The 137,094-nt window shown below is 40.1% G+C and overlaps 3 protein-coding genes across 3 annotated transcripts; 1 reads left to right on the top strand and 2 right to left on the bottom strand.

Annotated features, from left to right (window-relative positions):
- Positions 1 to 49,293: 49,293 nt before the first annotated feature.
- LOC137284430 (trichohyalin-like) lies at positions 49,294 to 122,346 on the bottom strand. The gene is made up of 14 exons (XM_067816224.1): positions 121,992 to 122,346; positions 111,446 to 111,619; positions 109,406 to 109,595; positions 108,158 to 108,266; positions 97,067 to 97,164; positions 96,008 to 96,087; positions 95,386 to 95,494; positions 95,107 to 95,204; positions 94,914 to 94,988; positions 94,238 to 94,338; positions 93,491 to 93,618; positions 88,323 to 88,478; positions 87,563 to 87,790; positions 49,294 to 49,449 (listed from the first exon to the last, which is right to left on the bottom strand). The coding sequence occupies exons 2-14, from the start codon at positions 111,589 to 111,591 to the stop codon at positions 49,294 to 49,296; spliced, it is 1,674 nt and encodes a 557-aa protein (XP_067672325.1). The 5' UTR covers positions 111,592 to 111,619; positions 121,992 to 122,346.
- Positions 122,347 to 122,508: 162 nt separating this feature from the next.
- On the top strand, positions 122,509 to 126,282 carry LOC137283697 (cilia- and flagella-associated protein 299-like). Its single transcript, XM_067815354.1, has 6 exons — positions 122,509 to 122,667; positions 123,291 to 123,421; positions 124,040 to 124,130; positions 124,780 to 124,922; positions 125,441 to 125,570; positions 126,090 to 126,282. The coding sequence occupies exons 1-6, from the start codon at positions 122,560 to 122,562 to the stop codon at positions 126,186 to 126,188; spliced, it is 702 nt and encodes a 233-aa protein (XP_067671455.1). The 5' UTR covers positions 122,509 to 122,559; the 3' UTR covers positions 126,189 to 126,282.
- A 626-nt stretch (positions 126,283 to 126,908) lies between these two features.
- LOC137283604 (uncharacterized) lies at positions 126,909 to 131,700 on the bottom strand. The gene is made up of 5 exons (XM_067815196.1): positions 131,384 to 131,700; positions 128,947 to 129,063; positions 128,190 to 128,268; positions 127,709 to 127,864; positions 126,909 to 127,313 (listed from the first exon to the last, which is right to left on the bottom strand). Exons 1-5 carry the CDS (start codon positions 131,513 to 131,515, stop codon positions 127,228 to 127,230), a joined length of 570 nt encoding a protein of 189 aa, XP_067671297.1. The 5' UTR covers positions 131,516 to 131,700; the 3' UTR covers positions 126,909 to 127,227.
- Between the last annotated feature and the right edge of the window lie 5,394 nt (positions 131,701 to 137,094).

The raw sequence follows: 137,094 nt of genomic DNA, 5'->3' as shown, positions 1-137,094 counted from the left end.
TAGATCTGTGTACTACAAGTTTCATCACCGTAAAGAAATATTTTCATTTTCTTCAGATAATTTTCATCAAGCATCAATGTGGATCCCGTCAAGTCATAATAGACCGTCTAAACATGTCTGGCTTGGGTGGAAGGTGTATGGCTGGATCAGAGAGCGTCACTCCACACCCATCCCTGGGGAGACTCCCTGTCACCTGTGCTCTTTCCAACCCAGTACCTCTCGGCTCTCCCCACGGTAGACGGCTGGGAGGAGAAAAACTCCTTTGATGTATCTAACCTCGCAGTTGTTTGTTAAACAAATCTTACGTCAGATACCATAGGCAAAACATTGTGAAATGTCTAGATAATCATTGTCAGCTTCTTTGTAATATATTAGACGAAAATGGCACTTCCATAGGAAACTCGCGTTGCCTATGATTTTAGAAACTGTCGACGTCGTACTAAACACAGATATATCCTGACATTGATATTATGATCATCTCCCAGTCACACTGATGTATATCGCTGTCCAGTGATACCAAATAGATACTACACCGTGAGACGGTAGTTATTCAAAAGTATATAAAATTGATTGTATCTGGCTATTAGAAGAAACCCAGTTAAGTTCGTGTCAGCAGACATATTCTTCATGGCAGGCAATACCCTCATTTAGTCGTTATGGGTCTGTCCGTGGGAGTCTTGTCGGGGATGGTTCTCAGTGACTTGTCGGAGTCCACTGAATGGGTCGCATGGTCTGTCACTGACTTGTACTACCCGCACATCCTCTGTCTACACTGCAGGCATCTTCCACTGTTACCTGGCAACATTTTGCTGACTCTGTACAGCCTATCTAACCGTGTGATACCCAGATTTATTCTTTCATTCACTACCTCATTCACTCAGACTAGCACACCCGGTAGACACACTTAGCCTGTCCCCTGTCGAGACAACCTAACCCACCCAATCGCCTTCTACTGTCCCCTCCCCGTCATCGATCTGATAACAGATAAACAAAACATTGCCCACAGCATTTCAAGTGCCTTCTCTCGGGCCGCGAACCTTTCCGCTAACCCTCTCGTCGTGCCGTCACCGCTCTAATTTGTCTACTCATACAACCCTCTCATACTTCCACACTAGAGGAGCTTCATTCACAAATAACTGTTACATGATAAAAATACGATATTTATTCTGAGTTAGCCTAGTCGATGCGCGGGGACAAACGTTATCAGATGATATGTCTCCAGGATATGTCCCTACATCAGCGCTGTCTAATTTGAATAATTTACAATAGAGGGCCTGTATAGGTGGCGCCTGTACGGAGGGCTGTGTCTCCTTCTCTGTCCCTCCTCAGATGAGCATTCAGACACCGACCATGTCATGCTCCAGGATGGGATGAATGAGAATTCTTTCATAAATTTGATAAGTACTTTCAAAACAACTTACCCGAGGGTTTACTTATACAAAATGAACTTGTTATCTGTCCTACAAAAAGAGTTTTTAATGAAGATATCAGGAAAGAAAAAAATTCCAACAAAAATAAAAGGAGTCATGTGACTCATCCCCACCTCTCCTCCCCCAACCCCTGTCCCCATCACTCCCCAAGTTGCACCCACCCTCCCACCCCGAACCCACTCTCCTCCCACCCAAAACCCGCCTCACCATTCCTCTTACACCGAAGGCAACGACTCTCTCCCCTCCCTCCCCCCCCCCCCCCACTCCCCTCGCCAGTCGCTCCATACCCGTCTCCCCTCTCCTTTGATTATGGTGGGACGGGTAGCCTTTGACGCTTTGACCATACTTGTCATAACTGTCAAATGTTTGACATAGTTGGCGCACATACTTAACAAAATGTTCATTCCTGGATGTGACATCTGACTGATAAGATGTCTGCCGTGGTAATCATTAAATCATATTGTTATCAATTTTCAGTTTCGTTAGCTTTGATCACATTCATTTGGACATGCCCCTGCGGTGGTAATGTTCATCATGGCGACCCATTCACCGAAAGTCGGCCGGCCACTTTTTTCCTACATGACTGGCACGTTCTCTATAATTTCACGACTGACCCGACCCTCTGGGTTACACGACAACGCGGGTCCCTGTTCAACAAGTTTTCCTCATCCGAAATGTGAACTATGTACAAGAACAAGACCAGCCCACACTAGCTCACCCCGGACAGAGAGTGTGGAACGACTCGGTCTTCCTTATATATTAGGCCAGTTTATATATTTACTTCTGGTGGCTTTGTTAGAAAACTATACTGAACAGGACGGTTAATTAAGAGTGCACCAAGGTTGGATATTTCTCAGTGAAGACTGAACGCAAAGTTTTATAACAATATCTCCAAAACTGTATTGACCTCCAACTCATTTTGGTCAGTATAATAATGACCGACTGTCATGTTAATACATCTTTTATTGTGTTTATTTTGAAAGAAAGATATACAACGAAATAGGATTTATAACAGTATGTTGGAACTTATCAGACCCTCCGACGCTTACAATAGATCGCCATGGTTATATGAAAGGGAGACTACGCTCTGTAAACTGACAATCCCATGGGTTGGGATCCTGTTCGTTCAAGTAGCCAATAACTGTGGAGGTCGGTTTGAAAGTGGCCAAGTATCTAGTTTCCAAGGAAACAGAGGTCCAACTTGCTAGACGGTACTCACTACTGTGTGTGGGTACAGCCTGCACAAGGTTGTGGCATAGTCCCGTCCAAAGGAGTGACAAACTTAAGGGGGTGGTTTTTTTTGTTACTTTCAGGGGCATGTTACTTTTCAAGGACACGACAATTATTGTTTAATACTGTGATGCTATCAGCATGATTCGTGTTGCCAACGTCGCATTTGTCCACGTCGCTATAGTCTGAACGTTCCAGTTTTCCTCGTGCGAGGTCGCGTGACCACGCGTCGTTGCTGTGGAATAATAACAATCCGTTTATTTATTGCCGCACGCAGTATTCAGCCAAGAACTGAACCACGACAGTTTGTAAATATACGGGTCCGCATCAGACAATCAGCTATTATGAGCATCGATCTACCCGCTGTGGATACGATGACAAGCCTGACCACTCAATGCCGTTACTCGACTCTTACGTCAAGCATGGGTAGCTGAATACATATTGTAACCCGGATATTCCCGAGTGATAACGATATGTGTTACCGATGCATGACTATCGAGTTACACTCGGATCCACTCGGTTTGTTCCGCTAAAAAGTATTTCGGACATCAATGGAACCGTTAAATTTAATAACCACATATGGTCATATTTCGTCGCATTTCGTTCGAATGTTACGATTGCTTCGATCATCAAATGCGTTTTGTTTTGACGATAGAAGAAAATCAAATCTGTTCGAACATTTGTAGTATGAGTTTCACGAGTGCTGCTGATGTAATAGTCACGTGACCAAGATCCAGTATGCATTCCCGGCAGTGCTGGGTGAGATCTGAGAGTTCATCCTTCTGTATGTTGTTTCAAGATTCAGAAGATACACGAGTAACAGGCAACAGTAACAGATAAACCAGTATACTGCCAGAACGAAAAACAGCTGTTCTAATATCACCACTCCATGGTGACGTCACCCGTTGGTGATGTCATAACCGTGCAGGTCCGTGTAGCAACAGTAGTGAGTGAGTTTGGCTTTTAGCAACATTCCGACAACATCAAGACGGGGGACACCAGCAATGAGTGAGTGAGTGAGTTTAGTTTTACGTCGCACTTAGCAATATTCCAGCTATATGGCGACGGTCTGTAAATAATCGAGTCCGGACCAGACAATCCAGTGATCAACAACATGAGCACCGATCTGCGCAATGGGGAACCGATGACATGTGTCAACCAAGTCAGCTAGTCTGACCACCCGATCCCGTTAGTCGCCTCTTACGACAAGCATAGTCATCTTTTATGGCAAGCATGGGTTGCTGAAGGCCTATTCTACCCCGGGACCTTCACGGGTCTCACACCAGCAATGGGCTTCACACAGTTTACTCATGTGGAGAATCGAACCCGGGTGTTCGATGAACTCTATAACCACTAGGCTACACCGACGCCCCAAAGACAGCAATAACGAGTAAAACAGATCGCGACATCAACAGCTACCTTGCAGTATGAGACTGTCACATGTTCAGTCTGATCATGGCAAATCCTGGAAAGGTATGTGTTTTAGTCTGAAGGGCTCTGAAAGGCACTGAGTATTTCCAAAGCTGATAAGCGTGAATGTGTATAAACCCAAACTGTGATGATTATCTAGTATGGCTTTCTCGTCTCTTTGAGAAAAGTAAACATATCGGACGCAGCACGTTTAAATATTGTTATCCACCTGATGGCTGTGATGCCTGGATGATAACCAGCACTGGTTATAAGTCCATCGGACAGCAACAGGCTACATACATACATCTGTACTAGAGGAGTGGAACAGGTGCGTGTTCTGCATGCAACTTCGATACAAGGCTGTCCCTGATTAACCTGAGACGGATATGCGTGAACTCTCTGTGAACCTAACATTTGAAATGAGATGCACATTTGGGGACTTTCATTGACATCGAAATAGCACTTTCTTCAACACCTTTAAACCGATATTCATTCAAATTTTCCATCGGGGTAGGGCTGAGTGTTCGGGAGAATGTATTTTATGTATAGTGAGTAATTAAATTTGATTTAACGACGCTTTCATGGAAAATTTCAATTACATCATGGAATGTCAACAGTCCGCTTGACTACTTATATTAGCTCCTGGGTTAAACATGGCCAAAGTCAGTGGAAACCAAGGTTGCAGGTGACAAGGGCTAAGAAAGGTCCAAGGCCTTTTTTCACGAAGCAACGAAGCAACCTTTAGTAGAGTTAAACTTAAGTTCAATTGAAAAACATTGCACTATGGTTACCTTTGTGACGTGCGATCACCTTGTGAAGGGAGACCCAGGTCTTTATGTAACCAGGGATAAGATTAGTCCAGGCATGTACATGGCCAGGGTTAAAATGGCCGAAAGTTTTAGTCCTGGGGTATCTACAATCTTGGACCATCTGACGTCCAGACATACCGACAGTCCTGAACAATTTATATCCCCGAACCACTGGCCCATCCACAGACCTGGCCATCAATAGTCACTGAGCATTCTTCAACAGTTTGACCAATCATAGCCATAGTTACGTACATCCTTGAGCCGTTTTAACCATGACCATCTACTGCCAAGAACCAATCTTAGACCTTGTCACGTACATCTGTTGGTAGTTTTAACCCTGATCATCTACAGACTTGGACCATTCTTAGACCTTGCCGTTTACAGACTTGTCTTGACCAGGGCTAAGATTGGTCCAAGGATGTAAGTGACCAAGGATACGATTGTTTCAAGTCTGTAGGTGACCAGGGTCAAAACAGGACATAGGGTTGTTGATATGTCTGGGTTTCAGGTGGTCCAAGATGTCAGGTATATCCCAGGACTGAAAATAGTCCACAGCTTTAGATATTCCAGGGTGTAAATTGTCCATGGCGGTCGATTTTACAAGGTTGCACGTGGGATGTTTTCAGATTCTTCAAGGATGTATGTGTGTGTGAACTGTACACAAATACTTTTACCAAAAAGCAAACAATCAAGAAAAAAACCGAGTGTACAGGAAGCGAGAATACATGTGGTGTTTTATGGTCTAATCGGACTATTGTACGTTCACCTGAACTGGCTCATAAATCAGACTGCGACTGTCTGCACGAATGTCAGTTGCATCCGTGTACATGACCACTATTATTGCCAGAAAGGTAGTCCACCCATTGACAAAGGACATCCACTTAATAAATAACACTTCATTCCAAGGACACTACTTCTTCCTTAAAGCTGCACAATTACTTTCGGGTATCTATGATGTAAGGGCATCTATAAATAATGTCTGTCAATATGGTCTCCATTGTGCTTTCGGCAGCCGCTCTCCACACCAACCGCTCTATAAAGAAAACACAAAGTATTTTTATGTTTAATACACAAGCATGGTATTACACCGCACACTTTACGGCACACCTGAAACCGTTCCAATTAAGTCGTGCTTGAGGGGGCTCTAAGTTCAGTGGCTACCCCCGCTGAAGTGACAGAAAGAGCCCTTGCTGGTTCTTCAGCATTGACGTAATCCTCGCCTGCATTAAGCAGCTAATGAGCTGACTAGTAGCTTTTATATAGATGTTCCTTTCATTTTGCTCAAACATGTTCATTTCGAGATGCTCTTTCCATGATGCTTTGCGAACCCCCGTCGTTCCCATTTGCTACTTAGTTTCCCAGTGGGAAGCTGGGATTTTAGCACACTGTAGCTCAGCCGCTCGGCAGGTAATCGTCTTAGTGGTATACACTAGATATTGCTGAGGTGAGATATGTCTCCAGAGACATGAACCCAGCCGCTCACAGATGATCTATCATCAGAGGAAGTACAGACAGCTTGGGATCCAGCTCTCCACCATAACCCCAAGTTCCAACTGTTTTATAGCTCTCCGAACAAATAACAATTTCCTCTGCACTTGGTAAAAAACCTTTGAGGTGCACATTTAAGGAACGTCAACTTGAAAGACTTTTCACGCTCGTTTGAGCACATTTGTCTTCATTTTGGCGTTATAAGAACGTGTTAATACTGACAGATTTCCTAGAAACTGTGAGTAATACATATGAGTAATACAAATATCCTGATCTAGAAGGAGGGTCCTTGATACACATTCCCTGTGCCAGAAGATGAGGTCCTCAAAAGTTGATACACTGTTCCAGATGGTGAGGTCCTCAGTACACACACGCTGAGCAAGAGAGCGGGGTCATCAATACACATAAGCTGATCCAGAGGGTGGGTCCTCAGTACACATAAGCTGATCCAGAGGGTGGGGTCCTCAATACACATAAGCTGATCCAGAGGACGTAAGGTCTTCTTCAACACATTTTTAGCTTATCCAGGGATGTGAGCAGAGAGGGCGGTTAAGACAAACCTAGTGTGCTCCAGTCAACTGGGCTATGGTCAGAATCCTTCAATGCCTCTAGGAAGGATTTTTAATGTGAAAAGTGTTTTGACGCTTTAAAGTACAGTTATATATATATATATATATATATATATATATATATATGATTTTAAGTTAACAAATGAATCCGAACAGATCATATTTCGCATCGTTGTTTCCATAATGTTCACTGTACTGTGGACAGTTATTCTAAAGCCATTTACCATTTAAGCAGCTTGGCGAAAACAAGGTTATTTATATGCTGCCGTCTCCTTGTCGACTGCTTTTACTGTTTCATGTCGAGATAGTAGCACAATTTGCTAATGAGACCCTGACAGACATTTTAAATTAAACTCTTTTGTAGTATGAAGGTTGAAAGTGCACTTCCTGAACGCTCGGCTGAAGTGCGAGATGTATACCCGATGCTAATCTCGGATTACCCTAATAGTCCTACGTAAGAGGCCGGGATACTGCTTTTATCTCAGGAAAACAAATCTATCTCTGAGATATTGCAAGCAACTCATACACAGGCAGATTTATGGCGCTAAATCCTGATTAGAGCGACCAGGCGTGGCTCCAGTGGCGTTTTTAGCCCAGATGGACTACCGTAGTAATGCATTTACGATAATTAAGCCTGCAGATGTCTCGCTAATGCGTCGTTACAGATTGATCTCGATTTTGCACGTGCTTTATGCGACTTTATCCCATCAAACCATTCGGGATACTTCGATTTTCTTTTTGATTTTATGAAGCAAAAGTAAACATCGTCGTCATTTCATCATTTCCCCTAATCGCTTGGAGAGTTTATGGGAGAGAAAAATCTTGTTTACCCTTCCATGTGTGAGCTTTAGGATGGGAGAATGGACGTGGGGCTTGGTCGCGCTTCAGTTTAGGCTGATAGATGGTCCCACAGTAACAACAGTCTCTAGCCTTGATAGAAATAAAGTCTGTCGACAACTAATTAATTAAATATCAGTAGATTTGCCATAGCATCAAGTCAGTGCATAAATGAACGGCTGCTTTACCTGACCAGAGGCAAGCGAATGATCATGGTACATACACCATGTGTATGAGAGCGTTCACCCATGGATGAGGAACGCAGTCGCGGCGTGTTGTCAATAGCTAAAACGCTCAAGCATAACGGTAAAAGGAAAACATCCTGAGACATAATGTCTGTTTTTATTGATATTTAATCCTGAGTCAGTGATAAGATAAGGATTGTCGGTGAAGCATGCATATCAGAACGTCACCTGTGGCGCTATTGCGGGCGATTCATAAATATATGTATTCACAATGTGAACTAATTTCTAATGAAATCCTAAAATGTAGGATGTATGCAGATATTTGGACATATAACGTCTATATTCACGGGCTTATACAGTTGGGCTATTGACACAACAATGAGAATATTGGGATATCCCCAAGAGCCAGACTAATTGTCATATAACACAGATTTGGGGGCATGTTATAGTTTCATTTGCAAATAATTTGATGCTCCTGGCCAACTCGAGCACCGATGTAGAGTTCAGACATATACACGTATTTAATAGTTGAAGTGCTATTCAGAATGCCTCAGTTTGATTCCCAGCATGGGTACAAGTGCCAAGCATGCTGGATTATTGATAAAGTCCATAATCAACCTTCACTGGCGATACGACAGAGATTAAACAGACTCTGATCGTAGCCTTCGGGTTCGAGATACAAAGAACCACCAAACACTCGCCGTTAACTTGGACATCCAAACACACAGTAGAGGTCGGACAAACACTCACCGTTAACTTGGACATCCAAACACACAGTAGAGGTCAGACAAACACTCGCCGTTAACTTGGACATCCAAACACACAGTAGAGGTCAGACAAACACTCGCCGTTAACTTGGACATCCAAACACACAGCAGAGGTCAGACAAACACACAGCAGAAGTCAGACAAACACTCGCCGTTAACTTGGACATCCAAACACACAGTAGAGGTCAGACAAACACTCGCCGTTAACTTGGACATCCAAACACACAGTAGAGGTCAGACAAACACACAGCAGAAGTCAGACAAACACTCGCCGTTAACTTGGACATCCAAACACACAGTAGAGGTCAGACAAACACTCGCCGTTAACTTGGACATCCAAACACACAGTAGAGGTCAGACAAACACTCGCCGTTAACTTGGACATCCAAACACACAGTAGAGGTCAGACAAACACTCGCCGTTAACTTGGACATCCAAACACACAGTAGAGGTCAGACAAACACTCGCCGTTAACTTGGACATCCAAACACACAGCAGAGGTCAGACAAACACTCGCCGTTAACTTGGACATCCAAACACAAGGCAGAGGTCAGACAAACACTCACCGTTAACTTGGACATCCAAACACACAGTAGAGGTCAGACAAACGCTCGCCGTCAACCTATCATATGCTCGCCCCCTACCTTTACGGACCTAAGTTACACATCACTGAATAATACATAACACCCCTCCTTCAGAATGTGAATATTTTTCTCATTTGCTGATCCCACTATTAACATAAAGACACAAAATTAACACCATCGTAAGAATTATAGCTGAAATTGTTGAATATTTTATGACTGACTAAACACTGGGCATAAAACTCGGTGCGTTCATCACGTTTTTAACCGACAGTTTAATAGTTTATTTAAATAAAGCCTCCTACGTTTTTTTGTGAGAACAGTAACAGACCTGAAACACAAGCGGTCCGAATCGCTGATAAAAGCTAAATATCACCCGAGGATCCTGTAAAGCGGACACACTTTGAGCAGGAAACTAAAATGGTTTTGTTCGTAACCTTACCAAAGTCCTTAGAAATAACGGATATATGAAAGCTATTATATGACCGTTGTCATCATCGCAGTCTGAACGACCACGCGGTCTGAACCAGAAATCTTAGGTTTCTTCCAAGGCCAAACGATTTATCCTGAAAGTATTTGGTTCATCTATTATACGCGTATCTTCCGATGGAAATCTTATTAATAGTATAATACCCCTTTCAGAGATACTAATATCGGTGAACAGTGTTGAGGACATAGATCGCTCGTATACAATCTACACAACATCAGGAGGATCAAACGCAGTTTGTCCGTGGAGCGTTTGGGTGATTACCACACAAGATGTATATATCTGTCTGTACCAGTAGCTGAACCATAATTGCATTATCCACTGTCGACATTGTATAAAATCACTGCCTAAGGCCGATGTAGACTGGCTGACAGACTGTGTCTTCCTGTAACAACGTTAACAATCACAGCGAGGGTACACAGACACTGCTAATTGCAATTACAATCCGACTGACGTTTATACAACGTTGACCTTTCCTGGCGTAGATTATACTGACTGTAATTAACCCGTCAGTGTCTCATAACGAGTAACACGACAATGGAGTCGATTGCAACCGTCACATCCCACCATCTGCCAGTCTACGATGACAGTGTCAGTCTTGCCAGGTGCAGTTACGATGTCGACAGGTCGATGGATCTACCGTCCCTGCTTTAAAACATGACGTACTTTTCATATCGTGAAAGGACATGGCGCTCGCTGGCAGGCTGTAAACCGGAAACGGAAGTTGTCTTGGCCTCGTTTCTATGATTACGCATATTAACGACTGACTACATTCTGTATCGTGCAACGGAGCTACATGCCATTTTTATGTTGTGCAAAATATATGTCAGAATCAGAACTCTCTGACCTCGTTTAGTTATGGTTTCCAGGAGCCAAGACGTTTGGGCTAGACGGGACCAATAGTTAAATACCATGTTAAATTTGTCTTGAGCCTAAAGCGCCTCATTTTGTTGGTGTGTTTCATCAAAATGGAGACCCCGATTAATGTTTGCTGACCTTTCTTCCCAAGCCGTGACAGATAGATTAAATATTGTTATAAGCGGAATTAAACAAATTCATTCAAATATCAACGCACAAAACACTCTTCGGAGATTAAAGGAGATCAGACGCGTGCAGCTATTGTAGAGAGCCGGCTGAATCTGATGAATCCAGAGTGCACGCGTGCAGCTAGTGTAGAGAGTCGACTGAATCTGATGGTTGCGGTTTATTCCCTATTATGTATTTACATGCATTTAGTCATTTAATTAGTTCACACGTACCCCGCCAGCGACGAATGTATGAAAAAAGTAACAGTTTATATATAAATACTAATATAAATACTTAATTAAGATTAGGATGAGGTTTGATCAACTTATTTTAGCTGTATAAAAACTAATAGTTTATAATCATCTTATTTTAGTTGTTGTTGTTGTTGTTGTTGTTGTTGTTGTTGTTGTTGTTGTTGTTGTTGTTGTTGTTGTTGTTACCATTGCTGAATTCCTGACTGGGTTGGTTAGAACATTCAACTAAATAAGAACATTTAGTGAGAATTGAGAACAGGATGCAAAAAATGTGCAGAAAATGTGCTTTGTTATAGTTTGTTAACAAAGAAAAAAAACAACTGAAAAAGTGTTTAATGTGATGCGTGAAAACGTGCTTTTAGTGAGAACTGAGAACAGGATACAAAATGTGCTTTGTAATACTTTGTTAATAAAGAAAAAAAACAAACAACTGAAAAAGTGTTTAACGGAATGCAAAAAAATGTGCTTTTAGTGAAGCTGAGAACAGGATACAAAAATGTGCTTCGTGATACTTTGAAAAAAAAATAACTGAAAAAGTGTTTCCTTTTTTCCTGTTACCTTTTTCCTAGCAAAATCTGTTACTTTCTTCCATTTTTTTTTACCTGTTACTTTTTTCCGTGCACCGCGTGCGACATCAGCTGCAGCCAGAAGCCGACGAAAAACACAAAATGATGATGAAGCAGGCGTTTTTGCGACCGGGCTTCAGTGTAGAGACTTTAGGTTGTTACATAAATGTGCTTTATGGCCCGTTACACCAATGAAATGTGATTTTACCTTAACTGAAGTGTTTCCTCAAAACATTAACGTTTATTCTCCAAATCAGCGTTCACAAATTTTGAAATGTTGTTAAGCCTTTCACTTACAAACCACTTCCACATTAACGACATGAGACGTTTATGGATAACCGTAATTGCAATGTTTGTAACGATGTTATACACACAACTCAAAGGAAGTGAAAGAATATGTGTCTTTGGAAAAAAAACACCCGTTCCTCTGAGATGAAAAGACGTGAAACATTTATTGTCACTGGAAAACGCACCCGTTCCTTTGAGATGAAAAGACGTGAAACATTTATTGTCACTGGAAAACACACACGTTCCTTTGACATATAAAATAGACGTGGATTCAAATAATATAGAAGTTCTCATTAATGCATGCATCCAGTTTTCATTTTCAAATGTAAATGAAAGAAATTATATAAAGAAACAATTAATAAAACCAAAGCAAAATACCTATTTCATTTACAACAGTTTTCAAAGTATTTCTTCACAGTATCGTGACATGTGATTGTTCTACAAAATGCCGTTTGCCCAGCACTCCTCTTTCTGTGTCCCCGTGAAGCAATCATTGCAGATTAGGAGCTACGTCCAGGTTTCACAAACCATGTCATGAAACATGCGCAGACAACTCGTCAATAGCTGTTACTATATTTCCATATTTACTATTTTTGTCTTCCGCTTCATTTATAATCCGCGAGATATATCCAGGTTCGGCCTGGTGCCAAGGCCTACAATGGTCCATTAATCGGGGGTTTGTTTCCAGAACCATATAGCCTCCAGGTAGATGTGTGGAGCGATAACACACGAGGAAGATTGCTTGTCAAATAATAGATGTGAAATGCTTTGTCCAGAGATTAGCCAGTCACTAACAATACTTTATTGTACAAATTGTTCCAACAATAGAATAAACGAGACGTTAATCAGGTGATAATCGACCTCGGTAATGTTGTTTATTGCGGTTTTGTTCGTCAGACATTTGACATATTCTTAAACGTTAAAGGTGTAGTATGCGCGGTGTTATTTTCATCGTCAGTGGGTGAACTGCGCATACCTCGTCAATATGCACCTACGTTATATGACTGATGAGTCCGGGTTCACAAACAACGCTTCTAGTGTTACTGGCACTGAATATAATCCGGAAAAACACGATCTATTTTGTGAAACCCCTGTCACGTGGCGTGTGACACTTGTGATAGATACGAGGTGATAATAGCATTAGACAGAATTATTGCGCGGCAGGGCGAGCAACTACAATGAGATGATTGTACAAATGGATCTATGTTCTTTGAATGATGACTCAAACATGCTCCTGTCATGAAATAGGAAATTAAGACTGTCGTATATACGATACTTCATCTACTCTGTTTGCATGCGGGACATAAATCAGATTGATGTTTCAAAAATTCGAATTATTTAACTCGCAGTTTAAGAGTTGACACTTGGCAAGGCCTATCAAAGCATATTTATCGTTTAATGTTTATGGTTTGAAAAAAACGCCAGTTTTGGCAAATGATTTTGTTATAATAATGTTTCTTTAAAAACAAGACAAAGATGGAAATACAGCACTATTTTGTCCACTCACTAATCAGTATATCCCTATGAAACATGGGTGGTTCAACTGTATAAGGTGCCCAGCGTCGTCGTGCGATCATGGATTCGAACCTGACAATGTGTTCTTGTTTGTAAGCGCCAACCTGACTATGTGTTCTTGTTCGTAAGCGCCAACCTGACTATGTACTCTTGTTTGTAAGCGCCAACCTGACTATGAGTTCATGTTTGTAAGCGCCAACCTGACCATGTGTTCTTGTTTGTAAGCGCCTACCTGACTATGTGTTCTTGTTTGTAAACGCCATCCTGACTCCCGCCTAAGAACATCGTTGAACTAAGCCCCACACTAGGTTTAACACAAAGATGATCGTGAGTTGGGTAAATCCTTTGTCCAAATGTTTAAACCAGATTTAAGGATGTTTTCAAGGACAAAAAACAGTTGTTTGAAATTGTGTTATATCAGAAACATATATTGGAATTGAGAAACTACAGCACAATTCCTGTAAGCATGCAGACAAACACATTCACAGTGCATTCCGTGTGTGTGGTGCGTAGTATGATGGTTACAGCGGTACAGCTTTCGCTCAGTACACGAATGTCGCTGTTTGATTCCAAACACGGATGAATCTGTCCGTGGCAATGCGTATTACTGGCAGTGCTAAATGCGTTCAAATTCATTTACTCACTGCATGGTAACAGAATGACATCGCGTAAAGTATTTGTGGATTAACGAATGACAGTACGCACATGACAGTACTCTCGTTGTCCCCCCCCCCCCTCAAACACACACACACACACACACACACACACACACACACACACACACACACACACGTTGCTACAGCTGCGTTATACGCACCACCGCATCGTTAGACATTGTTGGTGCGTACCTGCTTGTGTGTGCGAGTCTGTAGGTTTTGTCTTTACTCGCTGTGAGAAACACATTTTAATATGATGTAAGCGTATATTTTGCATGTTAAATGCCCATACAGACAATTACACACCGTGAGACGCATATTTTGTTTTAGTCTACGAATCTACAGAACGTAGCAACATTAACGTTGACTCTATGGAGTTGTTTACCCGCCAGTCGTTCAGCCTGTCTGCATTCCCCCACTACACGGGACGTTGGTGTGTCTCCATAAAGCCATGTCATCACTTTATGCTTCTTGTTTAGAACTCATTTACAATTTTCTCAATGTTATCGTGTACGATTATCGCTATCGTGTTTACAGTTAGTAATGGGTAATTTATGCACTTGTATGTTTACGTAGCCAATCTAATTAAGGTATTAAAATGCCGGACTGATACTCTTGCTATACGAGCCACGCGGGCTGCGCTCCGCCATTTTAAACCCAGCATTTTCCTGTATTGTCCGCTGTGTCATTCAGACAACCTTAACTTGGTGACTATCTTAAACGCTGATAAAGAATTAGGTTAATTATTTCAATCTTAATTCGATAATTGCCCTTCCCCTCGCAGCGACGCCAGCGTTGAGCCTACCCTGCCAACTGAGATGGTGCCGAAGTACCGCGAGACTCGTGGGATTTCGGCGAGATCCCGCAGAGAGTGTGGGATAAGATATTGGCTTTCATTACCATGTATGGCGTGTTGCGTATGTTGTAATTTAGAGCTTACGGTTATGCCAAGACTGTTATGTAATTGTGAGTTACCTTGACGACAAACGATTGGTTTGTCTCGAGTCTTCCGACCAATCCTAATGGTTCTCTTAAACTGATACGCACGTCTCTTTACGGCACGTGCTACAACAGTACGAAACCGGAACTGAAAACAGTCTGCTTCTTGTTATATCACGTGTATATTATAATCATGGCTGAACATGACAGTTTCCGTGTAGCTCGGTGTGATAATTTCAAAGGGAGTTCCTCCCTTGAAGAACTGGCATTCGCTACTGTGCCACTCTCTATGATATACTCGGCAGGAGTTATGGCAGCCTTATGTGTGTAAGGATTTATTTGAAATACCCTCATATACCTTCAACACCGTACCACAACACCTGTGTTATTCCATAACTCCTCCTCTTCGCCTCGCGAGTCGTAATGTTTATCCATATGTACTATTGGCACTTGTAACCTTGTCACACCTTCCTCATTACATGATAAAACCTCGCCCCTCCCCCCTCCCCCCCCCCCCCCCACACACACACACCTTCAACAACCCTATCGCTCCTACCCAATTCGCTCGTGTCTCTACTAGCCTTAGTCCTAGCAACCATCGCCTCACTGTTCCTACTCTTTCTTACACTGGTGTCCTCGAGTCTCCTGTCACAGCAAACCCACTGTCATCAACACTATTGCCTCACTCACTAACACTCGCCTACCCTCATGACTACCCTAGTTAATCTTAGCGCCCCGGAACTCACCCACCTCATACAGCACCGGTGTAACACCTGGGAGTCTCTAGTTCCCATACACTCCGGCTGCCTTCAGTCAGCAGATCCAAGCGGCGACTCGACCACGTTGTTCGCCATCCCGTTAATCAGGCGATAAACGCATACATAATTAATATGTCAATACGTGTTAAGTTATATGCGAGTAATCTGCCCATAGAAGTGAAACAAAAGCCTGATGTTGTGGTAGTAGGTAGTCACAAGATGCTGGCCAGATGGTGCGGGAATCCCTCTACCCAGCTTTAAACTGGTCTCCCTAATGAAGCGTGAACTTATGATGTGAGCCGCTCCGCTCCTATCGTCTAAATCAATTCCCAGCTTGTAAGCCGGCCATTACGACAGGCGCCGATACTCGCAGACTTTTCCTGGGGTCACATCGAGCGCTTTTCTGACCGACTTCAAAAAGTGATTTGTCATTTAAACAAAGATTTCATGGTACATGGTTAGACGCAGAGATATGTCGGTGTGAACAAGGCATACAGACGGGCTACCAGTCATCCGGGGTGCCCCCCTCTCACCCCAAGAGGTTCAGAGCTATGTGTCACGCTATTCGCTGCGCATTCTCTCTCTCACACACAGGCATGTTCACAGTGTGTTGTTAAAACTATATGAGATATACACCCGATAGCCGAAGGGGTGGCCTTTAGATGGATCAGATAGGGTCATGCCCGGTTTGTTTCCCACATTAAAGGGACTCTTCGAACAGATATATTTGTGCACCGATATATCAACATTTCACACATGAACTAATCCGCTTCCACATTGCAGGAACTCTTGGAACATGTTTAGCAAACCATAAATAACACGTGTTTGCCACTAACATGGCACTGTCCCCCGCCACTAAAGAAGAATGAAATATTTATAACATATTCGATACTTTATACTTTTTGCTCACACACAAGATGCATGAAATGACTGGTAATCACCCAGTGTAGGCTGTCGCCAAAACTGAGGACATTGGTTCCAATGCTTAATGGAATCTTGCGTTAACATAAGTTGTAAAGAGGACAAAGTGTCATGGTCATACTAGAAATAAGATCTAGGTCACCCAAATCAACTGGTGTTTGCCTTATTCCCCAATGTAGGCTGTCACCAAATTTGAAGACCTTGGGTGCAGCAGTTCATGAGATATCGCGTTAACAAGATTTTGAAGAGTCGCCAAAGAGTCGCGGTGACCCTGAAAATAAGGTCAAGGTCACACAAATCGACTGGTGTCTGCGTAATCCCCCAGCGTAGGTTGTCACCAAATTTGAAGACACTGGGTACACCAGTTCATGAGATATCGCAGTAGCAAGAACCGGGACGAACGTCGGACTTATAGACGGACGTGCAGACTCTGCTGAATACATAGTCCCCCGTTTCGCGTTGCGCGGGGGACAACAAACATGTTGAATGTCCTCTCTCTGTTTCTGTGTGAACATTGCAGTGTCACTGACGCTGACAATCGTGTTATGCAATGTTTATAGAGGCCTCAAGAATACACGATTATATTTTCCAGCTATGGATCGGGAAGAAAGGGTCACCGAGGAGACTGGTGTGTCGCCAGTACCCCGCCGCTGTTGGTTGTGTAGTCTACACTCATTACGATCATGCAACTTGAAATCAGGTTCCGACCTGATATCTGCTCAAAAGATAGCTTAAAGAAAGCACTACTCTCAGCTGCAAGATATTTTGAAAATAACTTTTAACTCTGGGTGGCCAATGTACAATCTGTTTGTTATAAACGGGTTCTCTGAATATATATCGTACATGCACTGACTCAACGTGTGTTCCAAGACATCCTGAATATAGCATTAATGGGATTCTTTCAGCATACTTTATAAATCCATCAAAGAAACCTGTCTCCCAGTTTTGATAGTCTGGGTAACCACAGTTGCCACACTTCTGAATACGTGATAGGGGATGACGTCAGATGGGATGGCCGACAAAGGGTGCATCCAGAGTTAGGACATAACAAAGAAAACTACAAAAGCAAAGGCCATGCGAACTCGGTATCTCAGCCCTCCACACTGAGCTCACTTATACGCTTGTCTTTATCACTGTGTTCAATGTATGTGTATAACAAACATTTCAACATTTCTCTTACTCATACGCCAACATATCGGCGTTTGGTTTTAATGTGCTTTAATCTGTGTTAAGCTCCCTAGGTGATGCAGATGCTGAAATTCTCAATTTAAGGAGAATCAGAAATTCCATTCCATGGGATCCACTCATGCTTAAGGGACGTTACGTTTCCTTACCATCCGTACACTTGTATTCCTGCAGCTGAACTGAAAAGCTAGTAGGAGTGAAAGGAGGTCTTTGTTTAGGAACCTTCCTATCTGGACAAGATACACGTAAAATATGTCACGCCTTGACGTCTTTGAAGGCTCGTATTTGTACATGCCGGAATTCTGACATCGTTGACGACCGCACCAACCACAACATGTCAGTGACCCATCCCACCGGCGACAAGAGGATACAATGATCAGTGAGTAGATGGTAAGGTGAAAGGGAGTTTAACGCCGTCTTCGAGATTATTGCATTTGCATATAAAATGCGTGCGTGCGTGCGCGTGCGTGCGTTTATGTGAATGCCGCCGAGGGTGGAACTACCGCCTATCTGTCGCACCGGCCTTGTCTAGTAGCATGTTCGGGAGGTGATCCGTGTTGGTTTCAGCACCCGCCATACATACCACGGACCGTGACACGAACTTTGGGCTTTAAGTAAGGATTTAAACCAGGATAATACGTACGTGTGCTCATGGACCACTGAGCTCCATTGTTGGCCAATATTAGAAAGGTCAGTCTTCGGAGAACACGGCCTGACAACAATCCAAAAGATGAAATAAATCAGTTTTGATTCTAAAACTGACTGATTTCGATTCACGGAAATCATTTTTAGGCATGGAGTTCAGGCTTGACGTCACAGAGGTCACGGGTGATCACCACACAAAGAAGAAATAAGTTTGAAAACCCAAGAAATGTTTCTAATGTGTCATCGGACCTGTTAAAACTGGGTATATTAAAAGACCAAACACGGACGCTTATCAATAACCTCAGACGTGAGCTATAGCTAGGCTCATTGGGGAATCATCACAGAAATGCGTTACCTGGAGCTGTCAGTGATGTTTCATGCCACGAAATCTCAATGCTTGGAGCTTCTGCGTATTGAGATTAAACGTCTGGAAAATGCAATCAAATGTCAGAATGGCTGTTGATGCAACCTTTATGTCGTAAAAAGGGACTCGGAAGTCGTACAACTGCAAAGCTGACGAACGGTTCAGTTATCGATGCCTTGAAGTCCCAGTTACAGACAATACCCGAAACAGTGATGTTGCTTGCCGCAATGGCACCAGCGCGGTCACGTGAGAAACCTACCTTGGCAACCCCTATTCAGTCTGCGTAATGGGATTCCTGTCCATGTGAATAGTCCAGTAACTCCTTTTCATCTGAAATTCAACATGTGACGGTTCCTCACCTACAGGGACTGCAGAGAATGTAGTCCTTCATTGTTTCACACAAATATATTCAACAATGGCATTAACACCATTAGTGCTGTATGTTCTGTACATGCTTGTAGTCTGTCATTCTAGATGATGTTGTTGATTTAGTGGAGCTTTGCGCGGTTCTCCAGGAAAATGGTGTCACGTCACTGGCTTCGGCTTGCTTTGTGGAACACTGATGGTCATTTTACAAAGCTGGGCTATTTATTTAAGATTGTAGTCCTGATGTATAGAGTCACGCATGCCGGCCTTAGTCAGTCTTTACAATGATGCTTCCAGCGCATATAAACAATTCCCTAACCATCTCCAGTTACAAGGAAATCCAAAGAACGGTTGTTCTCATGGTGGTGTTTCAGAATGGAAGTCGTTTGAAATTGTTGCTAAAATATCTTGGGGGTATTCTTCAAACGTTATTGTTTCTACAAAAGTCCCGGGGCAGCAGCACATGCATCTGAGGCAACTCGTGATATTGTACGCCATTTTGTACTTCTGAAGTCGTTGTACACACCCCTGTGCTACCTGACACATGCACATGACACTTCGTAATTCTGAGCGGCAAACTTCGCGGGGTGGATCTGAGTGTGATAGGATCTGGTGTATGTTTGTATTTTCATGGCAACCTGGAAGTGACCCGATGTATGACAATGTAATATGAGGTAGTGTAATTTGGGACATAGATCATGGTGTTCTTGATGCTCAGCTTCTGACATGGATAACGCAGGCCTAACATGGGGCCAGGAAATATAGAAATGTCGAGTAAACCTAATCACAACGAGAGCGTGCCGAAACGTGTTGTTGTCGTGTCGGAGACAAACAGTATCTAATCAGTAAGTAATTTAATTCTCTTGATAATGATAATCATCATCGCCAGCCACAAATTCTGTTATTAGATTTCCCCGCGGCGAATAAATCGAGGCGAAGTGGCACTCTTCTTTGCTATTTTAACCAGTCTATCTGTAAGTGGAGAGCGCTTTCTCATTATTCGAGTATTTCTCCCGTTGCATGAAGTCCTTGGGTTACAGGCCACCCACTCGACTCGTTTGTGTCAGCCATCAGGGCCTCCTTGTAGATCCAGCTCAAACAAAATACCCCATAACAGCCTCTCAAGTCACATTATCACCAAATAGCCATATATACAACTTTAACACCAGTCTTCTTGCATAGAACGTGAGATGTGACCAACGGTGCTCTGTCGCCAAGCTTACGTCTAAAGCTCAAGTACAATATACGTATGGCAATACATCGGGAACTTGTAATTTAACGCGGACATTTTCTCACAGAAAATTGCTGAGAAAACGTGCTCCTCACTTAAGAGTAAAATCACTTCCGGTGAGTTATTAAACGCCCTTGGAGTGTCTCAGCCAATAGCGTATTCGAAGGGTTTACACAATACAAAGAACCCTGGTCAGGGGGATAGTGAAAGTGTTTCCAAAAGAGTATCTGACTTGGCCACTGTCCATTGACAGTCGGACAACGGGAAAGTTGACAAGCCGGATTAAGTGTCCCGATAGCATCTACTGTCTCCGATGACCACGACGGTCACAACTGGACGTCACGGGGAACGTTAGCGCCCTCCATGTAACAACTATCATATCTGTCCAGTCATCTTAATCTCCTGTTGGCTTCGTTTAGTGGGCAGATGTTACTGGCCGTTCCCCTAGGGGGCGATTGTCACGTATAATAATAACGCCACATCTACCTGTCACGAGCGTATACACCTCAAGCTTGACGACCCTCAGATTCTGATCTGATTAGTCGCAACGTTACGGCAAAACCAGTCCGGGTTTTGTCCTAAATTTGTTACCAGTCTCAAGGTGGTGTGTGCATGTTACTGCTAAGTATCTGATAAGATATAAACATGGAGACTTTTGTAATGAGATGGCTTACGATGTACTTTCTGTGATTTAATGACCAATATTCCAGCAATACCACGGCACGGGACACCAGAAGCTGGGCTTCACGTATTGTAGCCATGCGGAGAATTGAATCCAAGTCTTCGGCGTGATGAGCGAACACCACCGCCTTGACCCTTCTGTTAGCACTACAAGAAGTTGAGACACATCTAGTCTTTGACAAGAAAACATTTGTCGAAAAAGGAAAGCGTATTAAAATCATATTCTTAAAACATAACATAAAAGAGACAAAAAAAACTTCCTTTAGTATGTAATAATCTATTCTTGCAACACGTTCTAGCCTTGCAAGGGCTTTGTTAGATATATTTGTCTCTGGGCCTGTATGATCGACTATAAGACGGAAAGTGAATGAGTGAGTTTAGTTTTCCGCCTTTTTTAGCAATATTTCAGCAAAATCATGGCGGGGGACACCACAAATGTGCTTTACATATCGTACCTATGTGGTACATCGGGTCTTCGGCGTAACGAGCGAACGCCTTTAACTACTAAACTACCTCACTCTCCCAAGTACGAAAAACAAAATGCACTAGAGTTTTACCTGTTTGTCTAACTTGTGTGTGGGAAAACGAAATGGGGCGTAACATCGGGATTACTGCAAAATGCGTCGCGTATGCTTGAGTGCGAGTGTATGCCTGAGAGTCTGTATGCGTGAGTGCGAGTGTATGTCTGAGCGTCTGTATGCGTGAGTGTGAGTGTATGCCTGAGCGTCTGTATACATGAGTGCGAGTGTATGTCTGAGCGTCTGTATGCGTGAGTGTGAGTGTATGCCTGACCGTCTGTATGCATGAGTGTGACTATGCATGAGCGTCTGTATGCATGAGTGCGAGTGTATGCCTGAGAGTCTGTATGCATGAGTGTGAGTGTATGCATGAGAGTCTGTATGCATGAGCGTGAGTGTATGCATGAGCGTCTGTATGTATGAGTGCGAGTATATGCATGAGCGTCTGTATGCATGAGTGTGACTATGCATGAGCGTCTGTGTGCATGAGTGTGAGTGTATGCCTGAGCGTCTGTATGCATGAGTGCAAGTGTATGCATGAGCGTCTGTATGCGTGAGTGGGAGTGTATGCATGAGCGTCTGTATGCATGAGCGTGACTATGCATGAGCGTCTGTATACATGAGTGCGAGTGTATGCCTGAGCGTCTGTATGCATGAGTGTGAGTGTATGCCTGAGCGTCTGTATGCAAGAGCGTTAGTGTATGCATGAGCGTCTGTATGCATGAGTGCGAGTGTATGCCTGAGCGTCTGTATGCATGAGCGCGAGTATATGCATGAGCGTCTGTATGCGCGGGTAGGAGTGTATGCCTGACCGTCTGTATGCGTGAGTGTATGCATGAGCGTCTGTATGCGTGAGTGCGACCTGAGCGTCTGTATGCATGACTGTGACTGTATGCATGAGCGTCAGCATGCATGAGCGCGAGTATATGCATGAGCGTCTGTATGCATGAGTGCGAGTGTATGCCTGAGCGTCTGTATGCATGAGTGTGAGTGTATGCATGAGCGTCTGTATGCATGAGTGTGTGTGAGTGCATGCCTGAGCGTCTGTATGCGTGAGTGCGAGCGTGTGAGTGAACGTTTGTACTAGTCCGGACTTTTGTCGTTCTTTCAGTGCTAGCCCATGGAGATACCATGGTATCACACACAGGCACACTGGACTGACTCCTTGTTGGATCCCCTTAATTCCGAACGCCTGGGCAACAACAAATAACATTTAACGTGTTTCAGAGTGACGTGACAAGGGGTTGAACCACTGACCTCTAGAACTCCATGAGGGCACTGTTGAAGTGAATAGTCTTCGTTATGGCACTGGGCATCTGTTAGTGTGCCACGTGAACTCCGGCAGTGCATACATATTTAAAGATTATAGAGCGACCTGTTGTTACGTGTCTCTGAAAAGCTCAACTTAATTCTAACCCGGATCTACACGGGTGTCTAATCCGGATCTACAAAGGTGTCTAACCCGGTTCTACACGGGTGGCAACGTCGTAAAGAAAAATACGCAACCTTACATGTATCTGTGCAAGGTCCACAAAAATACACGGCCCTTCATTACGTTCCAACATATTTGTTATGTCAATGCACATCAGGGCGTGCAGCTTCGTTCTCAAGGCTGCTTCCGGGAACTATATTGTCCCTGATAACCCCACGTATGTATCACCTTTGGCGTCGCTCTTGACCCTTGCAGCGACCTTGAAATATACACTGAGATCTTGAGGTTGGGATTGTCGTTATAGCTGTCTACAGTAGCAGAACAGACGTCAGGGGTTAATTTGAATTAACCTGCCGGGTTCAATCAGCCGATAGCAACAGACGTTAGGAATGCATCGTTACCAATTTCAACTATTTTAATTCACTTGTACAGACAGGAAGAACGACAGTGGGGAGCGTGTAAAACACTGGCCATTGTCTTCTTATTTTAAACAAAAACAACGCAGGACAGTCTGGCGTACACACTGTTGTGATGGGCAGCTTAGGGATACGGTGATTGAAGAGTTTGTCAAAGGGTCCGAGTTCTATTCCCGACAAGGATACACAGCGTATATCTGTTGCTCAACGATGTGATCATACTGAAGGTGACGTACATCACTTGTTACGTGCACAAACAAAATGAATGGGATTAAATTAGATATAATTTCAGTTTGTACGCCGGAACGTCAGTTATCTTGAATGTATGTTAAAAAATGTCGCCATATGATAAATGTTCAATTCTTGACATTATTATTGAGCTTAAACCCTCACACATCTGCGTGTGTGTATTATTACCAAGCTAGTGTGCTTGTGAAGTGTTGGAATCGCAGCAGTTCTACATACATCTCTTTAAAATGTTAACTTAAATATTTGTTTGGCGTTTGTCATTTCAAACACTTGTTCGTGTGTAGAAACAATTGCGATTCTTTCCTTTTTTATCTATGTGTGTATTTTAACAACTTAAGGCTGTGTACAACATAAATGTGTCGCGTCTGTCTGTTTCTCAACAAACAACAACATGCAAATAAGTTCTTATCCGCTTTGTCGAAAGGCGTGAGTTGGATGTAAAGTAATGCAAATAAATTCAGAGAAAATATAAACATGGAGGGCGGCGCGCCTGGGTGCAAGGTTCTCGTTCCTGGATGTAGACTGAAAATGTAGCATCAAACGCAGACTTGGAATGTTTAGCTCAATTCGGGATTATTACAAGGAATATTATAGACAAAAACCTCTTTAATAATCCATGCAGGCAGTGAAACGCTTGCCCTTTCATGCAAGACGCTCTTGTGTAATATGGTATTGTAATGGTTAAATCATAAACGGAACAAAGGCCGTGCTTGTTTTATGCGAACAAATGCTGAAAGGGTAGGCATTTCTCTTGATGTCAACACCAATCTGGCGTGTGAAGAACAGAAACGTAGGCATTTTACCGTCTGCACGAGGGCATTGAGGATTGAATTCTGCGTATGTGCGTGCGTGCGTGCGTTTACGTATACATAGGTGTGTGCGCACTTGTGGTCGTGGGCTTTGGTGCGTGTGTGTGTGTGTGTGAGAGAGAGAGAGAGAGAGAGAAAGAGAGAGACAGAGAGAGAGAAAGAGAGAGACAGACAGAGAGATGAGGGACTGTGTGATGTTTCTCTTTACACATCTACTTCACCACTAACGTCGTTGTCAACATGTACAATACACATGTGTACAAACTCTTCTCTCATCAGAAAGGAAGCAACGGTAACAAACACAACAGTTTGCTTTTTATTTTTATGGGGTTTTTCTTTAGTCGTTCTTACAGTATTATTTCAATTACACCTCGTTATTTGGCGCAGAAAACAGACAGTAAGACCAGGTGTATTAATGTCTACCTCAACAGTACAGAGTTTGGAGAACTTCAGCACTAGCTTTAGCAAGGATCCTTGTTAATCTCCAGGGAGCCAGGTAGCAACGCTATGTCATTCAAGTGCCGAGATGTTTTTTCTAAACGCAGATGGACAAACGATTTATGATTCTGCTTCTCCCTCTTTTCCTCTCTCCCGACCGCCCTGCCCATCTCGCTCAAGTCTCAAGGCATGGTGCTCGAGGGAAGGCGTGGACGTGTTTTAGGTGGGGGGTGGGGGTGGGGTGGGGGTGTCATCGAAAATGTTTTGTTTCTCTTCCCCCTTATCAGTAAAGTGTATCAGGTACGGAATTCCCTCAATAGAAATAACGACTTAGTGTGCCTTAATTTCCCCTGATGCCAGATCAGCATGCTGCACGCTGATTGGCTACATGCTCACAGCTCAATTAGTGTGACTAATCAGACAGGTGGCAGGCATAGGGAGTGTGTCATAAACCTTTGGTATCTTTATGTTTTGCGAGTACCAATGATTTACAAATGAGCTCTAATTCAAGGCAGCAACGTCATGCGTCCATGATCGTGAAGAATTCCCAGCAATGTTGTATTTATTTAATTTGTAGGTCATGTGGTGCATGCTCTTTTGCTGCCTAAATTGCCTGTCAGTTGTAAATTTATGGAAGTTGTGTCAAGAGTGAATGGATGTCGAGACATAGATGTCATGTGTGTCTGATGACGTCACCTCCACCACGTTCCCCACCATCATTTGTCACAGTCGTTGCACACATGGTACAGAGGGAACGGGTTCCTTTGGAGGTAATCGTGGTGAGTGTATCTGTTCCCACAGAACACAGGCAGAAAACCCGTCGTAGCGTTATGATTCATAAAGACGATACATTAATGACTTGACTGAGGTAGAATTAACTTTTTAGTTGGGGCCAAGCCGTCGACAATACTGTCACACACAACATGACGAAAGGATAAAGACATATCGCCAGACAAGGGAGTAATACATCCGTACGCCGGGGCTGGATAGGTTTCTGTGCTGTGTTGACGTGTAAGGTGAATATCCACACCAAAAGCTCTAGTGCAGTACTGAGGTAGTGACGGTAAACTTAGGGGCGTAACATTGTCATTGTTAGTGAGGGTATGTGTGGCAGTGCTACACTGTCAGTGTTAGTGAGAGTATGTGTGGCAGTGCTACACTGTCAGTGTTAGTGAGGGTATGTGTGGCAGTGTAACACTCTCAGTGTTAGTGAGGGTATGTGCGGCAGTGCTACACTGTCAGTGTTAGTGAGGGTATGTGTGGCAGTGTTACACTGTCAGTGTTAGTGAGGGTATGTGTGGCAGTGCTACACTGTCAGTGTTGGTGAGGGTATGTGTGGCAGTGTTACACTGTCAGTGTTAGTGAGGGTATGTGTGGCAGTGTTCCACTGTCTGTGTTAGTGAGGGTATGTGTGGCAGTGTTGCAATGTCAGTGTTAATGGCAATGTCAGTGTTAGTGATGTTATGCAAGATGGTGCTGCACTGTCAGTGTTAGTGAGGGTATGTGTGGCAGTGTTACAATGTCAGTGTTGGTGAGGGTATGTGTGGCAGTGTTACACTGTCAGTGTTAGTAAGGGTATGTGTGGCAGTGTTACAATGTCAGCGTTAGTGAGGGTGTGTGTGGCAGTGTTACACTATCAGTGTTAGTGAGGGTATGTGTGGCAGTGTTACACTGTCAGTGTTAGTGAGGGTATGTGTGGCAGTGTTACAATGTCAGCGTTAGTGGCAATGTCAGTATTAGTGAGGGTATGCGAGGTAGTGCTACACTATCAGTGTTAGTGAGGGTATGTGTGGCAGTGTTACACTGTCAGTGTTAGTGAGGGTATGTGTGGCAGTGTTACACTGTCATTGTTAGTGAGGGTATGCGAGGTAGTGCTACATTGTCAGCGTTAGTGAGGGTATGTGTGGCAGTACTAGTGTTACACTGTCAGTGTTGGTGAGAGAGTTCCATTTGCCTGTAGTCGTTCATGGACAAAACGGTTTTCTCATGAAATTTGGATTTAATCACCCGAAAAACCAAACCAGCGTAACTCTCGTCTCCACTTCAACTGTAGAATACGTGTGGACTTGCCTTATACCACAGTCGTGTAGTGCTTAACCTCTAAACTAACTACCTCATGAATTATTAAATGAAACCACTGTGTTATCACATCTAAGGTATTGTTTGTGGCTAACGACTGAAAACTCGGCGTCTTTCGTTCTTAATACCATCACACCTATGTCCCAGATTAACTTTACGATCTTTTGTAAGGTTAAATACATATAGCACCTAGCTTTAGGCAAGTGGGTAGATAAAACATGCAGAGACAATACGTGGAATAATTCATTAACACAGCAATAAATCATCGCTCTGTAATTCCTGCGTGGCATAAATCCGACGACGAACAGCCAATCGAAGTTTCCCAAGAGTCATAAGTTGTTGTTTATCATCAGCTATTCCCTCCATGATTGCCTAACTCCCAATGGACTGATTGTCCCCCATCAAGGAGCTGCGTTCGTCTCGGTCGTCTAATCCCCCAATAATCTATGTTACCTTTAACAACGCGATCAGCAAATTAGTCCCGCTATTTCAACAGTGGAAATTAGTACGCGTGATAATTGTAGGTCTGGATGAATTTCAGTGTGAAATGTATGTCTCTCCCTGGGGCGGTCACGCGGTACGTCGATTGTATAAACAGATAAAGTTGGTGTATATGTGTTGAGTCAATCCCAGCATATGCAGATAGAGAAATTGTTAGATTTCAGAGAGCACCATTGCTAGGTTACACCGAGAGAACCATTGCTGTGTATACAGATGACCAATACTTGTGTATACAGATGACCGCTGCTTGTGTATACAAAACCAACCATTGTTGGTGTATACAGAGAGAACCCTTGCAGTTGTATACAGAATACCATTGTTGGTGTATACAGCGAGAGCCCTCGCTAGTGTTTTCACACTGGTCTATGAAGTGTAACAGTTTCTTGTGTATATGGGTTGATTTTCCGCTAACGTGAATATACAGAACACTTTCTGGTATACAGCTGCGGAACCAGTTAAAGTGAATATAGATAAGTCATACATATGTACATATAAACTATTGCTCGTCTAGAAAATGTTTCTTCGTGGAAAGCATGGCAGTAAAAAATCTTTTCCTAAAACTAACATTACTAATTCGTTAATCTTTTGACTATATTTCTCATTTTAGGCTTTACGTTAATTTGGTTGAACGTTATCAGAACCACGTAGAGAGTAGAGAGGATGTTGTATGGACAGGTGCGAGGGCCGACAGATGCCTCACTCAGTCCAGCTGACCTCTGGACGTGTTTGTCCGTTCCTGCTTAAACATGAGAATCACTTCTAGACACAAGAAATGTCTAAACACACATAAGCACAGCAACAATACCAAGGACATATTTGTTCAGTTTTGATGTTGTCGATGACAAATTTACACTTGAGATGATCTGTGCTTATATACACGTTAAGCCTTGGTTCTCTCACATCCCGTTAGTGCGCAGTTTGTCTTGTAATCACCGGGTATTCCAGTGAAGAGGGAAAATTGTGGATTGATATTGACAAAATCATTCGAAGGCCAACAGGTTTGTTTAGAAAGGAAATAATATCGTATACTTGTCACTTCTGCCGACATGTTAACACATTGCAGTTGTGTATTCACACGTTCAACATTCGGAACATACCCAACAGCAGCTAGTTCTCATTCCGATCTCCATTCGTAGGATATCGACTGTAGAAATAGCAGGCGTTCAATGTTGAAGCATCGCTCTGACCACTGCAAATATCAACAACTAAGAGAGGAAATGCCAAAAGATAGGAAAGTTTAGCGAGATGATTTCTCAGGATTTTAGCGGCAAAAGTTGCAAAGGAAAATATCTCATGCATGATTATCAGGCCTCAATAAACAGTTTCAAATAAAACGTCCTCGAATGGAACAAACATTTAACGAAACGTCTGAAATTCTCTTAAATAATATACAAATGCGCATAAATTCAATGTGTGTGTGTACAGCTAAAATATGGACGAGTCGCTTCACTCATATTTACAATTAATGTATTTAATCTGTTTTGATTTGGCAGATTAACTACAGTCATCTAAAGAGGGATGGTTCTTGATGTGTTGGTGGTGTAAAAGGCTGGTGGAAATATCAGTCGTGTAAATGATCACATAGAGTTGTGTCATTCGGTTCCACAGCGAAGAATATTCTGAAGAATGCAAAACTTTAATCATCATTTCTGCGAGACATTTCACATAAAATAAAGATTTGTCAGAGCACGAGGTTAAGTATAAAGTTTAAATTGTAAATTTTGATAGGTGAGGAGAAAGCTAGTACTATCATAAACTCAGCATGCATGTTCCTATAAACACCAACGTCTCACGTAAAAACCTTAAAATCCATTACATCATGATAAACTCGTGATAAAAATGATGTATATATATTTATATAAAATTCATCAAAAGTTCATTAACTCAGGTCTATGAAATAACAATGGCGTGGTTGTCATAGTAGAATTCTACTCTTTCATGCCAGTCTCCCCGCACGCCCAGACGGTCGCCTAGTCTTATGACACGCCTCTATATATTGTACAAGCATTTGATGGCGGCCTCAGATTTGCCTCTGGCGCTCATTAAATTAAGCCGTTGCTGTGTGCATTCATTCACAGGACAGTATACTCAATGAATGGTACATAAATGTCATTCAGAGACTGTCATGATCATAGATCTTTGAGGGGAGACATATTCGGTATTTCATATGTCGCGTTCAGGTGAATTAGAACCCTTCCATTCTTTACAAGTCTAAAACCATCATTAGCAGCAGCTGATAATGATGACGGCCCCGGATGCCTAATGATCCATGTAAGGGATGGCCATCAAAGATGAATGAGGCAGCTCTATAGATGTTCAAAGAATTTCAAATAATTATGAATTCTCAAGCTTTATCGTAAACCCCTAGACCCATCACTCAGACCTTGATCATATTTGTGGGATGGCGGTTTGTGCTGTAACCAACCCCATTTATTGTGTGACGGCTAACATCAAATATGGTGCGGGACTATTTTGAGCGGAATATCGCAGTCCGTCGCCTCAATTTTGTGTAAATGATTTTCCAAAATAAACTCTTTAAAACGTGTTTTCAGTTTATGAGGATGAAATCACTAAGCGTTCTACTTCTCTTTGATTGGATCATTTTATAGTGGCGTGGATGACTACGTTTCTTTGCATACATGTGCATGGGTCGTTTAGATTACGATGTTTGACCGGATGACAGTTATAACAGGTGTCAGCATTTGGTGACATGTGATTTAACGTCATTCCCGGTAATCTTCCAGCTTTAAGACAGTGGCCAGTAAATAGTCACCATAGAATCAGACAATCCACTGATTGAACGATCCACGCCGTCGGGTTGTCATGACACACAGCCAACCAATTCACTGTCTCAGTGGCGGAACTTCTGGGTCTCCGTTTCGGGCCTCCCTGGGGACCAGTCCTAACCCTGAATCCCCGGGTTATATCAGTAAATAAACAGGTTGATGGGGTACCAGTTTTTTCTCGAGGTATATCCGTAATATAGCCTGTTGATGGTGACCAGTCCTAACCCTGGATCCCCAGGGTATATCCGTAATAAAGCATGTTGATGGGGCCCAGTCCTTACCCCAAATCTCCGGGGTATATCCGAAATAAAGCATGTTGATAGGGACCAATCCTAACCCTGATTTCCTAGGGTATGATCAGTTGTTTCCCGTAGTATATCCGTAATATAGCATGTTGAGGGGACCAGTCCTAGCCCTGGATCATCGGGGTATATCCGTAATACAGCAGGTTGATGGTGACCCTCCCTTTCCCTGGATCCCGGGGGTATATACGTAATAGTGCAGGATGATGGGGACCCGTCCTTACCATGGATCACCGGGGTATATACGTAATAAAGCATGTTGATGGGGACCAGTCCTAGCCCTGGATCACCGGGGTATATCCGTAATAAATCCGGTTGATGATGACCAGTCCTAACCATGGATCCCTGAGGTAAATACGTAATAGTGCAGGATGATGGGGACCCGTCCTTACCATGGATCACCGGGGTATATCCGTAATGAAGCCGGTTGATGGGGACCAGTCCTAACCCTGCATCCCCGGGGAATATACGTAATAAAGCATGTTGATGGGGACCAGTCCTAACCCTGGTGGATCCCCGGGGTATATCCGTAATAAAGCATGTTGATGGGGACCAGTCCTAACCCTAGATCACCGGGGTATATCCGTAATAAATCCGGTTGATGATGACCAGTCTTAACCATGGATCCCTGAGGTATATACGTAATAGTGCAGGATGATGGGGACCCGTCCTTACCATGGATCACCGGGGTATATCCGTAATAAAGCCGGTTGATGGGGACCAGTCCTAACCCTGCATCCCCGGGGAATATACGTAATATAGCATGTTGATGGGGACCAGTCCTAGCCCTGGATCACCGGGGTATATCCGTAATAAATCCGGTTGATGATGACCAGTCTTAACCATGGATCCCTGAGGTATATACGTAATAGTGCAGGATGATGGGGACCCGTCCTAACCATGGATCACCGGGGTATATCCGTAATAAAGCATGTTGATGGGGACCAGTCCTAACCCTAGATCACCGGGGTATATCCGTAATAAATCCGGTTGATGATGACCAGTCTTAACCATGGATCCCTGAGGTATATACGTAATAGTGCAGGATGATGGGGACCCGTCCTTACCATGGATCACCGGGGTATATCCGTAATAAAGCCGGTTGATGGGGACCAGTCCTAGCCCTGCATCCCCGGGGAATATACGTAATATAGCATGTTGATGGGGACCAGTGCTAGCCCTGCATCACCGGGGTATATCCGTAATAAATCCGGTTGATGATGACCAGTCTTAACCATGGATCCCTGAGGTATATCCGTAATAAAGCATGTTGATGGGAACCAGTCCTAACCATGCATCCCCGGGGAATATACGTAATATAGCATGTTGATGGGGACCAGTCCTAGCCCTGGATCACCGGGGTATATCCGTAATAAATCCGGTTGATGATGACCAGTCTTAACCATGGATCCCTGAGGTATATACGTAATAGTGCAGGATGATGGGGACCCGTCCCTACCATGGATCACCGGGGTATATCCGTAATAAAGCATGTTGATGGGGACCCGTCCTTACCATGGATCCCCGGGGTAAATCCGTAATACAGCATGTTGATGGGGACCAGTCTTAACCCTGGATCACCGGGGTATATCCGTAATAAATCCGGTTGATGATGACCAGTCTTAACCATGGATCCCTGAGGTATATACGTAATAGTGCAGGATGATGGGGACCCGTCCTTACCATGGATCACCGGGGTATATCCGTAATAAAGCCGGTTGATGGGGGCCAGTCCTACGTAATATAGCATGTTGATGGGGACCAGTACTAGCCCTGGATCACTGGCGTATATCCGTAATAAATCCGGCTCATGATGACCAGTCTTAACCATGGATCCCTGAGGTATATACGTAATAGTGCAGGATGATGGGGACCAGTCCTAACCCTGCATCCCCGGGGAATATACGTAATATAGCATGTTGATGGGGACCAGTGCTAGCCCTGGATCACCGGGGTATATCCGCAATTAATCCGGTTGATGATGACCAGTCTTAACCCTGGATCACCGGGGTATATCCGTAATAAATCCGGTTGATGATGACCAGTCTTAACCATGGATCCCTGAGGTATATACGTAATAGTGCAGGATGATGGGGACCCGTCCTTACCATGGATCACCGGGGTATATCCGTAATAAAGCCGGTTGATGGGGACCAGTCCTAGCCCTGCATCCCCGGGGAATATACGTAATATAGCATGTTGATGGGGACCAGTGCTAGCCCTGGATCACCGGGGTATATCCGCAATTAATCCGGTTGATGATGACCAGTCTTAACCATGGATCCCTGAGGTATATACGTAATAGTGCAGGATGATGGGGACCCGTCCTTACCATGGATCACCGGGGTATTTCCGTAATAAAGCATGTTGATGGGGACCTGTCCTAACCCTGGATCACCGGGGTATATCCGCAATTAATCCGGTTGATGATGACGAGTCTTAACCATGGATCCCTGAGGTATATACGTAATAGTGCAGGATGATGGGGACCCGTCCTTACCATGGATCACCGGGGTATATCCGTAATAAAGCCGTTTGATGGGGACCAGTCCTAACCCTGCATCCCCGGGGAATATACGTAATATAGCATGTTGATGGGGACCAGTCCTAGCCCTGGATCACCGGGGTATATCCGTAATAAGTCCGGTTGATGATGATCAGTCTTAACCATGGATCCCTGAGGTATATACGTAATATAGCATGTTGATGGGGACCAGTCCTAGCCCTGGATCACCGGGGTATATCCGTAATAAAGCATGTTGATGGGGACCAGTCCTAACCCTGGACCCTAAGGGTATATCCGTAATAAGGAATGTTGATGGGAACAGTCCTAACCCTTGATCCCAGGGGTATAGGTGTAATAGTTCAGGATGATGGGGACCCGTCCTTGCCCTGGATCCCCGGGGTATATTCGTGATAAATCAGGTTGATCGGGACCTGAATCCCCGGTGTGAAGCAGGTTGCAGATGAAAACAGCATTACCGCTATCATATAAATGTCACAGATTCATATAGGCGAGTATGGTGTACTTGTATGCAGTGTCCTGGCTGGGAGGGTAGGGTTACATTACCGGAGTTCGTCAAAGATTAGACATGATTCATGAATAGGTTCAGTGTGTACATCAATCAGTCTCCAGAGGTTTCTACGATGAAGACAGAAAGGTGCCGCATCCCACGGAGATACGGCGCAGAACGCCAGGCATCCTGGCTCCGAACTGTATACCTGCATACCTGTCTAAGACCTACCTTGATATTCATAGCGCACAGTCCTTCAATTAACACGGGTCCCGAAGATCGTTTAAAGGTTTACAGCAACGCGTGTGCACGTTTCATGGCATTGTTGTTTCTGTGCTGTGATGCTTGTGGGTCTGTGAAGTGTTTTTAGTGAATCTGGCTGGCGTGGAAGATGTGAAGAATAACGCAGAGAACCGCTGCCGACTGCCAGGAAGGGGTGGCTCTCCAGGTGTATTCGCCAGGTGTCTGGGCACTGGGTGGGGTTTGATGGTTGGGAGGGATGTCTGTCGGGGCTACATGTCCGAGATGCATGTCTACGTGCGACTGAGAGCATGGTGGTGACAAGTCAAGAATCATTATAAGACATGGATTCGAACCTTCGATTACAGGATTATGCCATGTTAGTGGGGCACAGCTCGACACAAACTTACACGGAAGGGAAATCCTAGACTAAGACAGTTCAAAATATTTTCAGTAACTGAGGAAATCTCGATTTGCCGCGGAGCCTGTAATTTCCAATGTGGCCTTCAGTCTTTTATTTTAAAAAAAACGTGGCGCGCGCGCCTGTGTGTGTGTGCGTGCGTGAGTGCGTGCGTGCGTGTGTGTGTTCGAACTCTCTCACTCTTAAAGTAAAACAATTTTAATCACAGTTTTCATAATTATCCTCAAATATATACCCAATGAAACGAAAGTAATCTTTCTTTTTCATGAGAAGACTTAGGTTTGCAAAAGTTTGTTTGGGTTTGTTTAAGCTATTGTTTAAGAAACTAAACCAACGCAAGTTCTTTAGACTAGGTGGTGAGAAGGGAAAATGAGACATACAGTCGTGGTCCTGGGAAGTATAGCAGCGTGTGTACAGCAGTAGCAGCAGCAGCAGCAGCAGTACTGTGCGGGATGTCGGAAGTAGGAGTACGAGCTAGCGCTGAAGAACTTCAAGGACTGTTCTATTGTCAAGTTCAAAGGTTCGCTCCCGAATTAGCATTCCTACCCATATCAAAGCGTGCTTCACATAGGCGCAAAAACAATCTGCGGTATTGACGCAAAGGTCCCCAGGCTGACACCAATATTTGCCTACATTTACCTGTCATTTGCCTAAAGCTTACTGGTATACCCTAGTTTATCAAAATACTGACTTGACATGGGTTTGATAGGCGTCCCCCAGTGGTTGGGAGCTGTTGAGTTGTCTAGAGGGGTAAACAGACGTGTACCCTCACTGGCCTGGGTCAACCCATGGGTGAAGGGCTAATCTAGAACTCCCGGAGATCGTAAAGCAACATCGTCAGGCAGTGATTCTTTCTGAGAGGTCTTTTTGAATGATAGCAGATTGAGATTCATTCTGTAAGATAGTCCTGCTCATTGATGATGAATGTTCGCTGGATTGACAGACGTACATACTGAAGTTTGACACCATGTTAACCGACGTCAAACTCTGAGACCTGCAGTCTCTCAGTGTAACAATCAGTTATATCACGTTTGACTAAAACACTAACCTGTTGCAAAGGGTTCCATCTAGTGACCTAAGCTGTAACCTGTAGCATCCGATTCCATCTTGTGAGACCTAAACACCAACCTGCAGCAACCGGTTCCATCTAGTGTAACTTAAAATTCAACCAGTTCCATTACCTATGACGTAAAATTTCAAATTGTAACGACTGGTTCCGTTAGTTGTTACCTACATTTTCAACTTGTAACGACTGGTTCCATCTTCAGCAAAACATTCCTGTTGTACGAGGCAATTAACGGGATCGGCTTACCTATGTCACCGTAACCCAGTTGCGCAGATCGATGCTCATGATGTTTCTCTGGATTGTCTAGTCCGGAATCGATTATTTACAGATCGTCGCCTTATCGCCACCGGTTAAATCAGTTGTGATCTTTTCAACCTGTAGCGTCCGGTTACATGTTGCTTGACCAACCCTCAACCTGTAGCCACTGGTCTTATCAGGTTTTAACCTGTTTTTGACAAAAAATGTCGTCATGTACTAGCATTTAAATTCGACAGAAACGAACAAGATCCTTTCATATTGAAAACGAGCCCGGGTGATAAAGAACATTCCTACACCTGAGGAAATCTAGACTTGCTTCATTTGGGGCTTTAGCACTACAGCAAGGGATGGGCGGAATGGAAGACTGAGACTTGTACAATTGACCGTTTTCCTGATGGTGGTAACAGAGGAGAGAAAGAATGGTGCTTAATGGTGTAGCTGCTATTCATGCTACGTCACTACGTCGAGTTCGGACCGTGGAATTGCAAACACAACGCTTATTTTGAGTGGATTTTGTTTTAATAATTGGCTTAAAATACTGCACAGAAAAAATTCAGTCTCAGATTAAAGCATATATATAACAAAGCCAAACGTCCTGATACGAATGTCAGGTTAAGAATATTTAATTGTCTTTCCCTTACTAAGCTTCATTTTTGAAAATGTTAACATTAAAGTGAGGAACTTCTCCGGCAAGTATCACTTCTTCTGTCTCTGCATCCACCCATATAAGCATGCCTAGACTCTATATGGAGCGTACATTAAGATTGGGTATATCTATCATGGGCAGCCTCAGACAGTCGACAGCCCGCACCAGGCATCTCCGTGACTACTCCCACATATAAATGTTGGAGGGATGTCTGGTATCCAACAACCGCTCCACGACAACGGCGTCTGTGGCTGTGACCCTCCTCCTCCGCGTATCCATTTGTCAACGCTGCAGCGTGTAGTGAGACACCAGGGGGCCAGGTACCAGACCCCCTACCCGGCCCCACCCGGAATTCGAGGCAGTGCTGGGCCACGACCCAGATGTAAAACATAGTACATAAGGGTTTGCGTGAGACGTCAGGGGGGTATCCCTATCCGTTCTGGCCGGCCCCACCCGGCACTGGAGCAAGTTCCGGGGCATGATCCTGATGTAAAACATAGTCTTGAAGGAGCGGGTAGAAGATGTTTGGCAGACCCACTTGAATGTTCTGCAGATCTAAGAACAGGTCGATTGACATGGGGGGCAGAGGGGGCCTTTCTGTACACATTGCCTACAGAAGAGGTTGTGATGCATCCGGGACCAAAAGCAGATCAGTAGGTAGATAGAAGTATCACCTATTATGGTCTCTAGCTTATCTCGGAGGAATTTAATGTGTATTTACCATCCACTTGAAGCGAATGCTCGTGTTGCGAAAGATGACATCAACAGATTACACGCCATCCGAGTAAATTCCAGCCGAGAACCCTATACGAGGGGACAACAGATGTATGCTAGCCAATTTGGATGAGAGTCTCGTGGCGCTTACATGGGATCATTCTGGTGAAAAGCTGCCACTCTAAGCCTGTCAATCAACTAGTTTACTTACAAGAGATCAGTTTGGGAGAGCGTACATATATCTATCACCTCGTGTGTGTTGTCTGCTTACAGGCCACATTACCGCCTCACGCCTCCCCAAGAGAACACGTCACTGTCACTTGAACTAAGCCCCTCGCGTCGCCAGTAATGGAAGAAAGCAGTACCTTCAAGTCTTCTTTGGAAAGTCTCGAGTTCATTCTGACACGAAAATCCACTGATATAACAGATCGTTTAACGTCAAGCTGTACTGTCACATCATTTCAGCCCCATCACAAATTGCTGAAGAGCATCTACAAAATGGTGAGCTAATCTTCACTGGTTTGACAGACACTCGTCATGTGTAGGGACGCCATGCCATCACTGCTCCTAACGATAGCGATCCGACACTGGCAGGGGCTCCCAGTTCACTTCGTGGTCCTATTCTGGAGTCAGCCCGCTTACAACCATATTACGACCGCTTGTAATAATCTGTGGTTCAAATATACCAGTGGTTGATACCATTAGGAACGTTCCGTTGTCACAACGTGTATGACATGGGTTTAATACCACCTTGAACAGAATTTAGTCATATCACAACGTATCAACCTAATGTAATAGGAAATTAAAAAGCCCGAAGCAGTTCTGGTCTCATACGTTTAACACTTTGGTGAAACTCGAGGACATGTATAGTGCTGACAAACCCAGACCCCCAATTGTTAAGATGAGGAATTCGAACCCACGGTCACAGATTTCTGGTGGGCACGAGGGACTCAACTCTTCACAGCGAAATTGCAAGGCTTAGGCGGCTGGGTAGCTACGGAAGCGAGGAAGCGAAGACACTGACCTACGATCGCTAACGCTGCAAGTGTAAGGAACTCATCATACACGTGTTGACTTCGAAGTACATGAAGTGTTTTGCAGTTCTTACATGTGCAGAGTGCCCCCTCCACAGAACTCCAGTTCCAGAGATGTCCAGGGCCCGTTCCTCAAAGCGATCGTAGCGCTACGACAGTCGTAAGTCTATGTTAAAGTACGAGAGTTGCGATCATCATAGAGCTACAGCAGTCGTAAGTCTATGTTAAAGTAAGACAGCCGTAAGTCTATGTTAAAGTAAGACAGCCGTAAGTCTATGTTAAAGTAAGACAGCCGTAAGTCTATGTTAAAGTAAGACAGCCGTAAGTCTATGTTAAAGTAAGACAGCCGTAAGTCTATGTTAAAGTATGAGAGTTTCGATCACCTTAGAGCTATAACAGTCGTAAGTCTATGTTAAAATAGGAGAGTTACGATCATCTTAAAGCTACGACAGTCGTAAGTCTATGTTAAAGTAAGACAGCCTTAAGTCTATGTTAAAGTAAGACAGCCGTAAGTCTATGTTAAAGTATGACAGTCGTAAGTCTATGTTAAAGTAAGACAGCCGTAAGTTTATGTTAAAGTAAGACAGCCGTAAGTCTATGTTAAAGTAAGACAGCCGTAAGTCTATGTTAAAGTAAGACAGCCGTAAGTCTATGTTAAAGTAAGACAGCCGTAAGTCTATGTTAAAGTATGAGAGTTTCGATCACCTTAGAGCTATAACAGTCGTAAGTCTATGTTAAAATAGGAGAGTTACGATCATCTTAAAGCTACGACAGTCGTAAGTCTATGTTAAATTAGGAGAGTTTCGATCACCTTAGAGCTACAACAGTCGTAAGTCTATGTTAAAGTAAGACAGTCGTAAGTCTATGTTAAAGTATGAGAGTTTCTATCATCTTAAAGCTACGACAGTCGTAAGTCTTAGTTAACGTACGGGAGTTGCGATCATCTTAGAGCCATAACAGTCGTAAGTCTATGTTAAAATAGGAGAGTTTCGATCACCTTAGAGCTACAACAGTCGTAAGTCTGTGTTAAATTAGGAGAGTTTCGATCACCTTAGAGCTACAACAGTCGTAAGTCTATGTTAAAGTAAGACAGTCGTAAGTCTATGTTAAATTAGGAGAGTTTCTATCATCTTAAAGCTACGACAGTCGTAAGTCTTAGTTAACGTACGGGAGTTGCGATTATCTTAGAGCTATAACAGTCGTAAGTCTATGTTAAAGTATGAGAGTTTCGATCACCTTAGAGCTACAACAGTCGTAAGTCTGTGTTAAATTAGGAGAGTTTCGATCATCTTAAAGCTACGACAGTCCATGCTTTCTGTGTTAAAGCATGGGAGTTACGATCGCTTTGTGGAACCGACCTGGTGTCTTTGGCACAGTGGCAACGAACACCATGAAGACTGAACTGAACTAAACTTTTATTTTCCCTCAGGCTGCAAAACTGCAGCATAAGAGGTACATGAATAATGCTTACATTTGTACAAATTACATACGAACTCTATGATAGATACAATGTACATTGAGAGAAGTTACAAATATGTTATTGAAGTTAATTAGAGCCAAATAAATAAAAAGAGCCAAAATTATTTTACAGAAAATTGAAAGTTTTCTTAAAGTTCCTAGCTTATTAGTGTTAAAAAGGATATTCATTTCATATATATTGATCTAATATAATAATACTTCTGAATATATTTTTCTCTTTCTAATTCTAATTTGGGACATATAAACAAATAATAAAATTCATCACCAATATCATTTAGATTATACACAAAGTACATTTTCTATCATTTGCAAGGATTCGTCACCATCCACTTGTCTCGACTGGAAGGAAATGGGATTCGTCACCATCCACCTGTCTCGACTGGAAGGAAATGGGATTCGTCACCATCCACCTGTCTCGACTGGAAGGAAATGGGATTCGTCACCATCCACCTGTCTCGACTGGAAGGAAATGATCAGAAATTCGGAATTCTAACACGTTATTATAGTGCAGATATTTGAGGTATGGTTCAAATCTGAGAGATGGATATTTGAAAACGCTATAAATGGTTCCTTTGGAAGAGGACAACACCATCAGTGATACATCTGCTGTTCCCTCGTACAGGGTTCTCGACTGGAATCTGTCTGTACTGCTAAGCGAGCAAAAGCTCCAGCAGTGTTCTGGACAAATCAGAGTGGCAGTCAGAAGTGTGCGATCGCCCTGAAAGCCGCACATCGAAGATGCTTAGGGGAAACCAGCGAGTGCTATCTACTACGGCCTGTAAACTGACCATCTGCTTGCTACCCGTAACAGAGAATGAGTAAGTGGGTGATTTGGGTTTAACGCCGCTGAAACAGTATTTCATTTACCCTGTGTCAGCGTCAGCTTGACGAGTCGAGAGACCTACATGTTGCTGGTTTTGGATGTTTGTCATTTTGGTGAGATCCCAAGCACGGGGGTATGGTGCCAACACCCCTAAACCAGTGTGAAACGTGCACGCCTAAAGCACCCAAATCTGAACATAACGCTCGGTCCTCTTGAATGCACATACCATAGCACAGTGTTCCTTGTGTTGATTGGAAACACACGTTAGCACAAAACGATGAATTTCAGCCAGAGCTCAACATCTTATTGTTACTTACACATACGAGCATCTGGAACCTTTCACAATGAATATAATTAATCATTATAAATGTAGCTATGCGAAAACATAGTGATCAGAACTCTGAACATGTGTTCTGGAGCTTGCAGAATGCATTTTGGTCGCAGCAGTCGTTAGGAAATCGATGACTTTATACACAGATGGGTAACTGAGAAAAGTCGCGAAAACGCAACTTCTGTCGTTTAGAGACACTGACGCTAAGTGCTAAGGGTACGCACTTGAGGAACAGCAAACACTACAAGAGTGGAGGGTTCTCTATTTTGCTTCACTTTGGTGAAAACTTTCAGCACAGATTTCATGACACCAAGACTGAACGAAGTTCCAAGGAAGGACGTCATCTGACGACTGTAAGCACACGACTCAAGATGAGAGACTGCAAGCTATTCTAACGTCTCCCTCGGCACCAAGTCGAGACCATGGAACAGCTACCAGCAGCAAGGATCAACGTGTGACCTTCTCAGATCCGGCAGACCAATGTCACCCCACATGTGCCATCTACGCCAAAAGAAGACAACTGCTGCCTCCTCAGCGTAGGATCTCTGATCAGACTGTCCATAACAGTCTATGATCGCGAGATGCAGGGATGCGACCAAGACGTCCTCCTTGAGGCGTGATTTTGTCCATGAAGCATCGCCAGCTGCGACTGCAATGGTATCGAGCGTACAGCGTATGGTCTCAGAGATGATACAGACGCGCAAGGTTCAGCGATGAATGCCGATCCATGCTTTGCAGAGATGGAAAGGCCAATGTCCCCGCACGTGCCGTCCAGGTTACTGACTGTACAAGATGTCAAAAGCGACGTTGGGACATTCAGTGACTGTTGCTGAAGCCTCGGTTCATGTTTGTTGGTTGTCTGCACAAAAAGTATCAAATTTCTTTCATTTTTAGTTCATGTAGTAACTGTCTAAAACATCCAGTGAAAATCTGACTTTACGTTTCTTTCTTAAAGAGTATATTTGAGAATGGGTATGGTCAAAATAGTTTATCCCTTGTAGTATGTTGTGTAGATATTTTAATGTCATATGTTGGTTATTGATGCAGAGACAAATGAAGACTGAGTGAAAGTGTTTATTTTCAGATATCCACGCGCACACAGGTGACTAACATACATGTGGTTGCACACAGGTATCTGGACATACCCCTAGTAATGCTGAATACATGGTGAACTGCATCAAGATGATGACAAGTACCTGACATAGGCACTGTAGCCAGTACTTGGTATAGTACTGGTCCCAGTAGACAGTACCTGGTATGGTACTGGTCCCAGTAGTCAGTACCTGGTATAGTACTGGTCCAGTAGCCAGTACTTGGTCTAACACTGGTCCCAGTAGCCAGTTCCTGGAGTAGTACAGGTCCCAGTAGCCAGTACCTTGTACTGGTTTGGGTCAGAGTAGCCAGTATTTGGTATAGTACCTGGTATATTATATTACTGGTCCCAGTAGCCAGTACCTGGTATAACACTGGTCCTAGTAGCCAGTACCTGGTATAACACTGGTCCCAGTAGCCAGTGCCTGGTATAACACTGGTCCCAGTAGCCAGTGCCTGGTATAGTACAGGTCTCAGTAGCCAGTACCTAGCATAGTATGTAGTATATAGTACCTGACCTTTCAGCATGTACCTGGCATGATAGTGTAGACACTGTTGAAAATGTCTTCACAGGAAAGAGCTTAGTTCAATAATTACAGACATTGCATAATCTGTAACATATAACTTACTGAAGTATGCGGATTCAGGACACATGGGAACATTTAGTTGTCCTTGAAATACAAAACATAATCTGCAGCAAAAAACAAGGATACCAAAGCAATGTTTAACACAGAATTACACGATACAGCAGACAACTGAGATGAGACTACATCAACAGCACGCACTTGCCTGTTGTTGCCAAGAAGACCTGCTGACACACACAGATGCGTATCTCACAATCATGGATAGGATTACACACGATAGGAGACATTGTTCACAATGTAACTTATCACACTGTTACATGGTATTGCCACCATAACTTGTGAAAACATTTAACTACATGATGTGTTACCTATTGCATCAAACCTTGTGGTAAAATCTGGACTACATTCACTGCAGTAGCTCCAGGATACAGACAGCTAACCCACATCTTGGTAAGTGGGTGGTCAATAGAAAGCACATCCTGTGTCCTGCTACAGACACCTTACCCACATCTGTGAAAGCCGGTAGTCTGTAGAGAGCACCTCCTTGACACAGATAGACAGCCCATTCAAATAAGTGTGACACTGGGTGGTGAGTAGATAGCACCTGCTGTGTACACATAGAGACACCTTACCCACATCTGTGAGTGTGTATGACTTTTGGTGACTCTTTCTGGTTCTACATTTGGCATCAGCAAACATTACAAGACCCTTCATCACTTCATACTTGAGGATGGAATAAAAGCTGAATTAGGTAGTTCTTAAGCTTGAATTGACTTGCAAGTATTTGCACTACCATATCAAACAAAACCTATACAAAACACACAAGAGTGAAAACTAGTATCAAAACTATACATTGCAGCTCAACATCTATAGCTCAACATTCAATATTATTAACATGTCACTGTGTCCATACAGTTCTGAAACATTCACAGATTCACTTTTCAGAGATTTTCAGTATGAATGCTGTACTACAGAAGAGTTTTGAACATGACTGGGTAAGAAATAGGTTACATGACCCACACAAGCGACATGCCATGAAGTTCCATGTAACCTGAAATTGCCAAAATGTCGAAAATGATGGAAAGTTATATCACGTATGCAGGTTACTCCAAGGAACAAGGCTCAGTGACCTGCACAGAAAGTAATCTTCCCATTCAGTTTACTACATAACACTTGTATCTTGAAGCAACAACCTGACATTCAGCTCACACAATCATCTGACATAACACGTCCACCTTGAAGTAATGACATCCATCTCACACAATCATCTTACATGACACTTCTGTCTTGCAGTAATGACCTGACATTCAGCTGGCACAATATTCTGACATAAGACTTCTGTCTTGAAGTAACAATCTGACATTCAGCTCACACAATCATCTGACATAACACCTCTGTCTTGAAGTAATGACATTCAGCTCACACAAGTAATGACATTCAGCTCACACAATCATCTGACATAACACTTGTCTTGAAGTAATGACATTCAGCTCACACAATCATCTGACATAACACTTCTGTCTTGAAGTCATGACATTCAGCTCACACAATCATCTGATATAACACTTGTGTCTTGCAGTAATGACCTGACATTCAGCTGGCCCAATCATCTGATATATCACTTCTGTCCTGAAGTAATGACATTCAGCTCACACAATCATCTGACATAACACTTCTGTACTCAAGTAATGACCTGACATTCACCTGGTACAATCATCTGACACTTCTGATTGATTCAAGAGTAAAACAAATACATCTCTTAAAACATAACAAATGAGCCTGACAACTGATTTACTTCTTTAAAGAACTCACAAAATCCAACCAAAGTGGGTGAATATGCAACAAACCAGAAACACAATCCAAATTCAAAACAAGAAAAGCCACAATTTGACAGATATTCTCACATCAAATATTGAATACATTTATGAATCATAGGCAAAAATACTTGTCCTCAAGAAGAACCTACAAATCAACAGCACTAAATGGTAATGTTTATGTCCATGACACCAGGTGTTGCTAGAACCTGTAAGTATGTCCTGGTCTACTGGTCGAACCTGCCAAGTAAGGGTCAAGGTCTTTATAAAGATTGCCCTTGAGGAAATGGTCCACACTTAAGTAACATGCACGCAGGTATTGAAACCAAACAGTTTATTTTCTTTGTTTCCAGGTTTGTCTAATTTGACACACATCACGGCAGCCAACAGTTTTTTCTATTCACAAACACAGTATGTGAACAAACACATAATTCTTCCTAGATTTATTTCCAGTAAATTACTATGACAACTCGTAAGAGGGACACATGGAGAGATACTAACTGTTCTTGTGGTGAGATTGAACTAATAAATTATATTATCATAAAAAACATACAGTAGCATCTTGTAACAGCAATACTCAGTCCCGTACCTGGCCAGATGTGATAAAAAAACCAGGGCAGTATGGCTGATACTGTTGAAACATATTTGATATTGATAAGAAAAAGGATCAATACACTGTGTATAAAGCTTTGGTTTTAGATACATCTAAACCTCTAAATATATAAACAAATATATTTCATTTCAACAGCTGAAAAAACATTATCACAACAACTCAATAAAATATATTCTTTGAATAGATAAACACCTCAAACCATAACAATTCTAATGGAACTCCTAGCCATCATAAAATGCCATTAGTAATAAAAATAAAGCTATCATAGAGAGGAAATGGTGAAATGTCTATGTTCACCCACCTCTGTTCATGGGTACCAGTAGGATAACACCGATCTGTGACAACTAGCACCTCAGGGGCAGCTTCACTAGCACAGATCCCAGAGTAGGCGCAATACATATCATCACCATTGTCAAATTTGGATGTGTGAAGCCAGACATCTTTTTCATACTTATCGGTGAAACAATGAACGCTGACGTATTTCATACCGATGAATACCACACCGTGTCATTCCTATCCCCTGGTTACTGTACTCTGTATCTACATACTAGATCACATATACTTAATAATGCTGTATTGTTTCATTAAATGCTGACATACAAAATTGATTCCTCTTGATTGAGATTATTAAAGGTATAAGAAACCATATTTACGATGGGTCAAGTGCATGCTGTTGGAAATTACTTACCGGACTATTCCTCTGTAAAAATTATGGTTGACTTTCTCAGGCCCACAAACATGATCAATAGCAGAAGTGCCATGTGCATCATGGTCAAGGTGGTTGGAAACAAGGCAAATGTCTCTTCCCCAGTTTCCTATTCTCAAATTTGCAAGTCAATGTTAATGTTGAACACTGCTATTACAGGAAACTTGTCAGAAATACAGAAAATAGGGGAAATAAACACATCCTTCGAAAATTCATAACTTCAAAAACTCTTAACACTGATGTACACATAATCAATCAGTCAAATATTCTGCAAATGGAATGCACTACCCATCAAAAGTTTTGACTTACAACAGCTGTGCTTTGATGTAACATTTTGTTAACAATTCAACAAGTTTTATTGAACATAAGACAATCGTCTTTTCAACACTACACATTGGTTTTATACAATACACGAGTTCATGTGTAAACAGTACCTATATACAGTGTGGAATATTTTGCAAAATCTTTTTAGCTTAAAACAGCTAACTGAAGCAAGTGGCTGCATTTACACTCATGAGTTTAAACTTTTGATGGGTAGTATATGTTCATATTGCCAATGGAAGAAATTTTACTTCATCCAGTCTAAAAGGAATCTGTAATAATTCATGCATTAGTAATAGCTTCATGAGATAATAAGTAGACCCTTTGTAACACAAAAACAACAAAACAAACACTGAAAACAGTTGTCACTGAGAAGCAAATAAATTTGTCAATGCTGCAAGGTAATTCATCACATCACACATACAAAAGAAATACTGTGGTGTTATCAAATGCATATTGATATATAAACAAATACTATTTTGATATAAATCTGTAATTGGTGTAAATTGTAAAAACTGACACAGACTTATAAATATCCCTGAAATCTGTTGACATTTTTATCTACAAAAAGCTCAATTACAAAATATGTACCTCATGACAGGTTCAAAACTTGATAAGAAACAGTTTTAACATTTAAATTCTAAAATATCAGAATATAAATTCAGATTTTCATTTTCAACAGGTGTCATCGGCCATTATGTCACACCTGTAAAGGGAGTATTCCCTCATACAGGGCTGAACTCAAAAGCTAATACACCTGACCCAATAACACAGCTTGAACTAGCCATGGTGTAACATAATACGAAACTATAACATTATATGAAAAACATTATATAGGTGGAACAATGTGACAATCTGTTCATAAAGCATCCATTCTTGTGTGCACTCACTCTGTGGAAACATGTGATAAAGGTTTGTGATAAGTGTACACACAACAGCATGGGTGGGTGGGTAATATGGCAATGACACAACATCGGCAACATTATTTAAGCGGCAACATTGACTACAACAACAGAGTGACACATCATCATTTTCCCATTGACAATGTCAACAGCCACTACAACCAGCAACCCTTCACCAATAATGAAGGCAAATATAAAGCCCTTCAACACTTACATGCCATTGAGACATTTATTCTACTAATGCATGACTTCTGTATTTGGTCTTTTCATCCTTGGCATAGTGCTTCCCAACACACTGCTTTCATATAAAATCTGAGACAATATTTTCCATACAGCTAGCTGGAAGTTATGGTGGAGCTCTGTGTGTGGTCCCCCCTCATAATGGTGTGTCCCTCTGTTCCACTCCCCTATTACAACAGGGGGCGGGGCACCCACAGTGGGCGTCATCAAGGCTCACTTTCACTCTCCAATCAAGGGGGTTATCAGCAGCAGGTTTTTATGACAATTTCTACACGCATTTTCTTTGAACAAGTTGTGTATTAGAAAGTCGGATTACATAGCAGCTGATTCTGAAAGCTGAATGGTTGACCCTGTGCATACCATTCATGTTTTGCTTTGGCTCGCTTGTAAAGAAGCCTTTTACCACCAGTCCTCACCCAGCCCTGGACTAGGGACAGCTGTTCATGGTGGGAGGCCATAGCTCACTAAATGATGGAACAAGCTCTAAAAAAACTAAAGTGGCAATAAAAAAACTCATTAATCGTCTTTTAATATGGTAGTATGTATGAAATCAACATGTTCACCATGAACACACTACTAACTTCAAACTGAACACACACAAGCAAAATTGAAAATGCACACAATTTAAATGGTAAAATATCCATTTGTGTATTATTATCATGTCTTGGCTGTGTCAATCAAACAAATGCCATCAAACAAATACAAGAACACCAGCTGTTCTTCCAGAGATTGACACAGCCATGAGACAATCTAAAATAGAGGGACTGCCACTACAAAGGGACTGTATTCCACAGCGTTGAGCTGGTACATCATCCCAGATGAAGACTCGTTAGTGAGTGACTTGTACTCAGACACTGTCTCTGTATGATATGCACAGCCAAAAGAGATTCTCCTTGACATAAACAGTCACATAATAATGAGAATCACATAAATGGGTCAGTGATATTCTGTGAGACACAAGGTGTCTGCGAAAGTTGTAAGCACATCCTGCTATACCATTAGCATCTGTCATCCATACAATTGTCAGTGCGAAAGTAAGCAAAACTAATCTGATGATAAAACTCACTGCAGTATGAGCTAGACAATTTACCCATGCCTTGTCATCAAGTTTCAGAAAACAAAGAAACACGGCCATGCAGCTGATATGAAAGCATGTTACCTTCTGAAATGCCTAGAACCCTTCCGCCCTCTAGCTAGCTAGAGCAAAGTTCCATCCCTGAGTAGCTCAGGTGCCATTACACCAGTCAATTAGGGCAACATTATGAGGCAAATACGAATGAACACTGAATGCCCGTCCATACAGACAGAATACATGTTGGTAGTTTATGCTGTCAAGCTGGTCCTAGACTTAAGAAGAGAATAGCTCCTACTCTTACTTCGCACACATTCAGAACATTTGTTGTATGTTACCGAACAGTTGTTGCATATTACAGCACAATTGTTGCAACTTACAGTACAGGTGTGGAACGTTACAGTACTGTTGTGTGTTACAGTACAGTAGTTGTAAGTTATAGTACAGCTGTATGTTACAGTACAATTTTTGTATATTGCTGTAAAATTGTATGTACAGTGCAATTATGGTATGTTACAGTACAGTTGTGGTATGTTACAGTACAGTTGTGGTGTGTTACAGTACAGTTGTGGTGTGTTACAGTACAGTTGTGGTATGTTACAGTACAGTTGTGGTGTGTTACAGTACAGTTGTGGTGTGCTACAGTACAGTTGCATGTCAAAGTACAGTTGTATGTTACAGTACAGTTGTATGTTACAGTACAGTTGTGGTATGTTACAGTACAGTTGTGGTATGTTGTGGTGTGTTACAGTACAGTTGAGGTACGTTACTGTACAGCTGTATGCTACTGTTCAGTTGTATGTTACAGTACAGTTGCGATATGTTACAATACAGCATTTCTTGCTGGATAAGTGTGCCTGAAATCAGTATTCAAAATTAAGGATGTAAAATTTGTAAATCAAGGTGACCTTGTCATAATCCATAACCTTAAACTTACAAGCCATTACCACATAAATGAAAGACCCCTCTCAGCTAAGACCAGTATGATGTTCTTTTACTGAAAATGTGGCCATTTCTTGGTGTGTCCTAGTGCAAGTCAGGGGTGACCCTAGTTTAGTGGCATTCTAGTACAAATCACTGGTGATCCTTTAGATGTGGTGTTCTAGCACATGTCACATGTGACACTTCCTATTTTTTGTTCTAGTACACATGTTTCTATGTGGCATTCTAGAACAAGGTGCTGGTGATCCATTCTTAGTGGCATTCTAGTACAAGTCCGAGTTGGCCATGTCTGTCTTGGCTCCGATGCGGATGAGGCGGAGATGTTCCTTTTCATGTTCCTTCAACAGATACTTGTCCTCCTTCAGTTGCTGGCGATGATTCTGCAACTTCATGTAGCTCTCCTCCCTCTGAGCGTGTGTCTGCCAAACAATCAGGGAGAATAAATACAATATACCTTGTACGGGACACATAAAACCCATTGGTACAGGGACAGTAGAACACACAGGTACAGGGACATTTAAACCTATAGGTACAAGACCAGGTACAACACACAGGGACAGGGACAGGTACAGCACACAGGTAAAGGGACAAGTACAACAAACAGGGACAAGAACAGGTAAAACACACATGCAGGGACAGGTACAGCACACAAGTACAGGGACAGGTAAAGATACAGCATCTAGGTACAAAACAGATACAACACATACAGACAGGGACAGGTACAATACACAGGCACAACAAGTACAGGTACAACATACACGTACAGGGACAGTAGACAGGTACATCATACAGGTACAGGTACAACATACAGGTACAGGTACATCACAAAGGTACAGGTACATCACAGGTAAAACATACAGGTACAGGACATGTGCAACACACAGGTACACAGACTGGTACGACACACAGGCACAGATGCAACATACAGGTATAAAAAAAAATAATACAAGAACAGGTACACCACACAGGTAGAACACAGGTACAGGGACAGACAGAACACACAGGTACAGGGACAGAAACAACAAACAGGTATAGGGACAAGCAGAACACAGACACAGGTGCAAAAATACATGTTATTTGCATGTGGAACATGAGTTTAAGAATGGTCATCTAAATGATCTGTGAAATCACTGAGATAAAGGATGGAAAAGCATGTTTATATTTACCGTGTATTATTTGTAGAGCAGATTTTCTAAATCTAACAGATTTTCTAACTATGTCCAAAATGATGCCTGGTATCTGGTAAACTGTTTCACCCTGTTCACAGATACATACAACTACAATACAGAACACACAGAATCTTCTTTTCTAAATAAAACAGGCTACCGTCGAAAGCTTTCATCTGCATTCAATAAAACAAATCTTCTCAAAGTCCCTCAAACTTTAAATAAAGTGTGAGCAACTGAAAACTCTGACAATTTAATTTCACAAGCACGTGCCTGCCATGCTACATGCAGAACTCTTTTCAAACAGTGAAATGCCGCCATTCCTTAAGCACACATTATATGCTACCATATGCTCTAGAATAACTGACACCAGTACAAGTAACAATGCAGTCAGCTCTGGTTACAGCTAAATGTTACTTATAGTGCTCTTGTCAACTACAGACAGAGTAGTGGGGCATGAGTGGAGGACCGGCAGCCAGTAGGCCGGGTATTGACATGGGTATTATCACGCCACTCACACACAACATCAAAGAGCAATTCCCACCTCAGCCTCATCTTTAAATGTGAATCTATAACAGCACTGGTTTAGCGGACGAGAAAGTGATGATGTTGTGTTTACACACAAGCCCCATTTAGAGAGAGACGACAACAATACCCATGTTATACCTCAATGGTGTCAGCTGAAAAAACCAGTGCAACCCCTTCGAGCGATTTCTATGTCCTTGATCCTTAGATTATGGTTTGTGGTGATTAAATTAGATTAAGAAAATCTCACCTAAATATCTCCATGGTCTAATGTGCAAATAATCTTCTAAGAATTCATCAAGCGGAATTTTAAAGTAGTTTATAATTCTACGAGATTAGCTAGAGAGTATAATATACGATAATAATGTAGCACATTACTCTCTGATGTTACATATACCTCTGAACTATAGTCAATAATTCTGAAGTTGCCTCTTTTAATCTTACATTGTTTTTTCACTTCTGGTTAGATATCAAATGTTTACTTCATGAAAACTCATTTAGTACATGCAAGATAAGAAAATAACAAGCAACTTGCGATTCATTATGATTCTCCTGATGACATTTTTTAGAGCAGCAATTGCTATGCCTCTGCATGTGTTTGCCATGTACGCTGTAATGGATGTGAGGGAGGGCAGGATAAGCACATTTGTTATCCGCACCTGTTATCATCACCTTTCACTGATGCATGCACATAAGCTTCTCATACAGTTGGAACACAATGGAGTCAATGACTTGCTGAGTCTTCTCATGTACTGGTTACTTTGATATTTCCATGAAATAAAGCATCCATTCCTCTTGAAACAGAGATGGTTCAAGTGAAAACACATCCCTATCTCACCCAATCTAGAATTTTTACTTTGTTCAGTTGTAACAATGGTTTAACTTGTTTGAGATCTGAGAACACGAAATGTCCAGTGGACAATCTTATGTCGGTCTTTACTAGAATTTCTGTACGTTTGTCTCCATTACTGCACAGCGATATAGTATTTCTACAATGCGAACGCACATCATGTCACATCAAGGTGTGCACACCGTCTTCATTCAAATGTAAAATATAACACATGATTGAGAAAAGACCCTGCTACATTTTGTTAATTTGCAGTCCCAGCATGGCCCTGACAATAAAGATCCCATTAAATCTCACTCGACATTACAGGAGCCCTCCCTTGGGGTGGGTCTATACCAGCACACCCCAGGACACACAGGCAGAGGGCCTGGAGGGGGCACACATTAATTGGAAGCAGCACATTTATGCGCCAGTTCACATGAAACAGTGGGAGTAAATACAATCAACTGAGAATGTTACTGATCATCTGTCCTTAGTGAATAAATGCTCCTGAACCCTTTAAGAACACTTTCAGCATTCATTCACAAGGATCACATAATCCATGAACTCTTTACAGTTGATTTTCAGCATTCATTCACAAGGGGCACATAATCCATGAACTCTTTACAGTTGATTTTCAGCATTCATTCACAAGGGGCACATAATCCATGATGTTGAGGCATATATTACACAAAGCCCTTGGAGACTGGTGTTCTATTGCTTCAGTGGTCCAGTCAACACTGGGTACGCACATTTGTAAATATCAGAATGTTGTTACACATGATGTTTCTAACCTATGGCAATGTTTTGCCCATAGAATGGGTACTTGAGACAATTCCCTAGGATCAGGACAGGTTGGAGGTCTGAGTGACTCCATGAATGCAGCATATCCTACACTGCTACAAACATTAACCATTACATCCCAGCTAACACAAAATGTTTTCTAGAGGTTTCTCAGGAAAATGTTTCATAAAAACATTTGAATGATATTAAAATGTTACTGAGAAACACCAACATTCTAAAAACGCTAGTAAAATGTTGATGAAAGTATTTCAACAGTTTCACTGAAACCAGATCACAACCTTATAGTATTGTAAGTAAAACATTTGGAGGTTAAATATTCCTGATAACAATTCTCTGTTCACCGTAGGAATGTACATTAACTAGAAATAATGGTTATGAAATTTCACCTGTACAAAAATATTTGTGAGAAAACTTAAAACTGTTGTGAACATTTTGTCAAGTGGAATACTATGTCACGTGTTTCATAAGTGTAACTTATTTTTGTTCTGAAATATTTACTATAGATCCAACATTGCATTGTAAATATAATCCCTCTTTACTGCTGTGCGCTGTCTTTGTGTGGACAACTTGTTATCTCATGTCAACTCGCAGGAATGATCCAAGACATGTTATCAGGTCAAAGCAGGAACCAGGGCATTCAAAATTGGACTCTGTACATAGCAGGCAGTTAGTTCCCTCACACTGTTGGATGTAGAAGACTGTACATTTTACTCTTGTGAATAGACATTTTTCTAAAACGAGGTATATGTATTCACATTATTGTTCGTCAGACAAATTCTGTATCTTGCCGCGTGAATGTTCATCCTTTGTTTGTGACTGTAGGTATTCATTCCTATGATGTTTTCTCAACATATGTGTGATTGATAGTACTTGTGGCATAAAACCTTTAATTTGTGACGTAGAGTCAGAATAAGTGTTTAGTACATGAATATCAATGTTCACTTGATCAAAATCAACAGTACAAGCAAAATGAGGCTTGCCGAGTGGTAAATTAATAATGTTCTTTCATATCCAAATTGTGTAACAGTGTATCTGTGTTTGCAAATAATGTCGACTATCAACTTAATATTTACATTACTAAATTACGAAAGTGTACACACCTTTTCAAATACAGGAATTTTTCCTGTTTTTTCTGCCCCATTTCCAATCTTCCAACATATAGACACTCTTGCTTATCAGCGATATACAGGAAATCAGGGGATAATATTACATTTGAATCAGTGACTCCAGTTCGTTATTTGCCAGCATTAACTATAGGTCACTTCCTAAACAACAAGACCACAATCTGTTATGAGAGAGTGTTTTCTGTAACATGTAATATAACTGATTAAGTGATAGTCATTATTGGGTCACAATGTTTAGAGGTCTGAGTGATGGTTAATAGGGGCCTCATTTTATATCACAGTAATATTATTCTAGCAGCATAACTTTCAAGTTAGTGCATTAGAGTTGCCTCCCTTTGGGCGCTCATCTGCACATGAGTATGTGTTTTGACTGTTGGAACGTTAAAGTTCTAAGTTAATGGTGATGTGGTGGCACAGTGCTCGAACGTTCAAGAATCTGTAACTGTATTTATAAGGCTGGTTGCTGTGTAGATAACACACACAGACTTACACTTGAGTTGGACTAGAGTTGTGTAACAGATTCCTCAGAACAAATGTCACAACCTCATAAGTAAATATAGTGTGCGACTTTTGAAAGAGACATGATGATGTGTCATGAAGAAATACTTTTAAACAATAGTTCATTCTGCCATTAAAAGGCAACTTGTAACACACAATATTCACTTTCGCAAACCTGAGAACAACTTCCTTCTGTAAATAATGCTTGTAGTTTGGGAAAGCATCATACAATATGATCAGATGAAATCACTTGCACAATTTCACAAATTGTTTTTTTTTTGGCTTATTGTAAATTAATTTGTATTGTATAAGATTAATGGTCTACTGAGGTTTATTGATCTGTTTCGATTTTGCAAGCTTTTGATAAATACTGTTGGGAATTTGAACTTTTCAACATAGTTTTGCGAAATAGAAACATTATGTAGCCATAATTTAGCATTATCAAGAGTGGTGTGACAGGAAATATTTGTAGAATTTCTTTGTGTTTATTTCTGATGCCAACAACGATGCAAGAAGAGCCCGATGACAAAGATGACTGGTTACTTTCCATATGTATTGATGAAATGATGTATTCTTTACAACATGTCATTTTGTTTTCATTTTCACTTATAACAACGGATGGACTGGATGGGATTCATAACACTTACTGTTGGTAAACTAGCCTTGCAACAATATCAGAAGATGATATCTTTTCTGATATCTCTTCAATTGCAAGCAGGTTCAACCCAAACCCTTCTGAAACATTCGGGAACCCCCCATATAAAACGTTTTTATTTTGAAAAAACGTTTTTAGAAGGTTTCAAATGTTTCTTGCTAACGTTTCATCAAAACGTTTTAAAGCGTTAAAAAAATCCACAAAGCTAAGTCTTCACAACATTTTTTTTATGTTTTTAAAACCATACCTAAATCTTTTTTAAATGTTTCCCAAACGTTTCCGTGTTAGCGGGGATCAGGGTTCATTGACAAGTTCTCAGACTCAGAAGATACTGTCATGGAGGTATATCCACAAAAGTTAGTCCTTTCAGAAAAATGATTGACTATCACCAGCAGGGAGGATACTGAGACCTTCAGAAAAGGGACAAACTTGATGAATGTGTAGTGACCAGGTTCTTGTAGATACGACGTATGACAGTAGTCCACTCATATACACATGATCTACATGTTAGAAACATGCAGCCATCTTTTCTAACACATCTTACGGAGTGAAGAGACGACACTAAATAAAACTGATGACAGAATTTACATGTTGTCATAGAATTAATACCTCTGAGCATTGACATGAAATTGAATTTATTATCTTGAAGATCCTTTCTTCCATACAAAACATATGCTAAATATTATCAACCTGCTTGTGACAGCAGAAATGATTGTGTTGTGGCTTTGGATGACACGCATGATATAGCACAACAAGTTCCCACGACATCATAAATTTTACAATACAGGAATGTAATTGTTTTCATCTTGTCAAGACATGTTACCGCACATGATTTGAATAATAAATGATGCAGATTATGAGGTAATGTCATGTAGCAAGCCAAATCAACAGTTGTCGTTCTGGTCCAGAAGGAAGGTTCCTGTTCGACACCACCTAAGAGGAGACGACGCACACATGGAAATACCTTTTGTTGCACGTTGTCATTTTCTACCATACCATGTCTTTACAGAAAGGTGCTGGTCACTGTCTGTCAAGTAACCTCCAGCGAGAGGACATCAGCTCAGGCTAGTTAGTAGAAGCCATTTATTTATTTATTTGTTTGAGCAACTGAGTATGGTTTTATGGTGGTTCTAGCACTAGTCCAGCAATATCACTGTAGTTGATGACAGGACTGACTTGATTGTTTACAAATCAGTGCCAAATAGCTGGAATATTGCTAATTGTGGTGTTAGACAACACACAAATAAATAAAACCAGGAATGGTCTTTGTATATTGCATATTACAGCTGCGCAATACAACTGATTTTACAGTCTTTACCGTTTCAAACATGCAAACAATATGCACTGTATTTTGACATGCATTCATAACACTCGGAATTCTTCTGATATTTCTGATTGTCATAGGGGGTGGGGGTCTGGCGGGAAGAAGTGGCAAGGAATAGCCTAGAAACGTGTAAGCTATAAAGGAGTTGACATCCACAACATTTTGTCGTATTTTAGAATACCGACTTCCAAATGCCTCTCAAGAACCTTATTGCAATATATATTGCAATATACACTTTTGTATCACAATATGAAATTTATTTGCAATGCCCACCCCTGTTCATTTACCTGTGAATGTCTGGGGTTAGAATTGACCTTCAGTAACCCATGCCTCTGAGAAGAGGTGACTAATGAGATTGGGTAGTCTTGATGGTTAACACATATCAGTGTTGATCACTGGACTGTCTGTTCTAAATTCGATTATTTACTGACGGTGTTAAACAGCCAACCTACTGAACGAACATCTCTACACATTGCATATAAGCAATACCCAAATGGAGAACCAAAACCTAGCAGTTAGCATGACAGGCAGTCAGCTTAACCACAAGGCCACCTGCTGCAGTGGTACTGGAAACAGGATATTCCTACATTCTAGTCAAGATATTCAAGTGATTTCACTTAATAGAAATCTCCATCACTCCACTTGCTCTGAATATGTATTGACATGGTTGGCCCTTGCAACAACTTTCAAACTGTCAGACACTTTCAAACACTTTGGCCGTGCTCTTGGACATTGTCAAACACATAAACTCGTTCAAAGTAGATACTGTTTCAGGATACCGGTCAAACGGTATCCGATAAAATACAATCTGATATATTTCTGCTGAAAAGACTCTTCAAACCACCGCAAACTTCATTAAACAGTTGCCATTGATTTAGAGAGACCCAATGGTATTCATTAATTGATGAATAAACGCCATATATTGAATTCAAAGAAAATGGGAAACTTGCAAAAATTATTTATTTGATCTTTCTCGCAAAACAAAGCAGTTTAATCTGAGATGATAAAATGTCTTCCTGTTCCAGTGCCTTACAACCTGTATTTTCATCTGCAGTTGCATTCCAAAATCTAATTTTGACATGTGAGCTATTTTCCTTTCCTTTCTTTAACGTAGAGCACATTTACTTCAACTTGTGTGGTGAACTTCAAAAGAAATGCCAGGAAATAATTCTACTTCCAAAAAGTTATTCCATCTCTTTTGATTGTCTTTTTTTGGCCCTCTTGTAGTTGTAGAGCTGTTTCATCTCATAGTCAGACTCCATTACAGTCTCCTGTTTGCCGTTCACATCCCTTTCACCACACAAATGAATCACTTGAATGATTTCTTCATCATTTTGCAAGAAAGAATGTTATTTTTTTTCAAATAACTCAAAATGAAATTGGACAGAAACTGAAGCTTGTAGTTTTGTGCGAGCATGAATTATGTTGCTCTTTGTTCCCCAGCTACAATAACAGCCCCTCTCCTACTCTTGTTGTTATACTGGATTATGTAGTAAGTACGCCTTTGATTTCAGGGAAACAGTACCAATAACATGTTTGTGAAGTACATAAAGTTTACACACATTTCAACCATCCACAGCTTTGTTGATGAAAAGGCATCATTAGTTAGATTAATGATCAACAAATTTTTCTCAGTATTCCATGAGCACTGGTTATCTACTGGAAGTTATTTTAAAACACTGCCTGGCTAAGTTATGTTAAAAGCAGGATTGAGAAGTATTTTTATAGATTTCACTACTTATTATTTAACATGTCAACAAACTTCAAATGTTAAGCATTGTAAAAGGTATAATTCCAGTATTTGACAATATTTGATCTTGGTGTGGGATTCCATGAGGATGTAGGTCACAGATGTATTTAACAAGGTGGTAAACAGCAAGCTCAAGTGTTGCATTGCTTGTTTACTGTTTAGCCACAATCAGCAATATTCCATCTAGATCTAAGTAGTTTAGTCTGGGTAGTGATTGATGTAATGAGCAGTCCTATGAAGTTTGATACAGACCAGAATATCCAGTGATTGATATGAGCAATACCATGAAGTCCTCCACAGACCAGAATATCCAGTGATTGGCATGAGCAGTACCATGAAGTCTGATGCAGACCAGAATATCCAGTGATTGATATGAGCAGTCCCATGAAGTTTGATACAGACCAGAATATCCAGTGATTGATATGAGCAGTCCCATGAAGTTTGATACAGACCAGAATATCCGGTGATTAATATGAACAGTCCCAGGAAGATGAATATGGACCAGAATATCCAGTGATTGGTATAGCAAGCAAAATGCCATGCCAATGGGATATGATGACAGAATCCTCCCAGTCACCAAGACTGACTATCCTGTCTATGTATTGGCCTGTTATGACCAGTGCAGGTTGCTGAGGAACTAGTCTAACCCTCAGTCCCCTCAGGTTCGCTTGGTTTTCACAGCCTGTTCCTATTACTGAGCATTTGATAAGACACTTTGCAAAATTTCGATCAACGATTCAAGTTAAAAAACAAAAAATGTAATCTAAAACATTCTTGAAAAGCACCAGTTCTAATACATAAACTGGTGAAAGCAAAATCATGTGTTAACAAAATAACCTGGCAAATGATTGTTAAATCTGCAAGAGACATTAGATGGTATCCAACTAAAAAATCAGACAACATGAAAACAACCCAAGGAGTGAGGGAGGTTGGTCTTATGGCCCTTCTAGCCATATTCCAGCAATATCATGGCAAGGTCACTTGAAATAGGCATCACACATTGTACCCATGTGGGGAATCAAACGAACCCAGGTATTCAGATTTTAACCATGCTTTAACCACTTGGCTACCCAACCACCCCTAAGCAAAAGGACATGAATTATGTACTTTTTAAAGCACAAACAATAAGAGCCTGATATTCTTAAATTTCTTTTTATTTTCTTCCTTTATGAATTTTTAGTGTGAAAAAAATGTGTAAAGAATAAGCAGCAGAAAAGCCTGGTCAATGACTCCAGTTTCCCTTTACCAATACAAGTGTGATTCCAGATGTGTTTTCCTTGTAACTGTTAATCAGCCAACAACGTGTCTGTCACTTGTGAGTGTGCATGAATCTGTGAAAGCGCAAACAAGGCATCAAATGTATATTGATAACAATCCAACTCTTCCTCTGCAGACTTGTTGAAAGAGAAACTAAATTCATAAAAGTGTGTTGATAAAAGGTCAACTCAATTTCTTCAGGACTTTTATCAAGTTTAGCAGGAAAGCTATTACAAACAAAATAATATACCAGGATGTGTTGAACACAAGACATTGTGCAGCCTATTTACAATCAAAAAGAATATGGATAGTAAACAAGCCAGACTTATGGACATGTGTGTAATTTTCTGGCACCATATTGTAAATGGTCACTAATCACTGTGGAGTTACTTGCTATATCAGAGCATTCATTTACAAGTCCGACAAGTCGTTATTGTCCTCGTGTGGTTTACATTCTCTCCAGCAAAGGCTGTCATTTTACTGCCATTGTGTTTGACACTAAAGAGAAGATATAACAAATGTGTTTACACGTGTTGTCTTCAGGAGGAGAAGACTTTCTAAACTAAGAATGGTTTGCGGGAGCTAAGTAAACAGATACAATAAACAAGCCAGCGCCAATGTCGATGGTACAAATGCTTATATGAAGCAGGGTAGACAAGGGAGGCGACAGGAGAGCGCATAAAACACCACAAAATCATACACATCCTCCGAGGGGGGCAGTCATGTGTTTATTGCAATTTTACTTTCATTAACATTTTGTCTTAAAGTAGAGACAATGTTATGTGCAGTAAATTCCCATACTCTGAGCAGTGTGAGATGAGCAATATAACCTGTGGTTTGAGCTAAATAGTGTCTAGTATTTGTCTAAACTTGAAATTGTTTTTGATAGGTAACATGGAATGTGGGTTACAATGAATTAAATAAAACTCAAATATTACGTATATCACTGCAGATTGCCTTGTAGTCATTATAAACATCGAGAATATTGGAAACACAATCAGAGAGTAATAGAAGACATTGTTTATGACTGCACAAGGCATTGTGTATGGCTACACTAGTTACACTGGACATTGTGTATGGCTACACTTGACATTGTGTATGGCTACACAGCACATTGTGTATGGCTACACAGCACATTGTGTATGGCTACACTGGACATTGTGTATGGCTACACAGGACATTGTGTATAGCTACACTGGGCATTGTGTATGGCTACACAGGACATTGTGTAAGGCTACACTGGACATTGTGTATGGCTACACTTGACATTGTGTATGGCTACACTGGACATTGTGTATGGCTACACTTGACATTGTGTATGGCTACACAAGACATTGTGTATGGCTACACAGCACATTGTGTATGGCTACACAGGACATTGTGTATGGCTACATAGGACATTGTGTAGGACTACACAGGGACTTGTGTATGGCTACACTTGACATTGTGTATGGCTACACTTGACATTGTGTATGGCTACACTTGACATTGTGTATGGCTACACAAGACATTGTGTATGGCTACACAAGACATTGTGTATGGCTACACAGCACATTGTGTATGGCTACACAGGACATTGTGTATGGCTACATAGGACATTGTGTAGGACTACACTTGACATTGTGTATGGCTACACAAGACATTGTGTATGGCTACACTTGACATTGTGTATGGCTACACTTGACATTGTGTATGGCTACACAAGACATTGTGTATGGCTACACTTGACATTGTGTATGGCTACACAGGACATTGTGTATGGCTACACAAGACATTGTGTATGGCTACACAAGACATTGTGTATGGCTACACAGGACATTGTGTATGGCTACACTTGACATTGTGTATGGCTACACAGGACATTGTGTATGGCTACACTTGACGTTGTGTATGGCTACACTGGACATTGTGTATGGCTACACTTGGCATTGCGTATGGCTACACTTGGCATTGTGTAGGGCTACACTAGTTACACTGGACATTGTGTATGGCTACACAAGTTTCAATGTGTTTTATAAAGTATTGCCATTTCAACAAATGTTGAATGTCCTGTAATTATCTTATTCATTTTAATTAATTTTAAGTACATATTTATCACTTATTATGTTTTATGGTGTTATTCATTTGTACTTTTGTCAAGCTCTGTAATCCTGAATGAATTCCATTTAAGGTAATAATGTATTGTCTGTTTGTCTGTCTGTTGCCTTTACAATACATAGGGCCTGTTCATTACATGAAGTACCATCATGGTGGTCAGTCATTAACCAGCTGGTCAGAGTAAACCTGAAGATGGATGCTGTATCGGGTGACTGCAGCACACATCAAACATATCTTGTTTCATTCCAAAATAATAAGAGATGATATCTGCTTGACATTAAAAAGACACAAGCTATCTTCAACACTGTCATATCAGACAGCCATTTTGTATACATACTAGTGCATCTGTAGAATAGCCAGGAATAGAGAAGGGAGTATGTGACTGACCAGGGTGTAATTATCTCACCTGCAAATTTTGCAGGGATTGAAGTCACAAGGAGACTGTCAACTGTTTTCACTCATTCATTTATAAGGGTTTTTTTTCATGCTGAATGTTTTGATTTTTTCATAAAGATACCTCTAGACACAAAGAACAGTCTGAAAAAGCTGTAATTTGCACCAAGGAAAGGTCAAAATAAATTACTGCAGAGTGGTGGTAAACTAAATGGTGAGGAGACAAATTCAAGACAGCTAACCTGTGTGGGATCACACACAAAGTCCATCTTTGAGGAGGAAATGATCATCACTGAACTACGTCATTACTATTACCCGCTAACTATGAGAGGAGCTTGGTGAAAAACATTAGCCTATGAGGTTATTCCAAGAAATGCTATCTGAAAGACAAACTGCATGGTCATTTAAACATTTGTAAATGGTTTGTCTGAGACAACAAACATACCAGTCAAATACTGCTTGCTTGTGGAATTAAAATATATTCAGCCAATTCGTGTCTCATCACAACTGTGACTAGATAGTCATATTATATAACATTATAAGCTAGGATATCTGTACAATCAACAAAGTCTTAACCCCTAAACACATGTAAAGGATGGTATGGAAAGTGTGAATACTAGGCAGAAAATGGGCAAGTCTGCGGTTCAACACCACACACTGGTAGTCCCCAGCTCTACCAGCAACACATAGTCAGGTAGGTGTGACGGATGTATCCCTTCAAACCTCCCTCCTCACAGGTGTTCTAGCCGCAGGGCACTTGGGAAATCTGATCTCTTAATACTAATCTTCAAATCCCTATCTGGCCATCAGATGACAGACTAATTGAAGCAGTAGCATCTCACCTACATGTCTGTCAGCCCTGGGGTGAGTGGGTATATATCCCTGCCCCCCACCAAGGGACCAACATCCGATATTCTGTGGGGTGGAGTGGGGCTTGGGGCCCACGGTGAATTACATTTTAAGACATAATTTGTTGCAGAAAATATCTGACTATTATGCATCACGTGCAACCTCTACCCCATATAAGACAGTTCACTTGGTGTCCTCTTCAGTGAATAAATAAAGCATTTGGTTTGAGACTGCAGCTGAAAACTGTTCTGTCACAAACTCCAACACAGTGGCTCACCTAAAAGTGTAAACAACAGTCAGGAAGGACAACAAAGAAAAACGTTCAAAGATGAGGAAAACGGAACAACAGATCCCTGTGATATTTAGCTTTGGCTCCATCATTGAAACATGGATCCAAGAAAGCAGATAAAATTAAACAAACCAAATTTCAGTCTGTAAAGCATGATTACACACCAGTTATCTGATCAGTTTAGTAGACAAACACACCTCAAGTTCAGTCTGTAAAGCATGATTACACACCAGTTATCTGATCAGTTTAGTAGACAAACACACCTCAAGTTCAGTCTGTAAAGCATGATTACACACCAGTTATCTGATCAGTTTAGTAGACAAACACACCTCAAGTTCAGTCTGTAAAGCATGATTACACACCAGTTATCTGATCAGTTTAGTAGACAAACACACCTCAAGTTCAGTCTGTAAAGCATGATTACACACCAGTTATCTGATCAGTTTAGTAGACAAACACACCTCAAGTTCAGTCAGTAAAGCATGATTACACACCAGTTATCTGATCAGTTTAGTAGACAAACACACCTCAAGTTCAGTCTGTAAAGCATGATTACACACCAGTTATCTGATCAGTTTAGTAGACAAACACACCTCAAGTTCAGTCTGTAAAGCATGATTACACACCAGTTATCTGATCAGTTTAGTAGACAAACACACCTCAAGTTCAGTCTGTAAAGCATGATTACACACCAGTTATCTGATCAGTTTAGTAGACAAACACACCTCAAGTTCAGTCTGTAAAGCATGATTACACACCAGTTATCTGATCAGTTTAGTAGACAAACACACCTCAAGTTCAGTCAGTAAAGCATGATTACACACCAGTTATCTGATCAGTTTAGTAGACAAACACACCTCAAGTTCAGTCTGTAAAGCATGATTACACACCAGTTATCTGATCAGTTTAGTAGACAAACACACCTCAAGTTCAGTCTGTAAAGCATGATTACACACCAGTTATCTGATCAGTTTAGTAGACAAACACACCTCAAGTTCAGTCTGTAAAGCATGATTACACACCAGTTATCTGATCAGTTTAGTAGACAAACACACCTCAAGTTCAGTCTGTAAAGCATGATTACACACCAGTTATCTGATCAGTTTAGTAGACAAACACACCTCAAGTTCAGTCTGTAAAGCATGATTACACACCAGTTATCTGATCAGTTTAGTAGACAAACACACCTCAAGTTCAGTCTGTAAAGCATGATTACACACCAGTTATCTGATCAGTTTAGTAGACAAACACACCTCAAGTTCAGTCTGTAAAGCATGATTACACACCAGTTATCTGATCAGTTTAGTAGACAAACACACCTCAAGTTCAGTCTGTAAAGCATGATTACACACCAGTTATCTGATCAGTTTAGTAGACAAACACACCTCAAGTTCAGTCTGTAAAGCATGATTACACACCAGTTATCTGATCAGTTTAGTAGACAAACACACCTCAAGTTCAGTCTGTAAAGCATGATTACACACCAGTTATCTGATCAGTTTAGTAGACAAACACACCTCAAGTTCAGTCTGTAAAGCATGATTACACACCAGTTATCTGATCAGTTTAGTAGACAAACACACCTCAAGTTCAGTCTGTAAAGCATGATTACACACCAGTTATCTGATCAGTTTAGTAGACAAACACACCTCAAGTTCAGTCTGTAAAGCATGATTACACACCAGTTATCTGATCAGTTTAGTAGACAAACACACCTCAAGTTCAGTCAGTAAAGCATGATTACACACCAGTTATCTGATCAGTTTAGTAGACAAACACACCTCAAGTTCAGTCTGTAAAGCATGATTACACACCAGTTATCTGATCAGTTTAGTAGACAAACACACCTCAAGTTCAGTCTGTAAAGCATGATTACACACCAGTTATCTGATCAGTTTAGTAGACAAACACACCTCAAGTTCAGTCTGTAAAGCATGATTACACACCAGTTATCTGATCAGTTTAGTAGACAAACACACCTCAAGTTCAGTCTGTAAAGCATGATTACACACCAGTTATCTGATCAGTTTAGTAGACAAACACACCTCAAGTTCAGTCAGTAAAGCATGATTACACACCAGTTATCTGATCAGTTTAGTAGACAAACACACCTCAAGTTCAGTCTGTAAAGCATGATTACACACCAGTTATCTGATCAGTTTAGTAGACAAACACACCTCAAGTTCAGTCTGTAAAGCATGATTACACACCAGTTATCTGATCAGTTTAGTAGACAAACACACCTCAAGTTCAGTCTGTAAAGCATGATTACACACCAGTTATCTGATCAGTTTAGTAGACAAACACACCTCAAGTTCAGTCTGTAAAGCATGATTACACACCAGTTATCTGATCAGTTTAGTAGACAAACACACCTCAAGTTCAGTCTGTAAAGCATGATTACACACCAGTTATCTGATCAGTTTAGTAGACAAACACACCTCAAGTTCAGTCTGTAAAGCATGATTACACACCAGTTATCTGATCAGTTTAGTAGACAAACACACCTCAAGTTCAGTCTGTAAAGCATGATTACACACCAGTTATCTGATCAGTTTAGTAGACAAACACACCTCAAGTTCAGTCTGTAAAGCATGATTACACACCAGTTATCTGATCAGTTTAGTAGACAAACACACCTCAAGTTCAGTCTGTAAAGCATGATTACACACCAGTTATCTGATCAGTTTAGTAGACAAACACACCTCAAGTTCAGTCTGTAAAGCATGATTACACACCAGTTATCTGATCAGTTTAGTAGACAAACACACCTCAAGTTCAGTCTGTAAAGCATGATTACACACCAGTTATCTGATCAGTTTAGTAGACAAACACACCTCAAGTTCAGTCTGTAAAGCATGATTACACACCAGTTATCTGATCAGTTTAGTAGACAAACACACCTCAAGTTCAGTCTGTAAAGCATGATTACACACCAGTTATCTGATCAGTTTAGTAGACAAACACACCTCAAGTTCAGTCTGTAAAGCATGATTACACACCAGTTATCTGATCAGTTTAGTAGACAAACACACCTCAAGTTCAGTCTGTAAAGCATGATTACACACCAGTTATCTGATCAGTTTAGTAGACAAACACACCTCAAGTTCAGTCTGTAAAGCATGATTACACACCAGTTATCTGATCAGTTTAGTAGACAAACACACCTCAAGTTCAGTCTGTAAAGCATGATTACACACCAGTTATCTGATCAGTTTAGTAGACAAACACACCTCAAGTTCAGTCTGTAAAGCATGATTACACACCAGTTATCTGATCAGTTTAGTAGACAAACACACCTCAAGTTCAGTCTGTAAAGCATGATTACACACCAGTTATCTGATCAGTTTAGTAGACAAACACACCTCAAGTTCAGTCTGTAAAGCATGATTACACACCAGTTATCTGATCAGTTTAGTAGACAAACACACCTCAAGTTCAGTCTGTAAAGCATGATTACACACCAGTTATCTGATCAGTTTAGTAGACAAACACACCTCAAGTTCAGTCTGTAAAGCATGATTACACACCAGTTATCTGATCAGTTTAGTAGACAAACACACCTCAAGTTCAGTCTGTAAAGCATGATTACACACCAGTTATCTGATCAGTTTAGTAGACAAACACACCTCAAGTTCAGTCTGTAAAGCATGATTACACACCAGTTATCTGATCAGTTTAGTAGACAAACACACCTCAAGTTCAGTCTGTAAAGCATGATTACACACCAGTTATCTGATCAGTTTAGTAGACAAACACACCTCAAGTTCAGTCTGTAAAGCATGATTACACACCAGTTATCTGATCAGTTTAGTAGACAAACACACCTCAAGTTCAGTCTGTAAAGCATGATTACACACCAGTTATCTGATCAGTTTAGTAGACAAACACACCTCAAGTTCAGTCTGTAAAGCATGATTACACACCAGTTATCTGATCAGTTTAGTAGACAAACACACCTCAAGTTCAGTCTGTAAAGCATGATTACACACCAGTTATCTGATCAGTTTAGTAGACAAACACACCTCAAGTTCAGTCTGTAAAGCATGATTACACACCAGTTATCTGATCAGTTTAGTAGACAAACACACCTCAAGTTCAGTCTGTAAAGCATGATTACACACCAGTTATCTGATCAGTTTAGTAGACAAACACACCTCAAGTTCAGTCTGTAAAGCATGATTACACACCAGTTATCTGATCAGTTTAGTAGACAAACACACCTCAAGTTCAGTCTGTAAAGCATGATTACACACCAGTTATCTGATCAGTTTAGTAGACAAACACACCTCAAGTTCAGTCTGTAAAGCATGATTACACACCAGTTATCTGATCAGTTTAGTAGACAAACACACCTCAAGTTCAGTCTGTAAAGCATGATTACACACCAGTTATCTGATCAGTTTAGTAGACAAACACACCTCAAGTTCAGTCTGTAAAGCATGATTACACACCAGTTATCTGATCAGTTTAGTAGACAAACACACCTCAAGTTCAGTCTGTAAAGCATGATTACACACCAGTTATCTGATCAGTTTAGTAGACAAACACACCTCAAGTTCAGTCTGTAAAGCATGATTACACACCAGTTATCTGATCAGTTTAGTAGACAAACACACCTCAAGTTCAGTCTGTAAAGCATGATTACACACCAGTTATCTGATCAGTTTAGTAGACAAACACACCTCAAGTTCAGTCTGTAAAGCATGATTACACACCAGTTATCTGATCAGTTTAGTAGACAAACACACCTCAAGTTCAGTCTGTAAAGCATGATTACACACCAGTTATCTGATCAGTTTAGTAGACAAACACACCTCAAGTTCAGTCTGTAAAGCATGATTACACACCAGTTATCTGATCAGTTTAGTAGACAAACACACCTCAAGTTCAGTCTGTAAAGCATGATTACACACCAGTTATCTGATCAGTTTAGTAGACAAACACACCTCAAGTTCAGTCTGTAAAGCATGATTACACACCAGTTATCTGATCAGTTTAGTAGACAAACACACCTCAAGTTCAGTCTGTAAAGCATGATTACACACCAGTTATCTGATCAGTTTAGTAGACAAACACACCTCAAGTTCAGTCTGTAAAGCATGATTACACACCAGTTATCTGATCAGTTTAGTAGACAAACACACCTCAAGTTCAGTCTGTAAAGCATGATTACACACCAGTTATCTGATCAGTTTAGTAGACAAACACACCTCAAGTTCAGTCTGTAAAGCATGATTACACACCAGTTATCTGATCAGTTTAGTAGACAAATAGTAGACAAACACACCTCAAGTTCAGTCTGTAAAGCATGATTACACACCAGTTATCTGATCAGTTTAGTAGACAAACACACCTCAAGTTCAGTCTGTAAAGCATGATTACACACCAGTTATCTGATCAGTTTAGTAGACAAACACACCTCAAGTTCAGTCTGTAAAGCATGATTACACACCAGTTATCTGATCAGTTTAGTAGACAAACACACCTCAAGTTCAGTCTGTAAAGCATGATTACACACCAGTTATCTGATCAGTTTAGTAGACAAACACACCTCAAGTTCAGTCTGTAAAGCATGATTACACACCAGTTATCTGATCAGTTTAGTAGACAAACACACCTCAAGTTCAGTCTGTAAAGCATGATTACACACCAGTTATCTGATCAGTTTAGTAGACAAACACACCTCAAGTTCAGTCTGTAAAGCATGATTACACACCAGTTATCTGATCAGTTTAGTAGACAAACACACCTCAAGTTCAGTCTGTAAAGCATGATTACACACCAGTTATCTGATCAGTTTAGTAGACAAACACACCTCAAGTTCAGTCTGTAAAGCATGATTACACACCAGTTATCTGATCAGTTTAGTAGACAAACACACCTCAAGTTCAGTCTGTAAAGCATGATTACACACCAGTTATCTGATCAGTTTAGTAGACAAACACACCTCAAGTTCAGTCTGTAAAGCATGATTACACACCAGTTATCTGATCAGTTTAGTAGACAAACACACCTCAAGTTCAGTCTGTAAAGCATGATTACACACCAGTTATCTGATCAGTTTAGTAGACAAACACACCTCAAGTTCAGTCTGTAAAGCATGATTACACACCAGTTATCTGATCAGTTAACACCTCAAGTTCAGTCTGTAAAGCATGATTACACACCAGTTATCTGATCAGTTTAGTAGACAAACACACCTCAAGTTCAGTCAGTAAAGCATGATTACACACCAGTTATCTGATCAGTTTAGTAGACAAACACACCTCAAGTTCAGTCTGTAAAGCATGATTACACACCAGTTATCTGATCAGTTTAGTAGACAAACACACCTCAAGTTCAGTCTGTAAAGCATGATTACACACCAGTTATCTGATCAGTTTAGTAGACAAACACACCTCAAGTTCAGTCTGTAAAGCATGATTACACACCAGTTATCTGATCAGTTTAGTAGACAAACACACCTCAAGTTCAGTCAGTAAAGCATGATTACACACCAGTTATCTGATCAGTTTAGTAGACAAACACACCTCAAGTTCAGTCTGTAAAGCATGATTACACACCAGTTATCTGATCAGTTTAGTAGACAAACACACCTCAAGTTCAGTCTGTAAAGCATGATTACACACCAGTTATCTGATCAGTTTAGTAGACAAACACACCTCAAGTTCAGTCTGTAAAGCATGATTACACACCAGTTATCTGATCAGTTTAGTAGACAAACACACCTCAAGTTCAGTCTGTAAAGCATGATTACACACCAGTTATCTGATCAGTTTAGTAGACAAACACACCTCAAGTTCAGTCAGTAAAGCATGATTACACACCAGTTATCTGATCAGTTTAGTAGACAAACACACCTCAAGTTCAGTCTGTAAAGCATGATTACACACCAGTTATCTGATCAGTTTAGTAGACAAACACACCTCAAGTTCAGTCTGTAAAGCATGATTACACACCAGTTATCTGATCAGTTTAGTAGACAAACACACCTCAAGTTCAGTCAGTAAAGCATGATTACACACCAGTTATCTGATCAGTTTAGTAGACAAACACACCTCAAGTTCAGTCTGTAAAGCATGATTACACACCAGTTATCTGATCAGTTTAGTAGACAAACACACCTCAAGTTCAGTCTGTAAAGCATGATTACACACCAGTTATCTGATCAGTTTAGTAGACAAACACACCTCAAGTTCAGTCTGTAAAGCATGATTACACACCAGTTATCTGATCAGTTTAGTAGACAAACACACCTCAAGTTCAGTCTGTAAAGCATGATTACACACCAGTTATCTGATCAGTTTAGTAGACAAACACACCTCAAGTTCAGTCTGTAAAGCATGATTACACACCAGTTATCTGATCAGTTTAGTAGACAAACACACCTCAAGTTCAGTCTGTAAAGCATGATTACACACCAGTTATCTGATCAGTTTAGTAGACAAACACACCTCAAGTTCAGTCTGTAAAGCATGATTACACACCAGTTATCTGATCAGTTTAGTAGACAAACACACCTCAAGTTCAGTCTGTAAAGCATGATTACACACCAGTTATCTGATCAGTTTAGTAGACAAACACACCTCAAGTTCAGTCTGTAAAGCATGATTACACACCAGTTATCTGATCAGTTTAGTAGACAAACACACCTCAAGTTCAGTCAGTAAAGCATGATTACACACCAGTTATCTGATCAGTTTAGTAGACAAACACACCTCAAGTTCAGTCTGTAAAGCATGATTACACACCAGTTATCTGATCAGTTTAGTAGACAAACACACCTCAAGTTCAGTCTGTAAAGCATGATTACACACCAGTTATCTGATCAGTTTAGTAGACAAACACACCTCAAGTTCAGTCTGTAAAGCATGATTACACACCAGTTATCTGATCAGTTTAGTAGACAAACACACCTCAAGTTCAGTCTGTAAAGCATGATTACACACCAGTTATCTGATCAGTTTAGTAGACAAACACACCTCAAGTTCAGTCAGTAAAGCATGATTACACACCAGTTATCTGATCAGTTTAGTAGACAAACACACCTCAAGTTCAGTCTGTAAAGCATGATTACACACCAGTTATCTGATCAGTTTAGTAGACAAACACACCTCAAGTTCAGTCTGTAAAGCATGATTACACACCAGTTATCTGATCAGTTTAGTAGACAAACACACCTCAAGTTCAGTCTGTAAAGCATGATTACACACCAGTTATCTGATCAGTTTAGTAGACAAACACACCTCAAGTTCAGTCTGTAAAGCATGATTACACACCAGTTATCTGATCAGTTTAGTAGACAAACACACCTCAAGTTCAGTCAGTAAAGCATGATTACACACCAGTTATCTGATCAGTTTAGTAGACAAACACACCTCAAGTTCAGTCTGTAAAGCATGATTACACACCAGTTATCTGATCAGTTTAGTAGACAAACACACCTCAAGTTCAGTCTGTAAAGCATGATTACACACCAGTTATCTGATCAGTTTAGTAGACAAACACACCTCAAGTTCAGTCTGTAAAGCATGATTACACACCAGTTATCTGATCAGTTTAGTAGACAAACACACCTCAAGTTCAGTCTGTAAAGCATGATTACACACCAGTTGTCTGATCAGTTTAGTAGACAAACACACCTCAAGTTCAGTCTGTAAAGCATGATTACACACCAGTTATCTGATCAGTTTAGTAGACAAACACACCTCAAGTTCAGTCTGTAAAGCATGATTACACACCAGTTATCTGATCAGTTTAGTAGACAAACACACCTCAAGTTCAGTCTGTAAAGCATGATTACACACCAGTTATCTGATCAGTTTAGTAGACAAACACACCTCAAGTTCAGTCTGTAAAGCATGATTACACACCAGTTATCTGATCAGTTTAGTAGACAAACACACCTCAAGTTCAGTCTGTAAAGCATGATTACACACCAGTTATCTGATCAGTTTAGTAGACAAACACACCTCAAGTTCAGTCTGTAAAGCATGATTACACACCAGTTATCTGATCAGTTTAGTAGACAAACACACCTCAAGTTCAGTCTGTAAAGCATGATTACACACCAGTTATCTGATCAGTTTAGTAGACAAACACACCTCAAGTTCAGTCTGTAAAGCATGATTACACACCAGTTATCTGATCAGTTTAGTAGACAAACACACCTCAAGTTCAGTCTGTAAAGCATGATTACACACCAGTTATCTGATCAGTTTAGTAGACAAACACACCTCAAGTTCAGTCAGTAAAGCAGGTCGACACACCTCACACGTCCCCTGAGTAATCAGTCAGTAAAGCAAGTTAACACACCTCACATGTTCAGTCAGTAAATTCAGACTACCTAACCTCCCATGAGTAATCAGTCAGTAAAGAGGGTTAACACACCTCACACGTACAGTCAGTAAATTCAGACTACCTAACCTCCCATGAGTAATCAGTCAGTAAAGCAGGTTAACACACCTCCCCTGTTCACCCAGTAAAGCAGACTAACAACTCACACCTCCCCTGAGTAATCAGCCAGTAAAGCAGACTAACATCTCCCCAGTTCAATCAGTAAGCAGACTAACACACATGACTAGTTATCCACAAGCTGATGTACAGCTGACTGGAGTCAACCTGGCTAGAACATATCTTCAGAAAATCCATCTCTTTAACTCAATAACAGCATTAACTCTCTTTATGTGAAGGCTTCCAGGAGTTTACTATATAAATGATATTGACTGAGGTTCAACCTGTTGGCTTGCATGTAATCCACACTGTAAACAGACTCCCTGACTCTCTGAATGAATTGTGTACTAGCTGTGTGCTGGGACAATGTACCTACCTGAATGTCAAATATATCTCAACTCTCTCTCAACCCCAAAGTCATGTAGCATACCACAGCTCAAATGCAAACATATTCAGGCATTATCTAAATATCATGTTTGAAATTCTTCAAATAAGGATGAATGTGTGGTTTCAATAAGCTAAATCCTAAAGCGAAAACAACACTTGGGCCAAACAGGCATATCCCGACACAGAGTTTACAAACAAAACTCCATCTTACAAACAGCGGAAAGTGGATGACACCTGATCTAACTGTTCAACTGTAATTTCAAATCAATCTTATAAGTCTTAAATGTAAAGCACTTTGGACAAACCCACAAGCAGAATTTGGTGCTGACATACAACCAGTGTCAACCAGGATTCAAATCCACAAACACATGTTCCTAGCACACTGGAGAAAACTGCTGTGAAATGATACCCTCTTTTCTTCAGGTATTCAATTCACTTAATGAACTCAGCAAGTTATCATAATTAATGACCAAACATTTCTAGCCAATTGTAAAGCCATAAATTTGTGGTTGCTGTCCAGCCAGTTCTGCTACACTTGGGCAGTTCCTATCTAAGTTCATAACTCAGCCATATTTCTTCCTCAAAATGAGCCCCATAAACATGGCTTGTATTCTCCCTGTCAGATTTACCCTTTTTTATCACAGGCCAACCAAGTGAGTCTCAACAGAAACAAATGTCCCTTTCATTATGAAACCTAACATTTATCTAAATGACATCTAATAAATTATGAAGTCTCTTTACAATCTGTAATGGCAGCTTTATATTTGGATGAGATATTTATGTGAGTATGAAGTGTTTCGTCTGTGGGACAGACTATCAGAGGAAGCAAAACACTGTGTGTCTGTGTCCATGTTTCCATTACAACATCAAAGGAATCATGGGTAAATACGCCCTGCGCGACATCCGAAGGTCAACCTGTGATGAAAGGCTTGGATATGGAAAGGATCATTACATATGGTAGTTGATGTGATACAAGGCAGAATCCGTGGGCACAACTACAGTCATTTGCACAGTAACTGTGGATCAGGCAGTAATCCAGAACAAACGATCCAGGATTGGTCAGTGACTTATCACAGCTGGACGGTGGACAGGGACAGCACTTTTCACTCTTGCTAATTGTCACTTACAACCTTATTCACTCTGTATGTCGTATCACCTGACATCAGTAGTTGTCACAATATTTTTTTTAGAAAAGACACATTTATGATAATAGGGCAAATCAGTTGTATCCGTTAGCCATCTGTAGTTCTGGCCAATATTCTCTCATGCGTACACCTTCATGACGAGGTGATGATACACTGAAGGGCACACTGAATAGGTAAATGCAAACTCTCAACAGGCACTGGCCAATAAGTACACCATTACATAGTTTAATATTTATAAATTACTGAATGCATGTACATTGCCACTATCAATAAATACTGACCAGTCAATATACTTAGGTACAATCATCTGAGCATTGATGCATATATCAAGATACAAATTGTCAAGGCAATGACTAATGAATACATCAAAATACAAATGGCCATGGAATGGCCAATGAATACATCAAGACACACATGGTCAAGGAATGGCCAACGAAATACATCAAGATACAAATGGCCAAGGACAGGCCAATGAATACATCAAGACACAAATGGCCAAAGAGATGCCAGTGAATATATCAAGACACAAATGGCCAAGGAGAGGCCAATGAATACATCAAGACACAAATGGCCAAGGAGAAGCCAATGAATACATCAAGACATAAATGGCCAAGGAAAGGCCAATGAATACATCAAGACACAAATGGCCAAAGAGAGGCCAGTGAATACATCAAGACACAAATGGCCAAAGAGAGGCCAATGAATACATCAAGACACAAATGGCCAAGAAGCCAATGAATACATCAAGACATAAATGGCCAAGGAAAGGCCAATGAATACATCAAGACACAAATGGCCAAAGAGAGGCCAGTGAATACATCAAGACACAAATGGCCAAAGAGAGGCCAATGAATACATCAAGACACAAACGGCCAAAGAGATGCCAGTGAATACATCAAGACACAAATGGCCAAGGAGAGGCCAATGAATACATCAAGACACAAATGGCCAAGGACAGGCCAATGAATACATCAAGACACAAATGACCAAAGAGATGCCAGTGAATACATCAAGACACAAATGGCCAAGGACAGGCCAATGAATACATCAAGACACAAATGGCCAAAGAGATGCCAGTGAATATATCAAGACACAAATGGCCAAGGAAAGGCCAATGAATACATCAAGACACAAAAGGCCAAAGAGAGGCCAGTGAATACATCAAGACACAAATGGCCAAGGAAAGGCCAATGAATATATCAAGACACAAATGGCCAAGGAAAGGCCAATGAATACATCAAGACACAAAAGGCCAAGAAGCCAATGAATACATCAAGACATAAATGGCCAAGGAAAGGCCAATGAATACATCAAGACACAAATGGCCAAAGAGAGGCCAGTGAATACATCAAGACACAAATGGCCAAAGAGAGGCCAATGAATACATCAAGACACAAACGGCCAAAGAGATGCCAGTGAATACATCAAGACACAAATGGCCAAGGAGAGGCCAATGAATACATCAAGACACAAATGGCCAAGGACAGGCCAATGAATACATCAAGACACAAATGGCCAAAGAGATGCCAATGAATACATCAAGACACAAATGGCCAAGGACAGGCCAATGAATACATCAAGACACAAATGGCCAAAGAGATGCCAGTGAATATATCAAGACACAAATGGCCAAGGACAGGCCAATGAATACATCAAGACACAAAAGGCCAAAGAGAGGCCAGTGAATACATCAAGACACAAATGGCCAAGGAAAGGCCAATGAATATATCAAGACACAAATGGCCAAGGAAAGGCCAATGAATACATCAAGACACAAAAGGCCAAAGAGAGGCCAGTGAATACATCAAGACACAAATGGCCAAGGAAAGGCCAATGAATATATCAAGACACAAATGGCCAAGGACAGGCCAATGAATACATCAAGACACAAATGGCCAAAGAGAGGCCAGTGAATACATCAAGACACAAATGGCCAAGGAAAGGCCAATGAATACATCAAGATACAAATGGTCAGCACTCTGCCCAATGAATAAGGCTGGATACAGGCTATCAAGGCATTGACTGACCAATGGTCTGTTGCTTATCCCCAAGCAACACCTCAGAGGACACATGGAGACACTTGTCCAAGTTCCATGTCAATTGTGCCTATTAATGCAGCATTCTCTTACATGTGACCTGTACCAGAGAGAGGTACCTATTCCTTTTTCAAAACCTGTCAGGTGAATAGAAATAATTCCATTTTGTCAATCTACCAATAACACTTTTCATGACATGTAACTTAACTTGATTAAAATTATGAGAGTTTTAAATGGAAACTAATAAAAGATGACAATGAGGTCCATGACACAGTAACAGGTCAGCCAGCTCCTGAATGGGTGGGTGCCTTACCAATGTCAGCAGAACCCCATGCCCCATGAGCTGCAGCAGGGATCTACCATACCACCGCCCATCCCTCCAGTCAGAGTCTGCCTTCATTCAGCATAATTGACACAACAATGTTTACTGCAGATGCCATTACTCCATACCTCTAAATACTTACTTATGTTTTCTGTCCTAAAACCTGACCTGTAAACTTTTACTTAGGGAAGCTGGTTGAAATACTCAAGGATGCTGTGACTGGAGGGATTCCATTTTTGAAAAAGTCATAGCTGAGTTAAAAGAATACCAAGTAACAGAATTTCAGATGCAAGGAACAAAGAATTTTGCAAACATTCACATCAATTACATAATAATATTTTAAGTACTCCAGGACAGTAATATTAATTAGTAATTATTTATTAAACTTAAATTTCAGAACAATCTCTCTCACTCTGTATATCCATGTTCACTACAGGACTCGTCTGTACATTCTTATTGACTATATGACGCCTCCTCCCACCCATGACCATTATCAGACAATTCTGTTCAACCATGTCCACTATCAGACACCTCTGTACACCAGTGTTCATTATCAGACAATTCTGTTCAACCAATTTCACAATCACACCTCTGTACACCAGCATTCATTATCAGACAATTCTGTTCAACCAATTTCACAATCACACACCTCTGTACACCAGCGTTCATTATCAGACAATTCTGTCCAACCAATTTCACAATCGCACACCTCTGTACACAAGCATTCATTATCAGACAATTCTGTTCAACCATGTTCACTATCAGACACCTCTATTCAGACATACTCACTATCTGCAATCTCTGTGCATTCATGTTCACTGCCAGACATCTCTGTACCCCATGTTGACAATCGGCCACCTCTGGACACCCATGGTCACCATTATCTGAGACATATCTTTAGAGGCATGCATGGATCTGCTAACTGTGAACTAAGATTCATGGAATGACAGAGGACTTGCCAGCTGATGTCTAGTTCTAGGACTACCACACAAACGTCTGTCAAGTGCATTGTCAACTATCTTACCGTCCTGTCAAACGCATTGTCAACTATCCTACCCCGCTGTCACATGCATTGTCAACTATCTTACCGTGCTGTCAAGTGCATTGTCAGCTATCTTACCCTGCTGTCAAGTGCATGAGGGAGCTTGGTTTAAGACCCTAAGGACAGTGTTATCATAGTTAACTGCCGGAGGTTACAGCCTGAAGTGATGCATATCTTAGACATTTACCATTTTGCTGAAACAAAGTCATACCTGATCATTTCACTGATAAAGATGTTGAGTCTAGATATCTTAAAGCACATATTAGTAACCAGTATAAGGTAAAAGGCATTAGAGTAAAAGGTTTCCTGTTTTCTATTTCAGACATATTTATAACATACAAGATTTCACTGTCTTAAAATTTGCATACTCCATTCTATACACCACAGGGAAGCTGCAAGGTAGGTTTTATCTCTGGAACCATGTTCATACAATCCGCACATACTCCAGCTACACAATGACACATATATGCATGTAGCTATTTATCAATGACACATGTGTAAGTAGCTATTTAACGATGACACATATGTATGTAGCTATTTCCCAATGACATAAGTATGTAGCTATTTCCCAATGACATATGTAGATATTTCCCAAAGACATATATGTGTGTAGCTATTTCCCAATGACACATTTATGTATGTAGCTATTTCCCAATGACACATTTATGTATGTAGCTATTTCCAAATGACATATATGTATGTAGCTATTTCTCAGAGACATATACGTATGTAGCTATTTCCCAATGACACATTTATGTATGTAGCTATTTCCAAATGACATATATGTATGTAGCTATTTCCCAGAGACATATATGTATGTAGCTATTTCCCAATGACACATTTATGTATGTAGCTATTTCCCAATGACACATTTATGTATGTAGCTATTTCCCAATGACACATTTATGTATGTAGCTATTTCCAAATGACATATATGTAAGTAGCTATTTCCCAATGACACATTTATGTAAGTAGCTATTTCCAAATGACACATTTATGTAAGTAGCTATTTCCAAATGACATATATGTATGTAGCTATTTCCAAATGACATATATGTATGTAGCTATTTCCCAATGACACATATATGCATGTAGCTATTTCCAAATGACATATATGTATGTAGCTATTTCTCAGAGACATATATGTATGTAGCTATTTCCAAATGACATATATGTATGTAGCTATTTCCCAATGACACATATATGTATGTAGCTATTTCCCAATGACACATATATGCATGTAGCTATTTCCAAATGACATATATGTATGTAGCTATTTCCCAGAGACATATATGTATGTAGCTATTTCCCAATTACATATACGTATGTAGCTATTTCCCAATGACACATATATGTATGTAGCTATTTCCCAAAGACACATATATGCATGTAGCTATTTCCCAAAGACATGTGTATGTAGCTATTTCCCAAAGACATACGTATGTAGCTATTTCCCAATGACATATGTAGATATTACCCAAAGACATATATGTGTGTAGCTATTTCCCAAAGACATATATGTATGTAGCTATTTCCCAAAGACATATATGCATGTAGCTATTTCCCAATGACACATTTATGTATGTAGCTATTTCCCAATGACACATTTATGTATGTAGCTATTTCCCAAAGACATATGTATGTAGCTATTTCCCAAAGACACATTTATGTATGTAGCTATTTCCCAATGACACATTTATGTATGTAGCTATTTCCCAATGACACATTTATGTATGTAGCTATTTCCCAATGACACATTTATGTAGCTATTTCCAAATGACATATATGTAAGTAGCTATTTCCCAATGACACATTTATGTAAGTAGCTATTTCCCAATGACACATTTATGTAAGTAGCTATTTCCAAATGACATATATGTATGTAGCTATTTCTCAGAGACATATATCTATGTAGCTATTTCCAAATGACATATATGTATGTAGCTATTTCCCAATGACACATATATGCATGTAGCTATTTCCAAATGACATATATGTATGTAGCTATTTCTCAGAGACATATATGTATGTAGCTATTTCCAAATGACATATATGTATGTAGCTATTTCCCAATGACACATATATGTATGTAGCTATTTCCCAATGACACATATATGCATGTAGCTATTTCCAAATGACATATATGTATGTAGCTATTTCCCAGAGACATATATGTATGTAGCTATTTCCCAATTACATATACGTATGTAGCAATTTCCCAATGACACATATATGCATGTAGCTATTTCCCAAAGACACATATATGCATGTAGCTATTTCCCAAAGACATGTGTATGTAGCTATTTCCCAAAGACATACGTATGTAGCTATTTCCCAATGACATATGTAGATATTACCCAAAGACATATATGTGTGTAGCTATTTCCCAAAGACATATATGTATGTAGCTATTTCCCAAAGACATATATGCATGTAGCTATTTCCCAATGACACATTTATGTATGTAGCTATTTCCCAATGACACATATATGTATGTAGCTATTTCCCAAAGACATATGTATGTAGCTATTTCCCAAAGACACATTTATGTAAGCAGAATTTGTCCCCATGTCACAAATATGTTTGTACCAATTTCCGAATGCCACATATGAATGTAGCTTAATGTGACGCACATGTTGGTAGCTACACATACTTGTGTGGAATATATGTATCTATGTACTAATGGCACACATGTTGGTAGCTACACATCCTTGTGTGGAATATATGTATGTATCTATGTACTTAATGTGATGCATGTGTTGGTAGCTACACATCCTAGTGTGGAATATGTATGTATCGATGTACTAACGTGATGCACATGTTGGTAGCTACACATCCTAGTGTGGAATATGTATGTATCGATGTACTAACGTGATGCATATGTTGGTAGCTACACATCCTAGTGTGGAATATGTATGTATCGATGTACTAACGTGATGCATATGTTGGTAGCTACACATCCTAGTGTGGAATATGTATGTATCGATGTACTTAACGTGATGCATGTGTTGGTAGCTACACATCCTAGTGTGGAATATGTATGTATCGATGTACTAACGTGATGCACATGTTGGTAGCTACACATCGTAGTGTGGAATATGTATGTATCGATGTACTAACGTGATACATGTGTTGGTAGCTACACATCCTAGTGTGGAATATGTATGTATTGATGTACTAACGTGATGCATGTGTTGGTAGCTACACATCGTAGTGTGGAATATGTATGTATCGATGTACTTACGTGATACATGTGTTGGTAGCTACACATCCTAGTGTGGAATATGTATGTATCTATGTACTTAACGTGATGCATATGTTGGTAGCTACACATCGTAGTGTGGAATATGTATGTATCGATGTACTAACGTGATGCATGTGTTGGTAGCTACACATCGTAGTGTGGAATATGTATGTATTGATGTACTAACGTGATGCACATGTTAGTAGCTACACATCCTAGTGTGGAATATGTATGTATCGATGTACTAACGTGATGCACATGTTGGTAGCTACACATCGTAGTGTGGAATATGTATGTATCGATGTACTAACGTGATACATGTGTTGGTAGCTACACATCCTAGTGTGGAATATGTATGTATTGATGTACTAACGTGATGCATGTGTTGGTAGCTACACATCCTAGTGTGGAATATGTATGTATCGATGTACTAACGTGATACATGTGTTGGTAGCTACACATCCTAGTGTGGAATATGTATGTATCTATGTACTTAACGTGATGCATATGTTGGTAGCTACACATCCTAGTGTGGAATATGTATGTATCGATGTACTAACGTGATGCATGTGTTGGTAGCTACACATCCTAGTGTGGAATATGTATGTATCGATGTACTAACGTGATGCACATGTTGGTAGCTACACATCCTAGTGTGGAATATGTATGTATCGATGTACTAACGTGATGCACATGTTGGTAGCTACACATCCTAGTGTGGAATATGTATGTATCTATGTACTTAATGTGATGCATATGTTGGTAGCTACACATCGTAGTGTGGAATATGTATGTATCGATGTACTAACGTGATGCATGTGTTGGTAGCTACACATCCTAGTGTGGAATATGTATGTATCGATGTACTAACGTGATGCATGTGTTGGTAGCTACACATCGTAGTGTGGAATATGTATGTATCTATGTACTTAACGTGATGCATGTGTTGGTAGCTACACATCCTAGTGTGGAATATGTATGTATCGATGTACTAACGTGATGCATGTGTTGGTAGCTACACATCCTAGTGTGGAATATGTATGTATCGATGTACTAACGTGATGCACATGTTGGTAGCTACACATCGTAGTGTGGAATATGTATGTATCGATGTACTAACGTGATGCACATGTTGGTAGCTACACATCGTAGTGTGGAATATGTATGTATCGATGTACTAACGTGATGCATATGTTGGTAGCTACACATCGTAGTGTGGAATATGTATGTATCGATGTACTAACGTGATGCATGTGCATGCCCTCCATCACAGGGTTACATATTGGTATGCTGTTATGCCATGGTGATTTTCTATTATGTTTATCATCATTTGTTATCAAAGTTGATCAACTTCATGTGTCAAATTCCTGGTTCACTTAAACTAATTTGGGAGTACCAAGCATCCAAATTACCCTCCCCAGAGGACTTGGAAAGGGAAAAATGAAAAATGGCTCCAACAGATAGGGTAAACATTAAATTCACTTCACACAAAACTGCCATGACTGTGATTGGATACAGTTACAAACAGGATACCCCCTGAAAACAAGCCAATATCCACTTGCATCTAATTGACATGCACACACATTAAACTAGTCTGTCGTACAGACCCTGAAGTATATATATCCAAGAAAGCCCACGCAAGTCTAGAAAGTGTGGCAAGTCTAGATTTCTTTAGCTGCTGAAAATGAAGAAAGTCTCAGGGCTCCATTTAATTATATTATTTTTTTTCACTATGAACATTTTTTCAGTAAAATATGTTCATTTTTAGAGACTAGCTGTTAGTCTAACATTAAACCAATTGAGCAAGGTAATAACTTTCTACACAACAGGCAGCAAGTTACCTCCTCATGTCACTGCCATAGATACTTGAAAATGGGGTGACACAGATTCATATTTATTAGGAAATCTGTTATTCATGGTATGACTAATAGCAATACGCCAATTGTGGAGAAAAGAATGAGATCAATGATACACTGGAATAGCAATTCCCGTCACTACCAGCAACCTTTGAAGCTGGTGTAGCTTTCTCAAAAACCTCATAACATGTTGCTTGGTTTTCTAACATTCAATAAGCTGGTCATCTCAAACCCCAGGCAAACCCTTTTCCAGGTCCCTGCAAGTTTGTCACAAGATTGACTGTATGTATCTACAACCAATGTATGTACATAGTGATGTGAAGCAGTCATATTTTGTACACAGCAACATCTCACATTCCTATTTATGTACACAATGTCATATTTATGTACGTAGCTAATTATGGACCCCCAAGTCATCTACCGAACCACAACTAATATGAGGATGAGAGGATTTAGTCTTTTCTGTTGCTATTAAACCAAATGGGTTTGTATTATTTCTGTGGATGAATACAAAACAGAAGCAATGTTTCGTATAGTTTATCAGAGGATGAATATATATTGATGGTTGTAGGTATACGCCAGGCACATGATCATCGATATGAGGAACAAATATAAGGAAAACATTGTTAGGACCAACACATCAACACCTGGGTCAAGACAATCAAATGTCTATCCCTGTAGTTTACCAAAATGAGGACACATAACGATGGCGACTTCATATCACCTGACAATAATTACATTATTTTCAAGCTTAAATACCAACAAAATTAAAGAGTGCTGTTCAAAATGGCTTCTTGACACAGCAGACTGATACCAGGTTGTTTTGCACAGTAATCAGAGGCAGACACACAAACTGGATTACAGAACCATGATGTTGTCGTCCAAGCATGACAGGAAAGAGGTGTAAAACCCAGCTCAATCATAAAACAAGTCCCTTCAATAATTAATTTTGTTTAAAGAACACAATGTATCCAATCAATACAACTAGACAAGCAATATAATGTCAGCCTCATGACCTGACAAGTCTATGTGGAAGAGACTTTAATGCAGAGAATACACAATGAGGACAAAGTCACCACTTTCAGCCATGTGTTAACCAGTTAAGGCCACACTTCTCCCCTTGTTCTGACCCGACCTCTTGACTTGTAGTGATCAGTTGCCATGTGCTTGTCAGACTTTGAGGTAACTATACCAGGTATTCAGGCAGAATTATAGTCAATTCTCACATAAATCGGAATTTGGGGTTTCTGTACTGTTGGTCTGGCAGAAGATATGAGTGTTCAAGTGACCAATTTACCTGTACACACAATATGACTCACACAGTTTAGCAGAGAGGTCACACTTGATAGCAAGGAGGAGATATTTTACTCCTTCAGGTAAGGAGTTTAGATACTAGACACCCCTACCTGTCACTCAAACCTGCTTCAGTGCATGCAGTAGGCAGTGTGTGACTCAAGCTCACACACTACTCCATGTCACTAGCTCACTCACTCACTACACATCACACACATCACTACACCATATCACACTCACTACACCATGTCACACACTGACTATACCATGTCACACACTGACTACACCATGTCACACGCTGACTACACCATGTCACACACTACACCAGGTCACTCACACACACACACACACACACACACACACACTCTCTCTCTCTCTCTCTCTCTCACATACACACAAACACACACACACACACAGAGAAAACAATTAAAACAAACACATCATGTGACACATATGACACACACAACCTGTCACTCTCCCTCTGGTTCAATGTCACATGGACAAAACACCATACCAGTTATTGAGAGACTCTCTCAGTCACTACACCAAGGAATAAAGACATTACCAAAGGCTGTGTCAAAGGGGAATTCAACAGAACCATCTGTGATATAGCAGACCCATTTATATACATAATTCGCATCTAGATAATTGCTCTTCCTCAAAATCAATCCAAAGCAAGTCTGGTTCATAGATAAAAGCAAATTCCCCTTCCCATTCCTAGTACACATAACACTGGTTCCAGGCTTCAAAGCTACACTGGCTTAGGTTATGAATGATGTACATTATTTTTGAAGAAATGACATGGACATTAATGTCTATCAAGTTTCTATTTATCATACACTGACTCAAATTATGACAGTAAGTGTCTGAAGGGAAGTAGTGCTGTCATAGGACAGTACACAGTCGAACTCCTACATACTCTGGTGACTTATATACCCTGGTGACTTATATACTCTGGTGACTTATATACCCTGGTGACTTTTATACCCTGGTGACTTATATACCCTGGTGACTTATATACCCTGGTGACTTATATACTCTGGTGACTTATATACCCTGGTGACTTTTATACCCTGGTGACTTATATACTCTGGTGACTTACATACTCTGGTGACTTGCATACCCTGGTGACTTACATACCCTGGGTACTTATATACCCTGGTGACTTATATACTTATGTACTCTGGCGACTTATATACTCTGGCAACTTACATACACCTTGGTGTTAGAGTCGGGGTTGGGGTCTATATAAAGGGTCTGTATAACAAAGTTTATGTTTAACTGAAGATAAAAATTTCAAAACCAAGCGTTTTGCTACCCAAAACTGCAATTCCTAAATTCTTTTCAAACAATATTTCATAAATGCAAGCAGTCCAATATGAAAATGCTCAGGAATGCTTCTTGTGTATATTGGGCTAGTCAATAGATATATTGTCTACAGGAATCTATTGTCTTGCCAGTCATAACTGTATTTTTATTTTCTTATATAAATAAGAAACCAAACATGAACCAATCCTAGAACACTGCAAGATAAAACAACACTGTATCCTTATCACAAAAGGCAGAACAATGAGGAAAAATTACACATCTAACATATATAATATAATAACATTGTATAATGTCAGATCAGAAAATTGAACGAAAAAATATAATGACACAACAACAACAGCTGTCTAGACTTCAGACTGGAGAACTTAAGTTACATCACATGAGCAGAACAATCTCTCTCTCTCTCTCTCTCTCCTCTCAAGAAACATTTACATACTTTTTAAGTTCTTTCCGAGAAATAATTAAATGAAATCAGTACCCTGATTTAGTTTAGAAGTGGCACTGACTACTATTTCACTGTATTACTGCAGGATTTCTCATACAACATACAAAGAATTGACCAAAGAATTTTCAAATTCCTTCCCTCTCTTAATAAAACATAATTTTCCCATACAAATATAAGTATCTAATCAAAGGCAAAACACCATACTGTAAATAAAATAACAAAATGTGCTGTCTCTTTCCAAATGTTACCTCTGTAAACACAAATTAGGGTATTTACAGTATCGGATGTTAATGTATTTGTGTTTCACAGGACTGTCAGGTAGTAAAAGTTGAACAGCCTTCTAGTATTGGCTGTTATCAACTGCTGATGGACCAACAGTTTCCCCTACATCAACATTATCTTTCAGCATGTACAGGGAAAACACCCAACTCCAGGCCCTCCATTCACTCCAGTGGATACAGACTGCTTCACTGCCACAGTAATTAATGTTGACTTGCAATTTGAATACTGAAGAGTAACTGGAGCAGCATTTAGTGCTGAGAGGGAATCCCGTGGTTTTAATGGCTAAATCTCATCTTTTCATGTGAACTTGGGGGTTGGACAATGCATCTCAAGGGTTGCAATCAAACACTGCTCCTCCAGCCACTGAATGAATCATACAGCTCCTACGATCAGCTTTTTGTGTTAACACAAGCTTACAATGAACTCAAGTGTTGGGCATCCTTACAAATCCCTGCTCCTCACAATAGCTAACAAAGAAAAAACAGACTGTGGCTGTGTTAAAGATTTCAATAGAGCAGTAGGTGGTCAATATTGTCTGATTTACCAGTCAAATTGAGGCAGCCATTATGCCCAGTACTTGACAGGGGATGCTATCATTAGCCGGTTTCCGTCACATCTCACTAAGCTCCTGCTTACACTTTCACATTTTATCCAAGAACTTTACTTTTTTTTAAATTTACTGCAGTAAATCATCAATGAATCACTCTAAAGAAGGGCTTTTAACGTCTTAACTTAATTACAAGGCAACTGAAGGGCCAGATGAACATGGCATATTCACACCTCATGAAGTCCCCCTGTGAACAAAACTGATCTTTGAAATTCCCCAACTCTGACCAAAATACAAAAATCTTCTCATCAGCAAATACATCAAGAATACAACATAACATCTGTATCATTGTACAGACTTCTGAAACATGACAGTATTTCCAATACACTCATTTGGCCAACAAAGAATTTGTTGACACTAACTCAGAATGATGAATGAATGATTTTCACAATCATGTGAAAATTTTGGCATTTTCATAAACCTCCTTGATATCCAGCAGTAGACCATTAATAAAGGGAAAGATAGGCAGATAAGGGACCTTTTGAGATTTTACAGCAAATAAGACATATTCCTTAACAAAACTCAGTTTAGTGCTCTGTTACTTGCACTGGTGCAACCCAATATCACACAGTGCAGCCTAGTTATTAGTGCAACTTGCACCAGTCAGTTTTTGAGTGAGGAAACTTATGAACAAAACATCTAAATAATTCAAAAGCATATTTTTTTTATTGCACAAAGCAATAAAAGATGTGCATCTGCAATCTGTCTTGTGCAACTAGGTTTCTATCTTAGGTTGCACCTGGTGCAAGTAGGTTAACATCATTTACATTGAGCCCTGCTTAAATTACACTGACATGCTTGAATACATAACAACCACATCATTCTTGTTTTAACTCTGTGATGAGTTAGGATATATTTAACCCTTTAACATTAATACACACATTTAAATATATTTGTTGTTTCCATGTATGACAGCAAAATAAGCAAAGTGACTTCAAATGATTGCCCATAAATAGTGTTTATAGAAACTCTCTTTCAGTTATCAAAATACAGGCCCTAGCACAGCTCACTTACTGAATTAATCTCACAGAGAGATTGCTTTGGAAAAAGCACAAAGATCATAAAGAGTCTTTATGAGACATCAGGATTTTAAATAAAGAGTCCCTTAACTTGAATATATGTGCTGCTTTGAAAGGCAATGTAGACATGGGCATATTTACAACAGAAGTAAAATGAGCAATGTACATACACCTGATAGAGTCAGTGCAAGGTCTACCAGATGTAATCCTTCTATTGCCAGTATTTAATCTGCTTACAGACATTAGACTGTCTGTAGCCATGTCATACAGTAATCCTTGACACCAACCCCTTTCTGTGTCACACAGACATGAAAAGTTCTACTGAGGCATGTTTGATGGGGTATACTGCACAGGATTGTCTAACAGCTGTTACTCAAGGCCCACCAGGTACACTACCAATCATCCACCTCACTGTTCCAAACTCCTGAGGTACATTCCACCATCCCACACAGTCCACTGCTACGAACCAGTCCCCGACCCTCCTGTCAACTCACACATCAACACACACTCACCTTGTCCAGCTCAGCCTTCTCCCGGATGAGCTTGTGTTCCAGTTCTTGTTCCTGCTGATGGCGCTCAGCGATCTCCTTCTTCAGCTTGATGGCGTTGATTCTCTTGGTTTCCTGCAGATCATTGTGAATCCGTCTGACAGTCTGCTCTTGTTTCTGACGAGCATACTCAGCATTCCGCACTTTCTGGTATAAGTTCTGCTCTGTATCTTCTCCTTTCACAACCATTTTCTACAAGAAGATGTACACTAAGAATGAAGATTTTTAGGGATATCAACTTCTTTATATGAGAACACAAATTTCGGAGTTAATGCTTACTCCTTCATCAGGTGATTGAGAATGGGGTACAGAGCAACATTTATATGTGCAGATAAAACAGTAACAAAGTAACAAGTGGAATGAATTAACGAAAGCTGGAAGCCAGTATAAACAAGCACTGATAGGAAGCCGACAGATTACGGAGGGATGGACGAGGTGTCAACTATATCCCACTGCAATACATGCGGAGCATAACTCAGAAACCGTTCATTATTTTTAGACCAAACTTGATAAATATAATAGAATTAAAACAGTACTACCTGAAATAATAAACAAAGACCAGAAAGGTTTTATAACAAATTATATAAATTAAGGGAATCCACATAGTCCTCCTTCACCCCCACCGGTAAAGGAAGAGAATGCTAGCAAAGTATCATTCATTCAAAACTAGTGTTGTGCAGATTTCGTGACACAAAGATTTTGTGTGGTGTGATGGGTTCCTCACTTGAAAGAACTTGAGTGAGTCTTCATGCTCCCTCCGCTGCTGCTCTGCTTGCCGCCTTTTGAAGCGTGCCTCCCACACGGCCTGCTGGGACTCCTCCTTGTCCTTCTTCTGGCGCATACTGTTGTGCAGTTGTGTCACCCTGCGTGTGTTGTGGGCCTGGCAACAACAGTGAAGAACTTTACTAGACAGTACAGTTGTGCAGTTGTGTCACAATGCGTGTGTTGTGGGCCTGGCAACAACCATTAGGACATTATTAGACAGTACAGGACATTATCAGAAAGTACACTGAGCTGTGCAGCTGTATCACCATGCAAGTATGCTGTAACTGGGAACACTATGGTGAACAACATTGTTAAACAGTATATACTGAACGATGACTATGTTTTCGTTTACACAACTTACTCATTCTGCTTAGGCGATGTTTCAACACAGATTCTGATGTTGTTGCCAAGCAAGTGGTGTTGAAACATCACCTATAGAGAATAAAGGAGTTGTATATCCATAAAAATAGTCCTTGTTCTCTATTTGCTACTGACTTTAAAACACAAATGTGTAAATTTAGTTTCCATTGAAAAAAAACCCAACTACAACACTGCTTTTCATCTGTAATCATACAGACACTGTGGATAAAGTAATAATAATAATAGCCCATTTATCATGCGCATTACTCCATGCACAATGCATGCTCGAAGCGCCCAATCAAGTCTGATTATTAGTACCTGGATTAACCCAAACTGCCTGTTAGGCGCTAGAAGGTTAGTGGTTACATGACTTATCTCACCGGGTACCCATTTTCTGCTGGGTGAACAGAGGCAATTTTGAACAAACCCACTTGCCTAAGGTGAGACCACATGTAGTATGTGCTTCGTTGTGGGACAGGACTGAAATTCTAGCAACTCTCTGAAGTCAAGATGACAAACACGGTCACCCCTCCAACTACTATCCAACTATCCGACTATCCGAGCTTGACGTTCAACCGATTTGTGACCTGAGCTTCGTACACAGGACCACATGCCACCAAAGTACAGTGCTTATCAGCAGGGTCATTCACTGAGGGAAGTATTTATTTTAATATTGAGGACATGCCCAGTTCATTGCAATTACGTCTAAAATGACAACTTACAATACGATCTTCTTTACTCTTACTCTAACTATGATGTCAAACTACTGTCTTATATGTATATAATTAAAACTTTGTTCATATGCACATCTCATATTTTCCCCGCCTGTTATTCTGCTCCTGAACAAGCCCAAAATAACCCTGTGACATTGTGTATGTGTAATAAAGAAGTTGTTATCCATAGGATTCCTTGTTGTGTTTAAATCCAGCCTAAAAACGCTCTCTTCAGGATGTAATGTCGGAAAAGTAGAATGAGTTTCAACAAGGCAAAATCCACAAACACAATATCAAAACAACTATACTTTCTTGTACAATCAGCAGCACAGCTATTACTGAAGTCATCAAATCTGGTTCTCAATCTGCCAGTGAGTATTAAAATGTTTCCTTACATATCAGAATTAGCAATTATTATCTCAACATATCGTTAAACATTTTAGTTGTAAACTATCATTTGTAAAGTTCCCATTAAGCTTATGGAACTCATTTTAATTGTGCTCTTACAATTTAAGTCATTTTTGTAACAAAGTTGCTGAAAGCTGCAGTGTTGACTCCTGTTGTACACCAACAGATTCCGTGAATGATGGCAGTCTGCACAGTCTCCATCACGATGAGACAAACTCAGGGTAATTAGCAAATAGCTCTGCCATTTCATGTCCAAGCCCATGCCCCATTAGCCCGATAAGCCTGCCTGGTACCCTGCCCATGTACACAAGCCAGATATATGGGTGCCGTGGAACCCATCAAGGGGCCACTAAACCCAAGCAGTACCGCCCCACTGTAAACATACTGCCACCCACACCAGTAAACCTGGGCATCTGTCACTCTACATATCTCACCACACACACAGGCTACAGATAACTGCTTTGTAATTGCACAGCAGGATACTCGGGGCAGAGGGCACAGATTATCTATAGGCGTTAATGTCTTTTAGATGTGTTTCTTCAGTACACTTTTAGGCAAATCAATATAATGCCGAGCATAGCTGCCTACTGTACTTACATGTGTAACCATTACTAGGGCATGGAAAATTACCTACTGTACTTTTGTACAGTTCATCAATAGGTGTGCACCACTGCTGCCTACTGTATGTAGCCTTGTAGGTCTATCAATAGGGCGTGCACCACTGCTGCTTATTATACCCTTGTGGATCTATCAATAGGGCGTGCACCACTGCTGCTTATTATACCCTTGTGGGTCTATCAATAGGCTGTGCACCACTGCTGCCTACTGTATGTAGCCTTGTAGGTCTATCAATAGGGCGTGCACCACTGCTGCTTATTATACCCTTGTGGATCTATCAGTAGGGCGTGCACCACTGCTGCTTATACCCTTGTGGATCTATCAATAGGGCGTGCACCACTGCTGCTTATTATACCCTTGTGGATCTATCAATAGGGCATGCACCACTGCTGCTTATTATACCCTTGTGGATCTATCAATAGGGCGTGCACCACTGCTGCTTATTATACCCTTGTGGATCTATCAATAGGGCGTGCACCACTGCTGCTTATACCCTTGTGGATCTATCAGTAGGGCGTGCACCACTGCTGCTTATTATACCCTTGTGGATCTATCAGTAGGGCGTGCACCACTGCTGCTTATTATACCCTTGTAGGTCTATCAATAGGGCGTGCACCACTGCTGCTTATTATACCCTTGTGGATCTATCAATAGGGCGTGCACCACTGCTGCTTATTATACCCTTGTGGATCTATCAATAGGGCGTGCACCACTGCTGCTTATTATACCCTTGTGGATCTATCAATAGGGCGTGCACCACTGCTGCTTATTATACCCTTGTGGATCTATCAATAGGGCGTGCACCACTGCTGCTTATTATACCCTTGTGGATCTATCAATAGGGCGTGCACCACTGCTGCTTATACCCTTGTGGATCTATCAGTAGGGCGTGCACCACTGCTGTTTATTATACCCTTGTGGATCTATCAGTAGGGCGTGCACCACTGCTGCTTATACCCTTGTGGATCTATCAATAGGGCGTGCACCACTGCTGCTTATTATACCCTTGTGGATCTATCAATAGGGCGTGCACCACTGCTGCTTATTATACCCTTGTGGATCTATCAATAGGGCGTGCACCACTGCTGCTTATTATACCCTTGTGGATCTATCAATAGGGCGTGCACCACTGCTGCTTATTATACCCTTGTGGATCTATCAATAGGGCGTGCACCACTGCTGCTTATACCCTTGTGGATCTATCAGTAGGGCGTGCACCACTGCTGCTTATTATACCCTTGTGGATCTATCAGTAGGGCGTGCACCACTGCTGCTTATACCCTTGTGGATCTATCAATAGGGCGTGCACCACTGCTGCTTATTATACCCTTGTGGATCTATCAATAGGGCGTGCACCACTGCTGCTTATTATACCCTTGTGGATCTATCAGTAGGGCGTGCACCACTGCTGCTTATTATACCCTTGTGGATCTATCAATAGGGCGTGCACCACTGCTGCTTATTATACCCTTGTGGATCTATCAATAGGGCGTGCACCACTGCTGCTTATTATACCCTTGTGGATCTATCAATAGGGCGTGCACCACTGCTGCTTATTATACCCTTGTGGATCTATCAGTAGGGCGTGCACCACTGCTGCTTATTATACCCTTGTGGATCTATCAATAGGGCGTGCACCACTGCTGCTTATTATACCCTTGTGGATCTATCAATAGGGCGTGCACCACTGCTGCTTATTATACCCTTGTGGATCTATCAGTAGGGCGTGCACCACTGCTGCTTATTATACCCTTGTGGATCTATCAGTAGGGCGTGCACCACTGCTGCTTACACCCTTGTGGATCTATCAATAGGGCGTGCACCACTGCTGCTTATACCCTTGTGGATCTATCAATAGGGCGTGCACCACTGCTGCTTATTATACCCTTGTAGGTCTATCAATAGGGCGTGCACCACTGCTGCTTATTATACCCTTGTGGATCTATCAATAGGGCGTGCACCACTGCTGCTTATTATACCCTTGTGGATCTATCAATAGGGCGTGCACCACTGCTGCTTATTATACCCTTGTGGATCTATCAATAGGGCGTGCACCACTGCTGCTTATTATACCCTTGTGGATCTATCAGTAGGGCGTGCACCACTGCTGCTTATTATACCCTTGTGGATCTATCAATAGGGCGTGCACCACTGCTGCTTATTATACCCTTGTGGATCTATCAATAGGGCGTGCACCACTGCTGCTTATTATACCCTTGTGGATCTATCAATAGGGCGTGCACCACTGCTGCTTATTATACCCTTGTGGATCTATCAATAGGGCGTGCACCACTGCTGCTTATTATACCCTTGTGGATCTATCAATAGGGCGTGCACCACTGCTGCTTATTATACCCTTGTGGATCTATCAATAGGGCGTGCACCACTGCTGCTTATTATACCCTTGTGGATCTATCAATAGGGCGTGCACCACTGCTGCTTATTATACCCTTGTGGATCTATCAATAGGGCGTGCACCACTGCTGCTTATTATACCCTTGTGGATCTATCAATAGGGCGTGCACCACTGCTGCTTATTATACCCTTGTGGGTCTATCAATAGGCTGTGCACCACTGCTGCCTACTGTATGTAGCCTTGTAGGTCTATCAATAGGGCGTGCACCACTGCTGCTTATTATACCCTTGTGGATCTATCAATAGGGCGTGCACCACTGCTGCTTATTATACCCTTGTGGGTCTATCAATAGGCTGTGCACCACTGCTGCCTACTGTAGTCTTGTAGGTCTATCAATAGGGTGTGCACCACTGCTGCCTATTATATCCTTGTAGGTCTGTCAATAGGCTGTGTGCCACTGTTGCCTTCTGTATGTAGTCCTGTAGTTCCACCAATAGGGGGTGCACCATAGCTGCCTATTATATCCTTGTAGGTCTATCAACAGGTTGTGTAACACTGCTGCCTACCGTATGTAGTCTTGTAGGTCTATCAATAGGGGGTGCACCACTGCTGCCTATTATACCCTTGTATGCAGCTTGATGTGGTAAAGAACACAGTTGCTAGAACACTCACCTCAAGTCTCTGTTCAATCTGCCGAGCTTTAAGGTCCAAATCTGCATTAACAGCAGCTGTGTTGAGAGATCTCTGTATGGTCGTATTGTCTTCCAGTCGAATCTGTGTGTCCGTCAAATGTCTTTGTTCTGTAAAAACATACACATAACCTTCTTACTAGTGCCTTAGTACTGCAAGATTTAAAACACTTTTGTGGTACTATTACATTACCTTGTCATGTACCTCTGTCACCTACAGTACAGAACTACAAACAGACAGACTGACAAAGCCTTCAAAGGCTGTTTAGCACAACACTCAGCAATGTTCCTGCTATATGACAGCATTCTGTAAATATCCAAGTTAGGACCCAACATTCTATTGGCTATAAGACAAGTATGTGGATGGCAATTTCTTATTGATTGTGTAACCAGTGTCTCTGGGCCACCTCTTTGTTCATAATGTGTACCTTCTTCTCATCCTTATTCAATCATCTGAAAATGGGGCAAAAAGTGGCCAACAAGTGTTGTGTTACACAATAAATAAAAAGTTGCCATCCATATGCTTGTCTTATATATTCACCAACTTCTAAACGCCTCTCAAAACTCTCATTCCAGGGGATGACATCACAAGCATCACAAAGCCTTACCAGTCCTCGTGAACAAATGATTGCAACAAGACTATAAGATGTTTTCCACCTTCTGGATCCATTAATCAGCTATTAATCATTTACTAAAGGCCAGTTAAGACAGGTATGCACAGGGAACTGACCATCTCTCTTCTTGATGTCCAGGTGGGCCTTGGTGAGGGACAGGTCAGCACTAAGTTTCCTCTTCTGCAGCTCGGCTGTCTTGCCATCCCCATCACTTCTCCTGGATACAATATACCACTTCAATATCCAATACTGACAAACACAGGAGACATTAGTAGCATGATATCAGATATACCACTACAAGGAAGTTACATCACAAAGATATGCAGACCATTGTGATGTAACAAGTAAACTTAACTGGTATCACAATAGTCAATAGATATTACTATTCTCCATATAACACTGGAAAAAATCAAAACAGAGACTTTGAGATATATAGAGAATCTTGCCATGTATTTTATGAATCAACCAAAATATAAATCTCGTGAAGACTGCTTGACATATCCCACCAACATAGTATCAGATATACCATAGTGTGTCTGTGTGAGTCAAGCCTGAAGAGAGGGTGGCCAAAGACAGACACAGGCGTAATGTTCAGTGATGACAGACTCAGGCTGATAGGGAGTTTGGGCCAGGTTTGGATGAATGGAAACTACAAGGTGCAGAATGCTAATATTAGACCTGTGTCTTACACCACTATACTACCAGGGCCATGTGTGGTCGACAGTATCGACAGCACATCCTTAATGTAGGAATCTAATATTCTTACTTGAGACATAAGATTAAGAAACTTACATAAGTTTTGACTCCAGTGACAAGTCAGCGTAATTATTTTCATGTATTCTCTTTGTTGTGTCCGCCTTCGCTTCTCTGTATAAGGAGATAAATGGTAGGTTTACATTATGCAATGACCACATCACATTCAGTATTCAAAGATTATAGGAAACAGAATCAATCAGTTATAAAGCTGCAATAATGGAAAACCCACCTGGAAGTGTCAACCCTCTGAACCCGCCTCTTCTGTGCCTCCATGTTGAGGGTGATGGCCAGTTCAGCCAGCTCTTGCTTCAGCTTGTACTGCTCCACCTAGTGGGATAGAGAGACAGACAGTCAGTTAGGGAGTACTGGCTAAAGGACAAAAATACATGTGACTTTGGTGACACACTTAACAGATCACTGTGAACATTAAACAATACCCTGTCCACTAAAAACAATGTAAAATTCTCTTGGTGAAAACAATCCTTTTCTTATCTATTTCGTGTCTTACCTCCTTCTCCCTCAACTTTGTTTCAAACTCCTGGCTAAAACGTGACAATTCCACCCTTTTGAGCTCCAGCTCGCTGAGTTTTGTCTGGTATTCTCGTGCAATCACATTCCTGGAGAGATCAGCAACAATATCATCAACATGCCCAGCACTGAGTCAGCATAGAGTCTATCACTGGTGAAAAGAGTGCTAAGAGAAAATATGGACAATTACTGATTATCGGAATAGCTTGCCAGGCACTATCCTTCTCCTGATGACACCATTCTGAGTGTCCAGGTCAAGCCTGAATGAGAGTCATTACTATGGTAAGTCGTCATGGGGGTCGTATTTGCTATTCCAGAAGAACTGGTAGATACACAAGTTTCAGAATGAATTCAAACTGACATGAGTTAACAATTATATCATCAGCTTTACTCTGGGCTATTTTTCAGAATTAACTTTCACAGGATCCCTATAAAACATTGAAAAGCATCTGCACTTTGAGCTATGTTTGGAGATACATCAATACCAGCATATACTGTTGCATATGGTTGCTGGTATAGAGCTATGCCAAGCTGGGAATGTTCTTTCTCCACAACCACAAACTAACTTCAAACAAGAACAGCACTGAAGTGTCTTCACTCACTGTTTGACAAACACTTTCCGATCAACCTGTTTGGCACCTTGATCTCTTGACAAACTCAAACCTATTCTCTTTTTTGTTCGCTGAAAAATAAAAGTTATCCCTATATACAATATGTACAGTCTTGTGACATCTTCTCGTTATTTAACATAATAACAATGTCTACAGATTCTGCAGAGGTTGCATGTGAGGACCCCCATATACAAGTCGCTGTATAAAGATGCTTGATGAGAATAAATATAAGGAGAAAAGGAAAAATCACATGTTTACCATTTATTTATACTTTCATTACATCTAGTGATACCACTGAAAAAATAATGATAATGTTTCCAAAACTATTAGCTGAGTGGCACTGAAGAAAAATGTCTAGACATTGATGAACCTTGGTCATCAATTGCAAAGGTGGGTGGACTGACACAGGATGGAAGGTGGACAGAACCTCAATGGAGGGTCAATTGACACAAGATGTAGGGTGGACTGACAGAGCATGGAAGGTACGATGACACGGGATGGAGGGTGGACTAACACGATAAAGAGGGTGGACTGAAACAGGATGGAGGGTGGACTCTCAGAGGAGAGGATGGAAGGTGGACTGACAGAGGATAAAGGGTGGACTGACACAGGATGGAGGGTGGACTAACATGCTAAAGAAGGTGGAGTGACACAGGATGGAAGGTGGAATGACACAGGATGGAGGGTGGACTAACACGCTAAAGAAGGTGGGCTGACACAGGATGGAAGGTGGACTGACTCAAGATGGAGGATGGACTCAGTCCACAGAGGAGAAGATGGAAGGTGGATTGACACAGGATAAAGGGTGGAGTGACACAGGATGGAGGGTGGAATGACAAAGGATGGAAGGTGGACTGACACAGGATGGAAGGTGGAATGACACAGGATGGAGGTTGGACTTTCAGAGGATGGAAGGTGGACTGACACAGTAAGGAGGGTGGACTGACACAGGATGGAAGGCGGACCAACACAGAACGAAAGCTGACAGACATTGGGGAAGAATTTGGACCAACACAGAATGGAAGCTGACAGACATTTGGGTGGACTCACCTCTTCCTTTTTGTGAGTATGGTCTTGGGATATTTTCGTTAACTTCTCCAAAGCATGATTTAACTTTTTGTCCTCAGCCAGACGTTTCTTGTTAATTGCTGCAACAGATATGTCATTGTATGCAACCTGTTTCTGTGAAAATTGACAAATCATTAGAAAACTCCTAAAATGAAAATTCTTCAGACATTAAGTTAAGCACAATGTTTCATCCTACTGGCTTGGGACCAGTTATTGCCGCGTACCAATTATCGCCAACACCTGGGTGTAACGCTTGCGCAAACAGCTTTACTTGTACTTCTGTAGCATTTCACATATTGACACATCGATAGGTTACAAGACTTGAAATTACTGTGAGTATTTTACGTTGTAGACATTACAAATATGAATCCCTCTTAAGACGAGACCCAAACACATCGGGGGATGTCACGTGACCATTAGTGTGTTGACATAAAATTTTATAAATGATGAGAGTTGAATGAAAATCATCCTGGCTGGGTTGTGAATCTATAATCTCTGACTTGACATTTCAGTCCACAAAAAGTGCAGATTTTAATGTGTCTGAACCTACTCATAATGCCAACAGTCAATCACTTAACTTTAAATTGACCCAAATTTCCATCTCCTTTTTATGGACTCAACAGATACCATGCAGACAATACTGATAAATTATAACTGTCAATTTTCACCTTTATCTTTACATTTTTACTTGAGAAAACAAACATTACCAAAATTGCAAACAACTGCTCAAAATGTCAAGTTTGGTAAGTTCAACTCTGCATTGACATGTCCATATTCCAGTCAGCTTATATCAGCATCCGTCAACATTCACAATGAAAGCAAGTTTTGTTCTTTTAAACTTCTTTTTTTCAAAACAAATTCCAATTCTGAAATTTCTTCAATATGTCAAGGTTTGAAACACAATAGTTTTATTACCAAGTGTATGTCAAATTAGGTGAATAACTTAAAAACTTCAGAAATGGCGATAATTGGTCTTGTTAGTTGTAGGGAAAGCACAATCTACACTACCGCGCTTCCTGTTGACTGCGTTTTGGAGAAACACAATTGACAACAGTAAAAAAGCAGAAAACATTGGTGAATAGCTGATCTATCATCAAGATAAATTTCATTTCAGTCTGTTAAGAAATAATGGAGCAAATCGTTAAAAACTGCATAAAAATGGCGATAACTGTTCGCTAGCCAGTAGAGGTATGTGAAGGTAAAGATGTTTTAGCTTGGTACAGAACTGAAGTCTAAAAACATACTTGCTCATTTCTGTCAAAAATAACTCCAAGGACATCAAAACATTCTCAAAATATTTCTGTCATGGAGCATTGATAATATAGGTATTTGAAAACACCATATATGGAATCAGGATTTCATTCCATGTCTAGAGATTAGATCAGTAGACACATCTGAATGTTTGAATGACTTCCCCACTTGCTGAGACTGACAACTGCACACCTTTCAACTCTCCCATAACTTGTGGAAGACTCGCAATAGAGAAGACTATCCAAACCTCCAGGCTTAACAGAATACTGCTCTTCCAAAACTGCACTGAACAATTATTTAAAATTTGCCATCATTAAGCATGGTGTTCAGATTAAACATATAGATGACTTTACTATGGCAGCCAATTGTCCTGCCAGTACAACACTTGGATTGCCTTTGAAAAAGAGGAGATATGTTTGCAAGTATCTAGAAACCTGAAGGAAAGGCCTTCCCTTTGTTGCACAAGGGAAACAGCACACATAATTCCTTAATGACAACATGTTGTCAGGAGGATATTATCACTTGATGCAACACATTAACACTGAAAGACAATCTCAGGTTGCAATGGAGAGTTCATTGTTACGATCAATAAAATCATTAAGGCTTCAGGAAAACCCAGTTGCACACTAAGTGATCAGAACCAGTTTGCGATGACGTTTCCAGAACACATCTTAATTATATTTAGTTTCACAGACCATTCACTTAGAGGTATGGGGGATGTTTGGAGGCACAAATAATGGGGGAAAAATGATAGTATCAATTGCTTTGAAATTTGTTTGGACTTAGATTGTGAGTTAATTCTAATTACCACTGTAATGTACTAACAGAGGACATGGCCTTGACTGGAAGAGCCTAATAGCCTATCGTCCTGAGAGTGTAAATGTGGTGGTTTGACAACATGTCTCTGGCTGTCAAGAATTAAGAAGAGGCAGCCAGCAGTGACTGACTGACCTTGGCTGTCACACAAACTGGCATAGGTGGTCATGAAGTCATGGACCAGTAAGGTAACCGTAGTGACAAAAGCCTTTCGTTCAACCTGAGTTCATTTCCCCACATGGGTTCAATCTGTAAACTTTGTCCTTTGCTCCGATATTGCTGGAATATTGGTAAAAGCAGCACAAGACCATATTCACTGACTGGTGATTAAGTCTGCCATTAATAACTGCTATTTGTGTTTAATTTTCACTAACAGTATTTCAGTAATTACTTGCATATGATAAATTATTCTTGTGAAACACTGACTTTAATCAAAAATAATAAGCCACTGTTGTCAGATTGTCCATGAGTTGAAAAACTGTACAATATAATAAACACAGTTTTTACTGTTTGCAGTACAAAGGTTATAGAATTGAACAATTCCTCTCAGAGTTTTGAGATGTAGCCCGCTCAGGACAGCTGAGCTGATCCTAGAACAGTGTCCAGAAGTGCAACATTATTTCCAAACACATCAACATGCATGAAGTTGTATTTCCTAATAAAGTCAACGTTTGGGAGAAATGAAATTATCTGATGATAAAACTGGATGAGATGAGCAGTGATCAATGGTAATTCAATAAATTGTATGCTGATTTAATGTCATTAATTAGCTACAATTAAAAAACGTACGCAGATGAAGTGAAGGTGTGCATCATGCTTCCAGACATGCAGAATCTGCTGCGGACGTTCCTAGCAATGTTTGTCAAGAGTCAGAGCATAAACCACTACCTGAAGACCAATTGACTGAAAAGACAACCAGCTTCTTGATGATCTGGATTTGATCAACAGATCCATGGAGCAAGATCATTATTAATTAACATACTGACATATGGAGCATACAAAATCATTACATTGATAAAACTTGTACACTGCTTTTCATCAAAGCGAGACAGTGCACAAGATGAAGGTGTTTGAATATTCCCTGAAATGTCATATTCCTGAGAATACCTAGGCTGACATCCATTAATGTCCCAGATTATGTGTATATCTTCTAAATACCATTGTATACTGTACATACTTCAGAAACTTGAGGCTTTTCTACCTGGTTACATTCTCACAATGAACAAGAAGCCTGTTACTGGTAACGCAGTCCTATACAATACTGGATGGCCCAACCCCAACCTTGGATGGCACCCACAGCTGAGTCAAACTCAAGTGCAGACTCAGACATGTTGGTTTCAACCATGAAGAAGATATAAATAGATAGGAGATGAGCTGGCCAAGTCTCTTGTTTGTGCTCTGCTCAGTTGCAAAGTGAATTGTCGGAAATCATATATATTTAAGGTAGGACTTAAGTCCCTAAGGTAAATATTAATAGCTTAAATGATAATTTCTAAAAATTGATAAATAACAGACTAGGGTCATTAGACTGCTTATCTAGACTTGACTCTTCAAGATATAGAATTACTATCCATCCATGGGAAGAGCATTCATTACAGTTTTGGTGTAAGTCTAGGGACTGTGTTATTGCTACTTGTTCAGAAGAATCAGGATAACTTTAAGTAACGATAACTATACAACACCACTTAGCCACTGAATGAATCTGAAATGAACATATGTCTGTTTTGTTTATTAGATTTTTAAATAGGGATAATCCAATTTGATATGACACTTTTCTGAGCCATTTTTCAAATAGTCAATCATGTTGAAATGTTATTGCCACTTTATAAAAGTTACCCCATTTTAAAAGTCAGACATTGACTTTTGAATGCTGCAGAAGCTAGGCAGCTGTCAAGACAATGTATTCCTATAATAGAAAAAGCCACAAAGTTGGGCTTGTCAACAAGTTTATCAGAGATGGTGGTATAAAAGTGACAGTGTGTTTGATGAGGGGACACTAAGTGTCGCCTTAGCCTGACACAAGGGGGCAGCACCCTGCTGACCTGCACTGAAAAATCATAGGTCAACAATGTCCACTCACAAAAAGGTCACATGGGTCATAACAATATTTCTGAAGTCCCATTTACTAAATTTTTAATCATTGTCCAGATAATGCATGGTGAAACAGGAATTATGGGGGACCAGTAGAAAATGACAGAGTGCTGGACTGCTGGGAGCTGGTTAAAGGAAGGACGTAACATTTACATAATTCATGTCCAATGAAGGGGAGAGGTCTTGATTCACATGACTTAATCAGCTTGTTTCCCTGCTTACAGAGTTAATTTAATCGTCAGGTAAACACTTGTATACGGCTTGCAAACATGCTTATCCCTGATCTGATGTCTGTAGACAGCTACTGATGCAATCACACTGATTAACCAGCCAATACCTTGTCAGGAAATAATGCTGGAATGTAGGGACACAACTTGGACAATCAGTACTAGGAATAAGATTTTCATTAAAAAAAGTGTAGAGAGGAAAAGGTAGGTTTCAAACAGAGCAGAGACAAATGGTGAATTTCCTACAGCTGAGACAATGTAGGTACAGCTTCTTTCAATGTCAAGTAGGATGAAGAGAAACAGATTTTATGGATTGCCGCCTTCTTTTGACAATAGATACTAACAAAGTTGGTGTCAATCAGGAACATTTATCTACTACAGATCTGTTAGGGATTGACAACATTTTTATTACACTTGACACTAACTTTGTTATTAAGCGAGTTATCATCATCATGTTAGTACCAAGTCAGCAAAGTTTATCTTGTATATAACTACAGATCTACCATAACATAAAATAGCCGTCAACCATGTCACCAGTCTCATGGAAGAGTGTTTCAGCTATACAACTGTGTTCAAGCTTTAGGGCATGCAATGGATGATTCAAGAAACATATGAACCAACACACCAATGATCTTAATCACAGCTAATATGGGATTACAACACACTATCTCGACTTCTAGCAGGTCGCTTTCAATCAGGTGACATCACAATGTCACATTATACATAATTAAATTTTAATTACAATAATGATTTCTTAAGCAAGATTCAAAGTAAGTTTCTTCTTCCCCTCCTATTAACATAATGATCAGATTAATTTTAATGATCAATTATTTTAAATTAGTTCCAGTCTGTTGCAGATCAGTGAGCATCTCGCCAGGGGAGAGGGCATCCTGTAGAGCAGAGACTATGTATTCTCTAGGATGTTAACAGGTGCTCTCATCAAGACGACATGGGGAAGTCTCCACACCTGTCACCGATATACTTCACAGGATTTCAAACACATGCAAATTATCGCAAACATCTCAGAAGAATGCATAAATTGACACTGACCTTGGACTGCTACCATTAATATTATGTTAATGCGAACTTAAATATGAGCTTGTATTTTTCATATTTACACATAGAATTCATTAAGCAAATAGTCTGAGGTCTGAAATGCTTCCTCCCACTGTCTGCGTGTAGGGTGTGGGTGTTCAGACAAGCTGTGATGAAGGAGAGCACCTAGCTGGTAGAACAGTGACAAGTCGTGAGGCAACCATTAAGTAACAGAAAAACCTGAGTAAATCAATGTCTTCCCTCCTTCACATCACAACAGGGGTGTTGTTTATGTTGACAAACATCACAAGGGTTAAATTGCAGGTGTTAGTATTTTTCATGCACCTGAGAATTTGTTGCAGTCCTCCCATGAATAATAATCAGCCTCTCATGTCTGTCTTGGAGGACATGAGACACAGGATATGCATGCATGTGGAGGGGGGGGGGGGGGGGGGAAGGGGATGGGGGGGCGGCTGTTAGAGGGGACACTTTAGGGGACATCAAGCACCGAACATACCTAGTCCATGTGAGCATTGAGCTGTAACAGAAAACTGAGAATTACAGTTTCAGGATGATGGGACAATATTTTGGGGATGGAACATGTTGAACTATTTGGGGACTGGAACATCGACCACTTTCCCATTTTGGGCATTACACAGGGAACTTTAGAGCAAAAATACATTGAGCATTGTGTGGTGGGGACAGAACATAACGCACTCTGGGTGTGGGACAGCATAGCTACAGAGAAGATTTATCTCACGCTGGTACATGTACCCACTGTATTTTTTGGAGTGGGTATTATGAATGTTGAAAGGGTATTTCATTTTCAACTACCGACTGCTTTCAAATATTTGGGTATTTCAGTGATTTTTTTCTCAGCTTAGTATTATGTCATTGAGTAAGTTTACTGAGCAGGTGTGAGCTGCCTTACGTCATCACTATCAAAGCTAACTTAAATAAAATGGAAATAAAATGGAAATCTAAAGAGAACATGGGACACTGGGTGGACAGAACATGGAATACTATGTGTGTGGGACAGAACATGGGGCACTGTGTGGGGAACACACCATGGGGCAGTGTGTAGGGAACAGACCATGGGGCACTGTGAGTGGTACAGAACATGGGACACTGCGTGTGTGACAGAACATGGGGCACTGGGGTTGGGGTGGGGGGTCAGAACATGGGGCACTGTGAGTGGGACACAACATGGGGCATTTTGTGGTGGGGACAGACTGTCACTGAGACAGACAGACAGCTCCTGATGAATGGTAAAGGGAAGATGGAATTTGACAAGTAGCAAGTTCACAGGGAATAAACTTCTTTCACTGTTACCCACATGACCATAACATGAACTCATGACCAGTGCACAAACAGATATTTTATGGGAGCTTCAAAATACTTCCAGCTCATACTTATTAGCTTATCTGCTCTTTATTATGAAGGAAATCCATAAGCAAATACAACTACATGAAGCAACAATTACCATCAAATTACAAAATGTATCTGAGGAAGTCAATTCTGAAAGTTTACTGAATGCACGGTGTCCATACCACCCCTAACATTATCTGCTATAAAATACGCATAGACTTAAACATTTAGGAATCACAATTTACCTTCTAAGGAACTACAATAACATATTAACAATGAGACAACTGTGTCCTCCATATACACCATGAAGCTTTTTGTAACATTATCTCGTGAGTTCTGTTTGTTTTTCCTAATGAGTAATCTGTCATGACAGAGCAACACTTTGCTGTTGTCGACACCGTACACGTAAGTGAGGTGACCTCTTCAACCAGCTTGTGTCGCCTTACAGCAGTCCAGTAATGACCACCTGCCTGCACTAATGACCCTAACTAATCACTACCACCATACATCGGCACCAACCGCAGCCACAGCACATCAATGGAACTGTTGTCGGCTCTGCTAACGTGTCAGGTGTATAATCACCAACTACTGTGTTCCAGCGTTCCGATGACAACTCCACTTATGTTGTAATAACCACCTTGACAGTGTTCAGGGCATAGTTACTTAGTTTTCTGGGGTTACAGCCATTTCAGACATATGAGAATAGACTGTGCGTTCTGTTGTGACTTTTTGTCAGTATATAATGTAGCTGGACTCTGGAACAGGAAAATATTAAAACTACAATGCGGCAGCCTGTAAATAATTAAATACATCAAAGGAAAATAAGTCTGAAAGCATGTGAAACATCTACTTTGTCCAAATCCAAAGAAATGCTGTCAACACCAGATCTTCCTGAACAGTTCTCACTAATTCAGCTGAATCCACGAGGCTTTTCAGAGTCTGGTTCCTGCTCGTGATGTGGTTATAGGTTTGTTTCACAAGGGGGTAAGCACAGTAGTTGGAACAGTGAAAAAAATGCAAGTGCGGTACGTTATGAGTGTTAAGTTAGACTAACTACTTGTTCTCGGTGTTTCATTTAATGTACGTACCCCCTTGTAATATAAACCAGTAATAGTGATTTGAAACTATGATCGTCTATTAAACAACTTTTATCCCAAGTTGAATAAAATTCTGAGATTTAAATGTACAATTGGCAAGGTAAAATTACATCTTAATTTCACTATATTTGATTTACCTTTCTGTTTAAAGTGAAATTCATCAATATGTTTCCACAGCAAACAGACTGTTGAGACTTAGGTATAAGGACTGGCTTGTACTAGTGACTTAGTTAACACAAGGACCCACTTGTACTAGTGACTTAGTTAACACAAGGACCCACTTGTACTAGTGACTTAGTTAACACAAGGACTGGCTTGTACTAGTGACTTAGTTAACACAAGGACCCACTTGTACTAGTGACTTAGTTAACACAAGGACTGGCTTGTACTAGTGACTTAGTTAACACAAGGACCCACTTGAACTTGTGACTTAGGAAACACAGGGACTGCCTTGTACTAGTGACCCATGTAACACAAGGACTGGCTTGTACTAGTGACTTAGTTAACACAAGGACCCACTTGAACTTGTGACTTAGGAAACACAGGGACTGCCTTGTACTAGTGACCCATGTAACACAAGGACCCACTTGTACTAGTGACTTAGTTAACACAAGGACCCACTTGAACTTGTGACTTAGGAAACACAGGGACTGCCTTGTACTAGTGACCCATGTAACACAAGGACTGGCTTCTACTAGTGACTTAGTTAACACAAGGACCCACTTGAACTTGTGACTTAGGAAACACAGGGACTGCCTTGTACTAGTGACCCATGTAACACAAGGACCCACTTGTACTAGTGACTTAGTTAACACAAGGACCCACTTGAACTTGTGACTTAGGAAACACAGGGACTGCCTTGTACTAGTGACCCATGTAACACAAGGACCCGCTTGTACTAGTGACTTAGTTAACACAAGGACCCACTTGAACTTGTGACTTAGGAAACACAGGGACTGCCTTGTACTAGTGACCCATGTAACACAAGGACTGGTTTGTACTAATGACTCAGGTAACACAAGGACCCACTTGTACTAGTGACTTAGTTAACACAAGGACTGCCTTGTACTGCTGACTTTGTTAACACAAGGACCTACCTGTACTAGTGACTTAGTTAACAAAAGGACTGGCTTGTACTAGTGACTCAGGTAACACAAGGATCAGCTTTTACTAGTGACTTAGGTAACACAAGGACCGACCTGTACTAGTGACTTAAGTAACACAAGGACCCACTTGTACTAGTGACTCAGGTAACACAAGGACCGACCTGTACTAGTGACTTAGTTAACACAAGGACTGCCTTGTTCTGCTGACTTTGTTAACACAAGGACCCGCTTGTACTGGTGACTTAGGGGTAACACAAGAACCGGCTTGTATTAGTGACTTAGATAAGACAGGGACTTGCTGGTACAAGTGACTCGGAGCACACAAAGACAAACTTGTCCCAATGTGACTCAGATGTGTGGGAAACACGGCATTTGATCAACAGGACAAAAATCAATTTCGAGAGATCTCATGTAAAGGATAAAACACAACTCCTGAGGGACGAATTTTCCAAACTCCAGGGGTTTACATTTGCTACCAAACCTTGGGAGTCGTGTTTTATCTGACATATGAACCATCATAAATGTAAAACAAAAATATGTACGCATAAATTGTGCAAATGTTTTCTGTACATGTACTGAGCAAGGCAACAGCCCCAAAATGATGAACAGCCGGTGTCAGATGGCCTTGGTTTGCATGCACAATGCACATGCTCAAGGTCTGCACACGCTACCCATTTCCTACATGTGCACTGTGAGGAACACATGGCTCATACTGACAAACAATCTCATTCCTAACAGCAATCATTCGTAGCCTAGTGAATAAGGCTGGAGAGCCAAGGTTGCACGTTCAAAACTATTTCTCACCACTAGTTTTGAACCTGGACAAGCTTTCAATATTGTGATATTTTACAATCTGAGATAGTAAAAACAAAGTTGTATCAGTCATAAAACAATGGCCATTTTCAAAACCTCATATCAGGTTAATTCTAAGATGCTTCGGCGAAAGATTAAAGGCGCCGACAATACTTAATCAGACGATAAATTGCACTTTTTGCATTGCGTGACAATGTGTTGACGTCGCTGCGCCATTCCAGTCTGCCCCCTCGTAATCGAACTTTTTTGCATTACGTCACAATGTAACCGACGTCACGATGGATGTCAGTTGCCATCGACTTGTACAGCCTCCCACAGTAAACTGCTTCATCGCATCACATTTCTTGGTTTGCTGTTGCACCACACAGCCAACATCACTGTGGAAACATTACGTTTATGTTTTCTGACGGATAAAATGTCTCATGGTTCAGCTTCCTCTGAATGTACTGATTTAAACTTTCGTTGGTAGTAGGAATGAGGCGGTCATATTGCCTTGTATGGTTTAAGAGAATCACAGATGTAATTAAAATGATCTAGAGAAGATATTTAACCCGAACATAAACCATCATCAAACTGTTCATCATTTGTTTTTCTAGTAACCTTTGTCTTAACGCAGGGGGCTGACACGTCGAAAGAACAGCGCGTCAGTTAGCCCTGTGTGAGGATTCTTAATATAGGTCACAGACACCGTCGTTTGTTTTCTGCCATAGATTAATCGAAATTAGGCTTAGAAGTTATTGAATACGGCATCTTAGAAAAGAAATACAGTTCGCTCTACCACCATGTATAGTGTAATAAAGCACACTTTCGACCTGAACTATTATAGCGTTAAAGCACACTTTCGCCCTGAACTATTATAACGTTAAAGCACTCGAACGCGAGCGTCCTCGTGCTTTAACTATAATAGTTCAGGGCGAAAGTGTGCTTTATTACACTATACATGGTGGTAGAACGAAATGTATTTCTTAAATAACAACCACTGCAAAATCTAGATTATGAAATGGTAGAAATTTTACCTGATATGAGGTTTGAAATTATGTAGTTCAAACCTAAGTTTAGAAATGGTCAGTGCAAAGCCAAAGCAGAGGTCTACCTGATTCTGGAAGGAGCCTACTTTACTACAGACAAAACTGGAGATAGGTTTATAAAATACCATAAAGTCAAACATTTTATGTTAAATACCCTTAAATGTGTGGCTACAAACCATTAGGTTTTAATTTCACAATAAAAAAAACTGTTAGAAACTAAGAAAGTGTTGTCAATACTGACCATTTTCAAAGTCCCTGAGTGTGTGCCTGACAGAACGCTGGTTCTTGATGATGTCACCCTCCACCCTCTTCAGCTCCCTCTCCTCCTGCTTGTGCTGCCACATGTGGTCCTGCAGACACATGGTAGTGGGATGAACTGAACGAATGTAGCGTCACAGGTAGTGAGGACATGGCAGGGGGACAGTAAAGACCAAAACACAGGTAGTGAGGACATGGCCAGGGACACAAGTAGTGAGAACACGGCAGTGGGACAGTAACAACCAAAACACAGGTAGTGAGGACATGGCAGGGGACAGTGATGACCAAAACACAGGTAGTGAGGACATGGCAGGCGACAGGGATGACCAAAACACAGGGACAGTAAAGACCAAAACACAGGTAGTGAGGACATGGCAGGCGACAGGGATGACCAAAACACAGGGACAGTAAAGACCAAAACACAGGTAGTGAGGACATGGCAGAGGACAGTCATGACCAAAACACATGTAGTGAGGACAAGGCAGGGGACAGTGATGACCAAAACACAGGCAGTGAGGACATGGCAAGGGACAGTGATGACCAAAACACAGGTAGTGAGGACATGGCAGGGGACAGTGATGACCAAAACACAGGTAGTGAGGACAAGGCAGGGGACAGTGATGACCAAAACACAGGTATTGAGGACATGGCAGGCGACAGCGATGACCAAAACACAGGGACAGTAAAGACCAAAACACATGTAATGAGGATAAGGAGGGGACAGTGATGACCAAAACACAGGTAGTGAGGACATGGCAGAGTACAGTCATGACCAAAACACAGGTAGTGAGGACAAGGCAGGGTACAGTGATGACCAAAACACAAGCAGTGAGGACATGGCGAAGGAAAGTGATGACCAAAACACAGGTAGTGAGGACATGGCAGGGGACAGTTGTGACCAAAACACAGGTAGTGAGGACATGGCAGGGGACAGTTATGACCAAAACACAGGTAGTGAGGACATGGCAGGGGGTGCAGTAACATCCAAACCACAGGTACTGAAGAAAAGGTAGGAGGGCAATGAGGGTTGAAGAGGGAGGACATATATGTCACTGTGCCACACATGGAGTTACAGGATGCACCAGGATACAAATTGTATCATATATGTACTACTGAGATACATAAATCACGCTGCCATATAGCTGGAATATTGCTGAGTAAACTCACTCACTCATACATATATCACAGGCAAAACTGTTTTGGGAGCTAATTTATATCAAGTTAGTCTTACCTCGATGATCCTGATTCTTTTCTCATAGTCCTTCTTGTCTCGCTCAACCCTGGATGTGAGGTTGACCACATTTGGCCGGTCTGAGTTGGACTGAGCTCGTTTCCGCAAAGGGTCATTCCGCAAAACATAAGGATGACCATACCGTGAGGAGTCAACGAAGCCATCTGGACCTACTTTCCTCTCTTGCTCTCTGCACAACAAAGACCAATACTCTGACATCTAGAGCATTTCACAGCCTGCATCACATATTCTGGAGGTACTGCTTTTGCATGTTTAGAAATTTTTATACATCATTTTTTCACAGATATCATACAATACATCTACCAGGTTGTGGTCTTATTTTGTTCCTGAGGACAGAGTTGTAAAATTTTCCTCACAATGCTTGATTGTATTGATGCCTAGATTTAAATGCACTGACGTCAAGGTTTTCATGTGTTGAAAACAGCTTTCCTTGTAATGTGCAGTCACTATCCTATAAATACAGCATTTCAAGCTTCAAAATGACAATAAGAATTGTAGCATATTCAGCATGACATCCAGTACCTTCATATATTGCAAAAAGATGTGATATTCCACACACAATGTTTTGACTTGACAACTACAGCTTCCTGTCTGCATGTTCTCATCCAGAATTATCAGGGTGCTTAACAACACTAGAGTCTGTATGTGTCTTTCACTAACGTTTACTCAACACTGTTTAATATTTCACAGGAACTCAAGAAATTTTTAAGTTTACATGTCATGCGTAACTTCAAAAGTTCCTAATGAAAACTTTACTCACTAACATATACAATATATTGTGACACCTTATCCAGATTGGATGGTTACATTGGATTGGATGATTCAATGCAAGCACAACTCAAACAATGGAATGCCCAAAGAAATGGGCATTGACAGTGACTATTCAGCTAAACCTGTTGGTGTGATGTGTTGGTTCTATAGCTAAGCATGTGCACGGTTACTTTGTGTGAATTACTAACAAGCACCAACATTCATTTCTAGACACATTGTTTGCAGATATAAAATATAAAATATCTGCTGTAAGTAAAGCAAAATACATCTGGCGCTTGACCTTAGCATATAACTTCTTTCAAAGTATTCCCCATGATGTACAAAGCCAATGTCTGTCAAGAGTAACCTGTGCAAACATAGAAAATCTATAAACGAGCTTAATGCACTGTGGTTGTGCCTAAAATAAACCAGAGGATTCAAGAAGTACCATTTCACTGACAAGGAATATGGACCAACTTAAGATTATGACTACTTATTAACTTGTAGTGTTCTTGTTTCCACATTTACATTCCAACAGCTCACACTAACAACCCTGTGAACACCCCGCTGCACACTGGAGAAAAACATGTCTACTCTTGTCATTGTAGGAATAAACACAAATCTGCAGGCCTCCAGCACTCTGTATGTTTTGTCAGTGTTATAGTTTCTACCCTGGCTATATCATGTGAAAACTATCTGATTGGCCAAGTAGACAGCAATACACATTCATGCCTTAACAGTTAACTGAGCTAAAACAGAACAAGTATAGTGAGATAAAATGTTGTGGATCCTGTTTTTATCTATTTTGCAGTTATTTTACAAAAAAATATACTTTTTTCCCCATGGATCTGAAAATATCCAGAACCATTCTGAAATGAATACTCTAACCACAACAGATTATTTCACGCCAATACTAGCACTGGAATCGTTAGTGTACCCAAAATATCCAGGGATTGAACTGAAAAAAGACATACGTACATATCACACATCATGACAATAACAATATGAGCATATGGCATGTTTGAAACTGATAAAATAACTCTTCTTATAGCAGTCACGTCTATGCAATTGTTGGGTTATCTCCCTTGCACTGCATGTTGACCACCTTGCTTACACTTATCTCTCAGTTAGTCTGACATACATACAGAGTTAAAAGGTACATGGCATTTCTTAATTAGGTTCATTGCCAATATGAATATGTATCTAACTGATCATGAAAAATAAACAGTTATCTCATTTTACATGAAAAATGAAATGTGAGGTTCATACTTGAGAAATGCAGCATATCTCTTGTTTTCAGTGGTTGTGTCCCCATCGTCTGCATTGCCAGGCGGGGCACTGTCTGGTCGGCGGAGGAGGCTATAGCGACTGTAGATGACAGGACTACGCTCAAATGGGAGATCGGTGAGAACCATGTTGGCAGGGTTTGTTCACTCCACGTATCTGCAATTTAACATCAGAATGTACAGAATACATTTCTTACCCTTCACCATGCTGTACAAGATGCAACAAAGGCTGTAGTTTCTTTCTAACAGCCTAAAGGAAAGGGTAAATTCCAAGATGAAGCAATGTTCATAAACAAACATGAGTCAAAAACAGATCTACCTCAATCAGCTTATTTTTCTGTGCAGTTGACCAACATTCATTAGTGAAAACTGTAATGTGTGATGTGACCGTGGTACAACAAAAAATGTAGGACAATATCTAGCAGACAGAAACTTCTTTCTTTCGTAAGTGTGATGTTTCGATATCAATATCCAAATGTCACACTCACAAAATAAAGAAATTGCTGTCTATAAAATACAGTGGAAGCTGTCTAATTTGGACTCGACTGGGACCGACTTTTGTGTAGGAAATTACGAGGAGTCCGAATTGGATTGGTGAGAGTCAAGAGTTAGCTCCCTTGACAAGGAGATACGCATGCACAGTACTTTTACCATGGTGTAACATGTTTTCGGGGTAATAGCGCAAAAGATGATCATGGACATGATTGCGTATCAGTAGATTATCAAAACTGTAACTTCGTCAATGAGTATCACCTCATCTTTTATAAATATTTTATTGTTAGAATGGTCTGTCGTCCGGTGGTTTCCAATGCAACACACATTTCATGTCTTGTCCATAACTATGTGTGCTAGAAGTGACGTACCATGTTTTCGTGTTACTCGTTATATCACAGGGTAACGCCCTTGTAAGGAAGCGCATGTGATTTAATCTTCTCCACAGAAATCAACAAATACAACGTATCACTGCAACATATGTCATATTTGGGATTTCACTTTCTTAGTAAAGTACAAATTCTAGTACTTTTTTCGGTTGAGTCCCATCCGGGATTCGAACCCGCACCCTCAGAGTCAGGCACCTAATCGCCAGCACACAAAGTCAGCCGCCTAGCCCGCTCAGCCACCGCGACTTCCACAAAAATGAAAGTCGGACAACTGGTAGTCTAGACTGCGTACTTTGTGTACCCCTCTGATGAGTGTAAATTGGCACGGCTCCCACGGCCGAAAGCTATGATTACACAATGCCATTTAGAAAGTGGTCAAATGCAACATATGTCATATTTGGGATTTCACTTTCTTAGTAAAGTACAAATTCTAGTACTTTTTTTCGGTTGAGTCCCATCCGGGTGGCTGAGCGGGCTAGGCGGCTGACTTTGTGTGCTGGCGATTAGGTGCCTGACTCTGAGGGTGCGGGTTCGAATCCCGGATGGGACTCAACCGAAAAAAGTACTAGAATTTGTACTTTACTAAGAAAGTGAAATCCCAAATATGACATATGTTGCATTTGACCACTTTCTAAATGGCATCGTGTAATCATAACGTATCACTGGTTCAGGCATTTTGTCACTGACGAGAAATTATTGGAGTATCGTCTTTTTATAACAAAACCGCATACCATCAAAATGACACTGAGTGAGTCGTGTGAGCTTGCTGAACATCTTTGTTGATTCCTTTTGTTAATTGGTTATCATCACACTTGATAATCCGTTTGAAGTCGGTAATCAGTTGACTACAAAGCACTTCCGCCTCAGGCAGGCCTGCTAGTCTGAGTTAATTAGCGATGTTTTCATAGTAAATTACCTTGAAGGGCGGAGATTTCAGTCCGAAATCCGAATTACATGAAGTCCGAATATGTAATGTCTATGTGTAATGATAACTTAGTTAACTTCTGCCGGGACCAATATTATATTATAATATACTATATTATACATCTCAACTTCTAAAATGCCACTCAAACATGTTTAAATAATGATTGAATCTCTATTAGGTGCATTTCTCATACTTTCAGTACATTTTTACTGTTGCTTTGAACAATCTCTGTACCGTTGATTTGGTCAGGTTCAACTCAAGTCTCCTTCACAATCCATCATTTCCTGTATGCAGGTTTTCCATGGATAAGTACAACCAGGCATTGATGGATGGTGTAAAGGATGATCCACACCACAGAACCTGACAGCTTGGCCATTTCTGTTGTCCAGTAAATTTCTACTGAAATGGTAGTCAGACTCAGAGAAGCGTACTTTCCCACATTGAGTTTCCTAGATTATTCTAGAGTGAGTAAGAACTGTTCCTCTGGATTCATCGACAGTAAAACCATCACTTATGTCATTGTATCCAAATTGTGTAGATGTTCATGCTGTTGATTACTGGATTATCTGGTCCAAACCTTATTACTTCCATGTTTACAAACTGTGCCCACACAGCTGAACTACTGCAGTAAACAAAAATCAACCAGACCATCAACTTGTCACAAAAAGAAAGAACAGAAGAAGAAAAATCAAAAGTGAAACGTGTATCTAGATCAACTAAAAGACCAAATACCCAGAAATCTACTGGCTACACTGCGTTTCTGTGGTTTCACATGACAGATAACAACTCTTGTGTTTTCAATGATGATAGGTTTTAACATTTCTGGTGGATTCCGGAAAATGTTCAAATATCAGAAATCTGTTGAGTATTAGTAAATGATAAACGTGTACTATTTATATTCATGTGGTAATTTTGTACAAAGAGAAAATTTGCAATTCATCAGTCATGATCAGTTTCTGACTCAAACAGACTGTAATGGAAGTTAGTTTCCAAGTACAAGTACTAATTCCTAACTGTCGACAGAAGTGCAAGGGAAGTTTTCTCCTTCAGCGATATATCAAGTGAGGATGTTAAGCTGTCTAAAGCTGTCATCAAATACGAACATGAAAAGCACAAGTTTCAGAAAACCATATGCACACCCAATAACGACAGGTGTATTAGGGCGAGCTGACCCAATAAAAACAAGGAACAGCTGTGTCCTTCTGTTGAATGTCAATCATATTTTATTTCACTTCTAATGTTTTGAGGCTTTTTCCTGAACTGAACACAAGTGCTGCTAGTGTTATTTAGCAGCTAATACTCAAGATAACCTACCATATTCCTCTATCATTGCAAACACAGGATACACTGACAGTGTAGGTACACATATTGCTTACCTGAGACAGATTATGACAGTAAAACCATCCACCTTACTGATCTTCATGTGATCCCCACAAAAAATGCTTGACTTGTATACATACAGCTTACAGTTGAATACACATTGTAACCTGAACAAGACAATGTCATCGTGGCCTTCACCCTAAGTTCTGGTTCTAAGCATAGTCATAATGGTTTTAGATCTAATGCCTCAGTCATAATGGTTTTAGATCTTGCTTGACTTGCGTAAAGCTGAAACTTATCACACAGCAGGCAATTTTGCCACAGTTTCTATCAAAATTTGTTGAAGAGTAATAAACAGAATATTAAACTCTCTTCAGTGAAATGCCATTTTTGTTTAACTCATAAAACTCATTAAAAAAAAATGTTATTGTACAGAAGGTCGTTAGTATCCTCTACCTGTCACGTCACTAACATCTTGACAAAAAAAATACTTAACTCGCACATCACTCACATCTTGACTGAAATAACCTCATCTCTCACACCACTTGCATCTTGACTGAAATAACCACACTGACTACTCGCTTGTTGAAGATATTGCTGTGTAATGTTTTTGCGGCAATATCACACTTGTACTAATGTCACAATGCTAATGCCACATCTTGATTGAAATAACCACATATCTCATGTCAGTCAGTGGTGATTCTTGACTGAAAGAATCACCACTCTCATGTCACTCATATCTTGACTGAAACAGCCACATTTCTCATGCCACTCACATCTTGACTGAAATAGCCACATTTCTCACATCACTCACATCTTGACTGAAATAATAGTAATTCTTATCTTAAATGTGTATGGTTTTACACTGCATGAAGCAAACCATTGTTGATAAAACCTGAAATACGATTCATAATCAAGCGTGGAATGGAACCAACACCTGCAGCAGAACAAGCAAACACTTTAACCATAGGACCTACATCATCAATCATATACAACTAAACAGAGACTCGTCCAAGGACTGAGGACAGTCTCCAGAGGTTACATGTACTACTCAAAAGAAGTTCAAGAATACTTGATAAATTAACTGTAGTCATGGGTGCTCTTTAACTTATTTAAAGCAGTGTATATATGATAAAGCATGGGATTTCATTTTTAAATATTTTCAAATTAGGTGCTTCAGAAGATGTTTCAATATGTTATTAACAAAATCAAGTGTACCAACAAGGGGAACCATTTTTCAACTACCAGAGAGAAAGAGGTTGGATTGTGCCTATTATGCATACATGTATGTTGCTATGGTCATTCATAATGCTATTTCAAGGTATTTCACAGAGAGATTTACTTACATTCATTTGTCTGCATATGTCCAAAATGATATTGCCATGAGTCCTCAATTAGCGGATCTCATAAACGTAGACGTACATTAACCTTGAATGCTGCATTCTTGACTAACCTACGTGCACTGGGGCACAGTTCCCAGGATACATAGCTCCTGGAAGAACTAACTCTACCCTAGATGAATCGTATGAACCATCAGTCCACTGTGGACCACAACCCATGGTGTCTCCAGAACATCCTTGGAAAAGCAAATATCTTAGTAACAATTAAGCTTTAATGATTAATTTCCAAGAATCACTTAACAGACCAGTACGTGCAAAACAGCTACAAGAATATGTTTGGGTGGACAGTTTACTAGGCAAAATACTGGTGGGTGATGATCACAAAGAAATGCCCAACGCAGTATGGCTGGATAGCAACATACCTGATTGATTAAGTACAACAACCAAGAGCTCCACACGACTTCTGTCTGGATACCAAGAAGCAGGATTTGTTAATAATACATGACAGTGGTGGGTTGGAGCAACTGATACTGCATCTAAAGGAAACACCTGCACAACTTCAATCAATACACAGCTCCCATGGGTTTACACAAGAGCAGCTCAGTGTATCTCAAGATATGTACTGAAACAATTAGTTGATTGTTGTTTTATTGAAACCTGAATCCACACTCAGTAATAAATTAGAGAAAATGATGCTGATTGAGTGGCATTGTCACTGACAATGTACTGTTAATATATTGCTATTTCATATATTTATATATATGTATCAAATCTATTCAGAAGAATAGTACCATCAGTTAGGGGTGGCCTTATGCATAAAATTGACAAAAGTCAAACCTGATTTGGGCAAAATGATTTAATCTCTTGACATTTCAGAAACGGATTTTAAAGGTTAATAAAACGAAAGTAAGAAAATTGAAAATACTGAATCTTTTTATTAGAATACAGTACACCAACCATTAACTTCTAATACCTCAATATAAAGTTTCATCAATATCACATTGTATAACCTGGAAAAAAGTAGGCTTGAAGGACAACTGGTCAACCTGGCCCCTGGTTCAGTCATGTTTACAGTATACTGACAAGTTTTCCTAAAACTGTGGTTCAAGGAAATTCAACAAAACTAATTCCATTGTCTAAATAGGTGTCAACACGGTCAATCACAGAGATGCCATCCCCAAAGTGTTGCAAATAGTAGTTTAAACATTCAAAATTAGTAGTTTGACTATAAACTTAGTAGTTAACTAAATAAACAAAATCAAGACAAATTCTGAGAAAAAATGAATGATATTACGGTCACATGGTTAAATTATTTCCGCCGGAACTAAATGTGTCAAATCGCAAAAGGTATTGAAATCTGCTTCGCTAAAATTACGTTTGTTATTCGCAATCATTTCAGTTCAAATATAATGAATGGAAGGTATGTGAGCTCCGAAAATGTATTTCACCTTTGAAAATATATGTTTTCGTCAATACTAGTATATCTAAATGTTGATGCATTTTGTTCAAATTTCGTAGGATTTCTAGTGGAATCATATTGGCATAGTTTGAAGTTAAGATTTGTAGCAACTACGATAAAATCGTAGAGGGTGGCATCTCTGCAATCACACCAGTCACAAAACAAGTAAAAAGAGTTTTAACAAATTAAAACTGGATACATAAAAAAATATTTTTCACTGAAGTCTACTAAAAATATAACACAGCCAATTCTTTAAAAATCTACATGAAAATTCTAAATTCTGCCAGTCTGGTTTAGTTTGAACTTTTGCATACTTATCACCTGAGTTCTGTTCAAAATGTTCAGTGAGTGCTGCTAGTATTTTCTGGATTATGTGCCTTTGTTGGTAACCAGGATCTTGAATCATGCAACACACATCCCAGTCACTCTCACGCCATGCTTTATCTGCTGATACTGAGCAGTGACTGGAAAAAACACCCTTCCATATGAAAGCAAACCAACAAGTGCTGATACTTCATCTGTCACAAAGAATCCAAGTTCTTAAATTTTAGAAACAATATCCCTGTGTTATTTCACATTAGAGGTCATATGCAACCAAAAAACAAACATAATTAAAATACGATCATCCAGACTCATGTAAGAATGTCGAGTTTTGATTGGTTCACAAGACCTTATCATTTGTTCATAACATATCACATACACTGCTGATTGTAAAAAAAACAACAACAAAAACAACCCAAATAAACAAAATTATAAACATGCAATTGCGAATCAAAAGTGCAATAGTTTATATCTGAGGATACTTCCCTTGAAATGAAGCATCCGAGACTTAAGCTAGTCAGACTGGGTGAGTGTGCACTTAAGTGTAATGAAGTCTTTCATTGGCTGGTTTATTTGCCAATACACTTAGGGCTTGTGAGTATAAAGAGATGATCTGTTTGGTTGGCATTTTAGAAGTATGGTGAGTAATAACAAAGTAGGATTCTTTATAGATAACTTTGTTTATTGTATATGATGCAAAATTTTGGTATGGATTCAGATACCATTGTCAAGCAAGAGTGTTTGGACATATTATATTGAATGTTGAAAGACCTTGGGCTGTAACTCATTACAGCCGGGTCCCATCAGAAACATGGAAAATAAGGCCAAACCAATTTTATTTCTTGTTTTACGGATCTGCCAGCCATATTTTTTCAAGAATAAGAAAAAAAATATAAAATTAATTTGTGTGTGATATATTTGTCTTTCTTTCACCAAACAGAAAATATTTTGGAACTTTGTCTGTTTGTTTTAGATAACTTTGATTTAAACAATGACAACCAGTTAGTGCATTTTGTTGTAGAGAGAGCATTCCATAAACTTGCAGAATCATAAATAATTGACTTTCAGCAAACAGAGGTGCGAAATTTAGGAATAGCCAAATCTGATTTGTTACACAAGTAAAAGGTGGAAGTGAATCTATCAGGTAATCATGTGCTTGCATATTAACAAGTTTGCAGAAAATACAGAGTTTTCTTAGTGTTCATCTAACTTTCTATGGTAATCAACCAGTTTCATTGTATAGACTACTTCTTGAAGTATATTTTGGCAATCTGGTTACAATTCTTGCTGCTTCAAGTTGCACCATTTTAAGTCAGGTACACCTAGGGCAATTATCCCACACCTCTGACACATATTCTAAAATAGGCTGAATATACATTTCATACATACTAGAAAGGATATATCAAGGTAATACATACTTTGGCATCCTTAATGAGGAAACTATTTTTTAGGCCATTTCTGTCACAGCAGATACATGACATCAGTTTGTATTATCTGAAAAGATGACACCAAGGTGTTTATGTTCATGTAGACATTCTAAATGTTCACTATTGAAAATCAACTCAGGAACTCGTGGACACTTTCCATTTTTAACAAGCAATGAATTTTGTCTTTTTGTCATGAATTCAGGTTACACTTAACTATCCATTTGTCAGCCCATTCATTCAATGGTGCCAAGTGATAGTTAAGAGTAGCTACTATGGATTTTACATCTATCAGCAAGTATAAGAATCCATCTGTAAACATTGCATCATGTACAATAGAAGATGTAGTTATCCATAAATAATGTACATAGAAGATGTTGGGTTTTGTAAATAAATGCTCTCTGCATTTGCATTTGATCCAATCAACAAATACTGAGATGGTGAACTACTGCGTGGCTGGCAACTGTCATTCGTCCAAGTACAAAGCAGGACTTGAAATTGACAATCTGTGTTGCACCAGTTTCTGTCTGATCCAGTCATCTGAGAAAAATGGATGCAGTTTGTTTGCAACCCACAGACATAATAACATGTCACATGTACAAGTATCACACCTGCCTGCATGTGCATGTCACAGAGAAAGAACTCAGGTACACGAGCCCTAAATCAATGTCTTTTTATTGTGCATAGCCTGATAGTTCAAACTGCGATCAGAGACTGAAGCTATGTAATGCACATTGTAATTAACAGACAGGCAGCCCAACATTGAGTTTTGTCTCTGACAGAGACTACTTACCACAATCAACATATTTTTCTACAGGCACATGTTAATACATTTCAGTTTTCAAGCTGAGCCAGTTCTAACAATGAAATTAATATTTCTAATGCTACACTATCTGGAAAACTTGGTTTGCAAATCTGCAGACCCAAGATGTTCGTAGTCACAAGGAACATCTTTTGTTCTCCAACTTCGACCATAGTGATAATCCCTGCCCGCATCACTTGCTGTGCTCTTACGAGTCATCGTTCCAGTTCAAGTCACACTAACCTAATCACTGTGCATGCACTATGGGCGCAGTACAGCACAGCTTTTGAAACTACTCTACAAACCAGCACTGGGGTGAAAGTAGTGAATCATTTGAACCCTGACACTGCAGTGTTTTTTTTTAATTGCATTATTTTTCAACTTTATAAGTTTAATTACCATTTTGGATAATTTGTTACTGTAAGTCCATTCTGAAAGGTATCAGAATCTGCAAAGTTGTGCTTTGCACTGCATGTGACCTTTAAAAATATATATCCAGTGTTGGCTCAAGAGAGGGTTTTGGAGTGATTTGACTCATCAAATTCAGTGAGGACCCCCCTATTTTTACATCTGCCCATCTATTTAACATTGGAGGGGTACCAGAAACATTATTTTCATCAATTTGGACCCACTCAAAATTTCACCCAAATCTAACACTGTATATTTGTATATATATACATGAATACAATAATACACCTAACCCAAAGAATTAACATGAAATTGCTCAAAGGCATTTAGAATTTGGTGTAGTAATACAAGGCAAATCTTGTGTATAACAACTTCTTTACTTGTTCACCACAATGTTTCTTGGCTAGTTCTTGCCCTTTCTTCACGTGGATAATAAACTAGCCCGTAAATGTTGTAGAAAACAAATATAGAAGTTCACCTGAAGAAGGAGCATGACTTTGCTCTGAAACAATGTGTAAAGAATACAAAGAAGTTGTTATCCATAAAATGTGCCAAGTATTCAAAGAAGTTGTTATTCATAAGATTTGTCTTGTGTCAGATAACAAGTTCAAAGCAAAAGACATACCATATTTTTTACTGACAGACTGACAGCCATTCAGTAACTGAGCCTAGCCATATTTTATTGGGCAAATCCCAGTGTACGTTTGCCAGAGAAGAGCACCAATGCATTCTACACACAGTCTTTGTCCACAGCCACTAGTCCCAAGCCAGTCCTAGTACAATTCTTTGATATGCCGAAATTTCCAGTTTTATGACACCAGTCGGTAAAAAGTTGTCTATATATAGGCATTAAAAATCTTATGTATGGAGCATATGTGTATCAAATTGTGTTCAACAAAGAGGTTTCCGAGACAATAGATCTAATAAGTTTGCAATATTTGGCCCTAAACCTTCGGCAAAGGACACTGATTTATTAATTCGAATTAAAAGTTTCCCAATACATCTGTACTTTCAAACATAAAATGTGTACAAACACCTACCTAATCTACAAAATGTTAAATCCTAAATAAATCAGAAAATTTCAATGTGCCAGCACACAAATAATTTTAGTAAATAAACTCACACTCATCTGTGAGCTGAGCCAGGACAATAATACAATATATTGTCTTTGCTGGGATTAATTAAAGCATACAACATGGCTTAAACCATGCTTTTCATGCAATCATCTGTGAATGCTCCACATCCATTGGGCAGAAACAAATACAACGAATAACAGAAAAGCATAAGATCAGTTTGTTTATAAGTGTGGCATGTACAAACTCTACATTCATGAAACCAAGTTCATATGCTTTCTGACTCCTTCGGCTGAGTGAGCTAAAATATTGTTGGGGAAATTTTGAAAACTATGTTACAGTACCTCTAACAACACATTATCTAACACAAGCTGTAGTTGATGAAAATATGGCAATTGCGAAGTTACAACCAGCACACTGACAGGCTGAAAAGATCTTGTGATGATATGCAACTTTCTCAACTGTTAAATAGCAGGTGTCCTTTGTTAATAAAAGCAGGTGCCCTCTATAAACAAACAATGAATACACGATATATGGTCATAGGAGCTGAGGACATATAAATGAAAGGATACTTACAATTTATCCTCGCAGTTAAATAATCTAATAGAAGGGCCCAATGTGGTTGCACCTCGCACGTGGTGATTTCTCATCTAGTTGACTACAAAACGGCAACTTTGGCTCTGTCCATAGCAGCCGACATGCAGTCACGGACTCAGAGTAGAGGTCGTCTTGGAGATAGTAATTCACAAAATATCAATTATTGTATGACGATTTAAATGCTACTATTGGGACGACATGTCAATTCAGTCCTTCCGCTATTTTGACATTCAAACTTAGGTGTCACCATCCCGCCAGTTTCCATGAAAACGTGACTCCATTCAGGTTGCTATGCAAAACTATATATCCTTACGCAAGTACCGGCATTTTGTGTCGTCACTGATAAACAGCTATTAACGTAAGAACGAACTTTGAGTGTATGCCCTAAAGTTTAAGAATGCAAAATGCACCTACCTTTATAACACACTATATGTACTGTGATTAAGGCATTAAAGAGATCAACATTTAATACTGCACTATTTTCTGTCACGTCGGTATATCCGTCGATTCCTTGTTGGCGAAAGGTCTCATGTAAACAATCTTCAGCATGGAGGAGGAGGTACCGAGTGGAAGTGACAATATTGTTACAGAATTCAACACATATGAAGATTTCCTGGATTCACAGATAACGTCCTTGGATTTATATTATCTAGAGGTTGTACTGCTTTTAACTTATTAATAATTAGTATTTTCTTGGTGTGTTTTTTCGCGTGACCGCAAAGTTCTTTCCAGAATGACAATGATCATTGTCATGATTGCCCTGTGGTCAAACTGGAAATTTTCGCCAAGGAGTCTTTTGATAAATGTTTATATATTTACAGATAAATCCCTAAATCCTTTTTTTTCATTGTTCTTGTTATTGCCGTTTCCTAACAAGTCGCCTGCGGATACAGATCTCATTTCATAATAATTGTCCTTTTCGTAGCTGGTTCATTAACATTGCGAGTAAGAAACAGAGTTCAGCAAAATGTACACACCTCAGTGGATAAGGAAATGTTTTGATGGAAGTGTTGTTTTCTTTTCAATGGCCAGGCAAATAGATCACCTCAATGATATTCCAATATGCATAATAATAATGACACTTGATTCAGTATTGTGGTTATACGTGCCATGAATATATATGTGTTTATGCTTTACCTATTTTGATATTTTTACATGACTTATGCATTATTGTACCTTAAAACAATGTATTTAACCATGACCTTTTGGTCTTGACAGAGTCGTTTACTTCCAAGAAACACTGGCAGTCTTTCTCATTGATGTTAATATCTCTCATAGGATGAAGAACTTGCACGTCAGTTGGTGGAACTGGGCTACAGAGGCAGTGGGGAGGTTCTCAAGCGTGAGGAATTTGAGGCCAGAAAGAGAGCAGCAGAAGCTAGCAGACTTTCCAAACGCAGCCAACAGAAGTGTGTTTAAAACATATATTTAATCATATCTTACCCTTCAATGATACATTGATTGTGTTCACTATGATTATTTCATTAGCTGTGCATGTCCAAGAGGGTGCTATAAATTTGAACTATATCATGCTTTTTGCTTGTCTTGTGTTTATGATCACATATCTGTATGTTGGAGCTTCATGTTTAAGCGTATTAAACTGTTCACATGTACCTCTTACACTCAATTCCAAACGTTTGCATCATTCCATAATGATGTGATACAGTTCTTGGTAATAGTGCTGTAACCTCATTGTTTAGTGAAGGCTGAGGGTGCTATTCTCAGTCTCCTTACCCCTTACCTTAAGCTAAAGAAATCGAAAATGAGCTGACTTTTACATCAGTCGTAGTAGTGGTATATTGACTACAAGGGGTATCATAAAGAAATCTCATTATACAAACTCTGGATTGCTAAGTGAACACAAAATCATCCCAGCCTACATTTCTCACCTGCATTCTGTGCATCATTTTGAAAATGACAAAAGCGGTCACCAATATGAGAACAAGACATGAGGCTTTGTGATATTTAAGTTGACATTTTGATGATCAAATATTGTGATTACCCACTCTGTTGTTATGTTGTCACAGAACCTTAGCAAGCTCCGGCAAGGACCTGAAAGATCCTTTCTCAAAAGCTCTGGCTCAGAGAGAGGAAGCCAACAGAAGTGGCAAGATGACAGTAAGTTAGCCTTCCACCTACTTCCATCATATTTGAACTATTGAAAGACTTGTGTGGGCAGAGTACAATATTAGGTGCACCTAACTAGAAACAAGAAGACAACCAGATACAAACCAAAAGTACCATGTAGGTTCACAATGCCAACAATTTAGCTTTGTTTTTCAGTGGCAGATCCAGGAGGTGTGCAGGTGTTACAAACAGACACACACACTGACACACACAGTGCATCAGACAAGTCAGCAAGTCTGACACCCAATGCTTTTACTCACCTATCTACCAGAGACCATCAAATATTGCCTTTTAGTTTGAGGTTCATTGTGGTTTATCAAAGTATTGAATTTCAGATTTTTTTACCTGTACTGAGTCTGAAATACATTTGCATATTGAGAATGACTCGCTTTAATGTATTGTGCCCACTGGCATCCCTTAGCTTGTGGTTTTAAATCCAATATTTGCAGTTACATTTCTTTGTAAATTTATTAGTCATTCATCGTAAACTACATCTACAATCTGCCTCTTCATCTCAGTTTGATTTTAGAAGCTGACAAGTAATGATGTAACTGAAAAAGCATGGTTTATATATACGGTCTACCTCCTACCTACTTTCATCTGTTATGTCTCTATAGGTATGTCATTGTTGAACTTTCAGACCATTATATTCATCCGCGACAAAAATGCCAGAGGCCAGGAGATTTCTGGATATATAGATTACGCTCATCGTTTGAAGACTGAGGATTTTGAGCCTTATTTTGGAGGTCGCAAGAGATTGTTGCCTCGACCATCAGACCTGAGGTAGGACATTACAGCCTAAAATGTCTGTAATTCACACATAGTTTCACATAAACGGGTTATTTTTTAATTACTGTCTTACAACAGACATGCTTTAATTACTGTCTAACAACAGACTTGTATTATTTCATGTTTACAGTAGGTTTTGGAAAAATAAGAACCTGAATAAGACTTTTCAAAGTGTGTAGGTGGTTTTGTCTTCTGAAACAACAAAATAATGTTATGTAGCTTCTTGTGTGTAACAATTGGATATGTCATATATCTTCTGAGTGTAGCAAAGGATATACATATGTTGTGTAGATTCTGATTGTAACAAAAGAAACAAGTTGCAATCCATCAAATTTGTCCTGTATGTTGTATATAATCTGATTGCAACAAAGGATATATGTTGTATAGATTCTGAATTTAACACATGATATATGTTATGCAGTTATAACATGAGATGTATCTAGTGTAGCTTCTGATGTGTGAGAAAGGATATAAATTATTTAGGTTCTTATGAAGTGTTCTTATTACCCCAGCTTCTACAACTGGGAGACTCAGACATCCACCTCCAACCCAACACCCAACTACCAAGTCATAGCAGAAAATGCCTCAGGTTTGCTCTTCAAGAACAAGAGAGACCGGAAAATTATCAATGTTGATCCGAAGGTGATTTGAGTTTTCATCCAGTCATGTTAACAATACCCCATAATGACTGAAAACGGTATATCTGGTCGGGTAAAATTGTAATAACTTTATAAGCTGCTGAACCATAGGTCATACTGCCTCAACCTATGTATAATATACCGAACTACAACATAGTAGATCATGAATATTGTTGGGGGAGGTGGGGGAAGGGGGATAGTTTTCAGTTAACAAAGTGTTCAGTATATATGTTATGTTGTTGCTTTCATTCAGCTGTTTCAAACTATGCCTTGAATTTTCAGAATGGTAATTAGTAAATTTAAGTTTTGGGAGGCAGAATATGGGTACATCTGCCATTTAGGGTACCAGTAAGGTTTCTGTATTTTGGCTTTGTTTCGGGTAGATTTCTGTATACAGAAACTGAAATGGGAGACAGTTCTATGTTCACAACAACCCCCACTTAGCGTTATTTGAATGGTCAGTGTTATTGAGATTGTAATGAAGTGTGTTGAATTTATGTTTTTCCATGGCAATGTGTTGCAGGCTCAGACACCAGGAGACAATTCTACTCGGACTGTGGTAGAGACACCAAAATTCATCCAAGTTGTCATCTATGATCACATTACAAGGAGAAAAACATGATGTCACCATGATAGGCACATTTATCTTTTCTGTATATACCTGAACTTGTGAAGTCATACTTTGTCTATTTGTAAATATATATTCATCATTACAAGACTGTGTCGTTTTATGTTCACAGAAGTACTGTCTCGGTCATGTCTAGTGTTATTATAGTGTCATGATTGCTAGAACATTGTAAATGGTGTAAAAGATAGCCATGATACAATCAAGAAAGGATCATGACGCTATGAGTTAGTGAAGGGGAGGGGGGTTTTACATCATGTTAGCAATATTCTAGTAATCATGACACTATGAGTTAGTGAAGGGGAGGGGGGTTTTACATCATGTTAGCAATATTCTAGTAATCATGACACTATGAGTTAGTGAAGGGGAGGGGGTGTTTACATCATGTTAGCAATATTCTAGTAATCATGACACTATGATAACACTAGACATGTCCAAAACAGTATCTCTGGGGTACCACATGAAACACCAACCAGACATTTGGGTGATAGAGGGGTGGTCAAAATGTCAATATTGCTTATGACCACCGTGAGCCGAGATGATGACGCATGGAAACAATCAAATATTGTACAGCATGCTGAGTGTTTTTGCCACTCATGCTAGTGTCGTAAGAAGTTGCAGCTGTGTCAAATTATTGCCAGACAATCATCATGTGCTGAGATCCTTGTCACCACCAAATCTGGCAGCTAATGTTTACCCCAAGTGAAAGCATGTACATGTAAAGTAAATGTTTTATTTACATGAAATGAAGTTAACAGCTGTTACAGTGACATGTGTATATGATAAATGAATTAACATGAAATCACATATACAGATAACTTACCCATCAAAACATTCATTATTGTAATGTTCATCTCTGCAAGTACTGTCGTTGTCCTTTCCTCAAAACTGTCTTAAAGAATTGTAAATGGGGCTCACACATATCTGTTAATTTATTAATGGATTGGTCTAACTCAGTTGATATCTGATAGAACTGAGTCTCTGGGTGGAGATTACCAATCAGTTCCTTCCAACATTCACCTACTGAGTAGTGTCTTTAGCATGGTGAAGGCACATCAAACACGGACGTGTTAGAAACTGGGGTGGAGAATCCGTTGAAGAATAGAGTCAAATTAACATATGCTGAAACAATAGAAAACTTTGCTATAGAAATTGATATCTCCAAATAATTGCTAAAATCTTTTACTTAGGTAAAGACTATACTTTATGAATGACTAGCTTTATCATGATAATTGATATCAACCCAAGAGAAGCATCCATGTGGCCAGTTATGAAAGATGGGTCTGTTAGCAGAGGAGAGTTGCATCCCTTAACTGGTCATGTGGTTATCCACAGTTTGAAAAGAGTCCAAGGCCTGTAAAACTTTGGGCTTCCATACCACAATAAAGTACCCATGTAAAGTACCTGTGCCACTGAAATGCTAGTCAAAGCTGCTGTTAAATATATATAATCAATCAACTGTATAATGAGATAATGAAATTAAAACAGTAACCAATCAATGCACAATGTGAACTTACGACCACTGATATCCTCAAAAATGGGCGTACAACTGTCTTGTGCTACGGTGATGGTAATGTTCATCTTGTAAGGATCCAGTGAAAATTTCCAGGCATTAAAGGCAGTACCATATTTTGGGAGACCAACATAGCTTTCACCAAGAAATACTGCAGAATCTGAAAGAGGGCAACATATGCATCAGCTTTTCATTTTCATTTTCATTTTCATGCGTTGTCACCATCACCAACATTGGAACCAGTTCTAAACTGTCTTGTTTTGAATAATTGAACGGTAGATCAGATTAGTGAATTAAATTGAAGCTCATTGTGCTGCATTATTTAAAATACCTACATGCATCTGCAGTACATTTAAAACCCATTGTTTGGTTGTTGCCTATATGTGATATTGTCTTAAATATTGTTCAGTGGGACTTAAAAACATTGTCATGCTGCCAATTTTATCAACTCTGGGAATCTTTGTCATTTCCCAATGAATGCTCACCTGGGATGCAACGGAGCATGGGGACAGGGTTAGGAAAGGATGTGCACTGGCCGGTTGGAGAGATCCTGTATGTTCTCCCCTGCAGATACATAAGTAAACGCAAGGGGGTTAGGTTTTATAGCTCACACAGTATGGGCTGTGGATGTTAGTCTGACATCCTTGAGTCTTTTCCAAACGGTCAGAATGTGATAAAGGGTCCTGGTCTGACCGGTTACATGGTGTAACCATACACTGGTGATCCAGGCTGAGGTGAACATATCTGTAGATCCTGTCTGTTCCACACAGCCATAAACATTTAACCCCCTAACTACACCAAAGATTTGTCTTGATTGTGGTATGTTCTGTTCCATAATTCTTTTGGGACAGAAATGCATGTTGATAGCAATGTCACATTTAGGACAATCAACATTTCACCGACACAGTTCTGCACACTGTCAAGGAGTTACCCATCACCAAATCGGTGTCTCAGATCAAATCAAGACTGAACGCCACCCAATATCTAACATTTTTTAGAATAACACAAATGTCTGTTATATTTACTATTTGGCACTAACTAAATCACAAACAGTTGTCCTGATTATAATTTGCCATGTACCTTCTGTGTAAATCTCTGACAAAAGACATGTTTCTAATGCTGCTGACAAAATTTACCTGTGCCAGTTGAATAGTATGTTCCAAACACAATACAATTTATTACCTGTTTTCCAAGCAATGGCAATGACATGTCATTACAAAACATTTCAAACATGAAACTTACTTTGTTGTGGTCAGTGACAGTCCTAAAGCCTTTAACAGGGGCAGTTCCGGGTCTCAACAACATTTCTTGCTGGGCTTCCTTCTTCAGTTTGAAGTCTGAGTAGAATTTAGAGTAAGGCTGCAGTCAAGTAAAGAAATAATAATATAAACAATGTTTAAGGACAGGTTGCAGGATGAGTAAACATACAATAATATAGACAATGTTAAGTAAAAGGGTTGCAGGATGAGTAAACAGACAATAATATAGACAATGTTTAAGGACAGGTTGCAGGATGAGTAAACAGACAATAATATAAACAATGTTTAAGGACAGGTTACAGGATGGGTAAACAGACAATAATGTAAACAATGTTTAAGAACTGGTTACAGGATGAGTAAACAAACAATAATATAAACAATGTTTAAAGACAGGTTGCAGGATGAGTAAACAGACAATAATATAAACAATGTTTAAGAACTGGTTACAGGATGAGTAAACAGACAATAATATAAACAATGTTTAAAGACAGGTTACAGGATGAGTAAACAGACAATAATATAAACAATGTTTAAGGACAGGTTGCAGGATGAGTAAACAGACAATAATGTAAACAATGTTTAAGGACAGGTTACAGGATGAGTAAACAGACAATAATATAAACAATGTTTAAGGACAGGTTGCAGGATGAGTAAACAGACAATAATATAAACAATGTTTAAGGACATGTTACAGGATGAGTAAACAAACAATAATATAAACAATGTTTAAGGACAGGTTGCAGGATGAGTAAACAGACAATAATATAAACAATGTTTAAGAACTGGTTACAGGATGAGTAAACAAACAATAATATAAACAATGTTTAAAGACAGGTTGCAGGATGAGTAAACAGACAATAATATAAACAATGTTTAAGAACTGGTTACAGGATGAGTAAACAGACAATAATATAAACAATGTTTAAAGACAGGTTACAGGATGAGTAAACAGACAATAATATAAACAATGTTTAAGGACAGGTTGCAGGATGAGTAAACAGACAATAATGTAAACAATGTTTAAGGACAGGTTACAGGATGAGTAAACAGACAATAATATAAACAATGTTTAAGGACAGGTTGCAGGATGAGTAAACAGACAATAATGTAAACAATGTTTAAGGACAGGTTGCAGGATGAGTAAACAGACAATAATATAAACAATGTTTAAGGACAGGTTGCAGGATGAGTAAACAGACAATAATATAAACAATGTTTAAGGACATGTTACAGGATAAGTAAACAAACAATAATGTTTAAGGACAGGTTACAGGATGAGCAAACAGACAATAATATAAACAATGTTTAAGGACAGGTTACAGGATGAGTAAACAAACAATAATATAAACAATGTTTTATGGACGGGTTGCATGATGAGTAAACAGACAATAATATAAACAATGTTTAAGGACAGGTTACAGGATGAGTAAACAGACAATAATATAAACAATGTTTAAGGACAGGTTGCAGGATGAGTAAACAGACAATAATGTAAACAATGTTTAAGGACGGGCTGCTGGCTGAGTTAACAGATAATAATATAAACAATGTTTAAGGACGGGCTGCTGGCTGAGTTAACAGATAATAATATAAACAATGTTTAAATAATGTCTGCAAGTTGAGTAAACAGTTAATGTAATATAAGCAGTGTTATGCAATGGTGTGCGAGTAGGCAAACAATAATTTAAACAATGTTTAACCCCCAATGGTTTGTCCTTCACTTCATCCTTAATACCATTTGATTACACAATGCCATTTAGAGGGAAGTCGCGGTGGCTGAGCGGGCTAGGCTTCTGACTTTGTGTGCTGGTGATTAGGTGCCTGACTATGAGGGTGCGGGTTCAAATCCCAGATGGGACTCAACCAATAAAGTACTAGAATTTGTACTTAACTAAGAAAGTGAAATCCCAAATATGACATATGTTGCACTTAACACCATTATTTTTATAACTGCATTTTATTGGTCTTCTGTGATTGATTGTTTATACATGTACTTCTTTGGCTCTTGTAAACTATGGTATATATAGTATGTTTTATACATCTGTCTTTAATCAACCGAGGAAGGGACAAGAAGGAGTCCAGAAGTGTTGTGTTATACAATAAATGGGATAATTGTTTGTTTGTCAGTCATATTAACAGTATATGTTTACAGGTACTTACTACACAAAGTCATTAGCCATAAAGTTTCTCTCTGTATATCTGAAATATGAGGATATTCTAAATAATGAATCATCGACCATGCTCACGTCAGTAGACTATACTGTAGTAATGTCATGCTTCCGGGGGAAAACAGCTCGAGTTCCCTAGCTGTGATTTCTCTCTCATAGCCATGACTGAAATGCCCTGATCAAGAATCATTTGGAGAGGTGTTACAACGTCCAGTAATAAATCATCCTCTGTTGAATGGTCCTTCTGCTTACCAACGGGTCTTGGTTGATTTTGCCCCCTTGTGCAGTGTAAGATTCCCAACTGTTGGGGAGACAACATTTATCTGGATCTTGGGCCACAACACATGATACCACACAGATCAGGAGAATGTAGACTGCAACCATCTTGGAGATATTCAGCAGGCAGAGGTTTTGAATTTGCAGTTAGTTGTGTTGCATTTATACCAGTATGAACATCTAGGTCAGGTGTCCAGTTTATTCAGGGCATACAGTGTATGTGTCGGTGGATATAAATAGCCCTTGAGTCAGTTCCCTGTCACAAGTGTTGTGTACACAACTGACAATCACATGATCATAAAGTCTGGCTTTTTCCTACCTGTTCCTACCGCTCCCCACACGACTGATACAGACAGGGTGTGCATTATCCCCATCACTGTGTACCATGGTTATGTTAGCACAGTCATAGCTACTCTCATGCTGAAAGACCCAAATGGGACTCAGCCTAAAAGGATATATGATTCTTTACTTGGACTTTACTGAGAAAATAAAATGCCATTCTAAATGTATTAATATATTAGAATGCCTTCTTCACCAAATGCCGACTCAGACGCTTAACCATGTCACTGATGTTATGAACATGGGGGTCATATCAAAGATATTTGATGATATTTTGCATGGTGAGAAGGGAAGATCCCGGGCTACGTCAGTGTAAATAAGTTAAAAATTAAGAACAGAAAACAACATGTTAAAATGTTCATTCATTATCTTGCTCTTAGTGACAAGGTCATCATTGGCATTGATAGTGGCAGTACAGCTAGAATTTGAATCGTATGGATAATTTTCAATGTCCTTCTTTGGATGCAATACAAGTATCGTCCAACTATGGAACATTGCACTATTGCAGTATGCCCAACTCTTCTGTTTGTAAACATGTTAGCCAAATAATTAGTTCACTGACATCCTGACTAGAGTAACATAATGGAGTTTAAATACCCTACATCACATGACTTAAGTGACTGAACATAAGACCCGTGAAGGTCCCGGGGTAGAATAGGCCTTCAGCAACCCATGCTTGCCATAAAAGGCGACTCAGCTTGTCGTAAGAGGCGACTAACGGGATCGGGTGGTCAGGCTCGCTGACTTGGTTGACGCATGTCATCGGTTCCCAATTGCGCAGATCGATGCTCATGTTGTTGATCACTGGATTGTCTGGTCCAGACTCGATTATTTACAGACCGCCACCATATAGCTGTAATATTGCTGAGTGCGGCGTAAAACTAAACTCACTCACTCACTCACTGAACATAAGAGTCAGTGTAATACAGTGAAGTTTAGTTCACTATACTAGTTGTTTAAATTTACCCCAAAATGTTTGCATGCTTGTCAGATGGTCCCCAATTTATTGTTTGCTTTTTTGTTTTTTTTTCAATCAGCATGCTTCACTGGTTTGCTTGCTTGCTTGAGACGACATTCAGGAAGTCCCCTTTAAAATAACATGAACTTATTACTTTCACTCCGGTTCATTAAGACCTAGCCCCCATGGCAGAGATGTTGTCACAATTCCTTCCAAGCAAACACAAGTACATGTACATCATTAAACCATGAACTGTCGGTTCAGTTTACTAGCAGCCTAATGTGGCCCCCATGTCAAGACATTCATAGTAGGACACTCCCATTTTGTATTGTTTCCTGGCTTGTTGTGGGATAAGAATTTTTCATCCTTGAAATATCATTCCTGAAATATCATTCCTGAAGTCAAGGACATGTTTCAGCATGTATTGTGAAGTCAAGTGTGTTGTACATAAATGCAGATACTTAAAAGATGTCAAAACAATAATCTTACATGTATACACTTTTTGATGGGGAATTAGCATCTCAAATGGCAGAGCTTGTTTGCACAACAATTCTAATACTTCTTCTTTCAACCTAACATCATATAATAATCATTCAGGAATCTTTCATACAAATCGTTCTAAGCTATGTCTTAATTATACTTCAGCTGCCATCATATAAATGATATTTGCCATTGGACCAATTATCTGTTAGTTCACAGTCAGCATATTAGTGATGCAAAATATATTTGATATACAAGAGTGCAATATAAGCACAACTAACCATGACAAAAAATCATATTCACTGATATATTCATTAACATCTGAGACTTTACGCATGACAATGTTCATGTAAATACACTATATACATCATGATATGAGGAAAACTATCATACAGAGCACTGCCACAGTATCATTAGTGATACAATGCGTCAACTTAATCACCAAGTTTGAAACCTCAGATTACCTGAAAAGAAAAAACTTTCATTACGCTCAGATGGGATACTTTTAAAGATAGGTACAAATATATACAGTTAAGAATACATCGCATCGTAGGATGGTTTTCATGGAATATCTTAAAGTTTTCATGATTTTAAAACATGATGAACACAGATTCTTTAAAACAGTCTTATTTGTTTCCAGTTAAACAGTTCCTTAAATTGTAATACACTGTGTTGTTTTTTCAAGGTAATGTGGGATATATTATTTGTTGTTCAACACAGCACTCAGCAATATTCCAGCTATTTGATGGTGGTCTGTAAATAATCAAACAAGACAATCTAGTGATCAACATCATGAGCATGATGTCTACAAAATGTTTTCTGATGACGTCTGAAGAAAGGGCAAAGAAATGTAAGACAATTCATTGCCAACATTCAGCATGCCGCATATATATTCCTCCTTTTGGGGCTGTGAGTTGCTGTGATGATGCAGCCTTAAGGAGTGTAACACATAATAGATAGTATACTTATTGACTTTGCCAGTAACATCTACAGCCAGTTTAATTAAAAACAGCTTCCACAGATTTCATCCATGTTTGATTCTTTTGTTTAAACATTTTACATCATATAACATTCATTATAGATTTCTTGACTACTTTTGTTCTCTGCCAGAGAGTTACCCCAAAATATACCATACAGTAAATCATGAGTACATTCCCAAGTTCTCTTACTGACAAATTTTCATGTCTTACAGCAAAGAGCTAATGTATTATACATTTTTTGCAAATTTTGTTGGCTGAAGGCTAATAATACTGCATCTGGTACACACCACAGTAGTGCTGATAATACAGTTGACAGGCAGTCAAACTCACCAAGGAAACTTGTTTGAATGTACAACAAAAAGTTTGGATGAATGTACAATCGGTTCTAAATAATTCAAAATTGATAAAAATAGCACCGTGCTTTTCCCCTTGCCAGACACTAAACACTGACCCTGCCTTTGCTATCAGTGTGGGGAGCAGCTGGATTGTGTCCAAAAGTCAGATTAGATTACAATGTGATCATGTGATTGTTTACTGTGTAAACACTTTATGAGTATGACACAATGAGCTGACTAAAGAGCTATTTGGAGCAACCCACACATATACAGTTATAAGTTGGCAATCTTGTGACTTGCACAAAGTGGCAAACCATTGAGATGACTTGTCAAATTTTGTGTGGTTTATGAATTCTGTGATCACAGTCATGCACGAAGCAAATATATTCTGTTGGGATACAGGTAGTTCCTGGTATACTTATTGTCTGTCTTGTTGTTGTATTGTAAATATTGACAGGCCTTGATCAGATGGATTCGAGCTTTGTCCAGGTCACATTACAAATGTGCGTGTTGACATGGGAGACAACTCCCCATGCACTGTAGTACCATGGATGGGCACATCCTCATGACATGGCACACAACTTGATACAGTCATCAGCTCCTGCCACAGCAAACAACCTCCCTCCCATGGTGGTGTCAAGGGCCTGCACAGGCTTCGTCATCTTCACCTCACCAATCACCTGACACAAAAGCATATTTCTCAAACATACCTCACATATATTTAACTGTAACACTATAATCTCTGGAATCTCTTTTTCTCAAACTCATCCAAGACATGTTGTTGTTTGACAAGTTGGTTGACAAGTATTAGATGAGCTACGACTGATAAATGACCCCAATTTGCATATATGGGCACACCCCCTCCAGAACATTCCATTTGAAACAAGAGGGAAATAGGTTGTCGTCTAAATATTGAAAAGTTCACTTTCCTCGTGTGAATCATATCGTGATTGTGTCTTGATGAATTAAATTGCTCTATGAGAGCAGTAGCAGTATTGATTTCATGCCAGCATGTATATTGCATGTGCTTTATTGGCCAATCTACCTGTAGCAACCAAGTGTATTCGTCCAGATTACTTGCCCCGCCTGCTTGTCACAAATGCGTTCACTGCACTGGCTCATCTAATACTTGTCAAGCAGTAGGAAATCCATGCAAAGAATTTCTTAATACAGAGATATTTTTGTCTTGACAGACATGACAGTACTTTGGCACTTTTCTCAGAATGGCAACCCTGAATACCTCTCCATATTCATGGTGATATAAACATATCTGTGAGTGGACTGGCAATGAAAGAGCTGCTTTTGTTCAGACATTGACAAGGCTACTGAGGTTAACACATTTAGAAATAAACATTTATAATTCAAGATGTATTTAGAATATGTTCATAAATGTCTTCATCCTCGATATCTCAATGGTATACGTTCCTATAAATCTCCACTATACCCTGGTTGTATCTACGGCCCGATATAATTTTCACGGTAGCCAATCAGCTAATTAAGCTGCCGTTACAACCAAGCTTGCCAGCATCACCGAAGTTAGCTGTGGCAGCTGCAAAAGTATGTTCGCAGTGTGACAAACTGACAGTTCCTAAAAGTATATGCAACAACTCCATCTACCTCTTTCAGGGAACCTCTGCATGGTTTCTGTTGCCAAGTTTAATCAGTTAGATAATTTATAAAGTGAAAGTACATTGTGATTGGTACACCCAACTTCCCATTGTAGACACTTGATTGGATAAAAAGTCAGCTAAGGAAGGTAATAAATTCATCTGTCCGAACTGTAGATGCATGTATATGTCTTTTTTCTAAGTTTCAAATAATATATTTTTGATTTTAAAATTCTTTGTTGAGTTATGGTTATAAAGATTCAGGAAAAGACTGTTTGGTTCTCATATATTCTCTGATAATTCTTAACTTGTGAGTGAGTGAAATGGGTTGCAATGGTCTGACCAGCAATGACAACTTCAGTCTAGTTATGGGATACACTATGAGGTGATTATTAGTGTTTTCTGGATGAAAACTGTTCAATTCATATATGGATCAACACTGAAAATTTTCTGGTCTCTCTTGTTTATGAAGAGCAAATCTGAGAATCGTGGTTTGAATCCCAGCAAGTTACTACAAAATTTTATTGCAGCAACATTGGCAATCACCCTGGGACTGAGCCCATTCATATTATGTTGGAGAAAAATAAGTCTCAGGACTATACAGCTCTGGATGAGCCGTCTGTTGATGGGCTAGTATGACGGGTGGAATTAGAAGGTTCATGGTTCAAATCCCAGCAAGTCACTCAGAAATGTTATGACAGCTACAAAATGATGAGCGTGGTCTATGTATCCAGAAATCACATGGCCTCGGCCACTCTTGTCACAGATTAGTATAGTTGCCTGAAGCTGACAGTTACAAACATCATAGCAAAGCAATAGAGATAGGAATTAGACAGTATGAATCTGTGAACAGGAGTACTTTGGTATCCACATTTTCATGTGGTCAGGATGGTCCTGTAGCTTGCATCAGGATCAGAAACTTACAATTACTGTTAGCTCTGCTGGGTTTAATCTTCAAGTTTCAAGTAAAAGTAGTACTGGGAGACAG

This window comes from Haliotis asinina, chromosome 5, assembly GCF_037392515.1.
Source record: "Haliotis asinina isolate JCU_RB_2024 chromosome 5, JCU_Hal_asi_v2, whole genome shotgun sequence".
In the NCBI taxonomy this organism is placed as follows: Eukaryota; Metazoa; Mollusca; class Gastropoda; order Lepetellida; family Haliotidae; genus Haliotis; species Haliotis asinina.
Note: the sequence above shows the minus strand (reverse complement) of the source record. Positions and strands in the feature narration are given on the sequence as shown.

Coding starts and splice junctions, on each gene's coding strand:
- LOC137284430 (XM_067816224.1), bottom strand. CDS start 111,591: ATGGTTCTCACCGATCTCCCATTTGAGCGTAGTCCTGTCATCTACAGT. Junction 96,088..97,066: donor ATACTCACAAAAAGGAAGAG/GTGAGTCCACCC, acceptor TTTATTTTTCAG/CGAACAAAAAAGAGAATAGG. Junction 94,989..95,106: donor CAGAGGGTTGACACTTCCAG/GTGGGTTTTCCA, acceptor CTCCTTATACAG/AGAAGCGAAGGCGGACACAA.
- LOC137283697 (XM_067815354.1), top strand. CDS start 122,560: ATGGAGGAGGAGGTACCGAGTGGAAGTGACAATATTGTTACAGAATTC. Junction 123,422..124,039: donor TCCAAACGCAGCCAACAGAA/GTGTGTTTAAAA, acceptor ATGTTGTCACAG/AACCTTAGCAAGCTCCGGCA. Junction 124,131..124,779: donor ACAGAAGTGGCAAGATGACA/GTAAGTTAGCCT, acceptor TTGAACTTTCAG/ACCATTATATTCATCCGCGA.
- LOC137283604 (XM_067815196.1), bottom strand. CDS start 131,515: ATGGTTGCAGTCTACATTCTCCTGATCTGTGTGGTATCATGTGTTGTG. Junction 128,269..128,946: donor CTGTCACTGACCACAACAAA/GTAAGTTTCATG, acceptor ATGTATCTGCAG/GGGAGAACATACAGGATCTC. Junction 127,314..127,708: donor TTTTGAGGATATCAGTGGTC/GTAAGTTCACAT, acceptor CTATTGTTTCAG/CATATGTTAATTTGACTCTA.